At 46.0% G+C, this 144,179-nt stretch overlaps 1 protein-coding gene across 1 annotated transcript; it reads right to left on the bottom strand.

The window, feature by feature from the left end:
• Positions 1–63,116: 63,116 nt before the first annotated feature.
• C1H14orf132 (chromosome 1 C14orf132 homolog) lies at positions 63,117–133,948 on the bottom strand. The gene is made up of 2 exons (XM_069737588.1): positions 133,552–133,948; positions 63,117–66,673 (listed from the first exon to the last, which is right to left on the bottom strand). The coding sequence occupies exons 1-2, from the start codon at positions 133,576–133,578 to the stop codon at positions 66,449–66,451; spliced, it is 252 nt and encodes an 83-aa protein (XP_069593689.1). The 5' UTR covers positions 133,579–133,948; the 3' UTR covers positions 63,117–66,448.
• Between the last annotated feature and the right edge of the window lie 10,231 nt (positions 133,949–144,179).

Here is a 144,179-nt window from a genome sequence, read left to right as displayed (position 1 = left end):
AAAACCGCCCAAGAAGAAGAGAGCGGGAAAAGGACAAAGAGGGCAGCAGCTACGTGGAGGACGCCATGACAAGTCACCCGAAGCCGGAGCGTGGGGTTGGAGCAGGAGACTCCCCCAGCTACCCGGAGGAGGACCGCGGCCCAGCCTTCACTGCTGATACTGATTCCCTGCAGCTTGGAATGGAGGAGCTGATAGATCAACTCCTGCAGCTGCAGGTGAAGACCAAGTCCTTGCACCGAGTGGCGCCTGTGGGAGATCTGTCGACGCTGATGCCACCACCGCGGAGCCCGTCACTGTTGGAGCTCGTCGACACCCAGGACACCGCGGTGACAGGTAGGGATGCTGACCCTGCCCCAATAACCGGGGACCTGTTAGTGGGCCCTGTCGCAGCGCCACCTCCCCATGGTGCTCATCACCTCCAGCGCCTTCAGCCCTGGGACCAGGCCTCGGGTATGGAGCAGTTCTTAAAGGCCCCGATTGCGCCCACCACCCTGCCAGGTGAACTCTACTCTGAGCAGACCGTTTACCGCTGGGTGAACCCCGGGTCGGATTTATTGGGGTTCCCCGGGGCCGGAAAGCAAGAAGGAGAGAAAGTGGAGGTCCTCAGCTGGGAAGAGTATCAGGCCCAACTTGCCCGGAAGTGGGAAGAAAAGGAAGCCGAGTACCAGGCCCAGCGTCAGGCCTACGACCAGAAAGACCTGGCGGTTAAGGCCAAGGCCCGCAAAGGCCGCAGTACTCACCCGGCCCCGCGTAAGCAGGGCCAAGTCGTAACCTTCTGGCTCCGTGGAGGTTGGGGCTTTATTAAGGAGCCTGGGCTGTACGCGGAGGTGTTCATCAACCGTCGGGATGTAGAGCCGCATCTCTTGGAGGGACACCCAGACCGAGATCTTTACCCGGGAGACATCGTCACTTATACTAGACACTTTGGTGAGAAGGGTTGGTTTGCCTTAAATGTGCACAAAAAGAAAGGTCCGGTGGTGCACCAGGCCAAGGCCCCAGCCCAACCGTCTCCTGTGGCGATAGTGTCCCCTTGTGGCCAGACTTCTGCGGTTACAAAGACCACCATAGTCACCCCGACATGTACAATCGTCAGGACCACCACCTGTACCGTCGCCACCACTACCACCGTAGTTGCCAAGGAGTTGACTGCCATGATGACTGGTGCTCCAGCTGCTCCTAATCAAAGAACTGTGGGTACGCAGACCCCTGTATGGAGTGGGGGAGCCCCTTATGTAGCACCTGGTAGCCGCCAGTGTCCAGCTGGGCTACCTCCACCTGTGCTACCCCAGAACTCCAATGAACCTCGAAACCCCGACAAATGTAAATGGTTAACTGTTTGTTTCCTGCTCTTTTGCTGCTTAGACCCGTTTAAGGTTAACTCTTAAAGGGATCCCTTTGTTGACATGGGATCCCTATTGTTTTACGTTTTCGCACAAGTTCATCATTGTTTCAAGAGACTACCGAATCTTGGACGGTGAATGATTCACAAACTGGTCCTGTAAATAGTTTGCACTTTCTTAAAGGTGCTCTCTACTGGTTTTACAAAGACAGAAGACTTTGCGAAGAAACTGTTCCTGGTAACGACGTGAAAGTTTCTATGGTCTTAAAGTTTATGACAGACTTGTTAATTATTTGCACTACCTCAGAAAAGACTGATTTTTCCTCTTAAAGGGAATGTTTACTTGTTGCACTCTGACAATGTTGCCTTAAATAGTTAAATAGCAATAATGTTTCCATAGCAGATAATATGTAGCTAGAAAGTTAGTAAGTGAACCCGTAGGGGTTAGTGAGTCCTCCTGAAAACCATAGAGAGATGGTTGATAGATCTCGTGCTGTGAACCTAGAGGAAGAGATGCAGTAGGCCCAGACGAGTAGCTAGGCGGTCCTGCATATGTGAAGTCAAAGAAATAAAGAAAACGTTAAATTTGTACTATAGCGTTTTATAGTAAGCCTTTAGTGGGTTCAGCCTATACGCCCTTAAAGGAAAAGTTAAATTATTGTTCAAAAATTTGCACTTAGTAGAATACCCGGCTGGGTAATGGAAGTTGTTTATAGTCAGTAAATTAGAATGTTATTTAAAATATTTAAATATGTTTCTGTTTGTAACATTCAAGTGACCTCACCTCCCATAAAGGGAAGCACTGTTATATTTACTTGTTCATAGAATTTCAAAATTTTGTATGTTTTTTGCTAACATGTTTTATTGTTCTTCTTTTCCCAGTCTGGGAGTACTGGATGTAACCGGGGGGGAGTGCAGCGCCCCAGAGTCCTGGTCGTTGCAGTAATGTCGCTCTGCCACTAAGGGGAGTGATGTTACGTCTGATTGCACTAAAGGAGTTCACCTGACCAGGTATCACAGTCACACACTACACTTCACACTCCGGCCACCAGGGGGAGCAAAGGGCTCTATGTATTAGGCCACTCCTCACACTTGGGTAAAACTGGGGGTTGGATAGGAAGTTAGTCAGAAAGCAGCCTGGGAGAGTTCCAGGAAGGACCTGTCAGGGGTGGGATCCTGGCAGGGACCTAGCAGAAAGGACAGATCGTTACGGAGCCGCGCCTGCACTACCTTGCGGCGGCATCTTAAGGAAGGACACGAAGCAAAGTATATTGTGGAGAAGTGAGAATCGAGATCATAGCAAAAAGGCGATAGAAGCAGTAGGAGTCGTGCCTCGAGATCGGCAACATCCTACTGAGGCGTGTAGCGGGTGGCCGGAACGCCGAGGAAGTAACAGACTTCAAGCATTACTTCAAACAGCGGCAGGACAGTTAATTATAGGTTGGCTGTCTCACCTGAATCACCTAAGCAGACATAGGAGGCAATCGTGGGAGAGGGGCGTCTCTAGGGTCCCAGAATAACTCCAGGCCTACCTGTCATACGGGTGCGTCCTAGCCATATCATCTGGGGGACAGAGAGAGAAAGAACAAATACGACAGTTGTGAGGACTATCCCGTGGTGCTCAGCAGGGAAGGACTACAACACACAGGCGCTAGTAGGTAGGCACTGATTTCCACCTGCAATGGGAACTCTGGAGGTGCCTTCGGACCGGCCGGTCTCAGCCAGCCCTGTTAGCAGTGCTCTGGATTGCGGATCCCGAAGTCTTCAGTAAAAAGGTAAAGAGACTGCACCCTTTGTGTCCTCGTTATTAACCGCGCCTCACATCATCACCATCTACACTACTGGAAAGCCCTGGGGAAACACTTCACCTGTGGAAAGGTATTCCATCTAGCTGCCATAACATCACCCCACTGGACCCCAAAGCAGCGTCGGTCACCCTGACCGAATACCACAGGTGACATCATGAACACTTGACAAACTTTCATCACCTTTCATTGGACGCCCCTTAGCAGGGTCACGGACCGGGTCTAGCCACCGTGACAACCCCAGGACCGAGACAAAGAGGCCCGGTACCGAGTACCCCGCGGTCCTGCGTCTGGGGGCGCTCCAGTTGCACACTCCAAACGGCATGTAATTAATTTCAGCGAGACCCATCAGTGTTGTGAAGGCCGTCTTCTCCTTGTCCACCTCTGCTATGGGAACCTGCCAGTACCCACTGGTGAGATCCAAGGTAGAAAAGTATATAGCAGTAGGGTTGAGCGAAACAGTTCTTTTTCAAAAGTCGCCGACTTTTGGCAAAGTCGGGTTTCATGAAACCCGATCCGATCCCTGTGTGGGGTCGGCCATGCGGTACGCGACTTTCGCGCCAAAGTCGTGTTTTGTATGACGCGCTTGGCGCCATTTTTTTCAGCGAGAGAGAGAGAGAAAAAAAAATTCACATTGACTTTGCATTGGGTTTCGTGTTTCGGTCGATCCTCTACTTTTCGCCATAATCGGCCGATTTCACTCGACTCGACTTTTGAGATAGTCGGGTTTCGCGAAACCCGACTCGACCCTAAAAAAGTCAAGGTCGCTCAATCCTATATAGCAGATTTTAACGCAGCCAGTGACTCTTCTATTCTAGGCAACGGGTATGCATCCTTGTGTGTAATGCAGTTTATCTGCCTATAGTCTACACACATTCTCATGGTGCCGTCTTTCTTCCTAATGAGGACTAATGGAGCTGCCCAGGGGTTACAGCTATTTCTGATTACCCCAGCCTCCTTCATCTCTCGCAACATACTTTTGGCACACTGTTAATTAGCTGGAGGTACAGGTCGGTACCTCTCCTTGATGGGTGGATAACTTCCCGTGGGGATGTGATGTTGTACCCCTTTTACCTGCCCCAAATCTAGTGGGTGTTTACTGAATACCCGTTCATACTCATGGACCACCCGGTAAGCCCCTTGTTTCTGGTGTGAAGGTGTAGAGTCAGTGCCCACATGTAATTTCTGACACCAATCTTCCATTTGTCCTGCAGAGCCATTGTCCTCTACCTGGTTGGACCGGACCAAGGGTTCTGTCGCCTGTATCACATTGTTATCAACAGTAAACAGTTTGACAAGTGTGGCATATCTGAGTGAACCTCCTTCTCCCCACAGTTGAGAACACTTACTGGTACCCTCCCCTTGCAGACTTCAACCACCCCTCTTGCTGTCAGGATTGTAGGCCTACTGTCGGAATACACAGGTTCTACCAGTGCCTGGTGGTCTTTACCTCGGATACCTATTGCTGCCCGACACCATATCAACATTTCACTTCTGGGGGGTATTGCAATGGGGATTGGATCACTCACTGTGACTTTGCCAATTTCTCCACCGGATAGTTCTACTTGCTGTCTCTGTACCAGGGCTCTGATTTCCTTTTGCAGGACTCTCTGCTCACTGGAACTAGCAGTTTCTGCCACCTGTTGTAACAAGACAATAACCTCGGCCAGACAATTTTCAATAATATTAGTACCAATGGTCATCATAGGGTTATGAGTCGCCCTGCTAGGGCCGTGGGGTAATCGATACCGGGTCCGGTGTTCACAGGGGGATGTCACGGTGGCTGCGACGCCGTCCGTGGCCCTGGGCACTCATGTAAAAGGGGAAAGGTCTTTAAAGGGAATAAAGTTTATGTTCGTGACGCCACCTGTGGTACTCAGTCAGTGGGGACCGACGCTGCTTTAAGGGGTCCTTTGGGGTTATTAGGGTTTGCCGGAACACACCAAATATATATTCATAGAGTAATAGGTGCGTTCGCAACCTGGGGTCCACCATGCAGGAGTAAAACCCGCTGCTAGTAAGTGATGGTACTATATGGCGGTATAAGTGAACTCTGTTAATTCACAGAGTCACTTCAGACAAGAGAACGCTGTGCCCTGTTAACCTCACAGAGGAACACAGCTACCAAATAGAGCAAACAGTGGTCATGCAGTCAGAATAGCACATGCAAAACTCCTCACCGGAGGTGCTAATATTCTAGGGGCTTATTTCAGCCGGGCCCTGAATCCACACACACAAAAAACCTCCTCACCGGAGGTGCCGGTATTCTAGGGGCTTATTTCAGCCAAACCCTGGAACCACATACACATGACCACACTGGCGCTGAACACAAAACTTAGTTGATACTAGCGCATGGCCGTGCAGCCATGCGAACCTTTTATAGCTGCAGCAACTTTAGGACCTTCCTAGAGGACCATTGGGAGCTGCTACAGTACCTGAGCCACTTCAGGACCTTCCTAGAGGACCAATGGGAGCTGCCGTAGTACCTGAGCATGTGACCCCCGACCTCCAATGAGAGGTCTTACCCTGGGCATACTCAGAAGGGGAAAAGCAGGACTTAGTCCCAGAGACATCTGCTCGCCACTGACCAGTACTGGCTACAATGGCTGAGTCTGGAATGGCAGCAGTAACCATCCGCACCGTATCAGGCTGAGCTAGACCCTTGGACCGACGTCTCTACTGAGCAGGCTCCACTGCGGCTGAAAAAGAATGGGAGACCACAGCAGAGATGGCTCGAGATTCCCCCTGTGCAGAGGCGGGAACTTGACCCCTAACATTACCCCCTCCTAGGGCCCCCCCACCTTGGACCTCGCTACGCTCGAAGGCTGCAATGAGCTGGGGAGCTCGAATGTGCTCAGCAGGTTCCCAAGACCTGTCCTCTGGGCCATTACCCTTCCAGTCCACCAAATAAAATTTCTTGCCACGTACCACCTTGCACCCCAAAATAGCATTCACCTCGTAATCGTCCGTAGACGAACCCGATGTCCCAGCAGATGACTCGGAAAATCGGGACATGTATACGGGCTTCAAGAGGGACACATGAAAGGTGTCTGTGATACCTGGTTGGGAGGAAGGGCCAGACGGTAGACCACAGGTTTAACCTGTTCGAGGACCTTGAAGGGATCCAAGTAGTAAGGTGCAAACTTAGTGGACTCAACATGCAGCCTGATGTTACGGGCGGAGAGCCACACTAAGTCGCCAGGAGCAAAGGTCGGAGCGGGGTGCCGATGAGCATCAGCGGAGGACCTCATTCTCTCCTTAGAGGCCCGAATGGCATCCTGAGTGCGGTCCCAAATATCCTGTCTGCCACCCTGGAGAGCCCAGTCTGCCGCCCTGGAGTCGGAGGAAGACACCGGCATGGGCACAGGGACACGCGGATGCTGGCCGTAATTAAGGAGGAATGGATTCTGACCGGTGGAGTCGGCTACGGCGTTGTTAAGCGCAAACTCCGCCCATGGTAGCAAGGATGCCCAGTCATCCTGCCTGGCAGAAACAAAATGACGTAGATATGTGACCAGAGTCTGGTTGGCACTCTCTACCAACCCATTCGTCTCGGGATGATATGCTGAGGAGAGATTCAACTCAATGCTGATTAGACGACAAAGCTCTCTCCTGAATCGAGACGCAAACTGGGGACCCCGGTCACTGACAATTTTGTTCGGCATACCGTGTAGGCGAAAGATATATTTGATAAACAACGCTGCCTGCGCCCGTGCAGAAGGTAGCCGTGGAAGAGGCACCAAGTGCACCATTTTGGAAAAATGGTCGGTGATCACCCAAATAATGGTGCAGCTATGAGACTTGGGTAAGCCCACCACAAAATCTATCGCTTTTTGAATACCATTTGCCAAAGTGCCCCATGAGTAGTCTAGAGTGCTCTATGAATAATTCTAGAATGCCCCATGAGTAGTTCTAGAGTGCCTCATAAATAGTTCTAGAGTGTCCCAGGAGTAGTTCTAGAGTGCCTCATAAATAGTTCTAGAGTGCCCCACGAGCAGTTCTAGGGTGCCCCATAAATAGTTCTAGAGTGTCCTATGAATAGTTCTAGAGTGCCCCATGAGTAGTTCTAGAGTTCCCCATAAATGTTGTCAGCTTGATTTCATGATTAGTGTTAGAGTACCCTCTTGGATACTGCCAGCCAGAGTAGAATTGTGTCAGAGCCGTGTATGATCCGTGTCAGTGTGTCAGTGCGCTATGGTCAGTTCTAAGGTTTTGGATTGATGTGCAGTTGCAGAACATCCTCTGCCTCCACCAGCAAAGGATATTTACATGAGATCTGTCACATCTTCCATCTCTCAGACTGATTGTCTGGTTCATGTCCTCCATCCTCCCTGACCTTGAATATCCAATTCTGCGAGAATCTCAAAATCCTGACACATCCATTACCTCCAATAAAGAGCATGGGGCAGAAAGATTATATCCAGCACGTGCTGATATGCCAACAGGAAACATCTATAAAATATCTATCAAATATCTATTAATCTAATATATCTATATATCTATTATCTATCATCTATCTATTAATGTTATCTATTACCTATCATCTATCTATCATCTATTTATCTATCTATTATCTATTTTTTTTCTATTACCTATCTACATCTATCTATCTACCATCTATCATCTATTTATCCATTATCTATCTATTACATCCATCTATCTATTATCATCTATCTATATGCATTTTATCTGGCCATCCTCCATATTTTCAGTGGATTTGGCCAGGTGAATGCTACAAACAGGGCTGCCCAGAGGCGTATCTAGGGTTTCTGGCACTCGGGGCAAGAATACATTTTGGCGCCAACGCCCACCCCCCCCCAGGGCATGTGCGATCTGCACACTTAGTCATATACCCACGAGCTCCTCTCCCTAATGCTCTCAATATTCAGTGAAAAACTGAGAGAAGCAGAAGAGAAGCAGAAGAGAAGCTCATTATCACAGGACCATAAGTATGAAAATCGCATATGAGTGAAGTGTCCATGTGATGACTACTGGAACCTGCAGAGCTGAATCGTGACATCGTAGCTTCTGAATTCTCACAACTAATTGACTGCACACTTTTAGGATTCTCCCTTGCCGGTGGACAGTCATGTCAGTGTAAGGAGGTGAAGCACAAGGAGAGTCTGGGGGCGGTTACCTTCTCGGCTCTGTGCCTGGAACCATTGAGCTGTGCTGCAGGTTCCCCAGGAGGCAGACTTAGAGACTGGGACAGGAAGAAAACCAGGCAGAGAGCGGGAAAGGCATGCACGCAAGGGGGAGAGCAGCGTGAGCAGCGGTCAGAGCAGGGTGCAGCTGCGCTCCGGGAGAGAGAGAGAGCTCCCGGTCAGAGGACAAGTACAGGGAGATTTCCCAGAAAGACAGCATCTTGTGAGTACCTGAAAGCGGACTCTGCTGTGACTGGTGAGGGGCGCTTTGAGACCCGTGTAGAGACATTGGCCCGTGTAGAGACTGCGACCCCCTGGTACCCACGGTATCAGTACAGAGACTGTGATTCCTGGTGAGAGACTTAACAGTGCAGAGCCCCTGATTCCTGGCTGTGATGTAAAAGCTAAAGACTCAGAGCCTGTGCATATCACATTAACTCCTGAAACCCCAGGCAGCGGGCTCCTAGAGACTACTCAGCCCACGGACAACAGAGGGAAGACAAGTGCCGCTGTTTCTCAGTGCCTAAGTTGGAGAAGACGACCCTTCAAGCAAGTCCTCATCAGACTGTTACGTGTTCTTTTCTCAAGAAAATCCTGCTTAATTCTGTTACACTGTTTGACTCCCATATTTTTGCACTGTTTTATTGCTAGTTATTTTCCATTGCTTCCTCCCTGCGAGGAGAACCTTATTCCTGTTATTAACCCCTTTCTGACATCGGATGTACTATCTCGTCCATGTGGGGTGGGCCCCTATGACCATGGACGGGATAGTACGTCCAGCGCGATCGGCGGCGCAGCTGACATCCGGCACTATGTGCCAGGAGCGGTCACGGACCGCCCCCGGCACATTAACCCCTGGCACACCGCGATCAAAGATGATCGCGATGTGCCGGCGGTGCAGGGAAGCACCGCGCAGGGAGGGGGCTCCCTGTGGGCTTCCCTGAGCCCCCCGCAGCAACGCGATGTGATCGCGTTGCTGCGAGGGTCTTACCTCCCTCCCTCCCTGCTCGAGCCCCGGATCCAAGATGGCCGCGGATCCGGGTCCTGCAGGGAGGGAGGTGGCTTCACAGAGCCTGCTCAGAGCAGGCACTGTGAAGGCTGCAGCGCTGCATGTCAGATCAGTGATCTGACAGAGTGCTGTGCAAACTGTCAGATCACTGATCTGTGATGTCCCCCCCTGGGACAAAGTAAAAAAGTAAAAAAAAAAAAATTCAAATGTGTAAAAAAAAATAAAAAAAAATATTCCAAAATAATGAAAAAAAAAAAAAAATATTATTCCCATAAATACATTTCTTTATCTAAATAAAAAAAAAAAACAATAAAAGTACACATATTTAGTATCGCCGCGTCCGTAACGGCCCGACCTATAAAACTGGCCCACTAGTTAACCCCTTCAGTAAACACCGTAAGAAAAAAAAAAAAAAAAACGAGGCAAAAAACAACGCTTTATTATCATACCGCCGAACAAAGTGGAATAACACGCGATCAAAAAGACAGATATAAATAACCATGGTACCGCTGAAAACGTCATCTTGTCCCGCAAAAAACGAGCCGCCAGACAGCATCATCAGCAAAAAAATAAAAAAGTTATAGTCCTGAGAATAAAGCGATGCCAAAATAATTATTTTTTCTATAAAATAGTTTTTATCGTATAAAAGCGCCAAAACATAAAAAAATGATATAAATGAGGTGTCGCTGTAATCGTACTGACCCGAAGAATAAAACTGCTTTATCAATTTTACCAAACGCGGAACGGTATAAATGCCTCCCCCAAAAGAAATTCATGAATAGCTGGTTTTTTGTCATTCTGCCTCACAAAAATCGGAATAAAAAGCGATCAAAAAATGTCACGTGCCCGAAAATGTTACCAATAAAAACGTCAACTCGTCCCGCAAAAAACAAGACCTCACATGACTCTGTGGACCAAAATATAGAAAAATTATAGCTCTCAAAATGTGGTAACACAAAAAATATTTTTTGCAATAAAAAGCGTCTTTCAGTGTGTGACGGCTGCCAATCATAAAAATCCGCTAAAAAACCCGCTATAAAAGTAAATCAAACCCCCCTTCATCACCCCCTTAGTTAGGGAAAAATTAAAAAAATGTATTTATTTCCATTTTCCCATTAGGGCTAGGGTTAGAGTTAGGGCTAGGGTTAGGGCTAGGGTTAGGGCTAGGGTTAGGGCTAGGGTTAGGGTTAGGGCTAGGGCTAGGGTTAGTGTTAGGGCTAGGGTTAGGGCTAGGGTTAGGGCTAGGGCTACAGTTTGGGTTGGGGCTAAAGTTACAGTTAGGGTTTAGATTACATTTACGGTTGGGAATAGGGTTGGGATTAGGGTTAGGGGTGTGTCTGGGTTAGAGGTGTGGTTAGGGTTACTGTTGGGATTAGGGTTAGGGATGTGTTTGGATTAGGGTTTCAGTTATAATTGGGGGGTTTCCACTGTTTAGGCACATCAGGGGCTCTCCAAACGCGACATGGCATCCGATCTCAATTCCAGCCAATTCTGCGTTGAAAAAGTAAAACAGTGCTTCTTCCCTTCCGAGCTCTCCCGTGTGCCCAAACAGGGGTTTACCCCAACATATGGGGTATCAGCATACTCAGGACAAATAGGACAACAACTTTTGGGGTCCAATTTCTCCTGTTACCCTTGGGAAAATACAAAACTCGGGGCGAAAACATATTTTTTGTGGGAAAAAAAAAGATTTTTTATTTTCACGGCTCTGTGTTATAAACTGTAGTGAAACACTTGGGGGTTCAAAGTTCTCACAACACATCTAGATTAGTTCCCTGGGGGTCTAGTTTCCAATATGGGGTCACTTGTGGGGGGTTTCTACTGTTTAGGTACATTAGGGGTTCTGCAAACGCAATGTGACGTCTGCAGACCATTCCATCTAAGTCTGCATTCCAAATGGCGCTCCTTCCCTTCCAAGCTCTGCCATGCGCTCAAACGGTGGTTTCCCCCAACATACGGGGTATCAGCGTACTCAGGACAAATTGGACAACAACTTTTGGGGTCGAATTTCTCCTCTTACCCTCGGGAAAATACAAAACTGGGGGCTAAAAAATAATTTTGGGGGGAAAGATTTTTTTTTAAATTTTCACGGCTCTGCGTTATAAACTGTAGTGAAACACTTGGGGGTTCAAAGCTATCACAACACATCTAGATGAGTTCCTTAGGGGGTCTAGTTTCCAAAATGGTGTCACTTGTGGGGGGTTTCTACTGTTTAGGTACATTAGGGGCTCTGCAAATGCAATGTGACACCTGCAGACCATTCCATCTAAGTCCTCATTCCAAATGGAGCTCCTTCCCTTCCGAGCCCTCCCATGCGCCCAAACAGTGGTTCCCCCCCACATATGGGGTATCAGCGCACTCAGGACAAATTGGACAACAAATTGTGGGGTCGAATTTCTCCTGTTACCCTCGGGAAAATACAAAACTGGGGGCTAAAAAATAATTTTTGTGGGAAAAAATTTTTGTTTTATTTTTACGGCTCTCCATTATAAACTTCTGTGAAGCCCTTGGTGGGTCAAAGCGCTCAGCACACATCTAGATAAGTTCTTAAGGGGGTCTACTTTCCAAAATGGTGTCACTTGTGGGGGGTTTCTACTGTTTAGGTACATTAGGGGCTCTGCAAACGCAATGTGACACCTGCAGACCATTCCATCTAAGTCTGCATTCAAATGGCACTCCTTCCCTTCTGAGCCCTCCCATGTGCCCAAACAGTGGTTCCCCCCACATATGGTGTATCATCGCACTCAGGACAAATTGGGCAACAAATTTTGGGGTCCAATTTCTCCTGTTACCCTCAGGAAAATACAAAACTGGGGGCTAAAAAAACAATTTTTGTGGGAAAAAAATTTTGTTTAATTTTTACGGCTCTGCATTATAAACTTCTGTGAAGCACTTGGTGGGTCAAAGTGCTCACCACACCTCTAGATAAGTTCCTTAGGGGGTCTACTTTCCAAAATGGTGTCATTTGTGGGGGGTTTCAATGTTTAGGCACATCAGTGGCTCTTCAAACGCAACATGGCGTTCTATCTCAATTCCTGTCAATTTTGCTTTGAAAAGTCAAACGGCGCTCCTTCCCCTCCGAGCTCTCCCATCCGCCCAAACAGTGGTTTACCCCCACATATGGGCTATCAGCGTACTCAGGACAAATTGTACAACAACTTTTGTGGTCCAATTTCTTCTCTTACCCTTGGGAAAATAAAAAATTGGGGGCGAAAAGATAATTTTTGTGAAAAAATATAATTTTTTATTTTTACGGTTCTACATTATAAACTTCTGTGAAGCACTTGGTGGGTCAAAGTGCTCACCACACCTCTAGATAAGTTCCTTAGGGGGTCTACTTTCCAAAATGGTGTCACTTGTGGGGGGTTTCAATGTTTAGCCACATCAGGGGCTCTCCAAACGAAACATGGCGTCCCATCTCAATTCCAGTCAATTTTGCATTGAAAAGTCAAATGGCACTCCTTCGCTTCCGAGCTCTGCCATGCGCCCAAACAGTGGTTTACTCCCACATGTGGGGTATTGGCATACTCAGGACAAATTGTACAACAATGTTTGGGGTCCATTTTCTCCTGTTACCCTTGGTAAAATAAAACAAATTGGAGCTGAATTAAATTTTTTGTGAAAAAAAGTTAAATGTTCATTTTTATTTAAACATTCAAAAAATTCCTGTGAAGCACCAGAAGGGTTAATAAACTTCTTGAATATGGTTTTGAGCACCTTGAGGGGTGTAGTTTTTAGAATGGTGTCACACTTGGGTATTTTCTATCATATAGACCCCTCAAAATGACTTCAAATGAGATGTGGTCCCTAAAATAAAATGGTGTTGTAGAAATGAGAAATTGCTGGTCAACTTTTAACCCTTATAACTCCCTAACAAAAAAAAATTTTGGTTCCAAAATTGTGCTGATGTAAAGTAGACATGTGGGAAATGTTACTTATTAAGTATTTTGTGTGACATATCTCTGTGATTTAATTGCATAAAAATTCAAAGTTGGAAAATTGCGAAATTTTCATAATTTTCGCCAAATTTCCGTTTTTTTCACAAATAAACGCAGGTACTATCAAAGAATTTTTACCATTGTCATGAAGTACAATATGTCACGAGAAAACAATGTCAGAATTACCAGGATCCATTGAAGCGTTCCAGAGTTATAACCTCATAAAGGGACAGTGGTCAGAATTGTAAAAATTGGCCCGGTCATTAACGTGCAAACCACCCTTGGGGGTAAAGGGGTTAAACCCCTCAACTGTTGGTCTGTCTGTTCCGTGGTGACATACTCAGTACCTGCATACTATTACATTTGGCGTAGTCGGCAGGATGTCACACGGTAGCGCGGACGGGGTAGGCCAAGCAGCTGGGGAAGTTCCCAGGTCTAGCATTTCCCTGGGAACAATGTAATGCTGTGGAGTTGGACGGAGCGTATCCGGGGAATGATGCGGTACATCCCATAACACCAGCCCTGGAGGCAGAAATTGCATTGATGGCCCTGGAGGGGGAGGCGCGGGATTCTGTCATGCATAGGTCGCCCCGGGAGAGAGATACCCTAGACAAAGTGCTGCGCATTCTTGAGGAGACACATGGGGACCCCACTGACGTAGGGGAACTTTGCATGTGACTGTTTCACCGGGTACAACGGGAGGGGGAGACCGTGACCCAATTCATGAACGCCCTACAAGAGATTCACACTGCTATCAGACGAAAGGACCGTGTAGAATTGGGTCAGTTGATGTGGTGCTCAGAAATCAGCTGGTGACGGGATTGCGTGATGCAATGATGAAACAGGCACTGCGAGAGCACATGCGAGTAAAGCCAGACATGACTTTCTCTGAGGTTGGCAGTGAGGCGCGTGTGCGAGAACAAGAACAGGGAGTGACGGGGCTGGTGGGAAGGGTGCAGAATGGGGAGGTAACCACCACCGCAGACAATATCCCCCAGTGGGTGGAGGACCTGAGAATGGAGATTAGACAGATCCGTGAAGAAATGGCGGCCTCCAGAAGAACTCTGGCAGAAGGGCCCGGCACTCTGGTGCGAGACAGAGAAGCTGTCCCCCGAAGGGAGGGTGAAACTAGCAGGAGGAGAAGCCCTCTTACATGCTAGACTTGTGGAGAATCTGGCCACATTGCTCGATGGTGTCCCGGGCAGAGCCGACCTTCCCCGCACACTCCTTTAAACTAGGTGGCTCTGAGCTTGAGGGGCACCGCTCGGAGCGTGAAGAACAGAGGAGGAGTGGTACTGGTGGATGGTGAGGTAGCTAAAGACCATACTGTGACCCTGGGCATGAATGTGTTAAAAGACCTCGGAAGCCTGGTTTTCAACGAGTCCCCGGAACAGTTCCTGCAACAATGGAGCGACCAAACCCCCCAGAGAAGGGTCTTTCAACAACTGATACGGACCGCCTAGGTCCGGGAAGCATACAGCGACAGAAAGGAACTCGGCAAAAGTCGTCGCCCCCCCCACAGTCAATCAAGTGTTGCCCCCTGGGCAGACGGTGCTTCCCCTGCTTATACGAGCTGGCATCCCGCTGGAAGGGGTCGAAGTCCAAATTGAGCCCAGCAGACCCGACCAGCTGCCGTCAGGAATATTGATCGCACGGTCCCTGGCTACCATGCGGGATGGAACTGTCTTTCTGCGCTGCATAAATTTGGGGGAGACGGATACAACTTTGCCCCCTAGAAGTGAAGTCGCTCAAGTCCTGGGCCTCCCAGACGAGCTGGTCCCAACTGAGGTGGTACAGCTGACCGCAAAGCCAGAAGATCCGTGGCTGGTGACCGTCAAAGCCGAGGCAGCTCCAGACCCCAGATTACTGCAAGAAGGGCGCCAGATACTGGAACGCATGAGGGCGGAGCTCTCAGAACTTACTCCGCAGCAGGAACCTCAGGTGGAAGCCGTATTGGGGAAATTTCAGGAGGCGTTCGCTAAAGATGAAGATGACTTTGGACGTACCACGGCCATCACCCATGAGATACCCACCGGGGATGCGGCACCAATCCGGGAACGGTACTACCAAATACCCCCACAGATGTACCAGGAGGTGAAGGGAATGCTGTCACACATGCTGAAGATGGGAGTTATACGCGAGAGTCAGAGCCCGTGGGCTGCCCCTATAGTCTTGGTGAGAAAGAAAGACGGGTCCTTGTGGTTCTGTGTGGACTATCGTCGGCTCAACGCTTGCACAGTGCGGGACTCATACCCACTGCCCAGGATAGAGGAGTCCCTGACGCACTAGGGAATGCCAGATATTTTTCCACGTTAGACTTGGCCAGCGGCTACTGGCAGGTGCCCATATCTGAACAAGACCGAGCCACGACGGCTTTCATCCTTCCGATGGGACTATATGAGTTCGACTGGATGCCCTTCGGCCTAGAAAACGCCTCAGGAACATTTCAGCGACTCATGGAGAGATGTCTGGGAGACTAGAACTTTGAAGCCACTTTGATCTACTTTGATGATATCATCGTCTTTGCCCCCACCTTTGAGGAGCATCTGCAGAGACTAGAGCAAGTTCTGAGTCGGCTACAGAAGTATGGCTTGAAAGTGAAACCCCAGAAATGTCACCTCTTCCATACCGAGATTGAATACTGGGGACACGTTGTCTACGCTGAGGGGGTGAGACCTTCCCAGGAGAAGATCGCTTAGGTACAAGAGTGGCCAACTCCAAAAACTGTGAAAGATGTGCGTGCGTTCCTGGGACTCACAGGATACTTCAGACGCTTCGTAAAAGACTTTACCTGCCTTGCTAATCCACTCCAGGAGCTGTTGAGGAGAGTGCCCTCTTGTGCCAAAAACAGGAACATACAGTGGGGGAAGCGTCAGGAGGAGGCATTCTTGGCTTTGAAGAAGGCTTCACACAACCATTCATCTTGCACACTGATGGGAGCCTGCAGGGCCTCGGGGCCGTACTATCGCAGATGCAGGACGGGAAAGAGCGCGTCATCGCATACACCAGTCGGTCTTTGCATTTTGCATGACTCAGAAAGGAATCCAGAAAATTACAGTTCATTTAAGCTGGAGTTGTTGGCGCTGGTGTGGGCAATGACTGAGAAGTTCGCGGAATATCTGGCTGGCTCAGAAGTTCATGTGCGCACCGATAACAATCCGTTGGCCCATCTCGAGAATACCAAGTTAGGGGCCCTAGAACAACGTTGGGTAGCCTGAATGGCCAAGTTTCGATATAGAATTTCGTATAAAAGAGGAGCTGAGAATGTTCATGTGGATGCCCTCTCCCAAGTAAACTATCGCAAACCAGCACCCAGCCAAGATGAAGAACTGGAAGATGTGGAGGTTCCAGGTTTTGGAGGGACTGCCAGGATGGTGGCAGCGGAGCGGGAAATTGAACAGGAAGAGGCCTGTGTGAATTTGCTGGAGCAGCCCCGCGATGAGTGGGTCCGAGTGCAGCAAGAGGATCCGGAGCTAGCTCAGTTGAGAAAATGGGTCGTGTCTGAACAAATGCCCAATCGGCACGAGAGGAGGTCCATGTCACCTGAACTACTGAAGGTGGTACGCCAGTGGGAGAGGCTCCAGTTGCGGGATGGTATCCTGTACCGGAAGGTATTCCTGCAAACAGAACTCAGTCTTGTTTGGCAGACGGCGATTCCCTCGTCCTTGATAGACCAGGTGACTAAGGAAGCACATGAGAAAGGAGCACACTTTGGGCCAGGAAAAACTTTCCAGTGGTTACAGCGCCTATTTTATCATCCCCACTTAAGGAACATTGTGGAGAAAGTATGTCAGCAATGCAGAAGTTGTGAGCTGGTCAAACCACCAGAACAACGAGCTCCCACAGAGATGGTGAGGTCTTCTGGCCCCATGGACCTACTGGCAATAGATTACTTGACAATTGGACCAGCACACCAAGGCTATGAGCATTGTTTAGTGATGATAGACCACTTTACTAAATTTGCCGTAGTGACACCCACGCGGGACCAGACTGCTGAGTCTGCTGCTCATGCAATCTGCAAACACTTCATACAGGTGTACAGGTGTCCCAAGCGCATCCATTCTGATCAAGGGGCCTGCTTCCTCGGAAGAGTGATGGAGGAGCTACACCAGCTGTACAAAATCGATAAGTCCCGGACCACCCCTTATTATCCATAGGGGAATGGGGCTTGTGAAAGATTTAACCGCACTCTGATTCAAATGCTGAGGACCCTGGAAGAGGACCAGAAGGCGAAGTGGACTGAGTCCGTTCCTGAATTGGTGTGGGCGTCTAACAATCGGAAACACAGCACCACCGGATTCACCCCCTACTCTTTGTTCTTTGGCCGACCCGGGAAGGGGCTGGCAGAGCTGGAGCTGGAACCCGAGGAGGACTACCCACGGACGGGGGTGTACTCCTGGGTTCAAGAACATCGTCGTCGGCCGCAAACAATTCAACGTCTAGTGCAGAACCGGCTGCAAGAAATGGAGCATCCCCAGGTAACTCCTCAAAAGGGGACAGCCCTGCGGCCTGGATACTGAGTCTTAGTGAGGGAAAAGCGCCCACACAACAAACTAGAGTACTAGTGGGAGAAAAGGCCGTACCGAGTGAAGCGGCGGCTCGGCAACGTGGGTCCCGTTTATGAGGTCCAGCCTGAAACAGAAGAGGGGAATCCCACCCGCACACTGCACAGGAATATATTGCGTCCATGTTTGTCTCGAGATCCTGAATCAGTCCAATTGGCTACAGTGCCCCCACCAGCTGCGCCAATGATCAATGTAGATGTGGAAGATGAGGAAGACTCCCAATCTCTCCCAGGGAACCCAGAAACAGGGCTGGTGCCTGAAACTACCAACGTATTGGAGGAAGCCTCGACTCCTCCCACAGCAGTTGACATCACCGCCCCTGCTGATTTAAGACGCTCTGAACGTTCGATGGCTGGTGTACCCCCTGTTCGTTAAAATCAGGACGAGTTCATCTGGCAGCAGATTGTGCAGGAACTGGAAGATTGCCAACAGGAACTCCTGAAAATCTCGCCCGTGGAATGGCGAGCAGAAAGAGGGGGGGAATGTAAGGAGGTGAAGTACAAGGAGAGTCTGGGGACGGTTACCTTCTCGGCTCTGTGCCTGGAACCATTGAGCTGTACTGCAGGTTCCCCAGGGGGCAAACTTAGAGACTGGGACAGGAAGAAAGCCAGGCAGAGAGCAGGAAAGGCACGCACGCAAGGGACAGAGCAGCGTGAGCAGCAGTCAGAGCAGGGAGCAGCTGCGCTCCGGGAGAGAGAGCTCCCGGTCAGAGGACAAGTACAGGGAGATTGCCCAGAAAGACTGCATCTTGTGAGTACCTGAAAGCGGACTCTGCTGTGACTGGTGAGGGGCGCTTTGAGACCCGTATAGAGACATTGGCCCGTGTAGAGACTGCGACCCCCTGGTACCCACGGTATCAGTACAGAGACTGTGATTCCTGGTGAGAGACTTAACAGTGCAGAGCCCCAGATTCCTGGCTGTGCTGTAAAAGCTAAAGACTCAGAGCCTGTGCATATCACATTAACTCCTGAAACCCCAGGCAGCGGGCTCCTAGAGACTACTCAGCCCACGGACAACAGAGGGACGACAAGTGCTGCTGTTTCTCGGTGCCTATGTTGGAGAAGACGACCCTTCAAGCAAGTCCTCATCAGACTGATAACTGTTCTTTTCTCAAGAAAATCCTGCTTAATTCTGTTACACTGTTTGACTCCCATATTTTTGCACTGTTTTATTGCTAGTTATTTTCCATTGCTTCCTCCCTGCGAGGAGAACCTTATTCCTGTTATTAAACCCCTCAACTGTTGGTCTGTCTCTTCCGTGGTGACATACTCAGTACCTGCATAGTATTACATCAGCACAAGTATGTGATTTGTATACTTCTGACCACATTCCGACTAGACTCTCTCAGTTCATTTTCATTGACTGAGGTCACACATGTCTAGTCAGCATGTGACCGCATTAATGTAAATCGCCAGCACGAGAGAATCCTGACAGTGTGCAGGGCGCACTGTGAGAAGTCAGAAGTCTGCAGTCACAAAGAATGACTGCAGACTCATTACAAACCTGGACATCCCCTTTAATGCTCCTAACATAAATAAAAACATGAGAGTTAGTTAGTATCACAAATAACATTTACATCCAGGTACCTTATAGATGACATCGTGTCTGGAGTCGTTCTTCTTTTCTTCATCTTGTCCAGACCCCATGATGAGTTTTCTCATCCACAGCCATCTCTGCAGACTTCCATCTTCTCCGCTCTTTTGCAGAAAATCTCCACATGATGCCCTTAAAGATACAAGTGTCATTATAATGCTCCTGAATAAAAAATTGCCCCTCACTATATTGTCTGCTCAAAATATGACCCTACATTGTCCCTCTTATGGTACATGCTCTTCACACTGACCTCTCCTTTCCATACCGGCCCCCCTCTTCACACTGTCCTCTCACACTGTGTCCCCCCTATAGGGCCCAGTATTTGTACTGTACTCTCATCAGACCCCCCCCCCTCCTTGGTATACTGTCCCCTCATGACTGTGCCCTTCCACTGTCCCTCCATGCTGCGCCCCCACTACTCAGTTTCTATACTGTGCCCACTTACATTTCTCCCCCATACTGTCTCCTCACACTATTCCACTCCCTCCTCATACAGTCTCCTCTCACATCCCTCCTGTTCACCATACTGTCTCCTCATATATTTACCCCCTCACTTTCTATACTGCCTGCTCACCTGACTCCCCATACTGTGTCTGCACACATCCCATCACCCTCACTCCCCATACTCTGTCCACATACATTTTTCACATCGCTACTCATACTGTGTCCACATACATTCTCCCGTTCACTCCTCATACTGTCTGCACCCATCCCCCATACTGTTTCCTCAGATATTCCCCCCATTCTCCTGTACTGTTTCCTCATATATGCCCATTATTTTCCTCTACCCCACCCCATCATTGCTCTCTTCACCACCTCCATCTTTGCCTTCTCCACCACCACTATCATTGCTTTCACCCCCCACTACCCCATAATTTCCCATTCCACCACCTTCATCTTTCCTCCTTTGCCTTTTCCACCATGTCCATCATTTTCTCTTCCCCTCCATCCCCATCATTGCCCTTTCCACCACCATCATCATTGTCCTTTCCGCCGCCATCACCATACTTGCCCATTCCACCACCTCCATCATTTTCTCCCCCTCCAATATCATCAGTGTGCTTTCTACCACCACCATCCTTGTCCATTCTACCACCTCCATCATTTCTTCCCCCCTTCATTATTGCCCTTTCCACCACCTCCATGATTTCCTCCTCCCCACCATCATTGCATTCTCCCCCCACCATTATCATTGCCAATTCCAATTTCCACCTCCAGCATTTCCTCCCCCCCACCCCATTATTGCCCATTCCACCTCCATCATTGCCCATTCCACCACATCCATCATTTCCTCCTCCCCCTCCATCCCAATTATTGCACTCTCCCTGTCAGCCCCATCATTGCCCTCGCCTCTCCTCCCCGTACACACACACACAGAACCATTTACGTCTCTGCACATTCACCCGCAGCGCTACGCATGCACGCACAAACACATACATATTGCGTACCGTACAATGGCCACTCCTAGTTACACCTTGCACACACGGCTCCGCTCCGTACACCTCGTACACACGTGGCTCCACTCCATACACCTCGTACCCACGCGGCTCCGCTCCATAAAGTTTTTACACATGCGGCTCTGCTCCGTACACCTCGTACACATGCGGCTCTCCTCCGTACACATCGTACACACGCGGCTCTGCTCCGTACACCTCGTACACATGCGGCTCTCCTCCGTACACCTCGTACACACGCGGCTCTGCTCCGTACACCTCGTACACATGCGGCTCTGCTCCGTACACCTCGTAGACACGCGGCTCTGCTCCGTACACCTCGTACACATGCGGCTCTGCTCCGTACACCTCGTAGACACGCGGCTCTGCTCCGTACACCTCATACACACGCGGCTCCACTCCATACACCTTGTACACACGCGACTCTGCTCCATACAGCTTTTACACACGCGGCTCTGCTCCGTACACCTCGTACAAACGCGGCTCTCCTCCGTACACCTTGTACACACGTGACTCTGCTCCAACACCTTGTACACATGCGGCTCTGCTCCGTACACCTCGTACACACGCGGCTCCGCTTCATACACCTCATAGACACACACGACTCTGCTCCATGCACCTTGCACACACCCAGCTCCGCTCCATACACTTTATAGACACACATGACTCCGCTCCATACACCTTGCACACATGGCTCCACTCTGTACACCTCGTACACACACGGCTCCGCTCTGTACACCTCATACACACATGGCTCCGCTCCGTACACCTCGTACACACACGACTCCACTCCATACACCTAGCACACACCCAGTTCCGCTCCATACACCTCATACACACACGGCTCTGCTCCATACATCTTGCACACACCCAGTTCCGCTCCGTACACCTCGCACACACATGGCTCCGCTCCATACACCTTGCACACACCCAGTTCCGCGCTGTACACCTCGTACACACGGCTCCGCTCCGTACACACCCAGCTCCGCTCCATACACCTTGCACACACAGCTTCCGCTCTGTACACCTCGTACACACACGGCTCTGCTACATCCACACAAACCACTCCTGACCCCAAACAAAAGCTTACACTCGTCCAGCAGCATGACAACCAGCAGAGTCCTGCACTACATAGAGGCCCTTGATCATGTGACTCCTGACTCCTCCCCTCCTGTGACCTCATCACAGGTCCTGTGTGCACAGAGCAGCGGCAGCAACAGCTGTGGTGTGCGGCTCTCTGCGGTGGAGGGGCTCTGCTGTGGGGTAGTTACGCCACTGGGAATCGACGCGCAGCACTTTCTCTGAGCCGGCTGTCAATTTGACAGCCGACTCAGAGAATGTGACTATCTCAGTGTGGAGGCGGCAAAATGCAGCCGATGAGGAGCCTCCTTGGACCGCCGCATCATCAGGCGACCCGCTGGCGCCCCCCTGTCGGCTGCGCCCGGGGCACATGCCCCGGCTGCCCCCCTGGATACGCCACTGGGGCTGCCACCAAGAATTTCAGGGCACCAAACTGGCCAAATTTTCGGGCCTCTTTGAGATATTACCACCATAGTAACTGGATACTACAATACTGATCATTAATAAAAAAAACACACAATACTAATATTACCATAAGTGCTATTATGCACAGGTGATCTTTACTTAGTACGCAGTGTATAGTGTACAGGTAATACAGAAATCAGTGTAGCACAAGTGTACAAGTAATACAGTGATCACCAATTAACATTATACACAGGAGCTGTGTATATAGAGTGTCAGTGTACATGAGTCGCCCACCAGGGCAGTGGGTATACTCGGTACCGGGTCCGGTCACAGTAAAAGGGGTGGTCACGGTGGCAGCGACCCGGTCCGTGGCCCTGAGAGGGGACTGACACTGCTTAAAGGGGTCCTCTGGGGTGATGTTACTGCAGCAAAGATGGTGACGCTTCCCACAGGTGAAGCGGGGTCCCCAGGGTTCCCAGTGTAGTGGGCAAGGATAGTGGGTTGTTGGTAAATAAACGGAGGACAGAGGGTTGCAGTCTTTACCTGATTTACTGATGGTAGCAGGCCACAGTCCAGGGTACCGGCAACAGGTGTAGATGGAGTCCAGGCAGCCTGAAGACAGGTGGAAACCCCTTTGACAGGCCAGCTTGGGAGCATTCCTCTTTGCGCTATTAGTGTCTTGCTGCTTGTAGTGTCCTGACAAGGTCCTCATTCTCTCCTGTCCTGGGACAGTACCTGCACAGTAAGCAACTTGAGCCATTTCGCTGGGGTCTCTTTATATGGCGACTCTGGGCTGTGGAATGCTGCTGTACCTCAGGTTTTATGTAGGCAGGTTACTTTCTGCTCTCTGCCCTCCGGTTCTGCTGTGGAACTTGCAGTTGTCCACAACCTCGGGCTCCCAGTGCCCGGTTTCTGCGCTCAGCTTTGAGGGGTTCTATCACAGCCTCCTCTAGCTCCTCTGTTCCTCTATGATCCTTTCCTGTCTCTTGTCTGCACCAGACTAAATAACTCCTCCTCCAGACCAGGATGTATATCAGGGAAGCTCCCCTAAATCCGGGTTTTGAGCTCCCCCTTCTGGCCTGGAGTCAGAATGTGTTGAATGTGAGATTACCTGCCAAAGGGATCCCTCCTGTCCCCAGGCATGGCATTACCCACCCCGAGAGGAAGACAGGACCACTGTTGTACCCTAACTCCTGGGGTGCCACATACAGGTAATACAGAGATCACCAATGACATTATACACAGGAGCTCTGTATATAGTGTATAGTTTACAGGTAATACAGTGATCACCATTGACATTAGAGACAGAGCTCTGTATATAATGTATAGTGTACAGATAATAGTGATCACCAGTGATATTATACACAGGAGCTCTGTATATAATGTATAGTGTACAGATAATACAGTGATCGCCAGTGACATTATACGCAGGAGCTCTGTATATAGTGTCAGTGTACAGGTAATATACAGTGATCACCAGTGACATTATATATAGGAGCTCTGTATATCATGTATTGTGTACAGGTAATACAATGATCACCAGTGACATTATACACAGGAGCTCAGTATATAGTGTCAGTGTACAGATAAAACAGTGATCACCAGTGACATTATACAACGGAGCTCTGTATATAGTGTCAGTGTACAGATAATACAGTGATCAGCGATATCATTATACACAGGAACTCTGTATTATTATTATTTATTATTATTATAGCGCCATTTATTTCATGGCGCTTTACCCGTGGGGTACTCGGTACCGGGTCCGGTCTTAAAGTGGATGTCACGGTGGCTGCGACCCGGTCCGTGGCCCTGGGCGTCCAATTAAAGGGGAAGGTCTTTTAAAGGAATTTGTAATGTTTATGTTCGTGACGCCACCTGTGGTTTTCGGTCAGTGATGACCGACGCTGCTTAAAGGGGTCCTCTGGGGTGATGGTATGCAGCAAGATGGTGACGCTTCCCACAGGTGAAACGGGGTCCCCAGGGCTTCCCAAGTGTATGGCAATATGGTGTAAGCCGATAAATGAGCAAAGAACGAGGACACAGGTTTGCAAAGTCTTTACCTGGTTTACTGATGGTAGTAGTAGTCCTCAGTCCAGGGTACCAAGTGCAGGGTAGCTGTGGTCTGGCCAGCTTGGAGGCAATAGGAGATCCCTGTCCCAGATGAGGTCCGTTAGCTTTTCCTACTTGCGCTGTTTAGTTGGGTAGGTCCCTGCCGCTTCAAGCTCAGTACAAGTCCCCTCTCTTCTGTTCTAAGACAGATGTCTGTATAATAGGCAGTTCGAGCCTGTTTATAGGGACTCTATCATGCCCCGGGCTCTAAAGTTACTGCTTCACCTCAGACTTGATGCAGGCAATTGGCATATAGTCCTATGCCATCCAGTTCTGCTAAGTGTCCTTGAGTCCCACTATAGCCTCGGGCTCCCGGTACATTGGTTCTGCGCTCTGGCTCCCAGGGTGTCCTTCTGCTGTTCCCCTGCTGAGCCTCTTCCTCCTCTGTGTTTCTTCCCTCTTAGCTCCTCCACAATTCAACTCTCCTCCTGCTTCTCACTCTTTCCAGGGATAGCAGCTCCCTTGTGGCTGCTCGGCCCCTACGTCTGCTCCAGACGTCTTTCTCCTCTCCTCACTCCTCTACAACTGGCTGACTCCTCCAGACCAAGATACATAAAGTGTAAGGAAGCTCCCCTGAATCCGAGTCCTGAGCTCCCCTCCTGGCCTAGATTCAGATGTGTTGAATGCGAGTGCCTTACCTGATAGAGAGAATCTCCCTTGCCTCCAAGCATCACATCACCCTCCCCGAAAGGAAGGCAACTTCACTGCAACAACCGGTTACCTGGGGTGTTCCAGTAATCTTAAACAATACAAGTCACAATGGTACAGGAGGAGAGATGACCCTGCTCGCGAGGGCTCACAATCTACAAGGGATGGGTGAGGAAACAGTAAGCGAGGGTAGAGCTGGTTGTGCAGTGGCTTAGTTGACCGGTGGTTACTGCAGATTGTATAGTGTACAGGTGTAAGGAGGTGAAGTACAAGGAGAGTCTGGGGGCGGTTACCTTCTTGGCTCTGTGCCTGGAACCATTGAGCTGTGCTGCAGGTTCCCCAGGGGGCAGACTTAGAGACTGGGACAGGAAGAAAGCCAGGCAGAGAGCGGGAAAGGCACGCACGCAAGGGACAGAGCAGCGTGAGCAGCAGTCAGAGCAGGGAGCAGCTGCGCTTCGGGAGAGAGAGCTCCCGGTCAGAGGACAAGTACAGGGAGATTGCCCAGAAAGACTGCATCTTGTGAGTACCTGAAAGCGGACTCTGCTGTGACTGGTGAGGGGCGCTTTGAGACCCGTGTAGAGACTGCGACCCCCTGGTACCCACGGTATCAGTACAGAGACTGTGATTCCTGGTGAGAGACTTAACAGTGCAGAGCCCCTGATTCCTGGATGTGCTGTAAAAGCTAAAGACTCAGAGCCTGTGCATATCACATTAACTCCCGAAACTCCAGGCAGTGGGCTCCTAGAGACTACTCAGCCCACGGACAACAGAGGGACGACAAGTGCCGCTGTTTCTCGGTGCCTACGTTGGAGAAGACGACCCTTCCAGCAAGTCCTCATCAGACTGATAAGTGTTCTTTTCTCAAGAAAATCCTGCTTAATTCTGTTGCACTCTTTGACTCCTCTATTTTTTTTATTGCTAGTTATTTTCCATTGCTTCCTCCCTGTGAGGAGAACCTTATTCCTGTTATTAAACCCCTCAACTGTTGGTCTGTCTGTTCCGTGGTGACATACTCAGTACCTGCATACTATTACATTTGGCGTAGTCGGCAGGATGTCACATGGTAGCGCGGACGGGGCAGACCAAGCAGCTGGGAAAGTTCCCAGGTCTAGCATTTCCCTGGGAGCCATGTTGAATAATTTGCCGAGGTTCACTGGGAACAATGTAATGCTGTGGAGTTGGATGGAGCTTATCCGGGGAATGATGCGGATGCATCCAATGACACCAGCCCTGGAGGTAGAAATTGCATTGATGGCCCTTGAGGGGGAGGCGTGGGATTCTGTCATGCATAGGTCACCCCGGGAGAGAGATACCCTAGACAGGGTGCTGCGCATTCTTGAGGAGACACATGGGGACCCCACTGACGTAGGGGAACTTTGCATGCGGCTGTTTCACCGGGAACAATGGGAGGGGGAGACTGTGACCCAATTCATGAACACCCTGCAAGAGATTCACTCTGCTATCAGATGAAAGGACGGTGTAGGGGTTGGGTCATTTGATGTGGTGCTCAGAGATCAGCTGGTGACGGGACTGCGTGATGCAATGATGAAACAGGCACTCTCTGAGGTTGGCATTGAGGCACGTGTGCGAGAACAAGAACAGGGAGTGGCGGGGCTGGTGGGAAGGGTGCAGAGTGGGGAGATAAATACCACCGCAGACAATATCCCCCAGTGGGTGGAGGACCTGAGAATGGAGATTAGACAGGTCCGTGAAGAAATGGCGAAATCTTACATGCTACACTTGTGGAGAATCCGGCCACATTGCTCGATGGTGTCCCCGGTGGAGTCGACCATCCCCACGCCCTCCTTTAAACTAGGTGGCTCTGAGCTCGAGGGGCACCGCTCGGAGAGTGAAGAACAGAGGAGGAGTGGTACTGGTGGATGGAGAGGTAGCTAAAGACCATACCGGGACCCTGGGCATGAATGTGTTAAAAGACCTCGGAAGCCTGGTTTTCAACGAGTCCCCAGAACAGTTCCTGCAACAATGGAGCGACCAAACCCCCCAGAGAAGTGTCTTTCAACAACTGATATGGACCGCCCAGTGATGCGCCCTCTGCTGGATGAACTCATATGAACTCGAGCCTGGAAACTTTTCAGAATATTTTCCCACGCTCGAGTTCATATGAGTTCATCCAGCAGAGGGCGCATCACCGTGACTCGAGGTAACTACAGTACATTCCCCTGCATTCCATTCATTCACCAAGTTTTACAGTCAGGAGCACAGCTGCATTAGCAGAGCTCCTGGGTGTAAAATGATTTTATCCCTTCAGATGGATTTACAGCGTGGGACAAAACTGTAACGATGGAAGGTATGGAATATTGTTATTTGTTTGTTTTTGTTACTTTGTTGCAGGTGACAAGGGTCTTCAGGTGGATTAAGAGTATAATAAAATATTAAAACACCATGTGTCTTTATTTCATTAAAATACTTTTTAATAATGTGTGTGTGTTTTATTATCCATTTTGTACTATTGGATTAATAATGGATAGGTGTCATAATTGACGCCTCGCCATTATTAACCTGGTTTAATGTCACCTTACAATAGCAAGGTGACATTAACCCTTCATTACCCCATATCCCACCCTTACAGGGGAGTGGGAAGAGAGTGGCCAAGTGCCAGAATAGGCGCATCTTACAGATGTGCCTTTTCTGGGGTGGCTGGGGGCAGATGTTTTTAGCCATGGTCCCTCTCCAGGCTATTAATATCTGCCCTCAGTCACTGGCTTTCCCACTCTGGCGGAGAAAATTGCACGGGAGCCCACGCCAATTTTTTCCGGGATTTAACCCTTTAATTTAATAGCTAGAGACCCCAAATTTGACACAAAGACACTTCTTACATTACTAAAGAGGAATATGTAATAAAATAGGGGATATGAGATGGTTTACTGTATGTAAACCATGTCTCATATCCTGTCGGGTTTGTGAAGGAGAAAGCAAAAGCCGGCAATTGAATTACCGGCTTTTCTGCCATCTAGCGCTGAATTAAATATAAATATATATATATATATATATATATATATATATATGTATATGTGTGTCTCACTGACATATATATACTGTATATATATACCTATACTATGTGTACACTTTTATTCTACCTATTCTATTCTATTCTGTCAGTGTGATTTTACTGTACACCGCGCTGAATTGCCAGCTTTTCTATAGAACACCGCTGTGTATTTCTCACAAGTCACACGCATGGTCCGTGTGTAATCCGTAATTTTCTCACCCCCATAGATTTTCATTGGCATATTTTTTGCGCAATACGCTGACAAACGCAGCATGCTGCGATTTTCTATGCCCATAACATACCGTATATTACGGATGCGTAATATACGGCAGATAGGAGCTGCCCCATAGAGAATCATTGGGCCGTGTTCAATGCGTATTTTCTGGACGTATTTTCTGCGCTCATACGTCCATAAAACTCGCTAGTGTGACGCCAGCCTAATAGTGGTCCTGTGGACAGGTTCTCCCCCCTGAGCTGTGGATCTGAGCTGCTCCTCCAGTGACCAATGGCCTCTCAGCTGCTTCTCTAATTATTGCTCTCCTTGCTTGGCATGTTAGTTGGGCGGCCATGTCTTGGTAGGTTTGCACTTGTGCCATACTCCTTCCATTTTTGGATGATGTATTGATCAGTGCTTCGTGAGATGTTCAGAGCTTGGGCTATTTTTTTTTTTTTAACCTAACTGATGCACTCTTCACCGAAGAAATCACACCCTGGAGGAAGCAATATAATAATTATGTGACTTCTGGGGGCAATTGGTCACTCAGGATTTTATTTAGAGGGATCAGGCTACAGGGGTCTGAATACAAATGGAAGATTTATATAATGCTTGTTACCTTGTGTTGGTAGTGTGAGGGAGCACCAGGGCCGTAGTCATGGCTGAGATTAGCAGGTGTTGCGCGCCCTGGTCTCCCGTCACATGCAGATAACATCCCATGGTCAATGTACTTGCCTCTTTATTGTTTGTGCCGTCTGGGCTTTCTCTCCATTGCCTAAGGTCGTTTGCGCACAAACAGAGACACAGTCCAGTTGCAACTTGAAACATAAAACTTTACTTTCTTCTTTGCACAGCACATCCTTAACATACACAGCATTTGCATAGCGTTCTTTACGACTCACACTTTCCACTTTCCTTGCACTCTTTCCTTGGCCCTCCAGCACATGCCCGGGCCGTACCGCCTCTTGCAGTAATGCAGCGTCCTCCCTGTCCAGATTCACTGCGCTTGGGATTCCCTCACCGTTTCGCAATGGATCTGAGGGTGTCAGCTCATGCGATGATCTGCCACATATGGAGTGACCTGCGTCCCCGTACTGATGTGGGCCCGCTGCTACCTCTGCTTTACCACTGCTGTACCCTATGCTGGTTCAGCTGCACTTCTGTCCACTGAGCCTTGGATGGCTGGGTCCTTCCCTGAAACGTTACAAGGCTGCAGGATGGCTCGGGCTCAAAGCCCACCCAAGCTGTATGGGCTCCGTAGTTGAATGAACCCCAGTTCACTGGTAATTCTGCAGTAATTGTTTGTTGTGTCACCGTCCTCGCTCTTTGGGATCTTGTCCAGTGATGTAGATCACATGCTCCACTAAGATCCAGCATTTGGCAGGAGGAGTTGGTTCCGACAGCCAGGCTCAGAATACACAAGATCCTCAGAGACTTCAAAGGTGAAGAATAATGGAAAAAAGAGCAAATATCAAATGAAAAGGAGAATAAGCAAGTATACCAGGATTCTCAGCAGTGACCATGCATGTCTGGGGCTTGTGCATATTTTTATTACTAGAGTTGACCAAACTATCACAATTATCTATCATGAGGTCAGCTGCAAGACCCCCTATAAAATATACAAGTTCCCCCAATGTCAATGAGAGCCACAGGATAACAAAACAGGGACAGTCAGACGACCACCAATACATTACCACAGTACCCCGGTAGCAGTGCAGACTCAGACTCCCAGTCCCAGTGCAACCACAGTCCCCTAGTATCAGTGCAGCCACAGATCTCCAGTAACACTACAGACATTGACCCGTAGTAGCAGTGCCTTCTCAGACTCCCAGTCACAGTGCCACCACAGTCCCTTAGTATCAGTGCAGTCACAGATCTCCAGTAACACTACAGACATTGACCCGTAGTAGCAGTGCCTTCTCAGACTCCCAGTCACAGTGCCACCACAGTCCCTTAGTATCAGTGCAGCCACAGATCTCCAGTAACACTACAGACATTGACCCGTAGTAGCAGTGCCTTCTCAGACTCCCAGTCACAGTGCCACCACAGTCCCTTAGTATCAGTGCAGCCACAGATCTCCAGTAACACTACAGACATTGACCCGTAGTAGCAGTGCCTTCTCAGACTCCCAGTCACAGTGCCACCACAGTCCCTTAGTATCAGTGCAGCCACAGATCTCCAGTAACACTACAGACATTGACCCATAGTAACAGTGCATTCTCAGACTCCCAGTCACAGTGCCACCACAGTCCCTTAGTATCAGTGCAGCCACAGATCTCCAGTAACACTACAGACATTGACCAGTAGTAACAGTGCTTTCTCAGACTCCCAGTCACAGTGCCACCACAGTCCCATAGTATCAGTGCAGTCACAGATCTCCAGTAACACTACAGACATTGACCCGTAGTAGCACTGCATTCTCAGACTCCCAGTCACAGTGCCACCACAGTCCCCTAGTATCAGTGCAGTCACAGATCTCCAGTAACACTACAGACATTGACCCGTAGTAGCAGTGCCTTCTCAGACTCCCAGTCACAGTGCCACCACAGTCCCCTAGTATAAGTGCAGCCACAGATCTCCAGTAACACTACAGACATTCTTTGTACAAAAAGAAAAAAAAGAGCATGAACCGCACATCCCAAAATCATACGTTGATCTAAAGCCGCTAGGCAACAATTTATATACTGAACATGAGGTTTTTAGTTTAACATTCTGATCAGACTGTATGAAGCCCACTTCCACTTCATGGGAAACCTCGTAGTGGGTCCTACCGCCCTAACGGAGCGGAGCCGTGCGGCGCCCACCGCCACAGCGGCCATACACTAGCAGGGCGGACGGCCTGTTGCCCCACAGCACCCATGCTGCAAGACTGAGTCCCCATGACTCCAGACCGCGCCGCCCCACCAGCACAAAGCCACAGCAACAATGGCCGCCACACAGCACCAGCACCAAAATGAACGGAGCACTGAAACTCACCTTCCTCCAGCTCTTCAGTGAGAGCCAAAATGGGCTAGACTCCATACTTTGCAGTCTCCTGCTAATTAAGGCTATTTTCACACTAGTGGTTTTTTTAAATCCGTCACAATGCGTCGTTTTGCAGAAAAAACGCATCCTGCAAAAGTAACATAGTTAGTAAGGCCAAAAAAAGACATTTGTCCATCCAGTTCAGCCTATATTCCATCATAATAAATCCCCAGATCTACGTCCTTCTACAGAACCTAATAATTGTATGATACAATATTTTTCTGCTCCAGGAAGACATCCAGGCCTCTCTTGAACCCCTCGACTGAGTTCGCCATCACCACCTCCTCAGGCAAGCAATTCCAGATTCTCACTGCCCTAACAGTAAAGAATCCTCTTCTATGTTGGTGGAAAAACCTTCTCTCCTCCAGACGCAAAGAATGCCCCCTTGTGCCCGTCACCTTCCTTGGTATAAACTTGTGCTTGCAGGATGCGTTTTTTCCCCATAGACTTCTATTGACGACGCATTTGCGACGGATTGGCACACTTCACATCCGTCTTGCGACGGATGCGTCGTGCTTTGGCGGACCGTCGAGAGAAAAAAACCCTACATGTAACGTTTTTTTCTCCCAACGGACCGCTTTTTCCGACCGCGCATGCGCGGCCGGAACTCCGCCCCCACCTCCCCGCACCTTACAATGGGGCAGCGGATGCGCCGGAAAAATGCATCCGCTGCCTCCATTGTGCAATGCAGCAAACGCTAGCGTCGGAATCTCTCCCAGACGCATTGCGATGGGGAGATTCCGACGCTAGTGTGAAAGGAGCCTAAAATCACCTGTGCCAAATTCTCTTCGTGTCCTTTAGGATGCTGCCGCATGGGTTGCAGGCGCAGCTCCATGTCTTTCTGTCTTACTGAGCCTCTGATGTTCTTCCTTTCCCCTCTGTCTGCCTGACAGGTATTCCCTTGGCCGAGCCCAGTCGGCTTCTCTCTCCCTCTCCTTCTGACTAACTTCCTAACCAACCCACCAGTTTTAACCTGTGTGAGGAGTGGCCTAGTGGATAGAACCCTTAGCTCCCCCTGGTGGACTAGCGTGTGAAGTGTGCTGTGTGTTTTGTGATAACTGGCAGGGTGAACTCCTTTGGTGCCATCAGACGTAACATCACTCCCCCTTGGTGGAAGAACGACATTACTGCAACGACCAGGACTCTGGGGCGCTGCATTAGTGCAGCCACAGATCTCCAGTAACACTACAGACATTGACCCGTAGTAACAGTGCCTTCTCAGACTCCCAGTCACAGTGCCACCACAGTCCCATAGTATTAGTGCAGCCACAGTCCTCTAGTATCAGTGCAGTCACAGATCTCCAGTAACACTACAGACATTGACCAGTAGTAACAGTGCATTCTCATACTCCCAGTCACAGTGCCATCACAGTCCCCTAGTATTAGTGCAGCTACAGATCTCCAGTAACACTACAGACATTGACCCATAGTAACAGTGTATTTTCAGACTCCCAGTCACAGTGCCACCACAGTCCCATAGTATCAGTGCAGACACAGATCTCCAGTAACACTACAGACATTGCCTCCCCAGTAACAGTGCAGCTACAGACCCCCATTGGCATACAATAAGTGCAGGCTTCCATGTTACAGAACATTTTGTGTATACTGGCGGTCGCTGTGCAGAATATTGTAGCCGATTATATTCTACTAGATGGTGGCCCGATTCTAACGCATCGGATATTCTAGAATATACATGTCCACGTAGTATATTAGCCAGTCACGTAGTATATTGCCCAACCACGTAGTATATTGCCCAAACATGTAGTATATTGCCCAGCCATGTAGTATATTGCCCAGCTACGTAGTATATTGCCCAGCCACGTAGTATATTGCCCAGCCACGTAGTATATTGCCCAGCCACGTAGTATATTGCCCAAACACGTAGTATATTGCCCAGCCACGTAGTATATTGCCCAGCTACGTAGTATATTGCCCAGTGACGTAGTATATTGCCCAGCTACGTAGTATATTGCCCAGTGACGTAGTATATTGCCCAGCCACGTAGTATATTGCCCAGCCAGGTAGTATATTGCCCACCTACGTAGTATATTGCCCAGCTATGTAGTATATTGCCCAGCTACGTAGTATATTGCCCAGTGACATAGTATATTACCCAGCTACGTAGTATATTGCCCAGTGACGTAGTATATTGCCCAGCCACGTAGTATATTGCCCAGCCACGTAGTATATTGCCCAGCCACATAGTATATTGCCCAGCCACGTAGTATATTGCCCAGCCACATAGTATATTGCCCAGCCATGTAGTATATTGCACAGCGACGTAGTATACAGCACAGAGCCACGTAGTATATTGCGCAGCCACGTAGTGTACTGCCCAGTCACGTAGTATATTGGCCAGTCACATAGTATATTGCCCAGCTACGTAGTATATTGCCCAGCCATGTATGTAACAGGTTAAAAAATAAAAAATAAACATATACTCACCTTCCGAGGGCCCCTTGTAGTGCTGTCGCCTGTGTGCGGTGCACGCGGCAGCTTCCGGTCCCAAGGTTGGTATGAGCGCAGGACCTGTGATGATATTGCGGTCACATGACCGTGACGTCATGGCAGGTCCTTCTCGCATAGCATCCTTAGCACCGGAACCTGCCGCTTGCACTGCCGAGGACAGGGCGACACGTCGGAGGGTGAGAATAACGTTTTTTTTTTATTATTCTTATTTGTAACATTAGATCTTTTTACTATTGATGCTGCATACGCTGGGCACACAGAGTTAATAGTTGCGTAACCGGAGTGCCCTGTGTGAGGGCTGACTGGAAGACTGGAGGGGAGTATGGAGCGGCCATATTGCCACCGGACTGTGGCCTTTGCTGATTGGTCGTGGCAATGGTCGTGGACGTTTTGCCACGACCAATCAGCAACTTGGATTTCATGACAGACAGAGGCCGCGACCAATGAATATCCGTGACAGACAGACAGAAGGACAGACAGAAAGACGGAAGTGACCCTTAGACAATTATATAGTAGATTGTACAACTCAGTAATAAAGTATCCTGATCCTATGGAAGGACTCACTGTTATCCCACCCGTTCTCGACAATGTGGCCCCTCATGTAGATGGCAATTCTTTCCCATGTGCTGAGCATCCAGCCATGAGCAAATGGTGACAACTGTATCATATATTGCAACTGTTATATAACGTCCTCTGGTTCCTGCTCATCCAGTACGCTGGCGCCTTGTGACACTCCCTCGACTCTGCTGCCCGCTTTACCTATCCAGCCGTGCTGTGACAGTGTGTGGTGCTGAGTGTTGTAGTGTCAGCTGGGTGTCCACTGTCATCAGGAACACAAAGTGAACAAATGTCGCCCTGTCTCAACCTAAAAACACGTTACCACCGCTCGAGTGGAGATGGAGCGAGCGGAAATGTGTGCAACCTGGAGCAGAAAGCTCGTCATCACTGTGTCTTCACATGGCAGTGCCAGGCAGCACGTACATCCGGCCATCCTACAACACTGGCATAGTCTGCAATCCCAATGGCTTCATGTAGAAAATGCTGAGAGAGGTCCCCAGCGAGTGTAATGGCAGTCTCTCAATAGTCCCTGGGGTGCTTACCACATGGCGATGCCCATTGTGCCAGCATCATAGTGGCGTACACCTACATGGATAGATATGAGCCCCTTACAGTCCAATAGATCATCATTAAGACCCTTTATAAAGTCCATTAGCTTTGGTCCGTACATGCAATTTAATAGAAGGACGCTGCTCGCTGCTTTTCAGATGTGCCCCCTTACATATTGTACCCTTGTGTGAATTGGGGGCACCATTGGTTTGTCCAACCATGACCTTGTTAAATTCCCTATAGCCATTGTTGCACAGTAATTTGCATCTTACTATATGGTTGGCGGCTTTGTTATCCAGTGTCTGGTGCGCCTATGCTCACCTGGCATCACCATTAACTTTGCCTATGAAACATTGATGTGAATATTTTTCTGCCCAATGATGACAGAAGTATTCTAGGAGTGATACCTTTATTGGCTAACCAGAAAATAATATGTTTGCAAGCTTTCAGAGCACAGTGGCTCCTTCTTCATGCAAGATTACAACGAGATTAATAATTCTGCCTGAAGAAGGAGCCCCTGTGCTCTGAAAGCTTGCAAACATATTATTTTCTGGTTAGTCAATAAAGGTATCACTCCTAGAATACTTCTGTCATCATTGGGCAGAAAAATATTCACATCGATTTTTCTGGCTAACACGGTACCACAATACAATTTGTTATTGTACACCTATGAAACATTGCAGCTTATCTAAAGGTCTCTTCTGGATTCTTCCCTCTCTGACGTCCAGCGAAGTCACCTGAGTTCACGTCACCAGCAGCAACCTTGACTCACACAGACGTGGAACTAACATCACCATATCCTGCACACCACTTGGGACACCAGACATGGCCATCTCTTCGCTTTACATCTCAAGGGTCCATAAAATTCTAAGCAGGACTCACATGGATAATGCATGCTCAGATCTCGGTATGACACATCGTGACAGGAGGCACCACAAGATACTCCACCATATATAATATATGGAGCTAGATGACCACCAAATATTACATATGACAGTGAGCAGGGAAAAGATCGCCATGTATAACGCTGTCCAGCTCCACATCCATGGGATGATCACAGGCTCCTTCCAATGTATTGTGGTTTCAGAAGACTTTGCAGAATAATCTATCCTGTGTATATATATGAGGAATGATACTATTTCTGCCTATTATATGACTTGAATCCTGCATTTTTCCATTATGCAGCCTTTATCTCTAATTTTCAGTTGTCTCTGAGCTAGTGGGTACAGACTAACTGCTATGATGTCTCCAATATAGAGCATACACAGACATGAGGGATTCCTTATTTCTTGTCTCTATGTAGCACATATTCAGAAGCAGCATGGAGGACATTACACAGATTTACTGAGCAGTGTAAATGTGAATCCAGTCCTAAGGTGATATAAAAGACATGCCTAAAAGAAGCAGCACCATGAAGTGTATCATACAGCAGTACTGAGCACTGCAGCTGAAAATCCATTAGTAAAGTGAATTTATTAGACAGCATCAGTATATTGAATAATATTACACAGCAACATTGATCAGTGTAACTGTAAATCCAGCTCTCGAGGTAAAACAAAAGACATACTAGAAAGAAGCAGCAGTATGAAGGGTATCATACAGGAGTACTAAGAATTGAAGGTTTTAGTCCAGCACTGAAGTGATAAAAACACTTAATGTAAAGCAGCAATATCATGAAGAACAGTCTACAGCAGTACTAAGCAATGTAGCTCTGAATCCATCTCTGGGGTTAAATAAAACACTTAATAGAGGCAGGGACAATATGAAGAACATTATACAACAGTACAGATCAGTGTACCTGTGAACCCAGCTCTGGGGTGAGATAAAACACTCAAAAAAACTAATACAATATGCTTGAGTCACTTTCTCCTCCTTCTGCTCTGATCTCTTAAGGATCCAGCAGTCTGTTTTGTCCTAAGACGGATTTGAGCAATTTTTCAGAGTGAATATTGAGTTCAGGAGATGTGGGTGGGAAAGAGAAGTGTCTCATAAGTGGAGAAAGAAGCAGATTTCTCTGATAAGATACATTATAAAGTTTCTCACATTCACTTTTACTATTAATTTAGGTAAATTGATAACGACCAGTTAAAATAACAACATGGGATTCAGAGTATGAAACATGGCACATGTTTTCATATTAGAAGTTCTGCATCTCTGCAGCATTTTCCAAGTTAAACGCCACCAAGTTTTTCCAAAACAGGAATATAAGAGCTTAGGTTTAGCTGAATATTTCTTGACCTCAATAGAAAACTTCAATTAGAGATAGTTCAATTGTCATGTCATTCACAGCATTGCTGTTACCAAAAGAGCTCCCCCCGGAGCAGGATCCTGGTATTACTCTGTCTGTACCCACTATATAGATGGGTCAGCAAATAACTAAGGGAGGAACAGAGGGAAAGATACCAGAGAGAGGAGAGACAAAGCGTGAGAAAGTAGCAGGGAGGAGGCAGAGAGCTATTAATAGAAAAGAGGAAGAAAAAGGTATAGGGAGGAAAAAGTAATACAGAGGAAGTATAGAGTAATAGAGAGAGAAGGTTGAGAGAGTAGTAAAGAGGAGAAAGAGAGAGAAGAAAAGTGTAATACAGAGGAGGACTAGAGTAATAGAGATAAGGTACAGAGAGTAATAAAGAGGAGATAGAGAGGGGAAGAGATAGTAATACAAAGGAAGAATAGAGAGGAGGTAGAGAAGAATAAAGAGGAGAAAGAGAGGGGTAAAGAAAGAGTAAGCAGTGGAGAAATAGAGAGTAATAGTGGAGCGCCCCCAGATGCAGGGCCGCGAGGTACTCGGTACCGGTCCTCTCTGTCTCGGTGCTGGGGTTGTCACGGTGGCTGGACCCGGTCCGTGACCCTGCTAAGGGGCGTCCAATGAAAGGGTGATGAAAGTTTGTCAATGGTTCGTGACGCCACCTGTGGTATTCGGTCAGGGTGACCGACGCTGCTTAGAGGTCCGCTGGGGTGATGGAATGGCAGCTAGATGGTATACCTTCCCACAGGTGAAGTATATCCCCAGGGCTTCCCAGTAGTGTAGGTGGCGATGATGTGAGGCGCAGTTAATAACGAGGACACAGGGTTGCAGTCTCTTTACCTCTTTACTGAAGACTTCGGGATCTGCAATCCAGAGCACTGCTAACAGGGCTGGCTGAGTCCGGCCGGTCCGAAGGCACATCCAGAGTTCCCTTTGCAGGTGAAAATCAGAAGAGCCCTACTGTCTGGACCCGTCTGGTTGGATCCTTGGAGCATCCCATTCAAAGGACACCCCCTCGTGACTCACATCTAACGGTCCGCCCATAGAAGTCGGCAGTGGGGGCAGTATCCCCTTCATGGCATAAAGGACTGCCACCATGATCTCGGCAGCGGGAGACCGATCATAGACGGGACAGGGAGCGGTCACTGGAGCTGGATCGGTCGGTGGGGCAGGGTCGTTTTTGGTACCTGCGTCTGATGTGATTCCACCGATGGCGATCTGCTCCGCTGATGAGGACTCTGGAGTCGGCTGCGGCACGGACCACGGTTCTTCCAGTGCGATCTTCCTGCACAACTCCGACTTCCACTTCTTCACCGCTGTCGGCTCTGTGCCCGGGAGTGGACAGCTCGAGGCCTTCTCTGGTGGCTCCAAGAAGTCCGGATCCTCCAGTGGCGGCAAGCCTTGGTTCTGCTCCGATGGGCTGCGGTGGTCCTGGGTCACTTCGTCGTCGTTCAGGTACCCACTGGTCGTCATCTCTGCTCCTTGATCTGCGGTGGCACACACACGCTGCTCCTCCATTTTATGGGGTTTCGACTCCTGCATTTCTGAGCTCATCATCCTGCAGCCGTAGTCGGAGAAGGTGGTCGCTACTTTTGGCGCCGCTTTCCCGATCTCCTCCCATGGCACGCCCTCCCTCTTCTCCTGCGCTCCTTGTGGCGCGGCAATGGCGGCGGTTTTGGCGGGAATCTTGGCAGCAATTAGTAATACACAGTCTTTGCAATAAATCACAGTTCGAGCACAATTCAATCACAGTCCCAAGGCACACATGACCTGATTCTGCAGGCTTAGGTACATCCTGTTCGTGACGCCAAGTTGGAGCGCCCCCAGACGCAGGGCCACGGGGTACTCGGTACCGGTCCTCTCTGTCTCGGTGCTGGGGTTGTCACGGTGGCTGGACCCTGTCCGTGACCCTGCTAAAGGGCATCCAATGAAAGGGTGATGAATATTTGTCAAGGGTTCGTAACACCACTTGTGGTATTCGGTCAGGGTGACCGACGCTGCTTAGGGGTCCGCTGGGGTGATGGAATGGCAGCTAGATGGTATACCTTCCCACAGGTGAAGTATATCCCCAGGGCTTCCCAGTAGTGTAGGTGGCGATGATGTGAGGCACAGTTAATAACGAGGACACAGGGTTGCAGTCTCTTTACCTTTTTACTGAAGACTTCGGGATCCGCAATCCAGAGCACTGCTAACAGGGCTGGCTGAGTCCGGCCGGTCCGAAGGCACATCCAGAGTTCCCTTTGCAGGTGGAAATCAGTGCCCACCAACTAGCGCCTGTGTGTTGTAGTCCTTCCCTGCTGAGCATTCGGGATAGTCCTCACAACTTTCGTATTCATTCTTTCTCTCCTCCGTCCCCCAAGTTTATATCTGGATAGGATGCACCCGTTTGACGGGAAGGCTCAGAGCTATTCTGGGACCCTAGAGATGCCCCTCTCTACGTTTGCCCCCTATGTCTGCTTAGGTGATGTAAGGTAGACAGCCAACCTAAAATCAACTGTCCTGCCGCTGTTTGAAGTAATGCTTGAAGTCTGTTACTTCCTCGGCGTTCCGGCCACCGGCTATGCGCCTCAGTAGGATGTTGCCGATCTCGGGGCACGACTCCTACTGGTTTATCTCCTTGTGCTGCGATTTCGTTTCTCACTTCTCCACAATATCCTTCGCTTCGTGTCCTTCCTTAGGATGCTGCCGCAAGGTAGTGCAGGCGCGGCTTCGTAACGTTCTGTCCTTTCTGCTAGGTACCTGCCAGGAACCCACCCCTGACAGGTCCTCCCTGGAGCTCTCCCAGGCTGCGTTCTCTCTAACTTCCTATCCAACCTCCAGTTTTACCAGAGTGTGAGGAGTGGCCTAATACATAGTGCCTTTTGCTCCCCCTGGTGGCCAGAGTGTGAAGTGTAATGTGTGACTGTGATACCTGGTCAGGTGAACTCCTTTAGTGCAATCAGACATAACATTACTCCCCTTAGTGGCAGAGCGACATTACTGCAACGACCAGGACTCTGGGGCGCTGCAATAGACATGAGGCAGAGAAAGAGTAACAGAGAGGAGGCAGAGAGAGAGTAATGGAGAGGAGACAGAACATAAAACAATGTGTGGTGTTTGCAAAACTGGAGCAGATAATTGTGCCCCCGAACGTGTCAGGTCGTAGTCACTTCACAGCTAATTCTCTGGGAAGGCTTGTGTGATATTCTGTACATCCAGGAGCTGCAGAGCAGACGCCTCCAGCAGCTCCGCAGCCTCATGGGTCAGTGACTTTCACAGTCCATCCTGCGCCTCCTGTGATTGCCGACCAGACCAAAGCCATTTCTGAGGCCAGGTGACCTGCAGGCTGTCACTGAGCGCAGCACATTTCGGTAACTAGTACTTGCATCCATGATCTCCGCTGTGCACCCTTTATGCGCCATCTGATCACATCTGCTCCAAAGTGAGACAAAACCTGCTCCCCAGGATTAAACATCTGCTGCTCCCAAAAAAGCACAAAGAACTCCCGACCTGAGTGGAGGCCAGCAATGGACCAGTGCTGCAAAAGGCTCGGCTGGAGGCTCTAAAGCCTTTCCATTAGGGCTGGTTGCAGGGTCGGACTGGAGTACCTTGGGTCCATCAGAGAAAATCATTCTTGGGGTCCGCTATGTAGCTACATAGAAATAAATATAAGACCACCGACTGTGTGGTAAAAGATGCTAATATCAGGGCATAATATAAGGTAGTACACGTCTTAATTATGTAGCAGGGGTTGTGGTAGCCCCCCTCATAGAATATAATGTAGCCCCCTCAGAATATAATGTAGTCCCCCTCATAGAATATAATGCAGCCCCCCTCATAAAATAATGTAGCCCCCCTCATAAAATAATGTAGCGCCTCTCATAGACTATAATGCAGCCCCCTCTCATAGAATATAATGCAGCCCACCTCATAGAATATAATGCAGCCCCCTTATAGAATATAACGTAGCCTCCCTCATAGAATATAATGCAGCCCCCTCATAGAATATAATGCAGCACCCGACAAAATATAATGCAACCCCTTCATTAGGTATAATGCAGTCCCCACCATAGAATATAATGTAGCACACTCATAGGGTAAAATGCAGCCCCCTCATATATTGTATAATGCAGCCCCCAGAATATAATGTAGTCCCCTGAGAGAATAATGCAGCCCCACCACAGAATATAATGTAGCCCCCATAGAGTATACTGTAGCCCCCTCATATAGTATGATGTAGCCCCCCAGAAAATAATGTAGTCCCCTGAGAGAATAATGCAGTCCCCCCACAGAATATAATGTAGCCCCCCTCAAAGTATATTGCAGCCCCCCTCATAGGGTATAATGCAGCCCCTCTCCACCTCCATCATTGTTCTCCCCATCCACCCCATCATTGCCTTCTCCCCCCACAACCCCCCATCATTGCCCATTCCACCACCACCATTGTCTTTTCCACCCTTGACTCAGGGGCCCAATAGCCACTGGCGGGGGGCCCCTAGAGCAGTGAGGCCCTTAGGCAGCTGCTGGTCAGTATGCCAGCAGGTGTTAGTGCCTGGGCCCACCGGAGAATCCTCCTGTTCTCCTGTGGGCCAGTACGACCATGGCTGGTTGGCTTTAATCAGATCTCATATACTTTATTCTAAGGGCCAGTTACAGGGGTGCAACTTGTACAGCCCCCAGAACTGAGGTTGGCACCAGGGCACCAGGGGTAGTCTGATACCAAGACTTGTTGCCACCATAAACCTCCCTTTATGTGTGGAGCTGTTTGGTCCCAATGTTGGTATTAATAGAGCACTGTATGACTCCTTTCATTTGTCATTGGATTGCCTGATAGAGGACATATTTTCCAGTGTGTGGCAGTTTTGTTTTGACAACTGTATGACACTGTTATGTAGACACTGTAATATATGGCACTTACAAGTAGGCGGTTGGTATGGTTAGATTAACACTGTATAGCAGTACATCATATGGGCAATCTCCAACCCAACACTGACTCAGGTGTTTCCTTAGGCCGCACGTCTCTGAGGACTGGCATATGTCTTGGCACCATGTGCCCCAGTAAGGAGCCTAGCACATGGTGTCAGATTTATCTAACAGTACACCTTATAATTAATGCTGCCTCCATGAGGTCAGTGCAGACGGATGAGCTATAATGACCGTGTCTGCGGTATGTCCTCACAGAGAAACAGTGGGCAGCAAAAGGTTAATGATCTGGAGGGTCTGATGCCAGCTGCTGCCACACTGAGAGGGGGATGAACAGCTGCGCTCCAGGCCCCTAACTGCCCAGGCAGCAAAGAAGTGCGCGGTCTACACCGCTATATATATAAGGATGCCATAACATATGTTATTAGGGGCAAGCAAGATAATGCAAAACAACATTTTTCATATCTCTAATAAATCATTGCAATTTGGCATTGTCTCTAAAGGGGTGATTCACCTTGGGGACGATTTTTATTTTTTACTAAAAAGCATCTAAATGAGGATAAAATCGTCTTTTGCAATTGGGTTGCATTAAACATCTTGCACCGTTTGCCTTCTAGAGAGCTGTTTATGACTGGCTTCAAAGTGAGTTAACTAAGGATCCATCAGTGAGCTCGTTCTTTATGGGAGACTTTGTAAGTCTTATCAGACTTTTCCTGAGTTCCTCTGTGCAGATTTATGACCACAGACCACATCAAAGTCAAATGCATGGTGGAAAAAATATAGCACATAAAAGTCAAATGGTGCAAAATGTTTAATAGTATCTATTTGCAAAATAAAATTGGCATCCAATGAAATGAAAAAAACAAAGCAAAAAAAAACAACAACTATCCAATAACCATTATGAGGATTACACGCTTTTCAACGAAGAATAGAATTAGCCCAATGATGAATATTAGATGCCATAATCACATTTCTACTATACTTGGCCCAAAAAAGCAGCAATTATAGAAATGTATAATATTGCAAAAGTACACTTAGGCACTACTGATTTTACTCTCACCATCCTGATACATGGCTATCACTTTCCAGCCATATACACTATAATAACCTGCCATCAGCTATATATTTCCGCCATCTCCTTCCATGCCACAACTCAGGGACCTTTATATGGACCTTTGAGGGAAGAAATCTTTATCTCACATTCAAGCAGAAAATGACAGAACATTGAATAATTAATGTTTTACCCAGTGGTAATGCATTCTGTCTGACTCATATCCCTCGGTGTGGACGGTTCTAAATGGAAAAACTCCCCGGTGACTTCATTACGGGTGAATGGAGCCTGTAAATAAGTCTTCTGTTTGCTGACGTCACAAGTTCAAAGGAGCAGAAAGTATCTAATATGGTGAGTGGTCAAGAGATGTGACGGGAGGAAATGCGCTTCTATCCACTAATGTACAAATACTGCGCGGATCAAAAGGAGGAAAAGAGATAAAAATAACCAAAAGGACAAGTCCAGTGAGACGCTACATTCTGCTACATATCACACAGTGCAGTGGTGACTAGGGTTGAGCGACCTTTACTTTTATAGGATCGGGTCGGGTTTCACGAATCCCGACTTTTTCAAAAGTCGGGTCGAGTGAAATCGGCCGATCCTATAAAAAAGTCGGGGTCGGGGTCGGCCGAAACTCGAAACCCAATGCAGTGCATTGGGTTTCCATGGTTCCCAGGGTCTGAAGGAGCGGAAACTCTCCTTCAGGCCCTGCGATCCATATTTTAGTGTAAAATAAAGAATTAAAATAAAAAATATCGCAATACTTACCCTCTGACGCGCCCTGGTACTAACTGGGAACCTTCCTTCCTTAGAATCAGCCTTCCAGGACCTTGCGGTGACGTCGCGGTGACGTCGCGGCTTGTGATTGGCCGCGCGGCCGCCCATGTGACCGCTCGCGCGACCAATCACAAGCCGCGACGTCACCGCGACGTCACCGAAGGTCCTGGAAGGGCTGATTCTTAGGAAGGAAGGCTGCCGGAAAGAAGCAGGGCGCGTCCGAGGGTGAGTATATTCCTATTAGGTATATAATACCTCATATTCCTATTAGGTATATACTCACCCTCGGACGCGCCCTGCTTCTTTCCGGCAGCCTTCCTTCTTAAGAATCAGCCCTTCCAGGACCTTCGGTGACGTCGCGGTGACGTCGCGGCTTGTGATTGGTCGCGCGAGCGGTCACATGGGCGGCCGCGCGGCCAATCACAAGCCGCGACGTCACCGCGACGTCACCGCAAGGTCCTGGAAGGCTGATTCTAAGGAAGGAAGGTTCCCGGTTAGTACCAGGGCGCGTCAGAGGGTAAGTATTGCGATATTTTTTATTTTAATTCTTTATTTCACTCCTAAATCTGAATTCCGATACCAATTCCCGATATCTTAAACATATCGGGAATCGGTATCGGAATTCCGATTCTAGATTCAAAAGATCGCCGACTTCATGGCCGACCCCACACAGGGGTCGGGTCGGGTTTCATGAAACCCGACCTTGCCAAAAGTCGGCGACTTTTGAATATTTTCGACCCGTTTCGCTCAACCCTAGTGGTGGCCAAAGTTTTGAGCGCGACACAAAGTCTCTTTTTTGCACATTTTGATTCTTCATTTTTTTTTATCTTTCATTCTGATCTTTCATGTTCTTGTCTCATCAGAGCTCAGGTTTTATCACTATACCTATATTTTTGTTTGTCGCTTTTTCAAGATTGACTGAGCAAACTCTGCACTGGTTTTAACCCCTTCACCCCAACGTCTGTTTTCACCTTCCAGACCAGGCCAAATTGTTCAATTCTGCCCAGTGTCATTTTATGTGGTTATAACTCTGGAAAGCTTCAACAGATCACACTGATTCTGAGACTGTCTTATGAACTGACCTTGGTTGGAGTAGTGATATTGCAACCACTAGGGGCAGCACCAGCAGGTAGCCTAGTCAGGAATAGCCAGGGCTCAGTGCACAGAGCAGCAATATAAAGGATCAGCAGGTTGCGTTTTCAGGAATAGCCAGAGATCGGCACACAGGAGCAGCAGTATAATCTTGGAATGAAGCAGCAGGTGAAAGAAAAGCTTGACTAAAGGCTGGGAGCTCAATAATCTCACAAGGAAGGAAGTACAATGCCAGGTTTAAGTAGGGTGTTCAATCAGCGTTGAGCCAATTAGGAACTCAGGGTGAAGACAATCAGTAACAACACAGGTACTAGTATCTGGATGAGCAAAGAACTGTCCAGCAAGCTGAATATCTCAGAGGTTTGAGCTGCCACCTGATGCACACAAGCTGATGAGTTTGAGTGCTGACAGTACTCCGCTCCTTCCAGGATGGCTTCTGAATGTCCCAGGAGCTGGCTTCTCCAGATGCCTCTGATAAAAGGCTCCCATAAGCGTAGGTACACAAATGTTGCCCTCCAGCTCTCAAAATTATCTTCTGGTCCGTAACCCCTCCATCACACCAAATACTGTAATCATCTTCTAGAGTCCAAAATTTTATCCACAATGTACTCTTCTTTGCAATGGACTTCTGGTGTTGGAGGTGGCTGAGTTCTTCCTGCTATGCCTTACCTCTGTAACCTAATAATTTCCTTTTGCTGACCCAACAGCTGTGTTTAAATTTAGACATTTTTTCTTGTTATGTGGCACCAAAATTTTGAAGTTCATCAACTTGTTGCTTAAGGGTGGCTGCATCTGACTCCATTTTGTGTGCGAGATTATTCTGCCATGGACTGACCTAGGTTGGACTAGTGATATTGCAACTACTAGGGGCAACATCGGCAGGTACCATAGTCAGGAGTAGCCAGAGGTCGGTACACGGTAGCAGCAGTATAGTTAAAGGATCAGCAGGAGTCCTAGTCAGGAATAGCCAGAGGTCGGTACAAAGGAGTAGCAGTATAATTAAAGGATTAGCTGGTTGCGTGGTCAGGAATAGCCACAGGTCAGTACATGGAGCAGCTATATAGTTAAAGAATTAGTAGATTGCATAGTTAGGAATGACCAGGGGTCGATACACGGTAACAGCAATATGATCTTGGAATGAAGTAGCATATGAAAGGAAGCTTGACTAAAGGCTGGAGCTCAAAAATCTTTCAAGGAAGGAAGTGCAATGCAAGGTTTAAGTAGAGTGTTCAATCAGGATGGAGCCAATAAGGAGCTCAGGATGGAGACAATAAGAAACAACACAGGTACTAGAATCTAGATTAGCAAGGAACTGTCCTGCGAGCTGAACAACTCAAAGTGAAGAGCAGCTGCCTTGCACACAAGAGCTGCTGGTTTCAAGTCATGACAGGTTTTCTGGTGTACTTCATGATAATGGTAAAATTTGTTCTATATGAGTTGCATTTATTTGTGAAAATATCGGTTATGCCTTTAAATCAGAGAGATAGGTCACACAAAATAGCTAATAAATAATATTTCCCACATGTCTACATCAGAACAATTTTTGAAACATAATTTTTTTATTATGAAGTTATAAGGTTAAAAGTTGACCAGCGATTTATCTTTTTACCAACGAAATTTACAAAACAATTTTTTTATAGACCACGACACATTTGAAGTGACTTTGAGGGGTCTATATGATAGAAAATACCCAGCCACTGTTATGCCTAAATAGTGGAAACCCCCCACAAGTGACCCCATTTTGGAAACTAGACCCTCAGAGAATTTATTTACATGTGTGGTGCGCACCTTGAATCCCCAGGTCTTCACAGAAGTTTGTTATGTTGAGTCATAAAAATAAAAAATCTAATTTTTCCTTCTAAAATGTTCTTTTAGCCCTATTTTTTTTATTTTCACAAGAGTAACATGAAAAAATGCACCATGAAACTTATTGTGCAATTTCTCCTGTGTACGCTGATAGCCCGTAGAAGGAGGAAAACCACTCTTTAATAGAAGATAATAGTGAGGTCAGCTTACCATTTGCAATGTTTGGACTCCTTGATGCCGGCCAACGCCTTGCATGGATCAGGTTGAGTGACCGTGATGATTAGAAAAAAGAAAGGAGGATCCAGCAGTAGGCGGAGTTGGCAAAAAAATAACTTTTATTGTAAAGTTATTAAAAATACATAATGTCGGGCACTGCACACTGTTTGGACAGATAAACACGTAGCAACAGGCGTCTTGGCACATGGCAGAGTTCAGAAGGGAAGGCACACCGTTTGACTTTTTGAATATAAAATTTGCTGGAATAATTAGCTGATGCCATTTCACATTTAGAGAGCTTCTGATGTGCCATATGAGTGAAAACCCCCAAAAGTGACTCCAATTTAGAAACTAGACTCCTCAAAGAATTAATCTAGATGTGTGGTGAGAACCAAGATCCCCGTTATCATAGAAGTTTGTCAGGAAATATGACGTTAAGTCTTATTGTTAGATCGCACACTGAGCTCTGCTACATCGTTTGGTTTTGCAAACACAGGCTGCAGCTTTGAACCCCCTCACCATCCCTCCTTCTCCCTCTCTCTCTCTGCCTGTGTGTGTAATCCTATATTCCTTTCCCCCCTCCCTCAAGAATGCGCTAATTAGCAGAACCCTGCTCTTTGTCTGCAGCCATGTGCTCCATATGTGTACGAGAAAGTTATTCAAGATGAAATAACTCGACCCCAAGTAGCGATATAGGTGTAAAAGTTACATGTTTGGGATGTGCGACGATACAGCTACACACCAGCGCTTTTTCTAAGCCCAGCGCCAAGCAGAATTTGAGAAATACATTACTGCTTACCCGAGTCACTTAGCCAAGTCATATTTAGACTTATATGTAAGCTAATTTTGTGAGAAGTCATATAATACGTTAGTTGTCCGTCAATGAGCCTCACAGACCGAGTTAGGATGGCTATGAGCTATTAGAAGGTTTTCCATACCTTTCCAAGGGAGACGTATCCAGCCGCTCAGTGATGTCACTGGCAGAGGGTAAAAAATATGGGACCTCATTTTAGGAGTAGCTTTTTGCCCAGAAGGTCAGCTAACAGAAACTCTGCAATCTGCCTGATGCATTGGGACATGTGCTCCTCCTTCTCCCAGCTGCATGGCTTACCATGGAATGACATAAGACAAATGTAAGTTTATATTCATCTTTAATCCCTTTTATTTTGTAATTGCCTGTACATACTATAATTGTCTCATTTTGGTAATATCTTTTTAAACTTTTGTATACACTGCCTATTTCTTTTTGGAGTAATAGTTATAATATTTACTAGCTTCGTTTTCCTTGCCCTAAAACATACCTCCAACATCCTCTGAAGTAAATTACGCTACTGAGTGGGTTGGCTCCTAACTCGCTATTAATCATAGGAATAGGAGCTGGTGGCAGCAGAACGTACTGAGCTTGTTCGGTATAGCTGGCAGTGATGGAACGGGGTTTATAAGAGTATTGCCCAGCTGCGGCAGGGAATAGGTACATCACCCTCACGACAGCGTGTCCAATAGCTAATACACGACTGGGCAGCCTTTCTGGCGACTATCCTAGGTGCAGTTCCCTGACTGAACTGAGGGTAAGGGGGCGCCAGAGAGCTGCAAGTTCCAAAACGGAACTGGGAAGTGGGATATAAATAAATCCCTGAAGAAATAACTGGAGCAGCAAAAATTGGAACCCAAAATTAGTTGTAAAATTTCTCCTGCGTATGCAGATACCCCATATGTGGGGGAAACTATTACTCTGAGGGGGATGCAGTATATTCTGAGTGGGGCTACAGTATACTCTGAGTAAGGGGCATTATACTCTGAGGAGGGGCCGCAGTATACTCTGAGTGGGGGTGCATTATACCCCATCAAAGGCCATGGGGAGTGCATTTTACTATACTATATGGGACCTGCATTATACTGTATTGAGGACTATCTGTACCAATCATTCTTCCTCAGCGGAGTAAGTGTAGGTGCACACGGTTAGTAAACAATGTGGATTGGATGCTGTGTACTTGTGCAGCATCCAGATGTTACAACATAGTGTCCACAGGCGCCTGCAGCTGACCCACTGAGACGGATAGATGGTGCATCTTTCCAGACCGCAGCATGTCTATTTATCTTATGGAGACGCGAGTCTTCGCAAGATAAATATCACCTGTAGAATGTATTAGACGCAGTGAATCTGCATGGTTCGGTGAACACATGCAATTCACATGCGTTCAATAGACGGCAGCGCTTTGGATACAGCGGGCATGTGCTGCGTCCAAAGCGCTGCCAATTACTGAACGTGTGCACATACCCTAAAGAAGCTGGGAAACAAGCGTTGATCGACTTCAATATTGTCGCTTGTGCTCGTTTACCAGCCTGTACTCAGCGCTTGTAAATACAACAGAAATGTTTCTATGTGATAGTGCAACATGTGAGCATTTGGGGCCCTACGTTAAACTTTTGCCCAGGGCCCCACTTTGTCTAAAACCGTCCAGATAGTCCTCAATATAGTATAATGCACTCCCCATAGGCCTCCATATAGTATAATGCACTCCCCATACGCCTCCACATAGTATAATGCATTCTGCATAGGCCTAATCTATATTTTATAATGCACCCCCCATAGGCAGACCTTATATTGCATAATGCACCCCCATAGGCACACTCTATAGCATAAGGCATCCCCCATAGGCAGACTCTATAGCATAAGACAGCCCCCTTAGGCAGACTCTGTAGCATAAGGAATCCCCCCATAGGCAGACTCTGTAGTATAAGGAAGCCCCCATAGGCAGACTCTATAGTATAAGGAAGTTCCCCCATATGCAGACTCTGTAGTACAAGGCAGCAGCCCCCCATAGGCAGATTCTCCCTGCTCTGCTGCAGAATGTAACTGTATCGACGTGCTGTGCTCTGGGTGGGCCCCCTCAGAGCATGGGGCCGGGGGCGGCCGCACACTCCTTTTTGTGTGTCGAGTTGCATATGACAGGTTAGTGTAGCAAGTTGTGTGCAGCAATTTTGCGCATGGCGAGTACTGCGCATGGCAAATTTTATGTGTGGTTCGTTTTGAGTATGTGCAAGTTTTGTGTGAGGCAACTTTTGCATGTGTTGCAACTTTTGTGCATGTGGCAATTTTTCCGCATGTGCAAGTTTTGCGTGTGGCGAGTTTTCCATGAGGTGAGTTTTGCACGTGGTGAGTTTTGCGTGAGCCTAGTTTTGCATGTGGCGAGTTTTGCATGTGGCAAATTTTGCGTGTGGCTAGTTTTGAGTGGCAACTTTTTTTGGGGGACTTTTATATGGCGAGGTTGGTGTATGTGTGGCGAAATGTGTGCTGAGAGTGGTATATGTGTTCAAGCATGTGGTAGTGTGTGGCGCAATTCGGGTGTGTGTTCATATCCCCGTGTGTGGTGAGTATCCCATGTCGGGGCCCCACCTTAGCAACTGTATGGTATATACTCTTGGCGCCATCGCTCTCATTCTTTAAGTCCCCCTTGTTCACATCTGGCAGCTGTCAATTTGCCTCCAACACTTTTCCTTTCATCTTTTCCTCATTATGTAGATAGGGGCAAAATGGTTTTGTGAATTGGAACGCGCGGGGATAAAAATTTTGCCTCACAACATAGCCTATGAAGCTCTTGGGGTCCAGACGTGTGACTGTGCAAAATTTTGTGGCTGTAGCTGCGCTGGTGCAGATGCCAATCCCGGACATACACACATACATACATACATACACACACATTCAGCTTTAAGTATTATATATACAGTGGGGCAAAAAAGTATTTAGTCAGTCAGCAATAGTGCAAGTTCCACCACTTAAAAAGATGAGAGGCGTCTGTAATTTACATCGTAGGTAGACGTCAACTATGGGAGACAAACTGAGAAAAAAAAATCCAGAAAATCACATTGTCTGTTTTTTTTAACATTTTATTTGCATATTATGGTGGAAAATAAGTATTTGGTCAGAAACAAAATTTCATCTCAATACTTTGTAATATATCCTTTGTTGGCAATGACAGAGGTCAAACGTTTTCTGTAAGTCTTCACAAGGTTGCCACACACTGTTGTTGGTATGTTGGCCCATTCCTCCGTGCAGATCTCCTCTAGAGCAGTGATGTTTTGGGCTTTTCGCTTGGCAACACGGACTTTCAACTCCCTCCAAAGGTTTTCTATAGGGTTGAGATCTGGAGACTGGCTAGGCCACTCCAGGACCTTGAAATGCTTCTTACGAAGCCACTACTTCGTTGCCCTGGCGGTGTGCTTTGGATCATTGTCATGTTGAAAGACCCAGCCACGTTTCATCTTCAATGCCCTTGCTGATGGAAGGAGGTTTGCACTCAAAATCTCACGATACATGGCCCCATTCATTCTTTCATGTACCCAGATCAGTCGTCCTGGCCCCTTTGCAGAGAAACAGCCCCAAAGCATGATGTTTCCACCACCATGCTTTACAGTAGGTATGGTGTTTGATGGATGCAACTCAGTATTCTTTTTCCTCCAAACACGACAAGTTGTGTTTCTACCAAACAGTTCCAGTTTGGTTTCATCAGACCATAGGACATTCTCCCAAAACTCCTCTGGATCATCCAAATGCTCTCTAGCAAACTTCAGACGGGCCCGGACATGTACTGGCTTAAGCAGTGGGACACGTCTGGCCCTGCAGGATCTGAGTCCATGGTGGCGTAGTGTGTTACTTATGGTAGGCCTTGTTACATTGGTCCCAGCTCTCTGCAGTTAATTCACTAGGTCCCCCCACGTGGTTCTGGGATTTTTGCTCACCGTTCTTGTGATCATTCTGACCCCACGGGGTGGGATTTTGCGTGGAGCCCCAGATCGAAGGAGATTATCAGTGGTCTTGTATGTCTTCCATTTTCTAATTATTGCTCCCACTGTTGATTTATTCACTCCAAGCTGGTTGGCTATTGCAGATTCAGTCTTCCCAGCCTGGTGCAGGGCTACAATTTTGTTTCTGGTGTCCTTTGACAGCTCTTTGGTCTTCACCATAGTGGAGTTTGGAGTCAGACTGTTTGAGGGTGTGCACAGGTGTCTTTTTATACTGATAACAAGTTTAAACAGGTGCCATTACTACAGGTAATGAGTGGAGGAAAGAGGAGACTCTTAAAGAAGAAGTTACAGGTCTGTGAGAGCCAGAAATCTTGATTGTCTGTTTCTGACCAAATACTTATTTTCCACCATAATATGCAAAAAAAATGATAAAAAAACAGACAATGTGATTTTCTGGATTTTTTTTTCTCAGTTTGTCTCCCATAGTTGAGGTCTACCTACGATGTAAATTACAGACGCCTCTCATCTTTTTAAGTGGTGGAACTTGCACTATTGCTGACTGACTAAATACTTTTTTGCCCCACTGTATATATATATATATATATATATATATATATAGTGTCAGTGTACATGTAATACAGGGATCACTGGTGACATTATACACTGGAGCTCTGTATATAGTATATAGAGTACAGGTAATACAGTGATCACGAGTGACATTATACACAGGAGTTATATATAGTGTCAGTGTACATGTAATACAGGGATCATTGGTGACATTCTACACAGGAGCTCTGTATATAGTATATATATTGTACAGGTAATATAATGATCACCAATGACATTATACACAGGAGCTCAGTATATGGTGTCAGTGTACATATAATCATATAATACTGTGATCACCAGTGACATTATATACAGGAGCTCTGTGTATAATATACAGTGTATAGTGTACAGGTAATATAGGGATCACCAGTGACATTATCCAGAGATGCTCTGTATGTAGTGTATAGTGTACAGGTAATACAGTGATCACCAGTGACATGATACACAGGAGCTCTATATATAGTGTCAGTGTACATGTAATACAGGGATCAGTGGTGACATTATACACAGGAGCTCTGCATATAGTATCAATGTACAGGTAATACAGTGATCACCAGTGACATTATATACAAGAGCTTTGTATATAGTGTCAGTGTACAGATAATACAATCATTTACCAGAGACTGTTATGGACCTGGTGGTTAGGAGCACCCGGAACGACCTGATGGTTAAACTCACACAGGACAAGCTCTGGGAAGTGAGAGCTCTGCTGACCGCAACCACTAATCCTATCACACAACTAGAAATAGCCGTGGAGCGTACCTAACATGACCTAGACGCCTCTTCACAGCCTAAGAGCTAACTAGCCCTAAAGATAGAAAATAAAGCCTACCTTGCCTCAGAGAAATTCCCCAAAGGAAAAGGCAGCCCCCCACATATATTGACTGTGAGTTAAGATGAAAGTCACAAACACAGAAATGAAACAGGTTTCAGCAAAGGAGGCCAGACTTACTAAACAGACTGAGGATAGGAAAGGTAACTTTGCGGTCAGCACAAAAAACTACAAAAGACCACGCAGAGTGTGCAAAAAAGACTCACGGTGCAGAGGTGCCACTCTGCATCCCAGAGCTTCCAGCTAGCAAGGCAAAATCATGATAGCCAACTGGACAAGGAAACAATGAACAAATAATAACTAGCAGGGACTTAGCTTCTGCTGGAGTAGACAGGTCACCAGAAAGATCCAAGAGCCAACTGAACCAGTACAAGAACATTGACAGCTGGCATGGAGTAACGATCTGAGTGGAGTTAAATAGAACAGCCAGCCAAAGAATAAACTACGTCACCTGTGGAAGGAACCTCAGAAGCAGCAGCTCCACTGCCACCAGAGGGAGTCCATGGACAGAACTCGCCGAAGTACCATTCATGAACACAGGAGGGAGTTCGAAAACAGAATTCACAACACTACCCCCCCCCCCCTTGAGGAGGGGTCACCGAACCCTCACCAGAGCCCCCAGGCCGATCAGGATGAGCCAAATGAAAGGCACGAACTAGATCGGCAGCATGAACATCAGAGGCAAAAACCCAGGAATTATCTTCCTGACCATAACCCTTCCACTTGACCAGGTACTGGAGTTTCCGTCTCGAAACACGAGAATCCAAAATCTCCACCACATACTCCAACTCCCTATCGACCAACACCGGGGCAGGAGGATCAATGGATGGAACCATAGGCGCCACGTATCTCCGCAATAACGACCTATGGAACACATTATGGATGGCAAAAGAAGCTGGAAGGGCCAAACGAAATGACACAGGATTGAGAACCTCAGAAATCTTATACGGACCAATGAAACGAGGCTTAAACTTAGGAGAGGAAACCTTCATAGGAACATGACGAGATGACAACCAAACCAAATCCCCAACACGAAGTCGGGGACCAACACAGCGCATTCCGACGTCTGTGTTCTTGCCGTTCAGCTCTGGTCAAAGTCCTATCACATTGCATAGGCTCAGGCCTATGCTCAGAGAATACCGCCAAATGGTGCACAGCTTTGCGCTCACGCAAGCGCCGATCGATCTGAATGGCCAAGGACATAGACTCATTCAGACCAGCAGGCGTGGGAAATCCCACCATGACATCCTTAAGGGCTTTAGAAAGATCCTTTCTGAAAATTGCCGCCAGGGCACACTCATTCCACTGAGTAAGCACAGACCACTTTCTAAACTTCTGACAGTACACCTCCGCTTCATCCTGACCCTGACACAAAGCCAGCAAGATTTTCTCTGCCTGATCCACTGAATTTGGTTCATCATAAAGCAATCCAAGCGCCAGAAAAAACGCATCTACATCACGCAATGCAGGATCTCCTGGCGCAAGGGAAAATGCCCAGTCTTGAGGGTCACCACGCAACAAAGAAATAATTATTTTTACTTGTTGAACGGGGTCACCAGAGGAGCGGGGTTTCAAAGCTAGAAACAGTTTACAATTATTTTTGAAATTCAGGAATTTAGATCTATCCCCAGAAAACAAATCAGGAATAGGAATTCTAGGCTCTAATATCGGATTCTGAACCACAAAATCTTGAATGTTTTGTACCCTTGCAGTGAGATGATCCACACAAGAGGACAGACCTTGAATGTCCATATCTACACCTGTGTCCTGAACCACCCAGAGGTTAAGGGGAAAAGAAAGACAAAAAACACTGCAGAGAAAAAAAATGGTCTCAGAACTTCTCTTATCCCTCTATTGAGATGCATTAATACTTTGGGCCAGCTGTACTGTTATGGACCTGGTGGTTAGGAGCACCCGGTACGACCTGATGGTTAAACTCACACAGAACAAGCTCTGGGAAGTGGGAGCTCTGCTGACCGCAACCCCTAATCCTATCACACAACTAGAAATAGCCGTGGAGCGTACCTAACACGACCTAGACGCCTCTTCACAGCCTAAGAGCTAACTAGCCCTAAAGATAGAAAATAAAGCCTACCTTGCCTCAGAGAAATTCCCCAAAGGAAAAGGCAGCCCCCCACATATATTGACTGTGAGTTAAGATGAAAGTCACAAACACAGAAATGAAACAGGTTTCAGCAAAGGGAGGCCAGACTTACTAAACAGACTGAGGATAGGAAAGGTAACTTTGCGGTCAGCACAAAAAGCTACAAAAGACCACGCAGAGTGCGCAAAAAGACCTCTGCACCGACTCACGGTGCGGAGGTGCCACTCTGCATCCCAGAGCTTCCAGCTAGCAAGGCAAAATCATGATAGCCAACTGGACAAGGAAACAATGAACAAATAATAACTAGCAGGGACTTAGCTTCTGCTGGAGTAGACAGGTCACCAGAAAGATCCAAGAGCCAACTGAACCAGTACAAGAACATTGACAGCTGGCATGGAGTAACGATCTGAGTGGAGTTAAATAGAACAGCCAGCCAAAGAATAAACTACGTCACCTGTGGAAGGAACCTCAGAAGCAGCAGCTCCACTCACAGCCACCAGAGGGAGTCCATGGACAGAACTCGCCGAAGTACCATTCATGACCACAGGAGGGAGTTGGAAAACAGAATTCACAACAAGAGACATCTCTAATTGAAGTCCGTCATCTTTCTTTTCTTCTTCATCCAGAGCAGACCGCCATTACTTTTTCCATCCAGGACTCAACTCTACATAACATAACACGCAGTTTTCTAGAGCCCTGCTTCCAGAGCACATTCCCCACCTTTTTCCTTTCTTCTACACTTCATAGCTGAATACAGACGAGCACGCACAATTAATACATAATTAGTTATTATGCAACCCACCATTCCTAATATAAATTATAATCCATCATTATACCCCCACTAACTATACATAGCCACTTTCCCCACCTAATAAATATATAAATTAATTAATAAAAACAGTAGATACCGCGCTTGAGGAAACAACGAATAAATGTCACCTGCGTGCAATATCTGGTGAAGAGGAATCCACCAGGACCCTAACTGTAACAAAAATACACCAACAGAAATAACATGGGACACACACACTCGGTGTGTTATAGAAAAAAGACGTATGTCAGCGCCCATGTATCTATCAGGACAATAACGTATACTCCGAATATACATAAATACAAAAAGGAAATGGAGTTCTATACGGAGAACATTTAAAACAGCAATATTTATTAAAGAATCATTTTAAAATTTACAACAGTAGCAAAAATACAAAAGAAGGGAAGACCCTAGAAAATACACATCCAAGTCATAGGTACCTAGAGAACGTATGAAACATCATGGTATATCATGATATATGTAACCATCAATGGTAGCACACAATACTACGGTATATTTGCTGGCTCTCGTATGGACAAGTGTCCTTCATGCATACCATTAGCAGAGAGACCAGTATATAAATGGCATATCAAGAATCAAATTTCTTACCCATGATGAAATGGAAGGCACCTAATGACTCCGGAGAGCCCCCTGACGCGCGTTTCGCGTTGCTTTCTCAAAGAGGGAGTGTGTATTTTCTAGGGTCTTCCCTTCTTTTGTATTTTTGCTACTGTTGTAAATTTTAAAATGATTCTTTAATAAATATTGCTGTTTTAAATGTTCTCCGTATAGAACTCCATTTCCTTTTTGTATTTAGGACCCTAACTGTATAGCTGATGGCAAAAGAATCCCGGGAACGGCACCACATAAACACGTAGTCAATTCCTCCACTACCACACACTCATATAGAATAGCGTTTGAATACCGGTGTCCCTCCGCTTACCTTATCATAGTGAGATACAGCTGAGTGTGGACCCGTGCTGCGGAGATCTTCACCCGCCCGGTCAGTGCCCCTGGGGCTATGGTGCAATATGTATCGGATGGCGGGGTGCGGTATAGGGAAGCCCCGGCCTGTAGCGTTCCTTGAATACCGCGTGTAACAAAAAAGATGGCCGATAGGCTCCTCCTACCTAGTGACGTCACCTGCAGTATGGAGCGCAAGATCGCTTAAAAAGGGGGACTGGAAACAACCAACGCGTTTCGAAGAGTAAACCTCTTTTTCCTCAGGGTTACCGTTCCCCTGGCTCACCATACCTTATATAGTGTCCTGCCATCTGTACACCCCGCCCCCTCCTGATTAACCCCAGGTTTTCCGGCATATGTGCAGCCATCCACATCGATCTCCTAAGTACTATCTAAATGCCCCTGAACTGCTTCAGGGCACAGTGCATATACTTGGATCTATTTTGATATAATATGATGTGATGGGACAGACCAATGTATCTGGAAACATGCAAATATAATAAACCAATGAATAAATGGGTAAATTACCCCACATATGTGAGTATGCGTTTAAAAACATAATTTATTTGAAAATCTCTAAAATAGTGTATGTATTAAAAATGCAAATATATATATATAACCCATAACATAAATACAATTGAGATTAAAAAACTCGATGATGGCCAAACAATAGGCACATTATACTGATAGCTGTCTGCTAAAATAATTCTACTGAACCTCTTTATGAAATCTCTCGAGAGTCATCTAAAAATCTTTGATAAAAACTCATAGAAAGAGAAAGGGAGAGAAAGACGTCTTTAAAAGGCCTTATGCGGACTTGATTGGAGGCAACGGGGGAATCCACATATAGATATACACACATATATACACATGTACGTATACACATGCATCTCCATAAAAACTCCTCAATATAATATAAATATATAAATTAATTAGTTCCTGTACTCTTTCCCCCAATTCAATACCAGTCATTGCATCCTCAAAGCCCCCCTATGTTCTGTTCCTTCCCCTCTCCCAATTCATTATATTTACATGCCCCACTTCATCATGTCTTGTCTTCTCTCTCTCCCACCCCCACCTTCTATTCTTTATCAACTTCTCTCCTCCACATTCAATAGATCATTTACTCTCCCCACCCTGAAATTATCATTATTCGTGTCCCCACCCCAATTCATCATTTACTTCCCCTCATCCATCAGATTCAATATATCATCATTTGCTCCCCTCACCCTCAAAATTGATAATTTTTTGGTCTCCTCCAAGTCCCCAACTTCAATTCATCACTTGCTCTCCCCACACACTTTCATTCATCAATTGCATTCACACTCCCCTCCCTCACTTCATCATTTTTAGTCCCCTTCCCCTCCTCATTTCATCATTTGCAGTCCCCTCCCTCACTTCATTTGCAGTCCTCCACCCCCAACTTCATTAATTGCAGTCCCCCCACTTCATCATTTGCAGTCGCACTCCCCCCACTTCATTTGAAGTCCCCCTGCTTCATTAATTGCAGTCTCCCTTCCCCAATTAATCATTTGCAGTCTCCTCCCTCACTTGATTTTTTGCAGTCCCCTGTCCTTTTCTTCACTTTATCATTTGCAGACCCTTTCCACTCCCTCACTTAATTATTTGCAGTCCCACTCCCACCGTCACTTCATCATTTGCAGTCCTCTATCCCCAACTTCATCATTTCCAGTCCCCCTACCCCACTTCATCGGGTGTAGTCCCCCTCTCCTCCCTCACTTTTTCTTTTGCAGTCCCCTTCCCCCCTCACTTCATCATGTGCAGTCCCCCATCCCCTCCCTCACTTTATGATTTGCAGTCCCCCCTCCATCACTTGCAGTCACCCTTCACCTACCCCTCACCCATTTAATTAATTCTATAAAGTTTTTCTCTGTGTCACGGTTCACACCGTGCTGCCAACACTATGTCACGGATCCCAGCAGTATGTCAGGGATCTCAGGGAGGATATATTTATCGTCCCCACTCCCCACTACTCACTCCAATTTATCATGAACCAGGGTTTTTTGGGTGCCCCTGGTTACTTCTGAAGGGGATTTATCTATATCCCACATCCCAATTCCGGTTTGGAACTTGCAGCTCTCTGGCGCCTCTCATACCCTCAGATCAGACTAGGCACTGCACCTAGGGTAATTAGTTGCCAGAAAGGCCTCGGTGCTGAGCACTGCACCGAGGCCAAACTCGCTGGCATCGGTCTGCACCGGCGGGAACAATAATTATCAACACCACCGTCGCTGCAAAGATTCCCAATGACACAGAACAAAGTATTCCTCCACCAGCTCCGATTAACGGGTCCGGAGCCAACCCAAATCAGTAGCGCAATTCACTTCAGAGGACACAGTTCGTTATAGAGCAGAAGAGACAAGCCAACAATTAAATATTTTACTCCATGAAAAGTTAGGCAGTGTTTGCAAAGTATAAAAATATATTAGAAAGGAGACAATTTGTATATACATTACAGATTACAAAATAAAACAGGATTAATGCTGGAAAGTGAACACTTACAGTCGTTAGATCATTTCATATCAGCAAGTTACCCAGTGTCGCTGCTCTAAGATTTGCCATTGGATGGAGGAATGCAGAGGGGGGGAGGGCTGAAAGGTGGGGTCGCAGCTGCATTGTGTGTGTGTAGAAAGCCATGTCCTTCAAACTAAACTCAATATAATATGGCATTTTTGGCATTATCGTGACACTTTGCTTCTGGTGTCATCATATTGGACAGCGCATACACGATGACGTCATTGTGTACGCGCCGTCACCTGACCAGAAGTCCAGAGGGCGGAGGGAACTGGAGCTGCGCAGCCATTTGGTTAGACGGCAGTGGGGTCCAGTGAGCAGAAGCATAAGAGGGGGGTCCGGGCCACATACAGCAGTATCCGTGTCTGTGTTCTGTAGCCGGTGCTTCAATAGACCATCCTCGTTTTCCATATTGTGGGTTGTCAGACGTGTTATTTTCTCTTTTTTTAAGCGATCAATAAAATTATGTTTTATTACTATCACACCTGTAATTCTTTCCTTACTGTTGCTTTATAGATTAATGGCGCTTTATACTGATGGGCTGAATACTCGGTAAGTCTATATTCCGGAGATGTTATACACAGTGTCAAATATCACAGATGTACATTGGTTACATTGTTATTACCACCATTTCATGTTGTTTTATTTTCCTTCTTTGTATCATTAGATATATTTATAGTCATGGTGGACACATTATTTTCTCCCTTTTGCACATTATTTTCTCCCGTTTCCCCTCATGAAAGGAGAATCCTGTATTTGCAGCAGATGTTTCTCTGCTGTCTCTCGCCTTCTGCCAATTTAATTTGCTTTACCCATATTCCGTCTTTGGAATAACTCTGACGCACTGATTTCAATGTCACACTGGCAGCTGAGCTCGGAATGGGCATCGCAGGGCAGAGTCGCTCGCCTTATGTCTTTCTCTAGCCAGACGCCCACATTGTGCGGCCCCCGCTGTCCTCGGTGCTGAGTAAATCATTGCCATTTGCCACCATTCCCAGGAATTCACCAATATGATATTGCTCAGGGATATCCAGTCCTGGAGTATTACCCACAGTGCAATAATACTCTCATCATCCTATCAATGTGATCTATGATTTCAATTTTTTTACCATGTTTTTTAAGCAGTTGTGCAGCGTGAGGGGCATTTACAAAATTCAATGGAATGGGTGCAGAATTTGTCCCTTACAGCTAGGGATAAGGATCCAATAATATAACAGTTACTAACAAAAAAAAATGGAATAAAAGAAAAATAATTCTAACAATGTATAACTTTTTGAAAAAAATTTCTGACAGATTTTGACAAAGCAGGAGAAAAAATTGATAACCAAAGTGCAAGCTATAGTCACATTTTCTTAAAATTCAACACATGAGCTTTGGGAATAATATTGGACTTGATTAGGGCTCAGGGTCCCTATCTGGTATACTGTCTCTCATTCTAGACCCTTTCCTGGTATAATATCTCCCATTATGGACCCCTTCCTGGTATAATGTCCTTCATTCTAGGCCCCTTCCTGGTATACTGTCCTTTACTCTAGGCTCCTTCCTGGTATATCTCCCATTCTGGACCCCTTCCTGGTATAATGTCCTTCATTGTCGGCCCCTTCCTGGTATAATGTCCTTCATTCTAGGCCCCTTCCTGGTATAATATCTCCCAATATGGACCTCTTCCTGGTATAATGTCCTTCATTCTAGGCCCCTTCCTGGTATACTGTCCTTTACTCTAGGCCCCTTCCTGGTATAATATCTCCCATTCTGGACCCCTTCCTGGTATAATGTCCTTCATTGTCAGCCCCTTCCTGGTATAATATCCTTCATTCTAGGCCCCTTCCTGGTATAATGTCCCTCATTCTAGGCCCGCTCCTGGTATAATGTCCTTCATTCTAGGCCCCTTCCTGGTATAATGTCCTTCATTCTAGGCCACTTCCTGGTATGATATCCCCCATTCTAGACCCCTTCCTGGTATAATATCCTTCATTCTAGGCCCCTTCCTGGTACAATATCCCCATTCTGGGCCCTTTCCTGGTATAATGTCCTTTATTCTAGGTTCCTTCGTAGTATAATCACCCCCATCGTGGGGCCCTTCCTGGTATAATATCCCCTATATTTGGCCCATTCCTAGTATAATGTACTCCATCCTGGGCCCCATCCTGGTAATGTCCTCCATTCTGGGCCTCTTCCTGATATAATATCCACCATCGTTGACCCTTTCCTAGGATAATACGGCCATCCTGGACCCCTTCCTGGTATAATATTCCCCATTCTGAGCCCCTTCCTGGTATGACGTCCTACAGTCTAGGCCCCTTCCCTGTATAATTTCCTCTATTCTGGGCCCCTTCCTGGTATAATATCCATTCTTTCCCTCTTTAACAACACACTTCAAAACATAAACAATTCTTCTTACCTTCCTCCACTCCCACAATGTGCAGCGTCCTCTTCTATAGCTGGCAACAAACTTCAGTGCGCCAGCCATGCGCTGCTCGTGATGATCACGCCAACATCAGCTGCTGGCTTTTGATTGGCCGGCTGTGTGTACTGCAGTGCAGGCTCTCTGCACCACAATATTTTTTAGTTGTGCATGCTCTGATACACATCCAGTTGAAATAAGTGCTGACCGTGGCAGGCCTCCCTCCTGCATGGGCCCAGTGACGGTCGCACCCTTGCTATGCCCCAAACAATATAGGAAACTGCCTCTGTGCTGCACAGACTTGTTTTCAGATCCACCCAGAAGGAAGTAGATGCCTCCCAACAGTTAATTTGTCATGGGACACATGACAAAATCTGATCGAAGCCCCTAAGCACTTAGTATTGATCCATTTTAAAGGGGTGGAGGGACGTTTTTGTTTCCTCCTAAAGTTCAAGATGTTTTGGGAATTGGACTAGATATTTCATTTAAAAAAATGTATACGACCCTCTCAGGCTGCATACATGAATTGAATTGCTATGCAAATACCATACATTTAAGAGTTGCTTAATTACTTTTTCAGCCTGATCCAAGCACCATCGTGTACATACCTCCCCGTTCTTTGCTCATTTCTGCAGCGATTGCTTCCGTTTTAGCAGAATGCCGCTTACCTACATTTAATTAGATTTACCTTTTTAAGAAACAATTTGGAAACATCTCATTAAAAGACCAGGATCCACTTTCCCCTCTAAGACATCACGTTAAATATTGATCGCCCTCGGAGAGAGAACATCAAAGATGGGGGTAATTAATTAAACATTAGGACTGCAGAGGCGGCCGACGGCTTCAAGAAAACTCCACCGGCCCTTATGGCGAAATGTATGTGCAATTATGGCAACCTGCTTCGTCTTTACGGATGCAGAGGAATTTCCTTCATTATGTATTTATAGCGCTGTTAGATCGCTATAAAATATGACATTTAAAGGGGAACTCCGCCTAAAATGAAATCATTATAAACTGATGGCTCTGGTAGAAAATAAGACTGGTAAGAGGTCGATGAGCTAGAACAAAAGGGCCTTGAAACAAAACAAAAAAAAAAAGCTTTTTGTCAACGCAACATTTAATGGGCAAATATATACTGTTATTAAATTCTTTTTTTTTTACTAGATTATATACATATACACGAAAATACAGTAAAAATTTCCAATTAAAATGGCACATAAAAAAAAATAATAATAAATCACGTAATCTGAAAATACATTAACCCCTCATCTGCTAGAAAGATTCTTAATGTAGTGGAAATGCTGCTTGTCCATACAAATATAAGGATCTTTTTTATCATTGTGTTTTCGCAGAATTCTGGCAGTGTTTGAGCGACGCTTTTTATTTTTTTTTTAATCTTTTTTTTGGCTATTTTCCTGTAATACCTTAGGTATCAAGTTCACATTTAAAGACGATGTGCCTTTAAAAACAACCATTTTTGAAACTAAAGACAGCCCCTACTGGAGATATAGGGTATTGCATGGTGTCCATTCAAACGTAAAGGGGGATAAGGTGATTGCTTTCTTTAAAAATCAGGGCAAAAAATGGTCTACAGGTTGTGTGTGATATTGCTCTTTAACTGCATTCACATCGATGGAGCTGCACTGTAATACCACACATAACCTGTAGATAGGTGTGGCGCTGTTTTCGGAAGAGAGAAGCCATGATTTTCTAATCCTGGAGCTTTTGCTCTGTGCTATGTTAATTTATATTACAGTTAATTTAAATCAATAAAAACAATGCAGAGCTTGCGTCAGAACCAGTCGCCTCATGGGGACCTCAAGATCTAGGTACATTCGAGAGGAGTTTTTTTGTTTTTTCTTTGTGTGATTCATTCTGGTTGTTGCAAATGCATCTGCTGGTGTAATAGCCAGAATTAACGGCAACATAAAGATTGCACTTGGATTTACAGCCAAAGATGGAAGAAGAAATGAGTGTGTTACAGCAGTATTAGAAAAGCCTTATAGGGACGTTGTCATTGCACGAGGTGCACGAGGTGCAGAGCTTACTTGCTGTAAATGGATATTTCAGTGAAGAGAAAATCAGCCCTCAATCCTTAAGTAAATGAGGCTGCAAGTGCACGGGGGTTGGCAAATTCTCAGAAAGTGCACCAAGGGTGGTCCGATAATCAGAAAGTGCACCATTCTCAGGAAGTGCACCAAAGGGGGACAATTCTCAGAAGAAGCAATGAGGGCAGTCCGATTCTCAGAAAGTGCATGGAGGGTGGGCAGACTCTCAGATAGTGCACCATTCTCAGGAAGTGCACCGAGGGGGACTGATTTTCAGAAAGTGCACGGAGAGCGGGCAGTTTGTCAGAAAGTGCACCGAGGGGGAATGATTCACAGAAAGTGCAACTAGGATGGTTCGATTCTCAGAAAATGCACTTAGGGTGGACCAACTGTCAAAGAGTGCAAGGAGGGCGGACAGCCTCTCAGAAAGTGCACCGAGGGTGGAATGATTCTGAAAAAGTGCATTGAGGGCGGGGCGATTCTCATTAATGGCACCGATGGGGACCGATTCTCAGAAAATGCAACTACGATGGTCCAATTCTGAGAAAATGCACCTAGGGCAGACGGACTCTCACAGAGTGTACTGAGGGTGGGCATACTCTCAGAAAGTGCACCAAGAGCATGTCAATTTCCAGCTAATGCCCCAGAACGTAGTATAGCGCCGTCCTCATGTGCTTGGTTAACACGAGTTCAGCTCTGCTCCCTCACTGCAACTGCAGGTGAAATCTCATATATGCACCATGCCTATGCGCTGTGCATTTATGGCCACTCTTTCCTTTGTGTATGATGGTATCACTGACCAGGCATAGGAGTCTGATTTTGCTGACTTTCCCACACACAAAAAAAACTGCGCATGTGCCTGGCCAGGAATGAATGGACAATATTCAAGATTCTCCAGCAAAATCACTGATGTTGCAGAGTTCAACAGGCGTAAATCAAGCACAAGGAAGGGAACAAGACAACAAACAATGCAGTAACCAGCAACACGCTGGCACTCATCATAAAGATTCAAAAATGTTTTTCTAAGCAGTGACATATATAAGGAGCTGCGATCTTGGCTTTTGCTGCCTTAACAAGCAATGCAATTAGCTTAAAGACTTTAAAAGATTCCGTCAGGTTCCCCTTGATATCGCTACTTATTTGGTATATTGGTATAATTCTCTACTTGTATTAGTGGATTTATCAAAAGATTTGTTTTTTTCCCCGAGCATTAAACAATTCTACGAAATGAAATATTTATTTAAAATTATTTTGCGTTTCGTTCTTCATTTAAACTTTCTAGAAAAAAAAAAACTTTACGTCCAGTATCCAACATAATAAATTTTGGCTTTTAAAACTAGATTTCTTTTTAAAAAATTACAGAAAAAAACCCTTTTGACAATCTTGAAAGATTATAATAAAAATGATCCCCTAAAATCATTTGTGGCATTTATACATTGTCGACCTATAAAATGCCAAGAAAAGAATTAAAGCCCTTATTAATTTATACAAATCAGTTTTTAGACTAAATCAATTTGGTGTATGATGGAGCCTTGTTAAATTGTCACAATGACATCAATTAGTGACATCGTCATTCCGGAGAGATAACATCACTTATTAAGACAAAAGCTGTTAGTGGTGCAGATAGATACATTGTACTGCACTGATTGAACCGGGCAGGGATCCATTGTATGTATGGGACAGAATGGATGCCTGTAGGGGCCCCACAGATGCTGGACCCTTGGGCCCAGCTGATTATCTGACCTTACCATGTATATCAGGCATTCGGGCATTACTTAACTTCATTGTGGTTGCTCTTTGGAAACTGTCATATTTCTCAGCGCCAGATAATTAGTTAATTAGCTTATGACGCATGTTTTCTTTTGTCTGCAGCTGGGAATTCACTTAATTAATATCCCTTTAGATATCCACAGACTGAATAAAATGAGGCTGGCTTGTCTCTCCTTGTCCTGGTTTACCCCTTCACAACCTGCATAGGTTAGAAAAGCAGAGCATGAGTCAGACTCTTGGGTTGTCCTCACCAATTCTTTACCCCATGCTGGTTCCTAAAGAATGGAATGTAGATGAGACCACCCAATCCATTTTTCCCACTCCATGAGCCCACGGCATCCAAAGAGGCAACGTAAATGGCATATATGGTCTAGTTCACAATAAGACATGTAACAATAGTTATAAGTCCAGCCCAAGTCCAGGGCTCCATGCCACGCAGCCTATGTGACCGCACAGCACATTAACTTACTTCCTTTGTACAGTGATACATTGTTTCTCTTTGTTAAATGTTTCATGACCTTTTCTTTTTCCTTCTGACAGGACGTAAATTATGAACATTGTAAGAACATCAATAAAAAATAGTGTCTGTGCATCTTAGCACTGTTGCCCACAGTTCCATCCTTCTTAAAAGGTAAAGGCGTAGACCACCCCAACCACTATGATATTTCCAATAGTGGCAATAATCGCAATCCATAACAATATAGCATCATTGGAGGAGCGAGCTGGTTCTTCAGGGGGAATTGGGGCAGATGAGGCAGCGTGGACGTTGGCCGATGAGTTGAAAAGGGAATATTCAGTTCCAAATTCCTCATTCGGAGAGTCCATAAAAGCTCCTCCCATAACAGGGAGCTGTGGAGGGAAAAAGAAAGGTGATCAGGATAGTATCCTCATAGGGACAACAGTAAATACACACAAAACCATATAAAACATAAAATGCTATAGAATCTGTAAGGAAGATTTTGCACCAAAAATTATTTATATGCTCATGTAGCTCTTTCAAAGATAAGTCCAGCGATACCTTTACATGGACAGTTCGTTTCTCCTTTACTGAGAAATCAGCATCTGAATTGATATGCAAGTGAGGCTAAAGGACTATGGTAGATCTGAAGCCACTTTCACTCTAGCTCTGTTCCCCACCCAGCAGCACCTCATTTCTGCTTGGTGGATGACTCCTTTTCCAGAAGTCATGCAGCATAAAGGCTGTTAGTCAGTGTCATAGAAAAAAATAAAAATAAAAAAGACATTTCCAAAGAGGGACGTATCAACCTACCCTCCTAATATTGAACATCTGTGATTTATTATAACGGGAAGTTAAAAAAAGAGAGCTGACACTTCCAGCTCTTTTGAAGCAGAGACCCTCTGCAGTGCTCAAGTAATTAAACGAAGATTATCTGGGAACAGACAAGGAGAGATCTGTTGAGGCAGAGGATGAGAAGTGCAGGAGATTCCTTTCTTCCATCCTGGGTTCAAAGGATTTTTCTAGGAATTTTCTAGACACTCTGTTGCCGGCTGTTAGCACCAAGTTGAAGTCCTGCTCTGACAAGCAGGGTCTCGGGCGTGTCACTTCACTCACCCATGCTGCGGTTAGTTCTTCCCTTCCCCATGCTCTGCATGCTTCCAGCCATCTAGCCATGTCCTTAGGGCACGCATGCGTACACTCCTGTCCTCTTAAACGGTCAGCGCATGCACGTGCTATTTCCTCCCCAACCAATAGCTGTGGGACATTATGTATATATTGCCTCCTCCCCACTGGGGAGTTGCCTGAGCATCCTTCCTGTTTTGCAATCTAAGTTGTGTAAGGTTGCATACCTGTCCCTGCTGCACTCTGCTACAAACACTGCCTGCTGCACTCTGGTAAAATCCTGCCTGCTGCACTGTGATACAAACACTGTCTGCTGCACTCTGGTGCAGATCCTGCCTGCTGCACTCTGATGCAGATCCTGCCTGCTGCACTCTGGTGCAGATCCTGCCTGCTGCACTCTGATGCAGATCCTGCCTGCTGCACTCTGGTGCAGATCCTGCCTGCTGCACTCTGGTGCAGATCCTGCCTGCTGCACTCTGATACAAACACTGCCTGCTGCACTCTGGTGCAAATCCTGCCTGCTGCACTCTGATGCAGATCCTGCCTGCTGCACTCTGATGCAGATCCTGCCTGCTGCACTCTGATGCAGATCCTGCCTGCTGCACTCTGATGCAGATCCTGCCTGCTTCACTCTGATGCAGATCCTGCCTGCTGCACTCTGATACAAACACTGCCTGCTGCACTCTGGTGCAAATCCTGCCTGCTGCACTCTGATGCAGATCCTGCCTGTTGCACTCTGATGCAAACTCTGTCTGCTGCATTCTAAATCAAACTCTGCCAGCTGCTCCCTCCAGTCCTCTGGGTCCAGCTGCTGTGCGTCCGATGGTCTGTCCTGGGGTGGCACCTGGCGTTCATCGGGAGCCTAGTCTAACCTCACCATCAGAGGCTCTAGTGAACAGTCATGTGTTCCCTTAGTCACGCCCCTCCAGGCTCTACACGGTCCGTAGCACAGTGGTTCCACAAACCGTGTCCGTGACACCGGCGTCCAGATATGAATATTGGGGTTTTGCATCAACCTGACATTTTTGGGAATATCACTATATATAAAGAAGTCCCTTAACCTTATCACAGGTTTATTGTCCTCTAATATCGATATTTATGGGAGACAGATTTTTGGCGTTGTAGCGAAGGTATGAACAGAATGCAGTCATTCAAATTACTGTAAGATCATTAAAACCCCTCCAACTTTTTAACAGAAAGATAGCTTATGCTATTTAGATCAGGTTTGATCCCTACGTAATGGTAAAATCATGATAAGAAATAGGATAACAATATCTAACGCCTGGAACATTCATGAAGGAATCCTGTAGGTTGGGGATCTCATAAAATTGTGAAGGGCTGAGCACCTCCTACAACCAGCCCCACAGGAGCTCATCAAGAGGGTGGTATGTGGGAGCAATCTTCATCTAATAAACGGCAGTATTTGAGTTTGTGTCATTTGTCATTCCTGGAAGGCACAGTTCACTGTGGGTTCTGTACGTTTTCCAATAAGAAAGAATTAAGGGGTGCTCATAGTTATAAGTTGGTGCTCAGGAGAAAAAGTACATCCGTAAAATAAGGTGAACTCCGGCACTCAAAAATGATTCAGTTTTAAGAGCGGACACACGCAGCCACCCGGACCTCCCGGACAGACATTACCGGACACCCTCCCCTGGTTTATTTAAGTGGGACCTGATACCGTTCACCTACAGAGGACACTACCAACTTAAAAAGACATAACTTGAAAAAGGCATGTTAGCCGAAACATTGTGTATAAAGGTGTCTGTATTCAACCTTTTCCATGAACAAAAATATTGTTGCATAAATAATCATTTTTGAGTGCCGGAGTTCACCTTATTTTACGTTTTCCAATAAGAATACCTCCCTCCGCTAAGCTGTGAACCATTTCCGTGACATCAGGTTTAGTAATTTTCTGTTATAACTTTTTATTTTATGTAATTGTATATATCGTATTGTTTGTTCCCATTTTGTATCATCTTTGTATATTTTAAATAAACACTGCCTATCTGTCTGCATTACATATACAAATTTAATTCTCTCCATTCCTCTTGCTCTTTAAACCGCACCCCTGAAGCCATACGCTACTTGTAAAGGGTGTCCAACCGGCCTGTATAAACGGTTGGTGGTAGCAGCTAGTGGTTCTTTTTGCTATACACATATTCTATGTGTATACACATATTCTATATGTTGGAATCAGAGGTGTATATGCAGCGCCCCAGAGATCTGGTCGTTGCAGTATGACACTCTGCCGCTAAGGGGAGTGATGGTACGTCTGATGGGACTGAAGGAATTCTACTGACCAGGTATCACCAGCACACATTACACTTCACACTCCGGCCACTAGGGGGAGAAAAAGGCTTTATTTATTGGGCCACTCCTCACACTGGTAAAACTAGGGGTTGGATAGGAAGTTAGTCAGAAGCTGACTGGGTTGGATTCAGGCAACATCCCGTGGAAGGGTGTGTTGCAGGGAGAAGATTCAGCGGGTGCCTGTCAGGCTTGGGAACCTGGCAAGTACCTAGCGAACAGAACGTTATGGAACCGCGCCTGCACACCCCGCGGCGGTATCCTAAGAAAGAGACACGAAGCAAAGGGTATTGTGGAACAGTGAGAAATGAGATCAAGCACAAAGGAGAGCCAGTAGGAGTCGTGCCCCGAGAACGGCAACATCCTACTGAGGCGCTTAGCCGGTGGCCGGAACACCGAGGAAGTAACTGACTCTATGCCTTACTTCAAACTCCGCAGGACAGTTAATTATAGGTTGGCTGTCTACCTTAAATTTCCTACGAAGACATAGGGGGCAACACATGGAGAGGGGCATCTCTAGGGTCCCGGAACAGCTCCGAGCCTTCCCATCATACGGGTGCGTCATAGCCATAACATACAGTTAGGTCCATATATATTTGGACAGAGACAACATTTTTCTCATTTTGGTTACAGACATTACCACAATGAATTTTAAACAAAACAATTCAGATGCAGTTGCAGTTCAGACTTTCAGCTTTAATTTGAGGGTATCCACGTTAAAATTGGATGAAGGGTTTAGGAGTTTCAGCTCCTTAACATGTGCCACATGTGATTGGCTGCTAAAATCACATGTCCTTCTCCATATAAAGAGCAAACATTTTGTTTTAGCCCCATATTGACACTATAACAGTGCAGAGAGGCTGTTCCTGCTGGCACTGTTAGCAGCAAGATTTTGCCTAGTTAGCTGGGCGGTTGTATATCAGTCAAATAGTGTAGCAAGATAGTGTCCAATGTGGCTGTTAAATTTACCTTCCAGCATTTTTTTTGGCTATTACTGAGGTCCACAGACAAAGCCACCAAGGCACCTGTCCTACAAGTGTGTTGTGCACTGCTTCTATTGTGCTCCATGCACGGGTATATTATTCTAAATAATATTTTTCACTAGCTAAATGTGAAACAGCTTGCTGTATCCCACCTTGTCATTTAGTGCTGTGGTGATATGACACTGTCTGCAGACCTAAGGCACATAAAAAAATTATAATTTTTCAGTTGCAAAAAGTTAGACAACCCGCTGTATCATACTTTGTCATTTTGTTGGGTTGAAATTAAGCTGTAGAGGCCTGATCCAGAGGCCACTCAAAAATTCTTCTGTTCCTAATGTCATGCAGTAGGGAACATCTCACTTTAAAATAGTTTGTAGCATATCTTCTTTGTCATACAGGCCTCATCCACACTCAAACAATTCTTTCTTCTGTGACTAACACGATACTGCACGCCATATTTCACCTTGGAATTTACTGTCGCTGAAATTCAGCTGTTTGCAGAGGAGGTGCAGAGTTTAAAATCTATTTTTTTGTTGCTAATACTGTGCTCCTACCACACTGAGCAACATGATTGGGAAAAAGCGAGGCTGTGAAGTAAGGTGGATTAGGCTTGGTGTTCAAAGTGTACGTGGGGTAGGTGGTAACATTTGTGAAAGCACTAGTAAACCAACAATGTCACGTCCTATGCAAAGACATCTGAAAACTTCTGTTACTGTAACAGGAGTTAGTGGACAATATTCCGCGCTGCCGACAGAATGGAGACGTATATCCCAGTATGGTACAGTAAGGTGGTGGTTTATTTCAAAGTATATAACTTCTTCTTCAGGAAAAACCACATGACATTGATACGCCTTGGATATCGCAGTCATACAGTCATCGCAGCTGAAGAGTTGTGGACAGCCCTCCAGGCTGAGTTTGATCAATGGCTGTCTCCGCTGAACCTGCATCCAGGGAAGGCCATGTCAAGAGGCAGCCCTACGGCAAGTAAAGCTCACACATGTGCCTTGCATGGCTCAGATCCTCAACCTGATGGTACACGGTTTTCTCCACCACTATCCTGGCCTGGGTGAGCTGCTCCAGAAAGCCGGTAAGCACGTAAGCTGTGTGTTCATTTCCACCGTTTGCACCCCTCAGGTCATCAACTTGCATCAATACAGAGTTCTTTGTCCATGCCAGTTAACAACTTGATATTCGATGTGAAATTCCACTCTGCACATGTTGCAGCGATTTTGGCAACAGCAATGAGCACTGACGCAGTATTTCATGTCGTATAGCCTGGGCCAATGCAGTACGGACGTGATGCATATCATGCTTACGGAGTGGGCACAGATTAAGAACTTCTGCACCCTTCTGCACAGTTTCAAAATGGCTACTAATATGGTTAGCGCTGATGCCGCCATCATCAGCATCACTCTTCCGGTCATCAAAGCAAACTTTGAATAGCCTATGGGAGGAGATGGTGGTCCCAGAAGAAGAGGAGGAAGCAGAGGAGGATGTGGAAGGTATAACATTATCTCTAAGTTCCAGATTGTTGTCACACAGGCGGGTGCCATCGGAGGGTGGATTACTGCATTTCAGGGGGGCTGGTGATGAAAACAGACAAACTGTTATTGAAGGTGCAAGATCCGAGGAACAAGTGGAGGAGGAAGAGGTGATGGGAGAACTGTCATGAAGAGGATAATCCTCCCCTCTCTGTTCTTCGAGGTTGGCGGGAGGGGATAGAGGAAACGAGCCTCATTGTTACCCAGCCACCAACACAGCATGGGCCTGGACTTCATGGCAGAGACCGATATATGAGTGCCTTCTTGCTGCACTATCTGCAACATGATCCCTGTATAGTTATTCTTAGAAATAGTGCTGATCACTGGGTTGCTACTTTGCAAGATCAATGTTATAAAATCAAAGGGACCCATGAATGCTTTTACACAACCTTAAGAGAGCTTTTCCACAAGACAGCAGGGAAGCACACAGTTGGCATCGCAGCTCTAGACTTCCAATCTCCGGCACGTCAATTCGTCAACGTCAAAACACTAGCAGCAGCAGCAGGAGCAGCAGTGGTGTAAGTGGAAGAAGCAATTTCTGTGTCATTTGACACTTTTTTAGACCAACTCATACACGAGCACAAGTCTTACACTTGGTGAACGAATGGAGAGGATGGTGCAGGAGTATCTGGAACTGAATATAAATACCATCAGGGAGGGTTTGGACCCTTTCACATTTTGGTCTTTCAAAATGAATTAGTGGCCTGAGCTCACCTCACACGCCTTGGGGGTTTTATTATGCCCGGCAGCCAGCATTCTCTCAAAACGTGTCTTCAGCGCTGCTGGTGGTGTCCTGACTAGTGTTGAGCATTCCGATACCGCAAGTATCGGGTATCGGCCGATACTTGCGGTATCGGAATTCCGATACCGAGATCCGATATTTTTGTGATATCGGGTATCGGTATCGGAAGTGTAAAATAAAGAATTAAAATAAAAAATATTGTTATATTCACCTCTCCGGCGGCCCCTGGACATCAGCGGGAGGATCCGGCGTCCGGCACGGCTTCTTTCTTCAAAATGCGCGCCTTCAGGACCTGTGGAATGACGTCCCGGCTTCTGATTGGTCGCGTGCCGCCCATGTGACCGCCACGCGACCAATCAGAAGCCGCGACGTCATTCCTCAGCTAAAGTCCTAGAATGAGCGCCTTCTAGGACCTGAGGAATGACGTCGCGGCTTCTGATTGGTCGCGTGGCGGTCACATGGGCGGCACGCGACCAATCAGAAGCCGGGACGTCATTCCACAGGTCCTGAAGGCGCGCATTTTGAAGAAAGAAGCCGTGCCGGACGCCGGATCCTCCCGCTGATGTCCAGGGGCCGCCGGAGAGGTGAATATAACAATATTTTTTATTTTAATTCTTTATTTTACACTTTAATATGGATCCCAGGGCCTGAAGGAGAGTTTCCTCTCCTTCAGACCCTGGGATCCATGAGGATACATTCCGATACTTGATGTCCCATTGACTTGTATTGGTATCGGATATCGGTATCGGCGATATCCGATATTTTTCGGGTATCGGCCGATACTATCCGATACCGATACTTTCAAGTATCGGACGGTATCGCTCAACACTAGTCCTGACAGATAAACGCAGCCAGTTGTCCCCTGAAAATGTAAACCGCCTAACTTTCATCAAGATGAACAAGTCATGGATCTCCAAGTACATTTGCACCCCAATCGCAGACTGTACAGACTAGGTGATATTGCATTTTTTAGTGTGATGCATTAATGTCACGTAACTGCACTCTGTGATATATTTAGTGTGGCTTCTGTGCCAGCTGTGACTGCTGCTGCTGATGTTAACACAAATTTGTGGAAATATGAGCAGTCATAGTTTGCCTACATCTGCTGAGTTGTTGTAGTGGATGAAATGTCAGTCCCAATTATACAATTTCTATTTTCGTCCGTGACAGTTATTCCACTTCTGTGGTGTAAGGCCGTCATTTTTTAAAATGTGAACACTCCTGGTTGGGTGTCCATCTGCTGTATTGGGTATAGTGGAACAACTGTTGGTCTCTATTATACTATCTATACTGTAGTGAAATTCATGCCAATTTGGTATTGTCTGACAATAATTTTTGGAAATGTGAACCCTCCTGGTTGGGTCTCCTTAATGCATGTTGCCTGTAGCAGTAGGCCTCCGAGACCATCTGGCCTCCACACCCTTGGACTCAACTACCTGTGTTACTATTTTTAAACTTTTCTGGCAATGGCAGTCTACAAAACTTATATTTGTGCCACCTGAGTGTGGCTCAGCATGAAAGCAGGTAGAGGTGTTGAATGTGGTATCAGGGCTCTCAGCACAGGAGGTCTACACCGATCCTTCACCCACCTCGTCTTACTGTGACGTTCAATTGAAAGCTGTAAATGCTGTCCCAGACTCCGATACCTCATGCCTGGCTGATTGCTGCAATGCCATGCTACAAGTTATACTGTGGGTGAATTGAGGCCACATTTCCTGGGGTCTGTCCCTCATTTGATGTGTTTTGGCAGCATTTGGGACCGTTTTAAAGTGTTGTGCATGCGTTTGTTTTTGTCTCCCATTGACATGAATTGCGTGCTATTATGTTGGCAATCATAATACGAACCGCACATTGAAATATGCGCTCATCTCTACTTTTGAGGTTGTCTATTGTGGATTGGGACTTGTGTTTAGGATTATTATCCATTTGTAAAAGCCAACCTCTTTTCACCTTCAGCTTTTCTACAGATGGTGTTATGTTGTTATGTTACATCAAGATTTCGTTGAAATTTCATTGAATCCATTCTTCCCTCTACCTGCGAAATAATCCAGGTGCCCTTGGCTGCAACACAATCCCAAAGCCTGATTGATCCATCCCCATGCTTAATCATTGGCAAGTTGTTATTTTCCTAATATTCTGTGCCCTTTTTTCTCTACACATACCATTGATTATTGCGGTCAATAAGTTCTATTTTAACCTCATCGGTCCACAGGACTTGTTTCAAAATAGCATCAGTCTTGTTTAGATGTTTTTGTATACTTCTGATGCTGATTTTTATGGTGAGGACACATGAGAAGTTTTCTTCTGATGACTCTTCCATGAAGGCCATATTTGTGCAGGTGTCTGTGAACAGTAGAACAATGTACCACATGTAGAACAATGTACTACAACTCCAGAGTCTGCTCAATCTTTCTGAAGGTCTTTTGCCGTCAAGTATGGGTTCTGATTTGTCTTTCTACCAATCCTATGTGCAACTCTCACTGAAATTTTGCCTGTTCTTCCGGACCTTATCTTGACCTTCACTTTTCCTGGTAACTGCAATTTCTTAATTACATTTCAAACTGAAGAAAGGGCAATTTGAAAATGCTTTACCATCTTCTTATAGCCTTCTCCTGCTTTGTGGGTCTCCACCATTTTCATTTTTAGGGTGCTAGGTAGCTGCTTAGAAGAACATATGGCTGCTTTTTTTTGGCACAAGGTTAGAGCAGACTTGATGTTTATAAAGCTGGGAAATTTGCATCACCTGGCCTTTCCTAAAGATGATAGTGAACAAGCCATAACCCTAAAAGTCTAATTAAGATCTGAATCCTTGGTCAAAGTTACCTGAGCACACAAATCTCCAAGGGTGTGCAAACATTTGCATAGGACCATTTTCCTTTTTGTAATTTTTAAAATGTAAAAGATGACAATATTTTTTTTGCCTAAAATACAAAGGAAATGTGACATCTTTAACTTTAGGCCTTTAGAGATCATTTCATCTTCAACTTGATTAAAGGGGTCATCCACTACTACTACAACCCCTTCTTGATCAAATTGATTGGCCCCCATAAAATAAATAAAACCTATACTCATATCCCATTCTGGCACTGTTCCCATGTTGTCAGCACTCGCTCTACCCGTGTAGTTTATGTGACACGTGACACAGCTGGCATCACTGTCTCCACCTTCAGTCAAATCTACTTACCGTATATACTCGAGTATAAGCCGACCCCCCTAATTTTGCCAGAAAAAACTGGGAAAACTTAATGACTCGAGTACAAGACAAGGGTGGAAAATGCAGCAGCTACTGGTAAATTTCAAAAATAAAAATAGGTACCAATAAAAGTAAAACTAATTGAGACATCAGTAGGTTAAGTGTTTTTGAATATCCATATTGAATCAGGAGCCCTATATAATGCTCCATACAGTTCATGATGGCCCCATAAGATGCTCCATACAAAATATGCCCCATATAATGCTCCATACAGTTTATGATGGGCCCCATAAGATGCTCCATATTAAAATATGCCCCATATAATGTTGCACAAATGTTGATTATGGCCCCATAGGATGCTCCATACAGACATTTGCCCCATATAATGCTGTACATGGCCCCATAAGATGCTCCATACAGATATTTGCCCCATATAATGCTGCACATGGCCCCATAAGATGCTCCATACAGATATTTTCCCCATATAATGCTGCACATGGCCCCATACAGATATTTGCCCCATATAATGCTGCACAAGGCCCCATACAGATATTTGCCCCATATAATGCTATTAACCCTGTGTGACCAACTTTTTTACTATTGATGCTGCCTATGCAGCCTCAATAGTAAAAAGATCTAATGTTAAAAATAATAAAAAAAATAAAAAATCATCATATACCCTCCGGCGCCTTTCCCACTCCTTGCGACGCTCCGGTGACCGCTCCATGCAAGCCACAGGTTCCGGTGGCAAGGATGGTATGCGACAAGGACCTGCCATGATGTCACGGTCATGTGACCGCGACCTCATCACAGGTACTGCGTGCTTGCATGAGAAGGACCTGCCATGACGTCACGGTCATGTGACCGCGACGTCATCACGGGTCCTGCGCTACCCACCCTGGGTTTATTTTTTAACCTGTGACACACGTGGCTGGGCAATATACTATGTGGCTGGGCAATATACTTCGTGACTGGGCAATATACTACGTGACTGGGCAGTATACTATGTGGCTGTGCTGTATACTACGTGGCTCTGCTGTATACTACGTGGCTCTGTGCTGTATACTATGTCGCTGTGCAATATACTACGTGGCTGGGCATTATACTACGTGACTGGGCAATATAGTACGTGGCTCTGTGCAGTATACTACGTTGCTGGGCAATATACTACGTGACTGGGCAATATCCATGACTGGGCAATATACTACATGTCTGGGCATTATACTACGTGACTGGGCAATATACTACGTGGCTCTGTGCAGTATACTACGTGACTGGGCAATATCCATGACTGGGCAATATACTACGTGGCTGGGCAATATACTACGTGGCTGGGCAATATACTACGTCGCTGGGCAATATACTACGTCGTTGGGCAATATACTACATGGCTGGGCATTATACTACGTGACTCACCGATGTATGCTGATAAGATGTCAGTACCCCCCTGATGAATATGATTATGAAACGTTGGGAGACATCAGCTCTAAAGGGATTGAGGAACGGAGTGCTACGTTGCACCTACCAAACATAAAGATCCCTGGCACTCTGAAAAGGCACCGCTGGGAAGACCCGGTTCCATGGATGAGTATAAACCTTAATATATTCTGATATAAATCCATTTGATACACCAATTGAACATATCAATGTATGAAGAAGGGTATATATGTATTCCGGGAGTATCTATGGTTTAAAACATAAGAGAGGTTCTTGTATCCCTCTGTTATATTTTGGAGCTTGCGTTTTATGTGTAAACACCATATGCAGTAATAAGTGACAGTAAGGGGATCCGCTGTTTTTTCTTGGCATATGCCAGCATGTGTATTTGTTTGTTGGTCTAAACCAGACGGACTTTGGTCACATTATTAAGTGGACTGTGGGGTGAAATTTATAGCACTCTCTCCGTGTTCAGGGAAGGTTCTGAAAAAACGCCCCACAGAGATGATAAGCAGTAGTAAAGGGGACTGATGTAGAATCTCCACTAGCTGCTATACCCAGTAAAGGGCTAAAATTTTATTATCCCTGAGAGGAGGCATATGTGTGGTTTGCCAATATTGTCTTTTGGTTTTATTTTGCACTATGTTGTGAGCACCGGCACTTTGTATCTATGTGGTAATATAGTGGTTTTAGCGTATAATAATAAAAGCTATGTTTTAAATAGTATTTTCTAACCAGCTGTAAATATATATATATACGTGACTGGGCAATATACTACGTGGCTCTGTGCTGTATACTACGTCGCTGGGCAATATACTACGTGACTGGGCAATATCCATGACTGGGCAATATACTACGTGGCTGGGCAATATACTACGTGGCTGGGCAATATACTACGTCGCTGGTCAATATACTACGCCGTTGGGCAATATAGTACGTGACTGGGCAATATACTACGTGGCTGGGCAATATACTACGTGGCTGGGCAATATACTACGTGACTGGGCAATATACTACGTGACTGGGCAATATACTACGTGGTTAGGCAATATACTATGTGGCTGGGCAATATACTACGTGGGCTGTGCAATATACTACATGGACATGCATATTCTAGAATACCCGATGCGTTAGAATCAGGCCACCATCTAGTACGTATATAATTGCTTTGTAATATTTTCATTTCCTGTTCTGTCCAGATCTCACCGTGTTTCCGAGCGGAAGAAGTTCACCGACTGCCGTATTGGGACACCCAAGTGATGGGTGTTTCAATATGGAAACTGCTGCTGGTACCAACCTATTGCGTGGTACCACCAGCGGAACACCATTGCAACACACACACTCACACTCACACACATGCAGCCTCTTGCACGGTACCACCAGCGGAACACCGTCGTGAACACGTCGCCACCGGGATCAGCCAAATGATTCACTGACTGTCGCCATCTTTGTACAGGAGGAGCACATGCGCACTTTTAATGTGACCGCCGCTATCTGTCTGCACAAAGATGGCGGCAGTATGATTTACTGTGCCTACACGAATTACACGCAGGTGCAGTGAATCATTCGGCTGATCCTGGCAGCAGATGTGCAGTGTGTCTACAGGCATAGGAAGCCGGTCACATTAAAGGGGTTTTCCCATGAACGAAAGTTCATTTTTGAATTGACTGTGTCTGACCGTCTATGGAGCATACCACATCTCCTGGGCAGGAGAGGAAGCAAAAGACAATACTGACAATACAGCAGAGGATCACAGTGGATTCATTTTGTGAGGTAAAATATTTCACTGACTTTTAAAAAAATATTTTACCTCACAAAATGTATCCTCTGCGATCTCCTGCTGTAATGTCAGTATGGTCTTTTGCTTCCTCCCCTGCCCAGGAGCTGTGGTATGTTCTGTACACAGTCAGGGTCAGACACAGGGGTGACTGTGTCTGACCGTGTACGGAGCATACCACATCTCCTGGGCAGGGGAGGAAGCATAAGACAATACTGACCTTACAGCAGGGGATCACAGTGGATTCATTTTGTGAGGTAAAATATTTCACTGACTGTTTTTAAAAAATATTTTACCTCACAAAATGTATCCTCTGCGATCTCCTGCTGTAATGTCAGTATGGTCTTTTGCTTCCTCCCCTGCCCAGGAGCTGTGGTATGTCTGGTACACGGTCAGACACAGACAATTTTTAAAATGAACTTTTGTTTGTGGGAAGACCCCTTTAAAAAGCAAATATCAACACCAGCGTGGCTTCTCATAAAAAGTACGCCAATGACAATGAAAGGAAAGCAGCAAAGCCACATGTCGAAGACAACAAAGGGCAAATGAGACTCTTGAAGAGCAACAGCATCGCCGGGACAAAAACAATGCATAAAAGTGTAGGCGTCAAGCACATGAGTCCCCTGATGCAAAAGTCATTAGATTATCACAGGATGCCATTAGGCAACAACAGCGACGCATGCCTGCCCCCATCGTGACATTACCACCCTCCTGATGCGATAGCTGGTGTGATCACATTTGTTTCTTTGGAGGATATTACTGCAATGTCACATTACATTGTATATTGAATTGACTATTGAGCTCTTGCTAAATATGCTGCACTTGTGGTGTTATACTTTTGCTGCACCTGTCTTTCCTTGAATGAAACTGTCTTTGAGATTGATGTGTTGATACTATTGTGACTTTTTATATGGATTTATAATAAAAATATGCTCATTTCCTTGCCTTGGTGGATGAATTCCTTTTTGTATACAACTTCGTGGAAATATATCCAAGGCTATTGCCGTTTTTGGTCTGGATATTGTTACCTAGAACCATGGTTCTTATGTTGTGTTCTGTTCCTAAGATTTTGTATTATATTAACTTATTTAACTTTTCACAATAACATTAATTTTGACCAGGGCTGCTTACATTTTTACATGCCGCTGTATAGCTATATAAAAGCTGCTTTATAGACATTTATTTTGATAGAAGTTCAAAATTCCAAACATTTTTACCTACAATATTTGTAATATGTTGCCTGCAATAAGGCAAATGAATTCATTTTATTCATAACGTTAAGGCCACCTGCCCACAATCAGGAACAGCAACGTTTTTGACACAGCTCATTTTGCTCTGCCACCTTTAAAACGCTGCATTGTACATTAGAAGCAAAGTTGAATTAATTTATGGAAATTCCATCCGCTGTGCTTCTATTTTCACTGCGTAAACTCACATGTGGTTTCCAAGTCGCAGTATGTCAATTTCTGTAGCAGATACACTAGTATATGCCAGTAATATTTTTATAGTAGTTATATTCTTTTACATAGGGGCAGTATTATAGTAGTTATATTCTTGTACATAGGAGCAGTATTATAGTGGTTATGTTCTTGTACATAGGAGCAGTATTATAGTAGTTATATTCTTGTACATAAGGGCAGTATTATAGTAGTTTTATTCTTGTATATAGGAGCAGTATTATAGTAGTTATATTCTTGTATATAGGAGCAGTATTATAGTAGTTATATTATTGTACATAGGAGGCAGTATTATAGTAGTTATATTCTTGTACATGGGAGCAGTATTATAGTAGTTATATTCTTGTACATAGGAGCAGTATTATAGTGGTTATATTCTTGTACATAGGGGCAGTATTATAGTAGTTATATTCTTGTACATAGGAGCAGTATTATAGTGGTTATATTCTTGTACATAGGAGCAGTATTATAGTAGTTATATTCTTGTACATAAGGGCAGTATTATAGTAGTTTTATTCTTGTATATAGGAGCAGTATTATAGTAGTTATATTCTTGTATATAGGAGCAGTATTATAGTAGTTATATTATTGTACATAGGGGCAGTATTATAGTAGTTATATTCTTGTACATAGGGGCAGTATTATAGTAGTTATATTCTTGTACATAGGGGCAGTATAATAGTAGTTATATTCCTGTACATAGGCAGCGTCAGACTGGAGCACCTTGGGCCCACCAGAGAAAATCATTCTTGGGGCCCACTATGTAGCTACATAGAAATAAATACAAGACCACCAATTGTGCGGTAAAACAAGCTAATATCAGGGTATAATATAAGGTAGTTCATGTCCTAATTATGTAGCAGGGGTTGGGGTAGCCCCCTCATAGAATATAAAGTAGACCCCTCATAGGGTACAATGTATCTCCCTCATAGAATATAAAATAGCCCCCTCACAGAATATAATGCAGCCCCCTATAGAATATAATGTAGCCCCCCCATAGAATATAATGTAACCAGCCTCAGAGTATAGTGCAACCCCCTCATAAGGTATAATGCAGCCCCTTCATGGAATATAATGTAGCCCCCTCATAGGGTATCATGCTGTCCCCCCTTCATAGGGTATCATTCTGCCCTCCATCATAGGGTGTCATTCTGCCCACCCTCGTAGGGTATTATGCTGCCCCCTCATAGGGTATCATGCTACACCCCATAGGGTATTATGCTGCCCCCCCTCTTAGGGTATCAAGCTGCCCCCCTCTCATAGGGTATCACTCTGCCCCCTCTCATAGGGTATCATGCAGCTCACCCTTTTAAGGCATTATACAGCTCCCCCCGTAGGGTATCATGCAGCTCACCCTCCCCATAGGTTATCAGGCAGCTCAATCCCCCAATAGGGCATCAAGCAGCTCACCCTCCCCATAGGGTATCATGCAGCTCACTCATAGTAGTTATATTCTTTTACATAGGGGCAGTATTATAGTAGTTATATTCTTGTACATAGGAGCAGTATTATAGTAGTTATATTCTTGTACATAGGAGCAGTATTATAGTGGTTATATTCTTGTACATAGGAGCAGTATTATAGTAGTTATATTCTTGTACATAAGGGCAGTATTATAGTAGTTTTATTCTTGTACATAGGGGCAGTATTATAGTAGTTATATTCTAGTACATAGGAGCAGTATTATAGTAGTTATATTCTTGTACATGGGGAGCAGTATTATAGTAGTTATATTCTAGTACATAGGAGCAGTATTATAGTAGTTATTTTCTTGTACATAGGGTAGTATTATAGTAGTTATTCTAGTACATAGGATGCAGTATTATAGTAGTTATATTCTAGTACATAGGATGTTATGTAGGCAATCCAGTAACACAGTGTGCCAGCAATTAGAGCACATACAGTGATCTGACAATAACCCAAAAACAATAGAACGAGCTCTGAGACGTGGAATCTCTGTAGACCGCAATACCTGAAACTAACCTAAACACAACTAAAGGCAGCTGTGGATTGCGCCTGACACTACCTATGCAACTCGGCACAGCCTGAGGAGCTGACTAGCCTGAAGATAGAAAAACAAGCCTGACTAGCCTCAGAGAAATACCCCAAAGGAAAAGGCAGCCCCCCACATATAATGACTGTTAGCAAGATGAAAAGACAAACGTAGGGATGAAATAGATTCAGCAAAGTGAGGCCCGATATTCTAGATAGAGCGAGGATAGCAAAGAGAACTTTGCAGTCTACAAAAAACCCTAAAGCAAAAAACCACGCAAAGGGGGCAAAAAGACCCACCGTGCCGAACTAACGGCACGGCGGTACACCCTTTGCGTCTCAGAGCTTCCAGCAAAACGAAATGACAAGCTGGACAGAAAAAGTTGCAAAAAGCAAAGAAGCACTTATCTAAGCAGAGCAGCAGGCCACAGGAAAGATCCAGAAGCTCAGATCCAACACTGGAACATTGACAAGGAGCAAGGAAGACAGAATCAGGTGGAGTTAAATAACAAAGCAGCCAACGAGCTCACCAGAACACCTGAGGGAGGAAGCTCAGAAGCTGCAGTACCACTTGTGACCACAGGAGTGAATTCAGCCACAGAATTCACAACAGTACCCCCCCTTGAGGAGGGGTCACCGAACCCTCACCAGAGCCCCCAGGCCGACCAGGATGAGCCACATGAAAGGCACGAACAAGATCTGGAGCATGGACATCAGAGGCAAAAACCCAGGAATTATCTTCCTGAGCATAACCCTTCCATTTAACCAGATACTGGAGTTTCCGTCTAGAAACACGAGAATCCAAAATTTTCTCCACAATATACTCCAATTCCCCCTCCACCAAAACCGGGGCAGGAGGCTCAACAGATGGAACCATAGGTGCCACGTATCTCCGCAACAACGACCTATGGAATACATTAGGTATGGAAAAGGAGTCTGGGAGGGTCAGACGAAAAGACACAGGATTGAGAATCTCAGAAATCCTATACGGACCAATAAAACGAGGTTTAAATTTAGGAGAGGAAACCTTCATAGGAATATGATGAGAAGATAACCAAACCAGATCCCCAACACGAAGTCGGGGACCCACACGGCGTCTGCGATTAGCGAAAAGTTGAGCCTTCTCCTGGGACAAGGTCAAATTGTCCACTACCTGAGTCCAGATCTGCTGCAACCTGTCCACCACAGAATCCACACCAGGACAGTCCGAAGACTCAACCTGTCCTGAAGAGAAACGAGGATGGAACCCAGAATTGCAGAAAAATGGAGAGACCAAGGTAGCCGAGCTGGCCCGATTATTAAGGGCGAACTCAGCCAACGGCAAAAAGGACACCCAATCATCCTGGTCTGCAGAAACAAAACATCTCAGATATGTTTCCAAGGTCTGATTGGTTCGTTCGGTCTGGCCATTAGTCTGAGGATGGAAAGCCGAGGAAAAAGATAGGTCAATGCCCATCCTACCACAAAAGGCTCGCCAAAACCTTGAAACAAACTGGGAACCTCTGTCAGAAACAATATTCTCAGGAATGCCATGCAAACGAACCACATGCTGGAAGAACAAAGGCACCAAATCAGAGGAGGAAGGCAATTTAACCAAGGGCACCAGATGGACCATTTTAGAAAAGCGATCACAGACCACCCAAATGACTGACATCTTTTGAGAAACGGGAAGGTCAGAAATGAAATCCATCGAAATATGTGTCCAAGGCCTCTTTGGGACCGGCAAGGGCAAAAGCAACCCACTGGCACGTGAACAGCAGGGCTTAGCCCTAGCACAAATCCCACAGGACTGCACAAAAGTACGTACATCCCGTGACAGAGATGGCCACCAGAAGGATCTAGCCACTAACTCTCTGGTACCAAAGATTCCAGGATGACCAGCCAACACCGAACAATGAAGTTCAGAGATAACTTTACTAGTCCACCTATCAGGAACGAACAGTTTCTCCGCCGGACAACGATCAGGTTTATTCGCCTGAAATTTTTGCAACACTCGCCGCAAATCAGGGGAGATGGCAGACACAATGACTCCTTCCTTGAGGATACTCGCCGGCTCAGATGAACCCGGAGAGTCGGGCACAAAACTCCTAGACAGAGCATCCGCCTTCACATTTTTAGAGCCCGGAAGGTACGAAATCACAAAATCGAAGCGGGCAAAAAATAACGACCAACGGGCCTGTCTAGGATTCAAGCGCTTGGCAGACTCGAGATAAGTAAGGTTCTTATGATCAGTCAATACCACCACGCGATGCTTAGCTCCTTCAAGCCAATGACGCCATTCCTCGAATGCCCACTTCATGGCCAGCAACTCTCGGTTGCCCACATCATAATTACGCTCAGCAGCCGAAAACTTCCTGGAAAAGAAAGCACATGGTTTCAACACTGAGCAACCAGAACCTCTCTGTGACAAAACCGCCCCTGCTCCAATCTCAGAAGCATCAACCTCGACCTGGAACGGAAGAGAAACATCTGGTTGACACAACACAGGGGCAGAACAAAAACGATGCTTCAACTCCTGAAAAGCTTCCACAGCAGCAGAAGACCAATTAACCAAATCAGCACCCTTCTTGGTCAAATCGGTCAATGGTTTGGCAATGCTAGAAAAATTACAGATGAAGCGACGATAAAAATTAGCAAAGCCCAGGAATTTTTGCAGACTTTTCAGAGATGTCGGCTGAGTCCAATCCTGGATGGCTTGGACCTTAACCGGATCCATCTCGATAGTAGAAGGGGAAAAGATGAACCCCAAAAATGAAACTTTCTGCACACCGAAGAGACACTTTGATCCCTTCACAAACAAAGAATTAGCACGCAGGACCTGGAAAACCATTCTGACCTGCTTCACATGAGAGTCCCAATCATTTGAGAAGATCAAAATGTCATCCAAGTAAACAATCAGGAATTTATCCAGATACTCACGGAAGATGTCATGCATAAAAGACTGAAACACAGATGGAGCATTGGCAAGTCCGAACGGCATCACTAGATACTCAAAATGACCCTCGGGCGTATTAAATGCAGTTTTCCATTCATCTCCTTGCCTGATTCTCACCAGATTATACGCACCACGAAGATCTATCTTAGTGAACCAACTAGCCCCCTTAATCCGAGCAAACAAGTCAGATAACAATGGCAAGGGATACTGAAATTTAACAGTGATCTTATTAAGAAGGCGGTAATCAATACACGGTCTCAGCGAACCATCCTTCTTGGCTACAAAAAAGAACCCTGCTCCCAGTGGTGATGACGATGGGCGAATATGTCCCTTCTCCAGGGATTCCTTCACATAACTGCGCATAGCGGCGTGTTCAGGCACGGATAAATTAAATAATCGACCTTTAGGGAATTTACTACCAGGAATCAAATTGATAGCACAATCACAATCCCTATGCGGAGGTAGGGCATCGGACTTGGGCTCTTCAAATACATCCTGATAATCAGACAAGAACTCTGGGACCTCAGAAGGAGTGGATGACGAAATAGACAAAAATGGAACATCACCATGTACCCCCTGACAACCCCAGCTGGATACCGACATAGAGTTCCAATCCAATACTGGATTATGGGTTTGCAGCCATGGCAACCCCAACACGACCACATCATGCAGATTATGTAGCACCAGAAAGCGAATAACTTCCTGATGTGCAGGAGCCATGCACATGGTCAGCTGGGTCCAGTACTGAGGTTTATTCTTGGCCAAAGGTGTAGCATCAATTCCTCTCAACGGAATAGGACACCGCAAAGGCTCCAAGAAAAACCCACAACGTTTAGCATAATCCAAATCCATCAGATTCAGGGCAGCGCCTGAATCCACAAACGCCATGACAGAATACGATGACAAAGAGCATATCAAGGTAATGGACAGAAGGAATTTGGATTGTACAGTACCAATGACGGCAGACCTATCGAACCGCTTAGTGCGCTTAGGACAATCAGAAATAGCATGAGTGGAATCACCACAGTAGAAACACAGACCATTCAGACGTCTGTGTTCTTGCCGTTCAACTCTGGTCATAGTCCTATCGCACTGTATAGGCTCAGGTTTCATCTTAGACAATACCGCCAAATGGTGCACAGATTTACGCTCGCGCAAGCGTCGACCGATCTGAAAGGCCAAAGACATAGACTCATTCAAACCAGCAGGCATAGGAAAACCCACCATGACATCCTTAAGAGCCTCAGAGAGACCCTTTCTGAACAAAGCTGCCAGCGCAGATTCATTCCACAGAGTGAGTACTGACCACTTCCTAAATTTCTGACAATATACTTCTATATCATCCTGACCCTGGCACAAAGCCAGCAAATTTTTCTCAGCCTGATCCATTGAATTAGGCTCATCGTAAAGTAATCCGAGCGCCAGGAAAAACGCATTGACATTACTCAATGCAGGGTCTCCTGGCGCAAGAGAAAATGCCCAGTCCTGAGGGTCGCCGCGCAAAAAAGAAATAATAATCAAAACCTGTTGAATAGGATTACCAGAAGAATGAGGTTTCAAGGCCAGAAATAGCTTACAATTATTTTTGAAATTAAGAAACTTAGTTCTATCACCAAAAAACAAATCAGGAATAGGAATTCTTGGTTCTAACATAGATTTCTGATCAATAGTATCTTGAATCCTTTGTACATGTGTAACGAGATTATCCATTGAAGAGCACAGACCCTGAATATCCATGTCCACACCTGTGTCCTGAAACACCCAAATGTCTAGGGGAAAAAAAAGACTGAACACAGAGCTGAGAAAAAAAAAGGTGTCAGAACTTCTTTTTTCCCTCTATTGAGAATCATTAGGTTGGCTCCTTGTACTGTTATGTAGGCAATCCAGTAACACAGTGTGCCAGCAATCAGAGCACATACAGTGATCTGACAATAACCCAAAAACAATAGAACAAGCTCTGAGACGTGGAATCTCTGTAGACCGCAATACCTGAACCTAACCTAAACACAACTAAAGGCAGCTGTGGATTGCGCCTGACACTACCTATGCAACTCAGCACAGCCTGAGGAGCTGACTAGCCTGAAGATAGAAAAACAAGCCTGACTTGCCTCAGAGAAATACCCCAAAGGAAAAGGCAGCCCCCCACATATAATGACTGTTAGCAAGATGAAAAGACAAACGTAGGGATGAAATAGATTCAGCAAAGTGAGGCCCGATATTCTAGATAGAGCGAGGATAGCAAAGAGAACTTTGCAGTCTACAAAAAACCCTAAAGCAAAAAACCACGCAAAGGGGGCAAAAAGACCCACCGTGCCGAACTAATGGCACGGCGGTACACCCTTTGCGTCTCAGAGCTTCCAGCAAAACGAAATGACAAGCTGGACAGAAAAAGTTGCAAAAAGCAAAGAAGCACTTATCTAAGCAGAGCAGCAGGCCACAGGAAAGATCCAGAAGCTCAGATCCAACACTGGAACATTGACAAGGAGCAAGGAAGACAGAATCAGGTGGAGTTAAATAACAAAGCAGCCAACGAGCTCACCAGAACACCTGAGGGAGGAAGCTCAGAAGCTGCAGTACCACTTGTGACCACAGGAGTGAATTCAGCCACAGAATTCACAACAATAGGAGCAGTATTATAGTAGTTATATTCTTGTACATAGATGGCAGTATTATAGTAGCTATATTCTTGTAGATGGGGACAGTATTGCTGTAGTTATATTCTTGTACATAGAGGGCAGTATTATAGTAGTTATATTCTTGTACATAGAGAACAGTATTACAGTATATTTTTGTACATAGGGGCAGTATTATAGAAGCTATATTCTTGTACATAGAGGACAGTATTACAGTACTTATATTCTTGTACAAGGGGGCAGTATGATAGTAGTTATATTCTTGTGCATAGGGACAGTATTACAGTATTTATACTGTATTCATGTACATAGAGGGCAGTATTATAGTAATTATATTCTTGTTCATAGATGACAGTATTATAGTAGCTATATTCTTGCACATAGAAGGCAATATTATAGTAGTTATATAGATAGAGGTCAGTATTGTAATAGTTATATTCTTGTACATAGGGAGCAGTATTATAGTAGTTATATTCTTGTACATAGGAGCAGTATTATAGTAGTTATATTCTTGTACATAGGAGCAGTATTATAGTAGTTATATTCTTGTACATAGGAGCAGTATTATAGTAGTTATATTCTTGTACATAGATGGCAGTATTATAGTAGCTATATTCTTGTACATAGGGACAGTATTGCTGTAGTTATATTCTTGTACATAGAGGGCAGTATTATAATAGTTATATTCTTGTACAAGGGGGCAGTATGATAGTAGTTATATTCTTGTGCATAGGCACAGTATTACAGTATTTATACTGCATTCATGTACATAGAGGGCAGTATTATAGTAATTATATTCTTGTACATAGAGGGCAATATTAAAGTAGTTATATAGATAGAGGTCAGTATTGTAATAGTTATATTCTTGTACATAGGGAGCAGTATTATAGTAGTTCTATTCATATATATAGTAGCAATATTATAGTAGTTATATTCTTGTACATAGGAGCAGTATTATAGTAGTTATATTCTTGTACATAGGGGCAGTATTATAGTAGTTATATTCTTGTACATAGGAGCAGTATTATAGAAGTTATATTCTTGTACATAGGAGCAGTATTACAGTAGTTGGATTCTAGTACATAGGAGCAGTATCATAGTAGTTATATTCTTGTACATAGGAGCAGTATTATAGTAGTTATATTCTTGTATATAGGAGCAGTATTACAGTAGTTGGATTCTAGTACATAGGAGCAGTATTATAGTAATATTCTTGTACATAGGGGCAGTATTATAGTAGTTATATTCTTGTACATAGGAGCAGTATTACAGTAGTTGGATTCTAGTACATAGGAGCAGTATTATAGTAATATTCTTGTACATAGGGGCAGTATTATAGTAGTTATATTCTTGTACATAGGAGCTTCTTGTACATAGGGGCAGAGTAAGGTTAAATTCACATTAGGCGTTTTTTTCAGTGTTTTTTTTTCTGCAGCAAATTATTTCTTGACAGGAAAAAAAAGCATGTTTTCCTTGCTTTTTCTTGCCATTTTTGCTGTGTTTTTGACATGCTAGATTTTTCTCTTGACCCATTCATTTCAACGGGTGAAAAAAGCTGAAAAAAAAAGCTGAAGGTGACATGCTCCATTGTGCAAAAAACCATGGAAAGAAATAAATCCTGATGACAAAAAAAACAATGTTTGTGAATGAGATTTCTGAAATCTCATACACTTTGCTGGTACTGTAAAATGCAGCAGGAAATTTGCATAAAATAACGCATCAAAAAAGCGCTGCAAAAATATCCTGTGTGAACTTAACCTTATAGTTGTAATATTCTTGTACATATTGGCACTGAAACAGCTGTTTGTCAGTAATTACAGAAAATTGCTAATTGTTGCGATTTTTGTTGATTATAAATTTTTGAAAACTAAAATGTGTCTTCTTCCACTGAATGAAATGTTTACTGCCCCCTTCTGATGTGCTAACATCCACCTCATAGATACCATTATGAATATTTTATTTCTCTGCTAACAGATTCCAACCTTTGACAGATAAAATAACTCATGTAAATGACAGCAGAAACCGTGACCAAAAACCTTGTTTTCTCCTTTTGCTGATGGAATTTATTTTGACAAGTTTTTTTATTGGAAATAAATCTCCTTTTGGGGGGGGGGGGGGGGATGTGAGATCTTATATGCGGAATTTTAAAATTATCAGATAAAAGATAATGAAAAGACAACATTTGTAGCAGCGTCGGACCGGAGCACCTTGGGCCCACCAGAGAAAATCATTCTTGGGGCCCACTATGTAGCTACATAGAAATAAATACAAGACCACCAATTGTGTGGTAAAAAGCGCTAATATCAGGGTATAATATAAGGTAGTACACGTCCTAATGATATAGCAGGGTTGGCGCCCATATTTTGGTGGATAACTCAATGATAACTGTCCCCTGATGTTTATTAACCACTAAGCCAATGTGTTATAGCACCAGCGCAATGGATGGGATTTAATGACATCTCATCTATACACTGAGAAAATCCACAGCATGAATTGACCGATGCAGATTTAACATGAACAATGTGTCAATTAATGCTGCGGATATTCACCACCGATTTCATCCTTTGCAATACAAAGGATCAGGTCAGTGGTAAAGGTGCGACATTACATAGTATTAAACATAGCAATATCTGCACAATATCGCCACAATGTCTGTGTGGATATTTCGGCTGTTAATTTGCTTTTTTATTTCTGCAGCAAATACACTATGTGAATGCCCCCTCTTATAGTGGTGGGGGTCCTAGATCACTTATATATGACATTAGAGTAATATCGAAAGAGTTTTCCCTCACATCCCCCCATACACTTTTTACAGAAATCTCTCTGCCACCTATAAGGCCATAACTTTTTATGAAGGGTGTAAGATAGCGCTCGCTTACTGCATGTTGGGGGACACTCGCTTAGCAATGGGATTCAGTCACACAGGCACGTTTTTCTCACAAAAACAGTCCGTGCGGTTTATTTACAGGGCTTGAGAAAGGCTCACCCAGAGCCGAAACGTCGCCTGCCATGTGGGTCTAAATTAAAACACAGATTTTCACTTGAAGAAAAGGAGTACTGCCTTATTTTTTCTTATTTTTTCTTCTTTTTTATTTACAGGAAAGATATATATCGTGGTATCGTGTTAGCCAGTGGATAGAAAAATATTTAGAATTGAGAGTCCTCATTGGTTGATACCTTTTAATGGCTAACTGAAAAGATGGTAACAAATTGCAAGCGTTCGAGACTACACAGGTCTCTTCATCAGGCAAAGACTAAAAGAAATTCTGAAGAATCACATATTTATGCACAACACATCACAGAAAAAAAAATGAAAAAAAAATCATGGATAAGACAGGTGACATGAAGCAAAATTACCATGAGTGATAAACAGTTACGTCCATAAATATTGGACCAGTGCTTAGATAAGGAATGTTTCATTGTCCTCTGATTGGGGTCTGGTTCTGGTGTGATGACCTCACATGGTCTGAGGGGCAAATTCCGCAGTTCCTTAGTTGATTTAAAAAGACATAAATCCATGCGACACATTCATTCCTGCAGTAAAAGTGCCAAAGGTCATTTATTTAGGCATCATAAACCGCACCACAGGCCACGTTATGCATCACAGGCCTAACACATAGTTCATTATATACATTTTAATTCTGATACTTCATAGCACGATATTAGGTTGCCGGCACTACACATGCTGGACTTTACTCCATCCAGCTACCGTGGGAGACCACATAGTTCATTACTGACCCCCTGTCAGTGCACACAGTTCTCCATACTCTGGGTTATCTTCCAGGAGCTCCTGCTCCACACGCTGACTCTTGTCAGTCCTCTCTCTCCAAGGGAAGCTACCGAACTGGGATCACCATCCCGGACAATGCCTTGCTCACTAGGCCACCTGACAGACAGGCTGTAGCTTCCCCAATGCAGTGCCATCACAGACTCTGCATATATGCTTTTCCACGTGCTCTCCAGGAAGTCCTACTCCAAGGATCTTCCAACACAGGCCTCTCAGTGCGCTATTCAGGGATCCGATCCTACTCCCAGGATCTCTCAACACACAAGTTTCTCAGTGCGCTATTCAGGGATATGATCCTACTCCCAGGATCTCCAAACACACAAGTCTCTCAGTGCGCTATTCAGGGATCTAATCCTTATCCCAGGATCTCCCAACACACAAGTCTTCAGGTCCACGGCCTCTCAGTGTGCTATTCAGGGATCCAGTCCCTACACAGGACCTCTCAATACACAAGCCATCCAGGACCTATACACTCTCCATCACAGAGACCATGTGACCACACCATGGTCACATTATGTAGTTGTAGCCACTCCCATAGGTGGGAGATGTGTGTGGTTAGCCAGACCCGCCCAGCTCTCCATCTAACCCTGCAAGCCTCCCCTTAAGTAAAACAAGCACAAATTATTGTGGGACTACAGGTCCCAGAACAACCTTACTTCAGGATTACAGCGTAGACTCTTTCTTCGACACATACCGGCCATTTACAATCCTGCCGATCACTATTTCACCATCATAATCACAAATATGCCTCCATGTGCATCCTGAGGAGTACCTACAGTGCACCCTAGCTGTAGCAGGGGTCACTACATCACAAAGGCCTCATTTTGATAGTCGTAGGGAAAGAAAAGTTTTAGTTAGGGGTGATAAAGGGAGAGAGGGGCTCAATCAGGGTGATACAGAGGGAGGTGGCGCAGTCAGGGGTGATACAGGGGAAGGGGGCTCAGTCAGTCAGGGGTGATACAGGTGAAGGGGACACAATCAGTCAGAGGTGATACAGGGGGAGGTGGTGCTTTCAGAGGTAATACAGGGGGAAAGAGGCTCAATCAGGATGATACAGAGGGAGGTGGCACAGTCATGGGTGATACAGGGGTAGAGGGGCTCAGTCAGGGTGATTCCGGGGTGAGGGGGACCAGCAGGGGTGATACGGGGAGGGGGTGCACTCAGGGGTGATACAGGAGGAGGGGGTGCAGTCAGGGTAATACAGGGGTAGAGTGGCTCAGCCTGGGTGATTTTGGGGTGAGGGGATTCAGCAGGGGTGAGACGGGGAGGGGGTGCAGTCAAGGTGATTCAGGGGCAAAGGAGCTCAGTCAGGGGGGATATAGAGGGAGGGGGTGCAGTCAGTCAGGAGTTAAAGGAGAGATGAGGTAATGGGGCTCTCATTCATCAATAAGCAACTTAGCCCCTCCCCCTCTTTCACTCCAAACTAAAGGCCCCCCATTTATACTTACTTTTAGGCTGGCAGTGGAACCCTTGGTCAACCATTGCAGCTGTAGCAAGGAGTCCTCTATCTCCCTCTGCTGCTTACACTGTGGGGGAGGGGAGCACACGTTATGGATGACAGCACAGCTTATTACCTGAGCTGTGCTGTGCAGCCATGGAGAAGAGGACACAAACAAAGCTAATACTGCACTGTGGCCAATCAGTGTTAGCCTTATCAAGGGCTGCTTCACTCTCCCTGCTTGTTCATCGCAGGGAAGAGCGGTGACATAAAAAGTCATCAGGATACAAGAGCGCTCTGTTACTTATGTGGCACCCCACATCCGGTTGCCACAGTGGCATTGCCTCCCTCACAGGGGGTGATGCCATGCCTGGAAGCAAAAAGGGATTCCCTTAGCAGGTCCGCTAGCATACAACACCTTTCCTGACTCTAGACCAGAAGGGGGAGCTCTAAACCTGGCTTCAGGGTAGCTTCCCTATAAGTGCTGGCCTGGAGGTAGGGTTAGAGAGTTCAGTGTGAGACAGTGAAGGTGGAGGAAGCATGTGAGGAGAGCCTGGGAGTAGAAATGCACTATAATAGCGTCTTGTCTCGCCCATACATCAGCAAGGTATGAATATTTTTGGAATGTTATTACAATGTTGTTTCAGATTTATTGTCTCAAATTCTGCAGAATTTTATTTTTTCCTATATGATTTATCTATGTAATTGTATAAATATTCCCAGAATCACAAACATTCACATCATTCACTGCAAATATCCATGCATTGTTCAAAAATGCATTACACGGGACAATCTAGAGCATTCGCTTTTTGCTTTGCCACTCTGAGGCAGAGATTATACTCATAAATCATTTCCATCAGTAAAATATAATAATAACTGAACATTGTGTCCCTTCCCCCACAATTAGCTGAGCTTCTTTTTAATGTATCTGGAGCGCTCCAGCTGGAGTCTCACATCCCAATTGCAGGGTATAATGATGCTGACTGCTACCTGATCCTTTTGGCGGCTCTTTATCATTCTGATTAAGGCTCTGCAGCTATTATATGTGATGTAAAATGTTCGGAGCTATTGTCATTTAGTGCAAAATATTCCCTTCATTTTCTCTTGTAACAGGGGTGGTGCCACAGGATTGGTGGAGGCTCATGTGGTACCAATATTTAAGAAAGGTAAGAAGATGGATCCAGATAACTCCCGTCCAGTAAGCCTGACATCAGTAGTGTGCAAAATTTTTGAGGGCATTATAAGAGATGACCTGCAGAGATATATTGTAGACAATAATATAATAACTGACAACCAGCACCATTCATGAAGAATAAGTCATGTCTAACTAACATGTTGAGTTTCTATGAGGAGGTAAGTGCAAATCTGGCTGTAGGTAATGTGATGTGATTTATCTGGACTTTATAAAGGCATCCGATACTGGTCCATATAACAGCCTTATACTGAAGCTCCATACGCAGGGACTGGGGAACTATAAGCAGATGGGTAAGGAATTGGCTAAATGACAGGAAACAAAAAGTCGTCATAAATGGTACGTTCTCTAAATGGGATATACCGTATATACTAGAGTATAAGCCGAGATTTTCAGCCCAAATTTTTGGGCTGAAAGTGCCCCTCTCGGCTTATACTCCAGTCAAGGTGGGTGGCAGGGTCGGCGGGTGAGGGGGAGAGGGCGCTGAGGCATACTTACTTGCTTCCAGCGATCCTAACGCTCCCCCTGCCGTCCCACGGTATTCGGTGCTGCAGTTCTTCCCCTCTTCAGCGGTCACGTGGGACCGCTCATTAGAGAAATGAATAGGCGGCTCCACCTCCCATAGGGGTGGAGCCGCCTATTCATTTCTCTAATCAGCGGTGCTGGTGACCGCTGATAGAGGAAGAAGCTGCGGCACCAAAGACAGCTGTACGGGAGAAGGAGCCGGACGCCGGGACCAGGTAAGTATGTTATATTTACCTGTCCACGTTCCACCCGCTGGGCACCGCTCCATCTTCTCGGCGCCCCTCCATCTTCCCGGCGTCTCTCTGTCTTCGTGTCCTCTTGCACTGACTGTGCAGGTCAGAGGGCGTGATGACGCCTATAGTGTGCGCGGCGCCCTCTGCCTGATCAGTCAGTGCGGGGAGACGCCGGGACCGGACGCCGGGAGCTGCAAGCAAGAAAGGTGAGTATGGCTTTTTTTTTTTTTTATTGCAGCAGCAGCAATGACACAGATATATGTGGAGCATCTATGGGGAAATATGAACGGTGCAGAGCACTATATGGGGCACAGCTATGGGGAAATATGAACGGTGCAGAGCACTATATAGCACAGCTATGGGGAAATATGAAAGGTGCAGAGCACTATATGGCAGAGCTAGGGGGCAATATGAACGGTGCAGAGCACTATATGGCACAGCTATGGGGAAATATGAACGGTGCAGAGCACTATATGGGGCACAGCTATGGGGAAATATGAACGGTGCAGAGCACTATATAGCACAGCTATGGGGAAATATGAAAGGTGCAGAGCACTATATGGCAGAGCTAGGGGGCAATATGAACGGTGCAGAGCACTATATGGCACAGCTATGGGGAAATATGAACGGTGCAGAGCACTATATGGCACAGCTATGGGGAAATATGAACGGTGCAGAGCACTATATGGGGCACAGCTATGGGGAAATATGAACGGTGCAGAGCACTATATGGCACAGCTATGGGGAAATATGAACGGTGCAGAGCACTATATGGGGCACAGCTATGGGGAAATATGAACGGTGCAGAGCACTATATGGGGCATAGCTATGGGGAAATATGAACGGTGCAGAGCACTATATGGCACAGCTATGGGGAAATATGAACGGTGCAGAGCACTATATGGCAGAGCTATGGGGCAATATGAACGGTGCAGAGCACTATATGGGGCACAGCTATGGGGAAATATGAACGGTGCAGAGCACTATATGGGGCACAGCTATGGGGAAATATGAACGGTGCAGAGCACTATATGGCACAGCTATGGGGAAATATGAACGGTGCAGAGCACTATATGGCACAGCAATGGGGAAATATGAAAGGTGCAGAGCACTATATGGCAGAGCTATGGGGCAATATGAACGGTGCAGAGCACTATATGGCAAAGCTATGGGGAAATATGAACGGTGCAGAGCACTATATGGCAGAGCTATGGGGCAATATGAACGGTGCAGAGCACTATATGGCAAAGCTATGGGGAAATATGAACGGTGCAGAGCACTATATGGCAGAGCTGTGGGGCAATATGAATGGTGCAGAGCACTATATGGCACAGCTATGGGGAAATATGAACGGTGCAGAGCACTATATGGGGCACAGCTATGGGGAAATATGAAAGGTGCAGAGCACTATATGGCAGAGCTATGGGGCAATATGAACGGTGCAGAGCACTATATGGCAAAGCTATGGGGAAATATGAACGGTGCAGAGCACTATATGGCAGAGCTGTGGGGCAATATGAATGGTGCAGAGCACTATATGGCACAGCTATGGGGAAATATGAACGGTGCAGAGCACTATATGGGGCACAGCTATGGGGAAATATGAACGGTGCAGAGCACTATATGGCACAGCTATGGGGAAATATGAACGGTGCAGAGCACTATATGGCACAGCTATGGGGAAATATGAACGGTGCAGAGCACTATATGGGGCACAGCTATGGGGAAATATGAACGGTGCAGAGCACTATATGGGGCACAGCTATGGGGAAATATGAACGGTGCAGAGCACTATATGGCACAGCTATGGGGAAATATGAACGGTGCAGAGCACTATATGGCAGAGCTATGGGGCAATATGAACGGTGCAGAGCACTATATGGGGCACAGCTATGGGGAAATATGAACGGTGCAGAGCACTATATGGGGCACAGCTATGGGGAAATATGAACGGTGCAGAGCACTATATGGCACAGCTATGGGGAAATATGAACGGTGCAGAGCACTATATGGGGCACAGCTATGGGGAAATATGAACGGTGCAGAGCACTATATGGCACAGCTATGGGGAAATATGAACGGTGCAGAGCACTATATGGCACAGCTATGGGGAAATATGAACGGTGCAGAGCACTATATGGGGCACAGCTATGGGGAAATATGAACGGTGCAGAGCACTATATGGGGCACAGCTATGGGGAAATATGAACGGTGCAGAGCACTATATGGCACAGCTATGGGGAAATATGAACGGTGCAGAGCACTATATGGCACAGCTATGGGGAAATATGAACGGTGCAGAGCACTATGTGGGGCACAGCTATGGGGAAATATGAACGGTGCAGAGCACTATATGGCACAGCTATGGGGAAATATGAACGGTGCAGAGCACTATATGGCAGAGCTATGGGGCAATATGAACGGTGCAGAGCACTATATGGGGCACAGCTATGGGTGAAATATGAACGGTGCAGAGCACTATATGGGGCACAGCTATGGGGAAATATGAACGGTGCAGAGCACTATATGGCCCAGCTATGGGGAAATATGAACGGTGCAGAGCACTATATGGCACAGCTATGGGGAAATATGAAAGGTGCAGAGCACTATATGGCAGAGCTATGGGGCAATATGAACGGTGCAGAGCACTATATGGCAAAGCTATGGGGATATATGAACGGTGCAGAGCACTATATGGTACAGCTGTGGGGCAATATGAATGGTGCAGAGCACTATATGGCACAGCTATGGGGAAATATGAACGGTGCAGAGCACAATATGGCACAGCTATGGGGAAATATGAACGGTGCAGAGCACTATATGGCACAGCTATGGGGAAATATGAACGGTGCAGAGCACTATATGGCACAGCTATGGGGAAATATGAACGGTGCAGAGCACTATATGGCACAGCTATGGGGCAATAATAAACGGTGCAGAGCACTATATGGCACAGCTATGGGGCAAGAATGATCTATTTTTATTTTTGAAATTCACTGGTAAATGCTGCATTTCCACCCTAGGCTTATACTCGAGTCAATAAGTTTTCCCAGTTTTTTGTGGCAAAATTAGGGGGGTCGGCTTATACTCGGGTCGGCTTATACTCGAGAATATACGGTAGTCAGCAGTGGGGTACCGCAGGGACCTGTAATGGGGGCAGTGGAGACCACAGGGATCAGTACTGGGAGCAGTAGGGACCACAGGGATGTGTAATGGGGCAGTGGAGACGGCAGGGAACAGTACTTGGAGCAGTAGGGACCACAGGAATCTGTAATGGCGGCAGTGGAGACCACGGGGATCAGTACTGGGAGCAGTAGGGATCACAAGGATGTTTAGTGGGAGCAGTGGAGACCACAGAGATCAGTACTAGGAGCAGTAGGGACCGCAGGGTTCTGTAATGGGAGTAGTGGGGACCGCAGGGTTCTGTAATGTGAGCAGTGGGGACCGCATGGATCTGTACTGGAAGCAGTGGGGACCGCTGAGACCTGTACTGGAAGCAGTAGGTACCGCAGGGATCTGCTATGGGGCAGTGGAGACTGCAGGGATCTGTACTGGTAGCAGTAGGGACCACAGGGATCTATAATGGGAGCAGTGGAGAGCACATGGATCAGTATTGGCAGCAGTGGGGACCACAGGGATCTGTAATGGGACCAATGGGTACTGCAGGGATCTGTAATGGAGGCAGTGGAGACCACAGGGATCTGTATTGGGGGGCAGTGGGGATGGCAGGGATCAGCACTGGGAGCAGTAGAGACTGCAGGGATCTGTAATCGGAGCAGTGGAGACAGCAGGGATCTGTACTGGGAGCAGTAGGGACCACAGGTATCTGTAATGAGGGAGATGGAGACTGCAAGTGCGGCGCCCCAGGGTCCTGGTCGTTGCAGTTGTATTGCTTTTCTCTCGGGGAGAGTGACGTTATGTTTGGAGGCAAAGAAGGAAAACTGCATCCAGGTATCACAAACATGCATACAATTTCACGCTCCAGACCACCAGGGGGAGCTTCTCCTCCTATTTATTAGGTCACTCCCCATACATACAAAACTGGTAGTCTGTAGGGAAAGTTAGTTCAGTTCCTGGCAGAGCTCCACACAGGAGTTCTGTTAGTTCCAGACCAGAGTCTGAGGAGGATGGAAGGTTAAAGGAGCTGTGCATGCCCTCAGAGCTGCAACTCCCAGAAAGAGACTTTGAAAGGCAGAACTGTATTGCAGCGAGCGTGAAGGAAGTTGAAGCAAAGGAGAGGATACCAGAAGGGGACCAGCCCCACTCAAGCTGTTTCCTTCTGAGGCGCAAAATCCCGGTAGCCGGAACACCGAGGGAGTAAGGACCTCTATGCCTTATTTCAGAGACCGGCAGTACAGCTAATTGCAGGTTACCTGTCCGCACCTACACCCAGGAGGCACGGTGACAACTACAGAGCCGGGTTATCTAAGAGACCCTATAAACAGGCTCAAGTCACCAGTCATGCGGGTTTTGTCCTATCCTATACGGGGGACAGAGGGAACGAAACATCGCATCTGTGAGACCCTTATGTGAAGCCATAGGCAGTAAGGGACTACCCCAGCGCAAAGGAAGGCTACTGATTTCCACCTGGACAAGGGGACTCTGGACTTGCCTCCAAACCGGCCGGACTTTGCCTGCCCTGTGAGCTGGTGCCCTGGACTGTGGATGCTGAAGTCTTCAGTAAAGGTAAAGAGACTGCAACATTGTGTCCTCGTTCTCTGCGCCTCTCACCATCCACCGTCTACACACTGAATCGCCCTGGGGACATACTTTACCCGTGGGAAGGTATACCATCTAGCTGCCATAACATCACCCCAGCGGACCCCTTAAAGCAGCGTTGGTTACCCTGACTGAATACCACAGGTGGCATCACGAACATAAACACTATCCCTTTAAAGACCTTTCCCTTTTACACGGACGTCCCAGGGCTACGGACCGGGTCAGCCACCGTGACATCCCCCTGTGAACTGCAGGACCCGGTACCGAGTACCCCACGGCCCTTGGGGGGCGATTCACAGGAATCTGTACTGGGAGCATTAGGGACCGCAGGGTTCTGTAATGGGGGCAGTGGAGACCACAGAGATCAGCATACCTCCCAACTTTTGAAGAAGGGAAAGAGGGACAAAGTTTGTGGCAAATTTTAGGTCACTCTTCTGATCACACCCATTTCACAACTAGTCACACCCATATTCATGCCCCAACCACACCCATTTAGCACTGCTGATCACACTGCTTCATAAACAATAATTATAAACAAAAAATATGGACACACAGTGGTCAATACTGTATAATGGCCACACAGTGCTCCACACTATAAAACGGCCACACATGATGCACAATACTGTATAATGGCCACACAGTGCTCCATACTATATAATGGCCCCACATGATGCTCAATACTGTATAATGGCTACACATGACGCTCCATACTGTATAATGGCCACACATGATGCTCCATACTGAAACACAAAAAAGCACAGTAAAACCAAAATATACTCTGTTGCAAAAATATCAGTAAACAGCAAGTGCTAGTAAAAAGATGGAAAAACACAGGGTATTTGGTTAATGATGCGCCATACTGTATAATAGCCATACATGATGCTCAATACTGTATAATGGCCACACAGTGCTCCATACTGTATAATGGCCACACAGTGCTCCATACTGTATAATGGCCACACAGTGTTACATACTGTATAATGGCCACACAGTGCTCCATACTGTAAAATGGCCCCACATGATGCTCCATACTGTGTAATGGCCACACTGCTCTATACTGTATAATGGCCACACATGATGCTCCATACTGTATAATGGCCACACAGTGCTCCATACAGTATAATGGCCACACATGATGCTCAATACTGTATAATGGCCACACAGTGCTCCATACTGTATAATGGCCACACAGTGTTCCATACTTTATAATGGCCCCACATGATTCTCCATACTGTATAATGGCCACACAGTGCTCCATACTGTAAAATGGCCACACATGATGCTCTATACTGTGTAATGGCCACAAAGTGCTCCATACTGTATAATGGCCACACATGATGCTCCATACTGTATAATGGCCACACAGTGCTCCATACTGTATAATGGCTACATATGCTCAATACTGTATAATGGCCACACAGTGCTCCATACTGTATAATAGCCACACATGATGCTCCATACTGTATAATGGCTACATATAATGCTCCATACAGTATAATGGCCCCACATGATGCTCCATACTGTATAATGGCCCCACATGATGGTGCGTACAGTGTTATGATCAGGCGGCCTTGGAACAACATGAAAAAACCTTCGCTGGAGTAGTGGTAACTATACAGACCGCTAACCCTGAACTTATCACAGACATTAGAAGTAGCCGTGGGGTGTGCCTATCCAGACCTAGGCACCTCGACACAGCCGGAGGACTAATTATCCCAAAAGATGGAAAATAGGAAAACTGACTTGCCTCAGAGTAGACCCCCAAAGTATAGGCAGCCCCCCACAAATAATGACGGTGAGTAGGAGAGGAAAAGACACACGCAGGCGGAAAACAGATTTAGCAAAGGAGGCAACTTCTACCTAGATAGGGAAGTATAGTACAGGATACTGAGCGGTCAGCACAAAAAAACTACAAAATATCCACAGCAGAAAAATACAAAAACTCCACCACCTAACTAAAGGTGTGGAGAGTATATCTGCAACTCCAGCGAATCCAACCAGACTGAGAAAACAACAGGATAGTCGAAGCTGGAACAAAATTGAAACTATGAACCGCACGAAAAAATAGACACACAGCCTGTGAGCCTAAGAAAAAGAATCAGACACTTATCTTTAGCTGAAATGGCAGCAGGCAGGAGAGGCCAGGAGAGAACCATTAATGGCAATAGAACATTGACAACTGGCAGGGGCTAAAGAGTCCTGCAGAGCTAAATACCCCAGTCATCTCTGCAATTAGCAGATACACCTGTCTAATCCTGCAGTCCAGGCACAACTGCATTACCATCTACAACCACCGAAGGGAGCCCAAAAGCAGAATTCACAACAGTACCCCCTACCTTGAGGAGGGTTCACCGAACCCTCACCAGAGCCCCCAGGCCGATCAGGATGAGCCCGATGAAAGGTACGAACCAAATCAGCGGCATGAACATCAGAGGCAGAAACACAAGAATTATCCTCCTGGCCATAACCCTTCCATTTGACAAGGTACTGAAGCTTCCGCCTCGAAAAATGAGAATCCAAAATCTTCTCAACAACATATTCCAACTCCCCATCGACCAACACAGGGGCCGGAGGATCAACAGAGGGAACAACGGGCTCCACATATTTCCGCAACAAAGATCTATGGAAGACATTATGAATAACAAAAGAGGCCGGAAGCGCCAGGCGAAAGGACACCGGATTAATAATCTCAGAAATCCTATAAGGACCAATAAACCGAGGCTTAAACTTAGGGGAAGAAACCTTCATAGGAACATGACAGGAAGATAACCAAACCAGATCCCCAACCCGAAGCCGGGAACCAACACACCGACGACGGTTAGCAAAACGTTGAGCCTCCTCCTGAGACAGCACCAAATTGTCCACCACATGAGCCCAAATCTGCTGCAACCTGTCGACCACAGAATCCACACCAGGAAGGTCAGAAGGCTCAACCTGCCCAGAAGAAAAACGAGGATGAAAACCAAAATTACATAAAAAAGGCGAAACCAAAGTAGCCGAACTAGCCCGATTATTAAGGGCAAACTCGGCCAATGGCAAAAAAGCCACCCAATCATCCTGATCAGCAGACACAAAGCATCTCAAATAGGTCTCCAAGGTCTGATTAGTTCGCTCAGTCTGGCCATTTGTCTGAGGATGAAATGCAGAAGAAAAAGACAAATCAATGCCCAGCTTGGCACAAAAGGCCCGCCAAAACCTAGAAACAAACTGGGAACCTCTGGCGGACACAATATTCTCCGGAATACCATGCAAACGGACCACATGCTGAAAAAACAATGGAACCAAATCAGAAGAAGAAGGCAATTTAGGCAAAGGTACCAAATGAACCATCTTAGAGAATCGGTCACAAACAACCCAGATAACCGACATCCTTTGGGAAACAGGAAGATCGGAAATAAAATCCATAGAAATATGCGTCCAGGGCCTCTCAGGGACCGGCAATGGCAAAAGCAACCCACTAGCATGGGAGCAACAAGGCTTGGCCCGCGCACAAGTCTCACAGGACTGCACAAAAGACCGCACATCACGCGACAAAGAAGGCCACCTACCAACCAAGTCTCTGGTACCAAAAATACCAGGATGACCAGCCAACACAGAACAATGAACCTCAGAAATCAGTCTACTAGTCCATCTGTCAGGAACAAACAGTTTCCCCACAGCACAACGGTCAGGTTTGTCAGCCTGAAATTTCTGAAGAACCCGTCGTAAATCAGGAGAAATGGCAGAAAGGACCACCCCTTCCTTCAAAATACCGACTGGTTCCAAGACCTCAGGAGAATCAGGCAAAAAACTCCTAGAGAGGGCATCAGCCTTAACATTCTTAGTACCAGGAAGGTATGAGACCACAAAATCAAAACGAGAAAAAAACAAGGACCATCGAGCCTGTCTAGGATTCAACTGTTTGGCAGACTTGAGGTAAATCAAATTCGTATGGTCGGTCAAGACCACAATACGGTGCTTAGCTCCCTCAAGCCAATGTCGCCACTCCTCAAACGCCCACTTCATAGCCAACAACTCCCGATTGCCGACGTCATAATTGCGTTCCGCAGGCGAAAATTTACGGGAAAAGAAGGCACACGGTTTCATCAAGGAACCAACAGGATCCCTCTGAGACAAAACGGCCCCTGCCCCAATCTCAGAAGCGTCAACCTCAACCTGAAACGTAAGAGAAACATCCGGCTGGCGCAAGACTGGAGCAGAAGTAAATCGACGTTTAAGCTCCTGAAAGGCAGAGACAGCCGCAGAGGACCAATTCGCCACATCAGCGCCTTTCTTAGTCAAATCAGTCAAGGGTTTAACCACGCTGGAAAAATTAACAATGAAACGGCGATAAAAATTAGCGAAACCCAAAAATTTCTGAAGGCTCTTCACGGATGTGGGCTGAATCCAATCATGAATGGCCTGAACCTTAACCGGATCCATCTCTATAGATGAGGGAGAAAAAATAAAGCCCAAAAAGGAAACCTTCTGCACCCCAAAAAGAAACTTAGACCCTTTAACAAACAAGGCATTGTCACGAAGGATCTGAAATACCATCCTGACCTGCTGCACATGAGACTCCCAATCATCGGAAAAAAAATCAAAATATCGTCCAAATATATGATCAAGAATTTATCAAGATAACTCCGGAAGATATCATGCATGAAGGACTGAAAAACAGATGGAGCATTAGAGAGTCCGAATGGCATCACAAGGTATTCAAAATGACCTTCGGGCGTGTTAAACGCAGTTTTCCATTCATCACCCTGCTTTATACGAACAAGATTATAAGCCCCCCAAAGGTCAATCTTAGTAAACCAACCAGCTCCCTTAATCCTAGCACACAAATCAGAAAGCAAAGGCAAGGGGTATTGAAACTTGACCGTGATCTTATTTAAGAGGCGATAATCAATACAGGGTCTCAAAGAACCATCTTTTTTAGCAACAAAAAAGAAACCCGCTCCCAACGGTGAAGAAGATGGACGAATATGCCCCTTCTCCAAAGACTCCTTAATATAACTCTGCATGGCGGTATGTTCAGGTACAGAAAGGTTGAAAAGTCGACCCTTAGGAAACTTACAGCCTGGAATCAAATCAATAGCACAATCGCAGTCCCTATGCGGTGGAAGGAAACTGGACTTAGGCTCATCGAATACATCCTGAAAATCAGACAAAAACTCCGGAATTTCAGAAGAGGGAGAAGGGGCGATCGACATCAGAGGCACATCATTATGAACCCCCTGACAACCCCAACTAGTTACAGACATGGACTTCCAATCCAAAACAGGATTATGGACCTGCAACCACGGGAAACCCAGCACGACAGCATCATGCAAATTATGCAACACCAGAAATCGACAATCTTCCTGGTGGGCTGGCGCCATGCGCATGGTCACCTGTATCCAAAACTGGGGCTTATTTTTAGCCAAGGGTGTAGCATCAATGACCCTTAAAGGAATAGGATTCTGCAAAGGCTGCAAGTGAAAACCACAACGCCTAGCAAAGTCAAAGTCCATCAAATTCAAGGCGGCGCCTGAATCCACAAACGCCATGACAGAAAATGACGACAATGAGCAGATCAAGGACACAGATAACAGAAATTTAGGTTGTACAGTACTGATGGTAAATGAACTGGCGATCCTTTTTGTCCGCTTAGGGCAGACAGAAATGACATGAGAAGCGTCGCCACAATAAAAACACAACCTGTTGCGACGTCTGAAACCTTGTTGTTCCGTTTTAGACAGAATCCTATCACACTGCATAGGCTCAGGAATTTGCTCTGAGGATAACGCCATAGCGCGCACAGTTCTGCGTTCCCGCAAGCGCCGGTCAATCTGAATGGCCAAAGACATAGAATCATTCAGATTGGAGGGTGTGGGAAACCCCACCATAACATCCTTAATGGATTCAGAAAGACCCTTTCTGAAAATTGCCGCCAAAGCATCTTCATTCCATTTAGTCAGCACAGACCATTTTCTGAATTTCTGACAAAACAATTCAGCCGCCTCTTGCCCCTAAGGTAGGGCCAACAAGGTCTTCTCAGCTTGATCCACAGAATTAGGCTCATCATACAATAACCCCAATGCTTGAAAGAAAGAATCAACATTAAGCAAAGCAGGATTGCCAGATTCCAGGGAAAATGCCCAATCCTGTGGGTCACCATGCAGCAGGGATATGATGATTTTAACCTGCTAAATGGGATCACCAGAGGACCGGGGTCTCAATGCAAAAAAACAGTTTACAGTTATTTTTGAAACTCAAAAATTTGGATCTGTCACCAAAAAATAAATCAGGAGTGGGAATCTTTGGTTCTAAAGCAGGAGTCTGAACAATATAATCTGAAATACTCTGTATCCTAGCAGCAAGCTGATCCACACGAGAAGCTAACTCCTGAACATTCATGTTAGTACTAGGTTCCGCAGCCACCCAGAGATTAAGAGGGAGGAGAAGACAAAACAGGCTGAGGAAAAAAAAATGTGGTGTGGTGTGTGTGTGTGGTATGTGGTGTGCGGCTCTGTGGGTGGAGGAATGAGGCTGAGACTCACATTGCAGTGCGGGAAAAGTAGGGTCCAGGCCATGACAGCGGGGCAGACTCTCAAAATCAGGACAGACCCGCTGGATCCGGGACAGTTGGGAGGCAAGGATCAGCACTGGGACCAGTGGGGGCCACAGGGATCTGTAATGGGAGCATTGGGTACTGCAGAGATCAGTACTGGGAGCAGTAGGGATCGCAGGGATCTGTACTAGAGGCAGTGGAGACCACAGGGATCTGTACTGGGGGCAGCAGGGACCGCAGAGATCTGTAATGGGGCAGTGGAGACCACAGGGATTTGTACTGAGAACAGTGGAGACCGCAGGGATCTGCAATGGAGGCAGTAGAGACCACAGGGATCTGTAATGGGAGCATTGGGTACTGCAGGGATCTGTACTGGGAGCAGAAGAGACCGCAGGGATCTGTATTGGGGCAATGGAGACCACAGGGATCTGTACTGGTGCAGTAGGGACCACAGGGATCTGTAATGGGGCAGTGGAGACCACAGGGTCTGTACTGGGAGCAGTGGGGACCGCAGGGATCTGTGCTAGGACAGATTCTTTTTAACCTCTTTATTAATGACCTTGTGGATGAGATTGAGTAAAGTGTCAGTCTTTGCTGACGACACCAAACTATGTAGGATATAAAATCTGACCTTGACATTACAACATTACTGAACGATCTGGATAAAATGACTGATGGGCAAACACTTGTCAGATGAGGTTTAATGTAGATAAATGCAGAGCAATAACCGAGGATGGAGGAATCCTATTGATGTATATATACATTCGATGGGAGAATACTCAGGACCACAGAACTCTGTGGCACGGCTCTGTAGGCGTCACCGTGCCTCCTGGGTGTAGGGGCATACAGGTAACCTGCAATTAGCTGTCCTGCCGGTCTCTGAAATAAGGCGTAGTGGTCCTTACTCCCTCGGCGTTCTGGCTACCGGGATTTTGCGCCTCAGAAGGAGGCAGCCTGAGCGGGGCTCGTCCCCTTCTGGTATCCTTTGCTTTGACTTCCTTCACGCTCGCTGCTATACAATTCTGCCTTTCAATGTCTGGGAGATGCAGCTATGAGGGCATGCACAGCTCCGTTGACCCTCTGTCCACCTCAGACTACTGTCTGGAACTGACTGAGTTGAGCTCAGCCAGCAACTAACTAACTTACCCCACAGGCTACCAGTTATATATCTATGGGGAGTGACATAATAAATAGGGTCAGGAGCTCCCCCTGGTGGCCTGGAATGTGAAATGTGTTGCATGTTTGTGATACCTGGATGCAGTTATCCTTCATTGCCTCCAAATGAAGCATCACTCTTCCCGTGAGGAAAGCAATACCACTGTGAAGACCAGGACCCTGGGGCGCCACAAATATGCTGCTGTCTAGTAAAGTTAAAGGGAACGTGTCCCCCCAGGGCCTATTAAAGTAAAACTAAGGCTGCATTCTGTGAAGGTGGCTCTTATGTTTATTATCCCTAGGAACGCTGAAATAATGACTTTTATAAATTTCCCGCCATACCTTTATTGAGTCAGGGAGGTACGTTTTCTCCCCCTGACTCAACCGCCTTGCAGCCGTCCATCATCCCCCTCTGTCCTCTGGGCGCCGCCTCCTCTCTTTGTCGTGACATCACTGGCGCTTTTGGGTAGCGGAGGCCCCAGATCCTGCCTGCAGTGTGTTATGATGTATTCACACTGCGGGGCTGGGAATATGGTGCCTTCGCAGTGGAGCAGGTCACCGTGCTCCATTGAAGATAGTGCCGATGTCTCACACAAAGACAAAAACATGAAAAACAGTTGACATCACATTCCACTTTTCCATTCCTGTAATTCATGGGCGGTTCATTTAATTGCGTGATGAAGAGCTGACAGTTTGAATTTCCGTCACTGCATCTCTTGTCGGCAGGGCCCCTTTCAGGCCTGTAATTTGATGCAGATAGGGTAAGACACCAAACAGCTCAGCAGCAGGAGAGCTCCTAAGTTACTGGCTTAGGGATGATGACGGGGTGGAATTTACTGGGTATTTCAGCTCTTTATTCTCATCCTTTTACACAGTTAATAGCAAGACTTGTCTTATCTAATCTAAATGGTGTATAAATTAGTGACAACATGTACAATTGGTGGAGAAAGGTTGAACTTGATGGACCAAGGTCTTTTTTCAACCAATGCAACTATGTATTTTGGATCACTTGTGCTCAGTACTAAGGGCAAAGGAGAAAATGACAGTGATGTAGTCTGCAAAATAACTGCAGATGTCAGATGTTATGCATGTACGTATGTATCTCTGCAGACATTATAAAACATTGTCTGCAGAGATACATGAAGAGATTCTATGTGCAGCCACCAATAGAGAGAGCTCACCATATACAGAGATACATGATAATATTCTGTCTGCAGCCACCAGTAGGGGGAGTTCCCTGTGTGCAAAGATACATAATAAGATCCTGTTTGCAGCCACCACTAGTGGAAGCTCCCGGTATACAGAGATAAATAAGATCTTGTCTGCAGCCACCACTAGAGGGAGCTCCCTGTATACAGATTTACATGATAAGATCCTGTCTGCAGACACCATTAGGGGGAGCTCCCTGTATACAGAGATACATGATAAGATCCTGTCTTCAGCCCCTTCTTGGAGGAGTTCCCTGTTTATAGAGATACATGATATGATCCTGTCTGTATCCACCACTAGGAGGAGCTTCCTGTATACAGACATACATGATAAGATCCTGTCTGCAGCCACCACAAGGGGGAGCTCTCTGTATACAGAGATACATGACAATAGTCTGTCTGTAGCCACCACTAGGGGAGCTTTATATATAAAGAAACACGTGATAAGATCTTGTCTGCAGCCACCACTAGGGGGAGCATCCTGTATACTGAGATACATGATAAGATTCTGTCTGCAGTCACCACTAGGGGGAGCATCCTGTATACTGAGATACATGATAAGATTCTGTCTGCAGTCACCACTAGGGGGAGCTCCCTGTATACTGAGATACATGATAAGATCCTGTCTGCATCCACCACTAGGGGGGCTCCCTGTATACAGAGATACATGATAAGATTCTGTCTGCATTCACCACTAGGGGGAGCTCCCTGTATACAGACATACATGATAAGATCCTGTCTGCAGCCACCACTAGGGGGAGCTCTCTGTTTACAGAGATGCATGATAAGATCCTGTCTGCAGCCACCACTAGGGAGAGCTCCCATTATACAGAGATACATAATAAGATCCTGTCTGTATCCACCACTAGGAGGAGCTCCCTTTATTCAGAGATACTTGATAAGAGCCTGTCTGCAGCCACCACCAGGGGAGCTCACTATATACAGAGATATATGATGAGATTCTGTCTGCAGTCACCACTAGGGGGAGCTCCCTATATACAGAGATACATGATAAGATCCTGTCTGCAGCCACCACTAGGGGGAGCTCCCTTTATACAGAGATACTTGATAAGAGCCTGTCTGCAGCCACCACTAGGGGGAGCTCCCTGTATGCATAGATACATTAGAAGATTCTATCTGCAGGCACCACTATGGGGAGCTCCCTGTATACAGAGATACATGATAAGGTCCTGTCTGCAGGCACCACTATGGGGAGCTCCCTGTATACAGACATACATGATAAAATTCTGTCTACAGCCACCACTAGGGGAAGCTCCCTGTATACAGAGATACATGATAAGATCCTGTCTGCAGCCACCACAAGGGGGAGCTCTCTGTATACAGAGATACATGACAATAGTCTGTCTGTAGCCACCACTAGGGGAGCTTTATATATAAAGAAACACGTGATAAGATCTTGTCTGCAGCCACCACTAGGGGGAGCATCCTGTATACTGAGATACATGATAAGATTCTGTCTGCAGTCACCACTAGGGGAGCTCACTATATACAGAGATACATGATGAGATTCTGTCTGCAGTCACCACTAGAAGGAGCTTCCTGTATACAGAGATACATGATAAGATTCTGTCCGCAGTCACCACTAGGGGGAGCTCCCTGTATACAGAGATATATAAGATTCTGTCTGCAGCCACCAGTAGGAGGAGCTCTCTATATACAGAGATACATGATAAGATTCTGTCTGCAGTCACCACTAGGGGAGCTCACTATATACAGAGATACATGATAAGATTCTGTCTGCAGCCACCACTGGGAGGAGCTCCCTGTAAACAGAGATACATGATAAGATCCTGTCTGCAGTCACCACTAGGGAAGCTCCCTGTATACAGAGATACAAGACAATAGTCTGTCTGTAGCCACTACTAGGGGAGCTTCCTATATAAAGAAACACATGATAAGATCTTGTCTGCAGCCACCACTAGGGGGAGCATCCTGTATACTGAGATACATAATAATAATAATAATAATAATCTTTATTTATATAGCACCAACATATTCCGCAGCGCTTTACAGTTTAACAGTTTGAAACACAACAGTCATAGGTAACAATGTTAACAATACAGTAATAAAGCAAAATAAGACAAAATAAGACGAAATAACATGACCATGCTCGTGAGAGCTTACAATCTACAATGAGGTGGGAAGATACAAAGTACAGGTGTGTATTTACAATGATGTATTTACAATGATGGTCCAGCCATCTTCAGGGGGTGGGGGATAGATGGAGATAGTGACTGGCCTACACACACACAAACATAAAATGAGTTTGATTAGGGAACGTTATAGGCCGCTCTGAACAAATGAGTTTTGAGCGAGCGCCTAAAACTATGCAAGTTGTGGATGGTCCTAATATCTTGGGGTAGAGCATTCCAGAGGATTGGCACAGCACGGGAGAAGTCTTGGAGTCGGGAGTGGGAGGTATGGATTAGTGCAGAGGTTAGTCGAAAGTCGTTTGCAAAGCGCAGTGGTCGGCTAGGCCGATAGACAGAAATGAGGGAGGAGATGTAAGGGGGTGCCACACTGTGGAGAGCTTTGTGGGTGAGAACAAGTACTTTGAATTGTATCCTGTAATGAATGGGCAGCCAGTGTAACGACTGGCGAAGAGCGGACACGTCCGAGTAACGATTAGCCAGATGGACAACCCTCGCTGCCGCATTAAGGATAGACTGGAGAGGGGAAAGTCGCGTGAGGGGGAGGCCAATTAATAGAGCGTTACAGTAGTCTAGATGGGAGTGGATTAGGGCGACAGTGAGAGTTTTTGTTGTCTCCATGGTGAGAAAAGGGCAGATTCTAGAGATGTTCTTTAGGTGTAAGCGGCACGAGCTAGCAAGAGATTGTATATGGGAGGTGAAGGAGAGATCAGAGTCAAACATAACACCCAGACAACATGCCTGCTGCCGGGGTGTTATTATGGTGCCACCCATGGAGAGGGAAATGTCAGATTTAGGGAGGTTAGTAGAAGGCGGGAGCAGAAGAAGTTCAGTTTTGGAGAGATTGAGTTTCAGATAGAGAGCGGACATGATGTCAGAGACTGTGGACAGACAGTTAGTGGCGTTCTGTAGTACAGCGGGGGTAAGGTCAGGGGATGACGTGTATAGTTGTGTGTCATCAGCATAAAGATGGTACTGAAAGCCAAATCTGCTGATAGTCTGTCCAATTGGGGCCGTGTAGAGGGAGAAGAGAAGGGGGCCAAGGACTGAGCGCTGAGGTACCCCGACAGTGAGAGGAAGAGGAGATGAAGTGGAGCCAGAGAACAGAACACTGAAGGAGCGTTCAGAAAGATAGGAAGAGAACCAGGAGAGAGCAGTGTCCTTAATGCCTAGTGACTGGAGCCTAGAGAGTAGGAGAGGGTGGTCAACAGTGTCGAAAGCTGCAGAAAGGTCGAGAAGAATGAGCAGAGAGTGGTCACCGTTACATTTTGCTGTCAGTAGGTCATTGGTCACCTTGATGAGTGCAGTTTCCGTCGAATGTAGGGGGCGGAACCCAGACTGTGAAGGGTCTAGGAGGGAATGAGTGGAGAGGTAACGGGTAAGGCGGGAGTAGACTAGGCGCTCCAGGAGTTTTGAGATGAAGGGGAGATTGGAGACCGATCTGTAGTTGTTTGTGCATGATGGGTCAAGGGTGGGGTTTTTTTAGTAATGGAGTAATGTAGAGTGTTTGAAGGAGGAGGGAAAAATGCCAAAGGAAAGGGAGAGATTAAAAATTGTAGTAAGGTGAATTGTGACGACTGGAGAGAGAGACTGGAGGAGGTGTGAGGGAATGGGGTCGGTGGTGCATGTAGTCGGACGAGAAGAGGAGAGGAGCTTGGAGACTTCTTCTGTGATGGGATCGAATGTGGAGAGTGAGCCAGGGGAGATGCAGGGAGGAATAGGAGTCATTGCACTTGGTGTCTGGGAGCGGATATCCTGACGGATATTGTCTATTTTCTCTATAAAGTGGGAGGCCAGGTCATCAGCACAAATGTCTGTGATAGGGTCTTGTGCTTTTGGCCTGAGGAGGGAGTGAAAGGTGTTAAAAAGTTTCTTGGGGTTGTTGGATAGTGAGGAGATCAGGGTGGTGTAGTAGGGCTGTTTGGCGAGGTGAAGGGCAGAGTTACAGGTCCTTAACATAAATTTGAAGTGTATGAAGTCTTCTGGGGTGCAAGTTTTCCTCCATAAGCGTACAGCACTCCGAGAGCATCGCTGGAGAAATCGGGTTTGCAATGTGAGCCAGGGCTGTTTCACTCTGTGTTTGGAGGTTCTGAGGGTGAGGGGAGCTACTTGGTCTAGGGTACTTCTAAGAGTGTCATTGTAGTAATGTACAGCCAGATCAGGACAGGAAAAAGAAGAGATTGGGGACAGTGATGGGTGTAAGGAGTCTGAAAGTGTATGAGGGTTAATGGCTTGTAGATTTCAGAATGTGTGGTAGGTAGGAGAGTGCTGGGGTGGGCGAGGAATTGTGAGTGTGAAGGAGAGAATGTTGTGATCAGAGAGGGGAAGTGGTGAGTTATCTAGGTAAGAGATTGAACAGAGCCGGACAAAGACCAGGTCCAGGGTGTTACCGTCTTTGTGTGTTTCAGAGGTTGAGAGCTGTAAGAGGCCTAGGGAAGTGGTTAGTGATAGAAGCTGGGATGCAGATGTGGAAATGGGGCTGTTAATGGGGATGTTGAAGTCTCCCAGGATAAGGGTTGGTAGTTCTGAGGACATGAAGTGCGGCAGCCAGGCTGAGAAGTGGTCCAGGAAGTGGGTGGGTGAGCCCTGGGGCCGGTATATGACCGCTACTCTGAGGGAGAGGGGAAGGAAGAGCCTGATGGTGTGGACCTCAAAAGAAGGGAATGAAAGTGAAGGAACTGGGGGTATAACCTGGAACGTGCATTGGGGGGACAAGAGTATGCCGACTCCACCACCAGGTCTGTTCGTGGGTCTTGGGGAATGGGAGAATTGTAAGCCACCATGGGAAATGGCAGCAGGTGAGACAGTGTCAGAGTCCTGGATCCAGGTTTCAGTGAGGGCCAAAAGATTCAGAGAGTTGTTCACAAAGTAGTTGTGCAGGAAAGGAAGCTTGTTACATACAGACCGTGGATTCCAAAGGGCACAATTGAAAGGGAGAGATGAGGGAGTGCAAGTAATATTAATAAGGTTAGTATGGTTTTGATATGAGGTAGGGTAGCGGTTGAGGTTGGGGGATGGGGGACCGGGGTTGGGGGATATGTCCCCCGAAATCAGTAGGAGTAACAAGAAAAAAAGCAAGTAGTTTTTTGAAGTGTAAGAAGTTTTTTTGTGCAGTGTGTTTGGGTAAGATGGACTGAGGTTTTTCATAAAGGTAAGAAGCGCATGGGAGCTGTACATGGGAGAGGGAAGTATAGAGGGGCTGATGTATATGAGTTGTGATGGAGGGGGGATTGGGCGGTGAATGTGGATTGAAAGGGAACATAGGAGGATAGTAATAAAGCACATGGATAGAGGGGAGAGCAGAGTGTGCCTTACCTGACTCCTGCCCTGGCTAACTGCCATGGAATAACTGCTGTATCATGACGCTTATCTTCGTGGTGCTTTGCTTCTGTGACGCGTGCACCCCCACTTGCGTGCACCCCTAAGGATGGTTCTACATTTATAGTCCAATGCTGGGTCAGAAGAGATGGATTGTGGGACCAGGGTGGGGATAATTTGGCAGCTGGGGCCAGCACACCAGGGGGTGGTTAAATGATCAAACACATTGACAAGACAAGATCCTGTCTGCAGCCACCACTAGGGGGAGCTCCCTGCATACCAAGATACATGATAAGATTCTGTCTGCGGCCACCACTAGGGGGAGTTCCCTGTATGCAAAGATACGTGATAAGATCCTGTTTGCAGTCACCACTAGGTGGAGCTCCCTGTGTACAGAGATACATGATAAGATCCTATCTGCAGCCACAACTCAGAGGAGTTCCCTGTTTATAGCGATACATAAGATCCTGTCTGCAGCCATCACAAGGGGGAGCTCCCTGTATACAGAGATGCATGATAAGATCTTGTCTGCAGCCATCACCAGAGGAAGCTCCCGGTATACAGAGATACATAAGATCCTGTCTGCAGCCACCACTAGGAGGAGCTCCCTTTTTACAGAGATACATGATAAGATCCTGTTTGCAGCCACCACTAGGGGGAGCTCCCTGTATACAGAGATACATCATAAGGTTCCTGTCTGCACCCACCACTAGGGGGAGCTCTCTGTATACAGAGATACATGATAAGATCCTGTCTGCAGCCCCTTCTAGGAGGAGTTCCCTGTTTATAGAAATGCATTATATGATCCTGTCTGTATCCACCACTAGGGGGAGCTCCCTGTATACAGAGATACATGATAAGATCCTGTCTGCAGCCACCACTGGGAGGAGTTCCCTGTATACAGAGATACAAGACAATAGTCTGTCTGTAGCCACCACTAGGGGAGCTTTGTATATAAAGAAACACATGATGAGATCCCTTCTGTAGCCTCCACTAGGGGGAGCTCCCTGTATACAGAGATACATGATAAGATTCTGTCTGCAGTCACCACTAGGGGGAGCTTCTTATATACAGAGATACATGATAAGATTCTGTCTGCAGCCACCACTAGGGGGAGCTTCCTGTATACAGAGACACATGATAAGTTTCTGTTTGCAGTCACCACTAGGGGGGGCTCCCAGTATACGGAGATACATGATAAGATCCTGTCTGCAAACCACCACTAGGGGGAGCTCCCTGTATACAGAGATACATGATAAGATCCTGTCTGCAAACCACCACTAGGGGGAGCTCCCTGTATGCAGAGATACATGATAAGATCCTGTCAGCCGTCACCACTATGGGGAGCTTCTTGTATAGACAGATACATAAGATTCTGTCTGCAGCCACCACAAGTTTCATGTATATGATATTTGCAATTTCTACGGTGTCTCAGACTCAGCTATTATCTCAGCTGTTATCAGTACATAACGGACATGTCATCTGTAAGAATGACTACTGCTCTCATCGGATGTTCATGATGCACGATAATGAAGAATAGCTCCATTGTGTTCTTTATACCATGCACCCGGTAGTAAGGATCTACAAGCGCCATGATATCACCATTTGAATACTTGTCACTTGATATCATAGTCTGTTGAAGTGACCTTGTCACCAGCATTTTCTATCACTTAAAGGGGATGTCCAACTGGATTTGCTTTACATTAAGAAATTATACGTCCCCATGACTTTCAGTTCAGTATTTGACCCCCACGAACACACATAGAGGATCTAATCTGGTGATGTGAGTGACCCCCAAACAAGTAGATGCGCAGCTGACGCTGGGGTGGTCGCTGTCCCTGGGGTCAGTGCGCTGTATTGTAGGCATAAGCTCTGGTGATTGTTGAGTTAGGACACTGCTTTCTCTCGTCAACCATTAATCCTCTGCAGACAGTACAACTCATAGGGTATGTGCACACGTTGCGGATTCTCTGCGAATCCGCAGCGTTTTTTACAGTGCAGATACGCTGCAGATCCGCATTTGATTTACAGTACAATCTAAATCAATGAGAAAAAAAAAATGCTGTGCACACTTTGCGCAAAATCCGCTGCGGAAACGCTGCGGATTACAAGAAGTAGCATGTCACTTCTTTTTTGCGAATCTGCAGCGTTTTTGTACCCATTCCATTATAGAAAACCGCAGGGGTAAAAAACGCTGCAAATCCGCAAGAAAACCGCAGCAAAAATGCACAAAAAACGCGACAAATCCACAGGTGCGTTTTCTGCCAGGAGAGGCAGAATCCGCTCCAGAAATTCCTAAGCCTAATCCGCAATGTGTGCACATAGCCTTATAACAGCAGTCTCTTTTGCTCTTGCATTTTTTACATTTTTCGTCACTTTATTTGTGTGAGGCCGGCCTCACACTAGCGAGTTTTACGGACATAAGAGCGCAGAAACTACGTCCGTAAAACTCGCATAACATATGGCACAATTATTCTCTATGCCCCTGCTCCTATCTGCCGTATTTTACTGATCAGTATTATACGGCTTTCTTCGGCCGTAGAAAATCGCAGCATGCTGCGTTTGTCACCGTATTGCGCAAATAAAACGTCAATGAAAGTCTATGGAAGCCCCAAAAATACGGATCACACACGGACCAGCAGTGTGACTTGCGAGAAATACGCAGCGCTGTTAGAGAGGAAAGCCGGTAATTCAGTGTGGTGTACAGTAAAATCACACTGACAGCTTACAGAAGAATTGGTATAATAAATGTGCACACATAGAATAGGTATATATATATATATATATATATATATATATATATATATATATATATATATGTCAGTAGACACATATATGTATATATATTAATATTTCATCCAGCACGATATAACAGAAAGCCGGTAATTCAATTACCGGCTTTTGCTTTCTCCTTCCTAAACCCGACATGATATGAGACCTGGTTTACATACAGTAAACCATCTCATATTCCCATTTTTTTTTGCATATTCCACACTACTAATGTTAGTAGTGTGTATATGCAAAATTTGGCCGTTCTAGCTATTAAATTCAATGGTTAAATGGCGGAAAAAATTGGCGTGGGCTCCCGCACAATTTTCTCCGCCAGAGTAGTAAAGCCAGTGACTGAGGGCAGATATTAATAGCCTGGAGAGGGTCCACGGTTATTGGCCCCCCCCTGGCTAAAAACATCTGCCCCCAGCCACCCCAGAAAAGGCACATCTGGAAGATGCGCCTATTCTGGCACTTGGCCACTCTTTTCCCATTCCCGTGTAGCGGTGGGATATGTGGTAATGAAGGGTTAATGCCACCTTGCTATTGTAAGGTGACATTAAGCCAAATTAATAATGGAGAGGCGTCAATTATGACACCTATCCATTATTAATCCAATACTAGTAAAGGGTTAAAAAAAACACACACACATTATTAAAAATTATTTTAATGAAATAAAAACAAAGGTTGTTGTAATAATTTATTCTACGCTCAATCCAATCACTGAAGACCCTCGATCTGTAACAAAAAAAAAATAAACCAACAATATACATACCTTCCGAGGATCTGTAAGGTCCAACGATGTAAATCCATCTGAAGGGGTTAAAATATTTTGCAGCAAGGAGCTCTGCTAATGCAGCGCAGCTCCTTGCTGCAAAACCCCGGAGAATGAAGGTAAAGTAGGTCAATGGGGATATGAGATGGTTTACTGCATGTAAACCATGTCTCATATCATGTCGGGTTTAGGAAGGAGATAGGAAAAGCCGGCAATTGAATTACCGGCTTTAAAGCTATCTCGCGCTGTATGAAGTAATAATATATGTACATATATGTGTCTACTGACATTATATATATATATATATATATATATGACAGTATATATGTTTTTGTTTTTTTTACACATGGATCCCTTGTATAGCTGTATGTCGGTTTTGCAAGCCTGCGATAAAAACACGCAGTACGCATGACATACGGATTACATACGGAGGATGCCATGCGCAAAATACGCTGACACACCCTGCCTACGGAGGAGCTACGGACCACTATTTTGGGGACTTTTCAGCGTATTACGGCCGTAAAAAACAGACCGTATTTTCATACGCTGAGTGTGAAGCCGACCTGATTGTATCTAAATGTTGCACAATGTAACATTCTCATCCCTTCATATTTATTGCACAGGAACAACCTGAAACAAGTCTGTGTCACATGAAGAATCACTCTACTGTACAGCAGTCAGCAGGGAGAACCTCTATGACTACCTTAATACACATACAGCTTGTTATATTTTGCAGTTTTACAAAAGTAATGAGTGGATGGGGCTTTAGAAATAGAACCACAGACCATTATTCATCCAGCAGCTTTTGCCAATTTCCTGGGGTAAAACTGTTTGAAATGTCCCGAAAGTTCTTGCGCTACTTGTAGCATAGAATAAATTTAGCAACTTTTCAAGTTTTATCCAGCTGCTGGCCCGTGGAGCCAATACAATACCGCTTCATAAAACCGCTATATAGTGTGTAGGTTATCTTTATAATGTTACAATTACTGGATAGATAGATAGATAGATAGATAGATAGATAGATAGATAGATAGATAGATAGATAGATAGATAGATAGATAGATAGATAGATAGGATAGATGATAGATAGATAGGATAGATGATAGATAGATAGATAGATAGATAGATAGATAGATATGATAGATGATAGATAGATAGATAGATGATAGATAGATAGGTAGATATGATAGATGATAGATAGATAGATAGATAGATAGATTGATAATACAGTAGATAGATAGATAGATAGATAGAATAGAATAGATGATAGATAGATGATAGATAGATAGATAGATAGATAGATAGATAGATAGATAGATAGATAGATAGATAGATAGATAGATAGATTGATAATACAGTAGATAGATAGATAGATAGAATAGAATAGAATAGATGATAGATAGATGATAGATAGATAGATAGATAGATAGATAGATAGATAGATAGATAGATAGATAGATAGATAGATAGATAATACAGTAGATAGATAGATAGATAGATAGATAGAATAGAATAGATGATAGATAGATGATAGATAGATAGATAGATAGATAGATAGATAGATAGATAGATAGATAGATAGAGCGATAGATAGAGCAAAACATGCAGGCAGCACTCCATAGCTTAAAGGTGAAAAATATGTGGTTTTATTTCAAACCCACATGATTATGGCGTTTTCTAGCATCCTCCATGTGCTAATAAGGAATCCTGACTGGCTGTGATGTAAGTCCAAATTTGCACATATGTATGCACTGTGTAATAAGACACAGGAGTCACTTTTTGCAAGTGACACTTTATACATTATGTAATATTTTGCAATGATGTTATTGCACGTTGAGATTATTGACTTGGAATATGTATTTTAAACACTTTTTGGATGGAATATAACTTAATAAGGATTGTTAAGAATCATGTATACAGTATATACTCACCCAAGTGTGTTGATCACTGCTTGAGAAAGGCTCAATTGAGCCGAAACGTCGCCACAGCATGTGGGATTGAAATAAAACCACAGATTTTTTCGCCTTTAAGCTATGGAGTGCTGCCTGCATTTTTCCCTATGTCTGGATTGAGGCAAGTTATTATTATTATTATTATTTATTTATATATCACCATTGACTCCATGGTGCTCTACATGAGACGGGGTTACATACAAATTACAGATATCACTTACAGTAGACAAACTGACAAAGGTAGACTGATACAGAGGGAAGAGGACCCTGCCCTTGCGGGCTTACATTCTACAGGATTATGGGGAAGGAGACAATAGGTTGAGGGTTGCAGGAGCTCCGGTGTTGGTGAGGTGGTAGCTTCAGTAGTGGTGAGGAGGCAGCGGGGTCACTGCAGGCTGTAGGCTTTCCTGGAGAGGTGGGTTTTCAGGTTCCGTCTGAAGGATCCGAATGCGGTTGATAGTCGGACGTGTTGGGCCAAGAATTCCAGAGGATGGGGGAGATTCGGGAGATGGTTGGGTGAGGATAGAATAAGTGTGGTGGAGAGTAGGAGGTCTTGGGAGGACCGGAGATCACGTGAGGGAAGATATTGGGAGATTAGTTCAGAGATATATGCAGGAGACAGGTTGTGGATGGTTTTGTAGTGATCCTACAAGTCACAATCAACCCTTTAACGAGTCGCGCAATATGACTTAGGATAAAAGTCAATATCTCAATTCGCAGACACAGTGTTTCAGGCTGTTGGCCCTCGTCAGTGCGAAGCAGGAGAACTGATTTGGCTAGGTGAGACGTAGGTCAGTATTAGTAATTTGAACTGGATACGCTGAGGGAATGGGAGCCAGTGAAGAGATTTTTTTAGAGGGGAGAAGCAGAGGAGTAGCGAGGAGAGAGATGAAGTTTTGGATGTTTTGTCAAGGAGGCGTGCACCCACCTATTGCTAAAGTGCTGTTCCATTTGTTGTATAAATAGATAGATAGATATTAGATAGATAGATAGATAGATAGATAGATAGATAGATAGATAGATATGGGATAGATGGATGATAGATAGATAGATGGATAGATAGATAATAGATAGATAGATGATAGATAGATAGATAGATAGATAGATAGATGGTAATAGATAATTGATAGACAAAAAAATGCACAGCCGCCCTCTATAATGGCTAAGACACATGCAATCACTGAATACATGCGATCTCACGCTATATTTAGCAGTGATGCATTTCAGATCTCATGTCCTCAGTCTTTGTGTTTCAGTCCTTGCAGATGTTGCTTTGCACTTTCGTTGTGTATTTTGCAGTCATTGCAGCTTGCACTTTTTCACACTATGTGGAGGTGCTGTTCAGGTTTTTCGTAGATAGATGGATGGATAGTCGGCTTGGAAGCTGTGACAATACTACCCGGCGCTCCAGATCTATAATCAGATGTATACGGTGGGGGAGGTGCTGAGCGTTGTTGATCATAGGGGACTCAAGTCATTAAGCTGAAAATTAATTCATCAAAACAAACCGTAACTGTGCGTCGGGGGAGGGGCGGTGATACCTGATAATGACCATGCGACAGGCGGCATGTGCAGAAGCCCACGCTTGCTGAGGTGTATGATGGCAGGCAGTCCGGCCGTCAGATGATGTGCTAGTTTCCTCAGAGTGGTGCGAGCCAAGCTCAGACTCGGAACCTCCTGCCCGGAATCACACACTTGTCTTCATGTAACTCTTAGTTGTTTAATGCAAAAAGTAGACAAAGCCAAAAATATACATATTAGACTTGACAAACCAAGGAGCTTGTTCCCGGACACCGCTGATACATGTGTGCGGCCACAAACCCAGGAGCTTGTTCCCAGACACCGATGATACCTGTCTGTGGCCACAAACCCAGGAGCTTGTTCCCGGACAACACTGATACTTGTCTGCGGCCACAATCCCAGGCACTTATTCCTGGACACTACTGATACGTGTCTGCGGCTACAAACTCAGGAGCTTGTTACTGGACACCATTGACACGTGTCTGTGGCCACAAACCCAGGAGCTTGTTCCCAGACACCGATGATAAGTGTCTGTGGCCACAAACACAGGAGCTTGTTCCCGGACAACGCTGATGCTTGTCTGTGGCCACAAACCCTGGAGCTTGTTCCCAGGCACCGCTGATACGTGTCTGTGGCCACGAACCCAGGAGCATGTTCCCAGACACCGATGATACATGTCTGTGGCCACAAACCCAGGAGCTTGTTCCCGGACAACGCTGATACTTGTCTGCGGCCACTAACCCAGGCACTTATTCCTGGATACTACTGATACGTGTCTGTGGCCACAAACCCAGGAGCTTGTTCCCAGACACCGCTGATACGTGTCTGTGGCCACAAACCCAGGAGCTCGTTCCCGGACACCGCTGATACTTGTCTGTGGCCACAAACCCAGGAGCTTATTCCTGGATACCACTGATTCGTGTCTGTGGCCACAAACCCAGGAGCTTGTTCCCGTACACCACTGATACTTGTCTGCGGCCACAAACCCAGGTGCTCGTTCCCGGACACCGCTGATATGTGTCTGTGGCAACAAACCCAGGAGCTTATTCCCAGGCACTGCTGATATGTGTCTGTAGCCACAAACCCAGGAGCTTGTTCCCGGACACCGCTGATACTTGTCTGCGGCCACAAACCCAGGCACTTATTCATGGATCCCACTGATACGTGTCTGTGGCCACAAACCCAGGAGCTTGTTCCCAGACACTGCTGATACGCATCTGTGGCCACAAACCCAGGAGCTTGTTCCCGGACACCGCTGATACTTGTCTGCGGCCACAAACCCAGGCTCTCATTCCCGGACACCGCTGATATGTGTCTGTGGCCACAAACCCAAGAGCTTATTCCCAGACACCGCTGATACGTGTCTGTGGCCACAAACCCAGGAGCTTGTTCCCGGACACCGCTGATACGTGTCTGTGGCCACAAACCCAGGATCTTGTTCCCGGACACCGCTGATATGTGTTTGTGGCCACAAACCAAGGAGCTTGTTCCCAGACAATGCTGATACTTGTCTGTGGCCACAAACCCATGCACTTATTCCTGGATACCACTGATATGTGTCTGTGGCCACAAACCCAGGAGCTTGTTCCCAGACACCGCTGATACGTGTCTGTGGCCACAAACCCAGGAGCATGTTCCCGGACACAGCTGATACTTGTCTGTGGCCACAAACCCAGGGAGCTTATTCCTGGATACCACTGATTCGTGTATGTGGCCACAAACCCAGGAGCTTGTTCCCAGACACCGCTGATACTTGTCTGTGGCCACAAACCCAGGTGCTCGTTCTCGGACACCGCTGATATGTGTCTGTGGCCACAAACCCAGGAGCTTATTCCCAGACACCGCTGATATGTGTCTGTGGCCACAAACCCAGGAGCTTATTCCCAGACACCGCTGATAGGTGTCTGTAGCCACAAACTCAGGAGCTTGTTCCTGGACACCGCTGATACTTGTCTGAGGCCACAAACCCAGGCACTTATTCCTGGATACTACTGATACGTGTCTGTGGCCACAAACCCAGGAGCTTGTTCCCAGACACCGCTGATATGTGTCTGTGGCCACAAACCCAGGAGCTTATTCCCAGACACCGCTGATAGGTGTCTGTAGCCACAAACTCAGGAGCTTGTTCCTGGACACCGCTGATACTTGTCTGAGGCCACAAACCCAGGCACTTATTCCTGGATACTACTGATACGTGTCTGTGGCCACAAACCCAGGAGCTTGTTCCCAGACACCGCTGATACGTGTCTGTGACCACAAACCCAGGAGCATGTTCCCGGACACCGCTGATACTTGTCTGTGGCCACAAACCCAGGGAGCTTATTCCTGGATACCACTGATTCGTGTATGTGGCCACAAACCCAGGAGCTTGTTCCCAGACACCGCTGATACTTGTCTGTGGCCACAAACCCAGGTGCTCGTTCTCGGACACCGCTGATATGTGTCTGTGGCCACAAACCCAGGAGCTTATTCTTGGATACCACTGATTCGTGTCTGTGGCCACAAACCCAGGAGCTTATTCCCAGACACCGCTGATACGTGTCTGTGGCCACAAAGCCAGGAGCTTGTTCCCGGACACTGCTGATACTTGTCTGCGGGCACAAACCCAGGATCTTGTTCCCAGACACCGCTGAAACTTGTCTGCGGCCACAAACCCAGGCGCTCGTTCCCAAACACCGCTGATACGTGTCTGTGGCCACAAACCCAGGAGCTTGTTCCCAGACACCGCTGATAGGTGTCTGTAGCCACAAACTCAGGAGCTTGTTCCTGGACACCGCTGATACTTGTCTGAGGCCACAAACCCAGGCACTTATTCCTGGATACTACTGATACGTGTCTGTGGCCACAAACCCAGGAGCTTGTTCCCAGACACCGCTGATACGTGTCTGTGACCACAAACCCAGGAGCATGTTCCCGGACACCGCTGATACTTGTCTGTGGCCACAAACCCAGGGAGCTTATTCCTGGATACCACTGATTCGTGTATGTGGCCACAAACCCAGGAGCTTGTTCCCAGACACCGCTGATACTTGTCTGTGGCCACAAACCCAGGTGCTCGTTCTCGGACACCGCTGATATGTGTCTGTGGCCACAAACCCAGGAGCTTATTCTTGGATACCACTGATTCGTGTCTGTGGCCACAAACCCAGGAGCTTATTCCCAGACACCGCTGATACGTGTCTGTGGCCACAAAGCCAGGAGCTTGTTCCCGGACACTGCTGATACTTGTCTGCGGGCACAAACCCAGGATCTTGTTCCCAGACACCACTGAAACTTGTCTGCGGCCACAAACCCAGGCGCTCGTTCCCAAACACCGCTGATACGTGTCTGTGGCCACAAACCCAGGAGCTTGTTCCCAGACACCGCTGATAGGTGTCTGTAGCCACAAACTCAGGAGCTTGTTCCTGGACACCGCTGATACTTGTCTGAGGCCACAAACCCAGGCACTTATTCCTGGATACTACTGATACGTGTCTGTGGCCACAAACCCAGGAGCTTGCTCCCGGACACCGCTGATACTTGTATGCGGCCACAAACCCTAGCTCTCGTTCCCGGACACCGCTGATATGTGTCTGCGGCCACAAACCCAGGCGCTTGTTACTGCACACCGCTAATACGTGTCTGCGACCACAAACCCAGGCACTTCTTACCGGACACTGCCGATACATATCTGCGGCCACGAACCCAGGAGCTTGTTACTGGACACCATTGATACGTGTCTGCAGCAACAGACCCAGGCGCTTATTCCTGGATACCAGTGATACATGTCTGCAGCCACAGACCCAGGCACTTGTTCCTGGACACCACTGATACGTGTCTGCGGCCACAAACTCAGGAGCTTGTAACTGGACATCACTGATACTTGTCTGCAGCCACAAACTCAGGAGCTTGTAACTGGACACCACTGATACGTGTCTGCAGCCACAAACTCAGGAGCTTGTAACTGGACACCACTGATACGTGTCTGCGGCCACAGACCCAGGCACTTATTTCTGGATACCACTGATACGTGTTTGCAGCCACAGACCCAGGCACTTGTTCCTGAACACCACGTGTCTGTGGCCACAAACCCAGGAGCTTGTTCCCGGACACCGCTGATACTTGTCTGCGGCCACAAACCCAGGTGCTCGTTCCCGGACACCGCTGATATGTGTCTGTGGCCACAAACCCAGGAGCTTATTCCCAGACACCGCTGATATGTGTCTGTGGCCACAAACCCAGGAGCTTATTCCCAGACACCGCTGATAGGTGTCTGTAGCCACAAACTCAGGAGCTTGTTCCTGGACACCGCTGATACTTGTCTGAGGCCACAAACCCAGGCACTTATTCCTGGATACTACTGATACGTGTCTGTGGCCACAAACCCAGGAGCTTGTTCCCAGACACCGCTGATACGTGTCTGTGACCACAAACCCAGGAGCATGTTCCCGGACACCGCTGATACTTGTCTGTGGCCACAAACCCAGGGAGCTTATTCCTGGATACCACTGATTCGTGTATGTGGCCACAAACCCAGGAGCTTGTTCCCAGACACCGCTGATACTTGTCTGTGGCCACAAACCCAGGTGCTCGTTCTCGGACACCGCTGATATGTGTCTGTGGCCACAAACCCAGGAGCTTATTCTTGGATACCACTGATTCGTGTCTGTGGCCACAAACCCAGGAGCTTATTCCCAGACACCGCTGATACGTGTCTGTGGCCACAAAGCCAGGAGCTTGTTCCCGGACACTGCTGATACTTGTCTGCGGGCACAAACCCAGGATCTTGTTCCCAGACACCGCTGAAACTTGTCTGCGGCCACAAACCCAGGCGCTCGTTCCCAAACACCGCTGATACGTGTCTGTGGCCACAAACCCAGGAGCTTGTTCCCAGACACCGCTGATAGGTGTCTGTAGCCACAAACTCAGGAGCTTGTTCCTGGACACCGCTGATACTTGTCTGAGGCCACAAACCCAGGCACTTATTCCTGGATACTACTGATACGTGTCTGTGGCCACAAACCCAGGAGCTTGCTCCCGGACACCGCTGATACTTGTATGCGGCCACAAACCCTAGCTCTCGTTCCCGGACACCGCTGATATGTGTCTGCGGCCACAAACCCAGGCGCTTGTTACTGCACACCGCTAATACGTGTCTGCGACCACAAACCCAGGCACTTCTTACCGGACACTGCCGATACATATCTGCGGCCACGAACCCAGGAGCTTGTTACTGGACACCATTGATACGTGTCTGCAGCAACAGACCCAGGCGCTTATTCCTGGATACCAGTGATACATGTCTGCAGCCACAGACCCAGGCACTTGTTCCTGGACACCACTGATACGTGTCTGCGGCCACAAACTCAGGAGCTTGTAACTGGACATCACTGATACTTGTCTGCAGCCACAAACTCAGGAGCTTGTAACTGGACACCACTGATACGTGTCTGCAGCCACAAACTCAGGAGCTTGTAACTGGACACCACTGATACGTGTCTGCGGCCACAGACCCAGGCACTTATTTCTGGATACCACTGATACGTGTTTGCAGCCACAGACCCAGGCACTTGTTCCTGAACACCACGTGTCTGTGGCCACAAACCCAGGAGCTTGTTCCCGGACACCGCTGATACTTGTCTGCGGCCACAAACCCAGGTGCTCGTTCCCGGACACCGCTGATATGTGTCTGTGGCCACAAACCCAGGAGCTTATTCCCAGACACCGCTGATATGTGTCTGTGGCCACAAACCCAGGAGCTTGTTCCCGGACACTGCTGATACTTGTCTGCGGGCACAAACCCAGGATCTTGTTCCCAGACACCGCTGAAACTTGTCTGCGGCCACAAACCCAGGCGCTTGTTCCCAAACACCGCTGATACGTGTCTGTGGCCACAAACCCAGGAGCTTGTTCCCAGACACCGCTGATACGTGTCTGTGGCCACAAACCCAGGATCTTGTTCCCGGACACCGCTGAAACTTGTCTGCAACCACAAACCCAGGCGCTCGTTCCCGGACAGCGCTGATATGTGTCTGTGGCCACAAACCCAGGAGCTTGTTCCCAGACACCGCTGATACATGTTTGTGGCCACAAACCCAGGAGCTTGTTCCCGGACACCGCTGATACTTGTCTGCGGCCACAAACCCAGGTGCTCGTTCCCGGACACCGCTGATATGTGTCTGTGGCCACAAACCCAGGAGCTTATTCCCAGACACCGCTGATACGTGTCTGTAGCCACAAACCCAGGAGCTTGTTCCTGGACACCGCTGATACTTGTCTGAGGCCACAAACCCAGGCACTTATTCCTGGATACTACTGATACGTGTCTGTGGCCACAAACCCAGGAGCTTGCTCCCGGACACCGCTGATACTTGTATGCGGCCACAAACCCTGGCTCTCGTTCCCGGACACTGCTGATATGTGTCTGTGGCCACAAACCCAGGCACTTCTTACCGGACACTGCCGATACATGTCTGCGACCACGAACCCAGGAGTTTGTTACTGGACACCATTGATACGTGTCTGCAGCCACAGACCCAGGCACTTGTTCCTGGACACCACTGATACGTGTCTGCGGCCACAAACTCAGGAGCTTGTAACTGGACATCACTGATACGTGTCTGCAGCCACAAACTCAGGAGCTTGTAACTGGACAACACTGATACGTGTCTGCGGCCACAGACCCAGGCACTTATTTCTGGATACCACTGATACGTGTCTGCAGCCACAGACCCAGGCACTTGTTCCTGAACACCACTGATACGTGTCTGCAGCCACAAACTCAGGAGCTTGTTACTGGACACCATTGATACGTGTCTGTGGCCACAAACCCAGGAGCTTGTTCCCAGACACCGCTGATACATGTCTGTGGCCACAAACCCAGAGCTTGTTCCCGGACACCGCTGATACTTGTCTATGGCCACAAACCCAGGCGCTCGTTCCCGGACAGCGCTGATATGTGTCTGTGGCCACAAACCCAGGAGCTTGTTCCCAGACACCGCTGATACATGTCTGTGGCCACAAACCCAGAGCTTGTTCCCGGACACCGCTGATACTTGTCTATGGCCACAAACCCAGGCGCTCGTTCCCGGACAGCGCTGATATGTGTCTGTGGCCACAAACCCAGGAGCTTGTTCCCAGACACCGCTGATACATGTTTGTGGCCACAAACCCAGGAGCTTGTTCCCGGACACCGCTGATACTTGTCTGCGGCCACAAACCCAGGTGCTCGTTCCCGGACACCGCTGATATGTGTCTGTGGCCACAAACCCAGGAGCTTATTCCCAGACACCGCTGATACGTGTCTGTAGCCACAAACCCAGGAGCTTGTTCCTGGACACCGCTGATACTTGTCTGAGGCCACAAACCCAGGCACTTATTCCTGGATACTACTGATACGTGTCTGTGGCCACAAACCCAGGAGCTTGCTCCCGGACACCGCTGATACTTGTATGCGGCCACAAACCCTGGCTCTCGTTCCCGGACACTGCTGATATGTGTCTGTGGCCACAAACCCAGGCACTTCTTACCGGACACTGCCGATACATGTCTGCGACCACGAACCCAGGAGTTTGTTACTGGACACCATTGATACGTGTCTGCAGCCACAGACCCAGGCACTTGTTCCTGGACACCACTGATACGTGTCTGCGGCCACAAACTCAGGAGCTTGTAACTGGACATCACTGATACGTGTCTGCAGCCACAAACTCAGGAGCTTGTAACTGGACAACACTGATACGTGTCTGCGGCCACAGACCCAGGCACTTATTTCTGGATACCACTGATACGTGTCTGCAGCCACAGACCCAGGCACTTGTTCCTGAACACCACTGATACGTGTCTGCAGCCACAAACTCAGGAGCTTGTTACTGGACACCATTGATACGTGTCTGTGGCCACAAACCCAGGAGCTTGTTCCCAGACACCGCTGATACATGTCTGTGGCCACAAACCCAGAGCTTGTTCCCGGACACCGCTGATACTTGTCTATGGCCACAAACCCAGGCGCTCGTTCCCGGACACCGCTGATATGTGTCTGTGGCCACAAACCCAGGAGCTTGTTACCGGACACCGCCGATACATGTCTGCGGCCACGAACCCAGGACCTTGTTACTGGACACCATTGATACATGTCTGCAGCAACAGACCCAGGCGCTTATTCCTGGACACTACTGATATGTTACTGCGGCCACAAACCCAGGCACTTGTTCCTGGACAACGCTGATATATGTCTGCAGCCACAGATGTTGTTTACTGCACAAATATACTGCATATTAAATATCCTCCAAACAGTGACTGAATTCTGGTGCAGCAATAATAGTTATTAGTGAACGTGGCCAGAGGGTTATATGTGGTTATTGTGTATACAACAGGTGTAATATATAGTATATTGTGTGTAATACACCGCACTATACTTTATCATGTAGTGTACTATACTGTGTAATTATACATTGTGATCCTCTCCAGCACTATGTGCTATATATGCTGTGTACTATTACATGCCATTATATACGGGACGGTGCAATAATATAACATATCACAGTACAAGTTGTATCTCCTTTATACATGGAGACGCTCTGCACTGTACCCTGTGCATCACACCATCAGTCATTTATGGGAATATCAGCATATCTAGATTATTACTATTCTATCCAGCACTTTTTAATTTATGCCATGGTCTTATTTGTTAGTTTTATTGATTCTCATGCTGCACTCTCGAATACCATGCTGGTCTACGTCATCCCATAACATGCTCCAATATACCATACTATGCCGATATAATTTATTGTACTACCCTACATTATAACAGATTGCTCCACAGTATCATAAAATCAGCTCCACTTCACATTATCATCATAGAATGTGCTGTAAGATCCGAGTACTGTACTATTATATACTACTTTAATGGGCTGTACACTAATATTCTTTGTTGAACTACACTATTATACAAGGGTGTACACTATACTGCGCCATCCTATAACATACAATAGTATACTGTGGGATCACATCCTATGACACCATTATAGTGCACTGATCGCTTATATTCTTCTCTGTGCTGAAATAAAGTATCCATAATGTTCTACATTGTAACAGGTCACATAATATCATATTGTAAACTATTTTGTAGCATCTGATACACTGCATCCTACTATTATATAGTATACTATTGGACTCAACTATAATAGACTGTTATAAACTGCACTACGGATTATTAAAACATAACAATGTAAAATCTGTGCACTATACCATTATAAGGGGAACACTACACCTGGTACTGTGTATATAGTATAATATTACCCCTGGTACTGTGTACATAGTATAATATTACCCCTGGTACTGGGTATATAGTGTAACATTACCCCTCGTACTGTATATATAGTATAACATTACCCCTGGTACTGTGTATATAGTGTAACATTACCCCTGGTACTGTGTATATAGTGTAACATTACCCCTGGTACTGAGTATATAGTGTAACATAACCCCTGGTACTGTGTATATAGTGTAACATTACCCCTGGTACTGTGTATATAGTATAACATTACCCCTGGTGCTCTGTATATAGTGTAACATTACCCCTGGTGCTGTGTATATAGTATAACATTACCCCTGGTGCTGTGTATGTAGTATAACATTACCCCTGGTACTGTGTACATAGTATAATATTACCCCTGGTACTGGGTATATAGTGTTGCATTACCCCTGGTACTGTGTATATAGTGTAACATTACCCCTGGTACTGAGTATATATTGTTACATAACCCCTGGTACTGTGTATATAGTGTAACATTACCCCTGGTACTGTGTATATAGTGTAACATTACCCCTGGTGCTCTGTATATAGTGTAACATTACCCCTGGTGCTGTGTATATAGTATAACATTACCCCTGGTGCTGTGTATGTAGTATAACATTACCCCTGGTACTGTGTACATAGTATAATATTACCCCTGGTACTGGGTATATAGTGTTACATTACCCCTGGTACTGTGTATATAGTATAATATTTTGAGTAAATAGATCAACGTGTGCACAGCTTACGGATAGTGGTGCCCAGGTATGTTCCAACACCTTAGTAATATGTAATGAAACCTGGCACTCAACTAATTGAGTGCCAGGTTTCATTACATATAGTATAATATTGACCCTGCTACGGTGTATGTAGTATAATATTACCCCTGGTACTGAGTATATAGTATAACATTACCCCTGGTACTGAGTATATAGTATAACATTACCCTGGTACTGTGTATATAGTATAACATTACCCCTGGTACTGTGTATATAGTGTAACATTACCCCTGGTACTGTGTATATAGTATAACATTACCCCTGGTACTGTGTATAGTGTAACATTACCCCTGGTACTGTGTATATAGTATAACATTACCCCTGGTACTGTGCATATAGTATAACATTACCCCTGGTACTGTGCATATAGTATAACATTACCCATGGTACTGTGCATATAGTATAACATTACCCCTGGTACTGTGCATATAGTATAACATTACCCCTGGTACTGTGCATATAGTATAATATTACCCCTGGAACTGTGTATATAGTATAACATTACCCCTGGTACTGTGTATATAGTATAACAATACCCCTGGTACTGTGCATATAGTATAACATTACCCCTGGTACTGTGTATATAGTATATCATTACTCCTGGTACTGTGCATATAGTATAACATTACCCCTGGTACTGTGTATATAGTATAACATTACCCTGGTACTGTGTGTATAGTATAGCATTACCCCTGGTGCTGTGTATATAGTATAACATTACCCCTGGTACTGTGCATATAGTATAACATTACCCCTGGTACTGTGTATATAGTATAACATTACCCTGGTACTGTGTGTATAGTATAGCATTACCCCTGGTGCTGTGTATATAGTATAACATTACCCTGGTACTGTGTATATAGTATAACATTACCCATGGTACTGTGTATATAGTATAACATTACCCCTGGTACTGTGCATATAGTATAACATTACCCCTGGTATTGTGTATATAGTATAACATTACCCTGGTACTGTGTGTATAGTATAGCATTACCCCTGGTGCTGTGTATATAGTATAACATTACCCTGGTACTGTGCATATAGTATAACATTACCCCTGGTACTGTGTATATAGTATATCATTACTCCTGGTACTGTGCATATAGTATAACATTACCCCTGGTACTGTGTATATAGTATAACATTACCCTGGTACTGTGTGTATAGTATAACATTACCCCTGGTACTGTGTATATAGTATAACATTACCCTGGTACTGTGTGTATAGTATAGCATTACCCCTGGTGCTGTGTATATAGTATAACATTACCCCTGGTACTGTGCATATAGTGTAACATTACCCCTGGTACTGTGTATATAGTATAACATTACCCTGGTACTGTGTGTATAGTATAGCATTACCCCTGGTGCTGTGTATATAGTATAACATTACCCTTGGTACTGTGCATATAGTATAACATTACCCCTGGTACTGTGCATATAGTATAACATGTATAACATTACCCCTGGTACTGTGCATATAGTATAACATTACCCCTGGTACTATGTATATAGTATAACATTACCCCTGGTACTGTATATATAACATTACATTACATCTGGATTTGTTACACTTTCTAATAAAACAAGTTTGCAGAACTGATGACGTCCAAGTGTCACAATATGATACAATTCTAAAAATAATAATAATACAGTTATTAACAATAATACAGTTAGATCCATGATTATATGGTGTCCTTCTGGGATATTCATGCTCAGTATCTCCCATACATCCTGCACTTTCTCTTCTCTGTCTCATAAGATCAGCAATGGATGGAGAGCACCCAGTCTTACCTGAGCTGCCATGAAGGAGAGGTCCATGGTTACTGGTGGAGTGGACCCTTTTCTACAGATCCAGGGCGACCTCAGCTGAGCTCATCCTCCTGGGCTCCCTTAGGTTTTTACATGAGGGGAGGGTAACAACTGGTACTGAGACCTGAGTGACCCAACCTGCTGCTGCCACGCTCATGCCCAGTCCTGCATGCACTGACCACCACTGACCAGGCACTGTGTTCTGCTGATGGTGCTCCAAGAGGGGGAAGCCTACTGTGCCATCCAGAGTTAACTCTTAACTGTCCATCCTCATGGCGCCCATATGTACCGACGGAGAGAAGGGAACAGATGCATGGGTTATGTATTATCCATTGCGAGCTATTCTAGTGTGAACGCCTTGGCACAGATTTGTGTGTTGGTGGCGGAATATTCTGCAGCGAGGTTCATTTATAAAGGGATGTGATGGTTAAATAGGTTCCTATGGAAACAAAAGCTCCTTAGGGACAGAGCGAATAAGCGGAGCGACTGACAGCGAAGTTTCCGGCAGATGTACACGGTGTCGGGAAGTTGGTGACGGTTCTCGATTCGGGCTTCATATAAGGGTCAGAACCTGGATGGATGATTGTAAGAAGCTGAAAAAGAGCAGAACGGAAGTAGCTATAGGGTGTGCGGTGCAAGCCGCTGTACAAGGCTCCAGAGCCTAAAGTGGGGCCAAGGACCCCTCTGCCACATAGGAAGACACCAGTATTATAACGGTGGCATTTTAGGTGGGAGCCGGATACAGAATTTGCATAAAGGTCCTGGGAAAAATGTCTCTATGCAGAAAATATACAAAGTGTCAAACGTGAGAAGTCTGCATGGAAACTATTATTATAAAGGTAATGATCTTATGGGAAAAGACAAAAAAAGGAACTTCCAGATAAAACGTCTCACCAATCCTGGAAATAAGGAGGAAGAACAACAAGAAGATCAATTCAATAATGAAGATATCAGGACATCACTATTGATCTGCAGATGAAAATGGAGATCTCTCATCAAAGGGAATCATTGGAGAGAAAAACAACAAGAAGAATAATCAGATCTATATTATTCACCAGGAGGAGACACACTGATAGTACTGTTATATTCTTTTACACAGAGGCAATATTATAGTAGTTATATTCTACATAGGAGCAGTATTATAGTAGTTATATTCTACATAGGAGCAGTATTATAGTAGCTATATTCTTGTACATAGGGGCAGTATTATAGTAGTTATATTCTTGTACATAGGAGCAGTATTATAGTAGTTATATTCCTGTACATAGAGGCAGTATTATAGTAGTTATATTCTTGTATATGGGGCAGTATTATAGTAGCTATATTCTTGTACATAGGGGCAGTATTATAGTAGTTATATTCTTGTACATAAGAGCAGTATTATAGCAGTTATATTCTTGTACATAGGAGCTGTATTATAGTAGTTATATTCTTGTACATAGGGGCAGTATTATAGCAGTTATGTTTTTGTACATAGAAGCAGTATTATAGTAGCTATATTCTTGTACATAGGAGCAGTATCATAGTAGTTATATTCGTGTACATAGGAGCAGTATTATAGCAGTTATGTTTTTGTACATAGAAGCAGTATTATAGTAGTTATATTCTTGTACATAGCAACAGTATTATAGTAGTTATATTCTTGTACATAGGAGCTGTATTATAGTAGTTATATTCTTGTACATAGGAGCAGTATTATAGTAGTTATATTCTTGTACATAGGGGCAGTATTATAGTAGTTATATTCTTGTACAGAGTAGCACTATTGTAGTAGTTATATTATTGTACATAGGGGGCAGTACTATAGTAGTTATATTCATGTACATAGGGGGCAGTATTGTAGTAGTTATATTTTTGTACATAGAAGCAGTATTATAGTAGCTATATTCTTGTACATAGGAGCAGTATCATAGTAGTTATATTATTGTACATAGGGAGCAGTATTATAGTAGTTATATTCTTGTACATAAAAGCAGTATTATAGCAGTTATGTTTTTGTACATAGAAGCAGTATTATAGTAGTTATATTCTTGTACATAGGGGTCAGTATTATAGTAGTTATATTCTAGGTACATTGGGGCAGTGTTATAGTAGTTATATTCTTGTACATAGGAGCAGTATTATAGTAGTTATATTCCTGTGCATAGATGTCAGTATTATAGTTTATAGTAGTTAGATTATTGTACATAGAAGCAGTATTATAGTAATTATATTCTTGTACATAGGGGGCAGAATTATAGTAGCTATATTCTTGTACATAAGAGCAATATTATAGCACATATATTCTTGCCATGGAAGCAGTATTATAGTAGTTATATTCTTGTACATAGGGGTAGTATTATAGTAGCTATATTCTTGCACATAGGAGCAGTATTATTGCAGTTATATTCTTGCTGTAGGGGCAGTATTATAATAGTTATATTCTTGTACATAGGAGCAGTATTACAGTAGTTATATTGTTTTATATAGAGGCGGTATTATAGTAGTTATATTTTCATGCATATGGAGCAGTATTATGCTAGTTATATTCTTGTACATAGGAGCAGTATTATAGCAGTTATATTATTGTCATAGGGGCAGTATTATAGTAGTTATATTCTTGTACATAGAGTCAGAATTATAGTAGTTATACTCTTGTACATAGGAGAGCTATTATAGTAGTTATATTCTTGTACATGGGGGCAGTATTATAGTAGTTATATTTTTGCACATGGGGGCAGTATTATGGTAGTTATATTCTTGCCATAGGGGCAGCATTATACCAGTTATATCCTTGCCATAAGGGCAGTATTATAGTAGTTATATTCTTGTACATAGGGTCAGAATTATAGTAGCTATATTCTTGTACATGGGCGAAGTATGAAAGTAGTTATATTCTTGTACATGGGGCAGTATTATAGTAGTTATATTCTTGTACATAGGAGCAGTATTACAGTAGTTATATTGTTTTATATAGAGGCAGTATTTTAGTAGTTATATTCTTGCACATAGGGGCAGTATTATAGTAGTTATATTCTTGCACATAGGAGCAGTATTATAGCAGTTATATTCTTGCTGTAGGGGCAGTATTATAATAGTTATATTCTTGTACATAGGAGCAGTATTACAGTAGTTATATTGTTTTATATAGAGGCAGTATTTTAGTAGTTATATTCTTGCACATAGGGGCAGTATTATAGTAGTTATATTCTTGCACATAGGAGTAGTATTATAGTAGTTATATTCTTGTACATAGGGGCAGTGTTATAGTAGTTATATTCTTGTACATAGGAGGAAGTATTATAGTAGTTATATTCTTGTACATCGGAGCAGTATTATAGTAGAGCAAAAAAGGGGAGAAGCCAGCGCAGCCTAAGGTTAAGACGCAATACATGAAGTGCAAATGCACATATTAATTTCTAACTGTATTTTCAAAATGAGACATTTAGCAAACAATTGATCAAGTCTTAACCTTAGGCTACGCTGGCTTCTCCCCTTTTTTTGCCCCAGTATTATAGTAGTTATATTCTTGTACATAGAAGCAGTATTATAGTAGTTATATTCTTGTACATAGAAGCAGTATTATAGTAGTTATATTCTTGTACATAGGAGCAGTATTATAGTAGTTCTATTCTTGTCCATAGGAGAGGATAGACGCGTGTTTGTGAGCTCCCAGCAGGGTAGAGGCATGGCTTCTGACCCAGGTGGAGAGGAGGGAAGCTGGGCTGATGATCCAGTGTGGCCTGCAGCATGGACCTGATGGTAATGAAAACCTGGAAATGGTGGCTGGTGAGTCTTCCAAACCTGCTTGTTATGTTGCTCGACTGAGTACTAAAGTTACAAGGCAAAGTATTATTAAGCTGGAATTGCAAATCTGCAAATTAAAAGATGAAATCCAGAATGAGACTGATCCAAAAATAAAACTGATGAAAAGTGAGAGCCTGGATGACTGCAGACGAGAGCTGGCCATTCGGAAAGAAAATCTGGACAAAAATGTAAACTCCGTGCCCAGAAAGGTAACTTGGGCTATGGGAAAAAAAAGGGGATCCAGAGCGGAGAAGGAGACTAGAAAAAGTAAAAGTTTAATTGGTAAAAAGGACATTAAAAATAAAACTGTGCACCGTGTGGAGCAAGGAAGTTCAGAAAGAAATGCAGAATTTATATCAGCCGCACAATGTGAGGGGTCTGAGGCAACAGATAATGCTCCAGAGGAAAGTGTGTCAGCAAACGAGGGGTTAACTGCAGTGGACTCTATATGCAGCAATGAAGTGAGCACAGCTCCTATGTGTGATAAAGAAAGTGCCCCCTGTACTGACTTTGTATGTGAGACCCCGCTCAGTGCTGTGTGTGAGACTCCGCTCAGTGCTGTGTGTGGGACCCCGCTCAGTGCTGTGTGTGAGGCCCCGCTCAGTGCTGTGTGAGACCCCGCTCAGTGCTGTGTGTGAGACTCCGCTCAGTGCTGTGTGTGGGACCCCGCTCAGTGCTGTGTGTGGGACCCCGCTCAGTGCTGTGTGTGAGGCCCCGCTCAGTGCTGTGTGTGAGGCCCCGCTCAGTGCTGTGTGTGAGACCCCGCTCAGTGCTGTGTGTGGGACCCCGCTCAGTGCTGTGTGTGGGACCCCGCTCAGTGCTGTGTGTGAGACCCCGCTCAGTGCTGTGTGTGAGACCCCGCTCAGTGCTGTGTGTGAGACCCCGCTCAGTGCTGTGTGTGAGACCCCGCTCAGTGCTGTGTGTGAGACCCCGCTCAGTGCTGTGTGTGAGACCCCTCTCAGTGCTGTGTGTGAGACCCCGCTCAGTGCTGTGTGTGAGACCCCGCTCAGTGCTGTGTGTGAGACCCCGCTCAGTGCTGTGTGTGAGACCCCGCTCAGTGCTGTGTGTGAGACCCCGCTCAGTGGTGCTCGCCTGTCTGCAATATATACAAACACTATAATGGAGTCTGTACCCTCCATGTCCGTGAATGGAGACAATATTTTACATCAGTCAGCGGTAATGGAGTCTATGTCGTGCATGTCAGTGAATGGAGACCATACTGCAGTAATAATGGACTCTGAACCCTCCATGTCAGTGAATGGAGACTGCATTGTACAACAATCAGTAGTGGATCTGGATGGTTTTGCAGCACAAACAGTTGTCAGTAATCATGGGGCTGGAGGGGGCTCCGGCGCTGGTCCACCTGCGGCTGGGGAAGGCTCCAGCACTGATCCACCTGCGGCTGGGGAAGGCTCCAGCACTGATCCACCTGCGGCTGGGGAAGGCTCCAGCACTGATCCACCTGCGGCTGGGGAAGGCTCCAGCACTGATCCACCTGCGGCTGGGGAAGGCTCCAGCACTGATCCACCTGCGGCTGGGGAAGGCTCCAGCACTGACCCTTCTGCTGACCAACATCAGTTCAGGAGACTGTTCTCCAATGTCACAAGACTGGTGAACCCTCCACCTCAGAGGAGGAACGCAGTCAGGATAAAGTACACAGGACCAGAGGAGAAGATCCCATCCAGAATCTATATTGGAAAAGTTCTTCTGAAAGAGTTTATGAAGTTTAAGGCGTCTGAGGTCTACGCTCTGATCCATGTCCCATCCAGCAGGATCTATGACATCAGCTTTAAGCTTCAGTGTGATCTGGATATGTTCTGGAACATCTATAATGACACCAGAGGAGATGAGATCTGGGATCATCTTCAGTGTATCCAGCTGTCTAAGCCGCAGGAGATAATGGCCACTGTTCTGTTCCAGTCTGAGGTGGTGGCGCTGGCAGATCTGCAGCACTGGCTGAGCCGACAATGCTTGGTGAGAAGTCATCCTGAGAAGATCTATGATGAGGAGCAAATATGGAATGGAGGATATTCTGTGAAAATCCAGCTCCTACAAGAGAATGGTGTAACCAGACATCTGCCGCACTCCTTCTACCTGGGCTCAGAGAGGGGGATATGCTACTACCCCGGTCAGCCACGTCTGTGCCATAGATGTAGGGGCAGGCACCTCGCCATGAACTGCTCCCGGATCACGTGCTCATTATGTGGACAGTCCGGGCATACAAGGGACTCATGCACAGGACCCGTTATCTGTAACTTGTGCACTGGACCCGGACATACATTCCGTGATTGCCCATATGCAGAACATAACAAATATTATGGCCAGACCTCCTTGGAAATGACAGAAAAAGAAGTCACCAGAGGTGCAGATGTTGTCCAAGAAGCTGGCACTGATGAGGTGACAAGCCATAGTAGCAGTCAACATGCTCCAGAGTCTGAGATATTACTAACAGATGCTGCACTACTAGGACCACCAGCCACTGAAGAAATACCTAAAGTACCACCAGCCAGGGCAAAACCACCATCAGCCATTAAAGTAAGATCTAAGCACTGGTCAGCCACTAAAGGAAGGCATAAAATGCCAGTTACTAAGGAGAGACTTAAGGTGTCCAGGAAACCTGTTGCCAAACTGTCTAAGATTCAGCCCAGCACATCTGTAGAAGCAGATAAACCGCAGTGTCTACTGTGGATGAGGAAGGTTTTGTGACTATAAAAAGAAAAAATGCCTTTGTGGATTCTTCCAGAAAATTCACAACAGTCCAGAAAACCTCTGAGCCTCCATTGTTGGCGATAAGTCCCGGACATTACAATGTACTGGGACAAGATGACAAAGAAGAAGAGGCACAAATGGAGCAAGGTTCTTCATACATCATAGAAAATGCCTCTGATGAGATGGATCCTGATCCTCCCGTGTCCACAAAGAGATGGGGCACTGCAGGTGACAGCAGTGGAAGGAGGAAGAAGACCAGAAAGTCTAAGTAATCAGGATGCGGCTGAGAATAAGCTCCATTAATGTGAACAGTGTGAGGACTGGTAGCCGGTGGCAGGCGATTTACCAGCGTTTGTCTGATGAGAGATCAGACGTCTTCTTCTTGCAGGAGACATATCTGAAGTGCAATGCCCAGGTGTATGCAGCCAAGAGAGACTGGGTCCATCATTCTGGTCCTTCGGACTGGAGAGAAATGACGGTGTGGGGATCCTCTTTAATACCATGGATGTCCAGGTGGACAGAGTCCTGGAGATTTGTCCGGGCCGCTGTCTGTTGCTGGACTTTACATTGGATTCTATGCATTATAGAGCAATAAACATTTATGCTCCGCAGACGAGGAAAGAGCGGAGGGAGCTGTTTGATCATATGAAGCCATATTGCTTTACCTCTAAAGTGTTTATATTGTGTGGGGATTTTAATAATGTATCTTGTAATGTGGATAGATCCAGCAGTCACAAGAAACTGAGATATGATGAGACGTTTCTTAATAATATAATCCAGCAGGCCCATTTAGTAGACCCTTATGGTTCCTATTATAGCAGGAAGACATACACATACCATAAGGGGGGTGTATATAAAGAGGGAGGCGAGATGTTCTCAGTACAGGATCAGCCCTCTGGAGTTCTCTGACCATTGTATGGTGAGCGTGACGCTTGATCTGGCCCAAGCTATGATCTGTGGAAAGGGGTACTGGAAGATGAATAGCTCTGGGATCCAAGATCCAGGGTTCAGAGAGGCCTTCACCACCTTCTATAATGATCGTAGGACCACCCAATGTATGTGTGATGACACAGCCGAGTGGTGGGAGACCATGAAAAGTGATATTAAGCAGTTTATTATACGAGCAGCCAGGAAACATAGTAATATAGAGTATATGAGATATTCTGCCCTGAGACTGCAACTGAGCCGGCTATATAGCAGGATGAATGGTGGTGAGGAGGTGGATGGACGGAGCGTCAGCCATATAAAGCAGCGAATGAGGGAGCTGCAGTACAATCGCCTCAAGTCTCTCAAGGCAGAGGGACAGTTTGATAATTGGGGCGTTCATAACCCAGATCCCTTTATTGCCTGTAAAAACAGGGTCAGTAAGAAGCTAATCACTGGCTTGTTGGATGAGAATGGGGTGGAGTAGTCACAGCAGGAGAAAGTCCACAAGATCATTGGTGATTATTATCGAGATCTTTATAAAGGGTCTCATATCAATAAGGAGGACATTAAAGCCTATCTGAAGGGGGTGTCCCTACCAATGTTAGACCCAGCGCAGGCAGCTAGTATGGCCGCTCCCATAACTGAGGAGGAGGTGAGGAAGAGCATCGACTCCTTAAAGGCCAACAAGAGCCCGGGGCTGGACGGCCTGACCGGCGAGTTTTATAGAGAATTCAGGGACGTATTAGCTCCGGACCTGGTGCAGGTCTATAATGATTGCCTCTCTGCAGGGAAGCTCTTACAGTCCCAGTATAAGTCTGTTCTGGTTCTTTTGGCAAAAAAAGGAAATCTAAAAGATACAAAGAACTGGCGTCCATTGTCTTTGCTGAACACGGATTATAAAATTCTGGCCAAGATCTTGTATTATCGGCTGAGTGAGGTGGCGGGTGAGCTCATCATCGCCAACCAGACGTGTGGTGTGAAGGGTCGGACGATAGAGGACTCATTGTTGTTGGTGAGAGAAGCTGTGACGTATATTAAGCAGCACCATGTGGGGGCTTATATTGTGGGCTTAGACCAGAGTAAAGCCTTTGATAGAGTCCACCATGACTATCTGTATCAAGTGTTGTTGCAGTATGGCCTCCCAGTGCGGTTTGTGCAATGGCTGCGGTTTTTGTATAAGGGAGCTATAAGCCTGCCGTTGATTAATGGTCACTTGGCCGAGCCCTTCGCGATCATGTCAGGGGTGAGGCAGGGATGTCCTCTTAGCCCATTGTTGTATGTCTTTAGTCTGGATCCTTTTCTCAGAAGGGTCCAGGATCACAGGGATTTCACAGGGCTGAGATGCCACCTGCAGAGTATGGTGGAGGATGTAAAGTTCTGTGCCTATGCTGATGATGTGTCAGTTGTGGTATCTTCTAAAGATGACTGTGTGGCTCTACAGCAGGAGATCACAGCCTTCTCCAATGTATCTAACTCCGCTGTGAACATGGAGAAGAGCGAGGCGCTGTGGTTGGGAGGTGACCATGATGTCTTCTCTGTGCCCTTCAGAACAGTTCAGGGTCAGATACAGATTCTCGGACTTGTGTTTGGTGCTGTAGATAATGGGAAGGTGAATTGGGAGGAGAAGCTGGTGGTGTGTGAGTGGAAGGCGCAGAGCTGGAAACACTGGAAGCTGACATATCTGGAGAAGATCCGCCTGCTGAAGACCTTCCTGCTCCCGCTCTTCCTCTATATCAGTGTGGTGTTCCCGGTGCCAGATACGCTGCTCCCCAGACTTACCAATGTCTTCTTTCATTTTTTGTGGGGTAACAGAGTGAATGTGGTCAGGAGAAACATTGTCTATCTCCCTCACAAGGATGGTGGTCTCTCCATGCCTTGTCCAGAGCTCTTTAATCTTTTGTTTCTTATGAAGAATTTTTCGTATTGTAAGAATTCGGAGAAGGTGCCATGGTCTTGTTTGTTTAAGAGCCAGATCCAGCAGTTTGTGAATGTGTGGTCAGTAGGGGACTCCATCAAGAGAATCTCAGGAAGAATAAAGCATAATGTTTCTTGGTATGGTGTCCACATAATAAGTAAGGTCATCAGATGGAGGATCCTGTATGATGACGTCAAGCAGCTCAGTAGAAAGGAGCTGTATAAGAATGTCCTGTCTTCTCACTTCAGTGTCCAGGTACAACTGAGAGGCGCCCCAAGTGTAGATGTAAAACAGGCTGCAAGAAACGTGCTAGATCCCAGAGTTCCCCCTCATATGAGAGATGTAGCGTGGCTGGCGCTCCATGGTAAAATGTACGTTAGGGATAATCTAAAGTGCAGGAACGTGTCCGACAGATCCTGTCCCAGAGAAGAGTGCCCCCGTATACTGGAGACCATGGAGCATCTGCTTTTTTTTTGCCTTCCTCTGGATCAACATGTTAGGGCATGTTAGGTTAGGCTATGGGTTGAACTAGATGTTATTCTGGATTATCTCAATGAGAATAACTGTTTAACTCCATATCAGCATGGGTTTATGAGAAATCGCTCCTGTCAAACCAATCTAATCAGTTTTTATGAAGAGGTAAGCTATAGACTGGACCACGGTGAGTCATTGGACGTGGTATATCTCGATTTTTCCAAAGCGTTTGATACCGTGCCGCACAAGAGGTTGGTACACAAAATGAGAATGCTTGGTCTGGGGGAAAATGTGTGTAAATGGGTTAGTAACTGGCTTAGTGATAGAAAGCAGAGGGTGGTTATAAATGGTATAGTCTCTAACTGGGTCGCTGTGACCAGTGGGGTACCGCAGGGGTCAGTATTGGGACCTGTTCTCTTCAACATATTCATTAATGATCTGGTAGAAGGTTTACACAGTAAAATATCGATATTTGCAGATGATACAAAACTATGTAAAGCAGTTAATACAAGAGAAGATAGTATTCTGCTACAGATGGATCTGGATAAGTTGGAAACTTGGGCTGAAAGGTGGCAGATGAGGTTTAACAATGATAAATGTAAGGTTATACACATGGGAAGAGGGAATCAATATCACCATTACACACTGAACGGGAAACCACTGGGTAAATCTGACAGGGAGAAGGACTTGGGGATCCTAGTTAATGATAAACTTACCTGGAGCAGCCAGTGCCAGGCAGCAGCTGCCAAGGCAAACAGGATCATGGGGTGCATTAAAAGAGGTCTGGATACACATGATG

Source organism: Ranitomeya imitator, chromosome 1 (genome assembly GCF_032444005.1).
Source record: "Ranitomeya imitator isolate aRanImi1 chromosome 1, aRanImi1.pri, whole genome shotgun sequence".
NCBI classification, from domain to species: domain Eukaryota; kingdom Metazoa; phylum Chordata; class Amphibia; order Anura; family Dendrobatidae; genus Ranitomeya; species Ranitomeya imitator.
The sequence above is the reverse complement of the archived record's forward strand: the minus strand, read 5'-3'. Positions and strand labels throughout refer to the sequence as shown.

Bases quoted from the DNA above. Each gene is read 5' to 3' on its own strand.
- C1H14orf132 (XM_069737588.1), bottom strand. From the start codon at position 133,578: ATGGACCTCTCCTTCATGGCAGCTCAG. The intron at 66,674-133,551 runs GTAAGACTGGGT...TTCCCTCCACAG, and splicing joins TCTCCTTCATGGCAGCTCAG to CTCCCTGTTATGGGAGGAGC.